Raw genomic sequence first — 144,179 nt, forward strand, 5'->3', positions numbered from 1 at the left:
GAGGAAAAAAAAATTCTATTCATACGACTGGAAAAGTTCAGATTCAGTTGCACAAATATAAGTGACTGCAGCACAAAGGAACTGAAAATCAGGTCCTAGACAATGTGCTTTTCAGCAGAAAATTCACCTTTTTCTGATACTGAACAAAGTTTTAAAGAACGAACTTGAAATTAGGAGGGAGAGGTTGGGGAAAGGCAAGACCTTTGGTATCCGTAGGAGACCTGACTCAGGGTTGCATCACTTCAGGTTTTTGCTGCTCTAACACCATAATGTTGCCAGACAAGTTGTTTCACATTCATAATTAGGGTCCTTTACACCACTTTTGCCACAACATGACATAAATGAAGCTCTTAGAGCCCCTTGAGGTTTGTTTCATCCAGGTTACATTTGTTCATACCCTCATGTGCCCTCACTGGAGTTATTCCTGATTTACAGTCGCATGAGTGAGAGCAGGATCAGGCCTTCTCCAGAATCAGAATATAACCATGTTGTGTCCACAAGGATGTGTTTATGACTGAGATTAGCTTCATTAAAGCACAAACTCACGAAACTAAAAATATGAGGCACCTGATTTTAGAATAAATTACCTTCCTGAAATTATGGTCTTTTCTTTGCACTGCAATATTCACAGGAAATTAATGAGGTTGTCAGATGAATTCTATGAAGATTTATGTGCTGATTAGGTGACATGTCTTAAAACAAAATAAAATAATAAAGAACCTCTTCCATTAAAAAAAGCAGCATACTTAATTTGAATTCAATCTTTTATCAGATTACTTCTGTTTAGTGGCAAACAGTTCCTTTGTTTAAAAACCCTTCACAAAGGCAAAGCCTCAGGAAAACATTTTGTAAAAGTATTCTGAAAGTCAAAGTCATTTTGACAGAAATCAAACCAGAAATAATTTCTCCCTGAAGGAATCCTGCTTTATTTTAATGATGTCTGGATTGTTTCCATTTAAATAGCGTAATGGGAATTTTTTTAAAAATTTTGATTCAAACTGTCCGTTTTAACAATGATCTTTCTTGTAAGCTTAGTTAGTCATTTATCATATACATTTTATTCAAGTGGAGAAAACAAATATTAAAGGAAAACAATTTGACTAAAAACATCTTCCCTTCATTAAGGAGCTTTATGTTCTAATGTCTGAAAGTGAAAGTCTGCTTTAATGGCTGCTGGGAGCTGGGGATCTCTCTGTCAGACACTTACTGAGGCATTCTTTCTGGGTAATAGAGGCTATTTATGGGGCTTTTCATGACCTTTCTTCTTGGTACTACCAACAGAGGAATACTGTAGGCATCTCTTTTGCATCCACATATCTGCTTGTTCACGCATTATTGTCTCTATTGTTTTCTTCATTTTGAAGAAAAATGTTGCATGTAATTAAAACAAGATAACAGCACACTACTGTGTGTTCTATCACACATCTAACCAGTCCCTGCAGTCATTACACATACTAACGTACATTACACTGTGGAGACAGATATATTGAAATAAACCTCCTTGTTTTATCATCCGATGCATTACAAAGCCTGTCCCACATTCTGAAAGATACTTCTTCAGTAAGAAAAGTACTTTCTGGTTTTTAATAGTACAAGACAGACCTTCTTTCAAAATAAAAAAAACCCCTGTAATTGTTTACCCAAATCCCACAGTCTTTCCAAATGAAATTGAAAGCCTATTTACTTAGACTAATCCATTTAATTTTGCATTGCTAGAACCAGACATACTCGCTTTGATTCAGAACTCAGTTCCAGACAACCCCTCCACATAAAGCTCCTGATTCTGAAAACACCTCCCCATCTTTACTTTCAACAGAGCCACTTTGGGTGCAACAGAATAGCAAAAAAAAATTTGCTCATTTCAGGAATTTCTAACTATCAGCAGCAGTAAACTCTGAAGAGCCACATCCTTTAGTTATACAGACATATGCTTTAGCACTAGCTAGCAGACTCCGGAAGACTCTCAAATTCCTGCATGTAAAACCAGTGCCAGTCAGCTCACCTTTTTAACAGCATTGCCATCATGATTTCCTTTTAAAGAAGAAGGACTTGTACAGTGATTTACGAAGTAATTGCTTTTGGTTTTCAAATTTAAGAATTTGAAGTCTGTTCCACTCCAAATACATCGGTCTCACACTTTAAGTAGAAAAATCTATACATTACTATTATGTCAAAATTATTGCTAATTAAAAGCCTTTCATCTAACGACAATAAATTTGGACCAAAGTAATGAATGTCTCAACTGGACCCAGATGCCTAAGGCCTCTTATGAGTCAGGAGTTCACTATGTGTCAGCAACAAGCACTTCGTTTTGGAGGTGGCGGCTTGCACTATAGTGTGACCAAAGCTTCAAAAAACAAGCTTCTGAAGCAACACTAGTCAGTACAATCTCCATTAAAGCAAAAACTAGTTGGCTAAGCTATCATATAGTTGAGCAGCACTAGGGATAATTGCTACCATGTCCTACTGCCCAAGTTCCCCCTATGGTTCCAATTTGATACAAATTTTGAGAGCTATATGAGATTCTGAAAAATAAATAATTCAGAAGGTTATTAAGGTTGTACAGTCCAGCACGCAAAAGTTGAGATACTCGGTAGCTGATTCCTTTTCCAACCTGAGTGAGGCTGTTTGTGTATATATCCATAATGAGAAAACAGTCTTAAAGTTCATGAAACAACTTATCATGAAATTCTATCAAGCGAGAAAGACTCCTCAAGCTGGAGTCTCAGAGACCTGGGTACACAGCACAGACTTGTACCACTGGCTGTGATGAGACGTCTGGCAACAATAAGCAGGCTGTTATCATCACAAGGGATCAAGTGCTTAAAGCGGGGAGGGTTTCACTGTCTCCCTGTTCTCTGGTTCAGTGCTTAACACCATAATTGTCTCTGCATTTGCTTCTTCCAGCTGCCAGGGTAAGTCCTGCACAGTCCCTGCAGTCTGGTGATGCAGCATGCTCAACACAGACAATTTCTGGACTGAATCCAGAGAGCTTTTATTTTATTTTCAAGTGAACATTAAAATAACCAGATAAGCATAGTTAGGCTTAACACCATTGCAAGTACTTGCCCACAACCCTGCTCTGTCCTCACCAGACCCCTCTGCAAGTTATTGCCAACAGACTTCATCCTAACTAAAGCTGCCGTTGCCAATTGCTTGCAGAGTGTTGGTCAGGTGGGTCAAAAGTGCAACAGCCAAATATAAACAGGTTGGACATCTCTGAAGCAACTTTATTTTTTTTTTTTTTAATGTATATAAAATATCAGCTGCTGATTTATAAGGTATGACTCACACCTCTCAGTTTAAGACACATAATGAACCCCAGCAATCCCACACAGCTAGGGGCCACCTGGATGCCATTACATCTCACCCCCCTGAGATATGCTGAATAAACCACAGTGTCTGCTCTCATGAGTTTATCTGTAGGCTGGAATAAAGAAAGAACAATTTTGGCCCTATGGGTATCTACCAGACAGACAGAAGCACACATGGATTACTATGATTTCCTTTGGCTGTTCTCGCAAATTAAACAGGCTTGTTAGATGGCCATGACCTTGCACAGACCAATAGTAGAAGTCACCTGGAGAACTCAGTGACTCTATTCCAACACACAACCACAGAGCATGGTCAGGTTGAGGCTTTTCAGAAACTCATCTTGGATTTTCAATGAGCTGGAGAAGACAGATCTCTGATGTTAGAGCAAATCTCTCTGCCAATTTTTAAACAAAGAGCGAACAAACCTTTCTAATTAAATCATTTAAATATTTTGTTTATCATGAGGAAAAGCTGATCTCCTCCTTTCCTCAGATTTCTGTACTCTTGGATGCAGCTGAACTATTTTTCCTGAAAGTTCTCTAAAACATTTAGCCTGAAGCAAATATTTGCATAAAAAGTTTTAGTTTGAATAATTAAAACCTGGCAAGTGACAATGCCAAATGCTGGACTACCTTAAGAGTAAGCAGTGTTACCAACTCCATCTGTAACAGACACTTGCATAACATTTTATGAAACCCTTTAGGACAGAAAAAGCTTGCATTTTCTCTGCTGACAAACTAATAATTTTGTATATGAGTGTGCTACAAATCTTCTAAGTCAGAGACGTCACTGATAAAAAGCAAAACAAGGACCAGAAAAGATCATAGCTCTACCTCCCAAACACCACAATATAGCTGCTGCACAAAATCTGCGTGTAAAATGCCTCTGAGAAAAGTGATAGCGTAGTCTATTTTGCAGACAGCAATCTACAAAATAGAGGCACTTTTTTTTTTTGCTTTTATAAAAAATTTCATGAAAAACAAGTCTGAATGGAAAGACTTTAGGTTAAAGATTTTTTTATTTGAGTACTTATTCTATTAAATATGGATATGACTTGATTTCTAAGTGAACATTCAGATATTATAAGATGCATCAGAACGGTACATATACCGATAGCTCTTAATACATCAGTGGAAGTTACTATAGATTTGCTTCAGCTTATTAATTAATGGACTCTAAGCCACTGATTAACCTTGTATTAAGACATATAGGAGTAACTTATTTATAAGCAATTTATAAATATCTTCTTTCCAGTATCTGTAACCAAACATTTGATGGATGAAATGAGTCAAAAAAACCCAAAAAAGAAGCTGTAGAGAAAGAAAGACAGAACAAGGGACAGAGTTTATAACTCAGTCCTCTCCCCAGAATTATAGGTTCTCTTTAAAGATAGGTTAGATAAATATCTTTCATGAAAAGCTTAAATGTCTTGCTGATCCTGCCTTAGGATAGGGGGAGGATTAGTCAACCCCCTTGAGGTTGCATTTCATCAGAACTGTCTATAATGCTATGTTTGTAAAATGTTAGGGATTATCTTGGCAATAAGACTGTCTCCTGTTAGAACAAGACCTTAAAGAGACAAATTAATGACTCTAATTGGATAACACAGCAAAGAATGGGTCATGTTCTGTATTGAGGTCAAGCTCTGGTCCTGTTTGGGCTAAGCAAGTTGGCATAACACTGCATTACAGCGAGCTCTTGGCGATACATATTGAAAAGTTGCAGCCAGCATGGTGTTTGGTAACTTGATCCTTCAAAGGTCATCTTCTAACATGATAAATGCTAGCAGCAAGGACAGGCCCTAACTGCTGTTCAGTGTGCAGAACCCTGTTCTGAGATAAGCACAATGAGTTCCTGCACTTGTGGGTTGGAAATATCAGCTAGCTGTTTGATGTGCTGTGACAGTATGGGAGGTGACCTTTCCCCTTGCTTGCTCTTCTCATCATCTGCCGGTTGATACAGCAGCATCCCACTGCAGACTGAAAAGGAAGCAGCATTTATACCATGTAACAGCAGCTGCTACAGCCTGTGCTCAGAGCAAGCCACGCAAGCAGGACCCACTCTGGATGCCTTGCTGCTCAGTCACTAACACAGCAGAGGGATGCCTTTGATCAGCTGCAGCAAGAGCTCATTTTTGTTGTCATGCCCCAGAACAGGTGTGTGTCTATAGCAGGGATCTTCAGGCCTGACCCAGTCTCAGTGAGAGTAAAAGCCTGACTGTACAGCAGGAGGTTTGCCCAGCTGCTGCAGGGGGGGGGCCGGGGGGGTGGTGGTGGGGGGCATGTCCCTCTCAGGCTGCATTTCACCAAGGGAGCAATCAACAGTGACTTCAGGGGAACGTCTCTCATGCTATACTCAATCTTTAAAAGTTTTAGTGGGAGACTCCCTTTTCTCCCTTCCAGTCCCAACCCATCCAGCCTAAGCAGAGCTTGGCCTTAAGCATCCTTGAACAGTTCAAATATGACTCTGCTGTCAGTATATTTTCCAGTTAGTCACAGACAACACCATGGCACTTAACTCATCACCTCAAGGTCCTTTTCCAGAGTGAGGCAGTCTTTTCACAAAGATACTCATTAACATTTGAAAGACTTAGCCTTATAGCAAATGTTCTGGATGGACCTCAGGAGGTTATCAAAGTGTTCCTCTATCCCAGTGCAGGCCCTGCTGGCCTTATAAACACTTAGATAAGGACCCAACATAATCTTTGCTGCTGTGCCATTATTTCTTCTGTTTTCAAAAAACCAGAGCCTCAGTGGGGCTTTTTATTTCTTACAGTCATTTGATTGCATTTAGCCTTTTACTGCTTTAGTGAACTAATTTTCAATCAACTTAAAAATGAATTCCAAATGCAGGGTCCATAATTAAAAAGAAACAGTTAATCCTTTGTGACAATCTGAGTCCAAAATTATGCTTCTAAATTATTCGGACAATCATTTAGGGAAAAAAAAAAATCTCTCTCCCAAGCCTGATTACATCAATGCTCTAAAGAAACATTTCTTCCTTAGGTCTCTGATTTCCCTGGTGGCTGTGATATAAACCCTGAACTTCTTAAATGTCACTTAATTTATATGATTTTTCTGTTTACCCTTTTAAAATGACAAGTTGTTCTGTAGTATTTATGTCTGTTTGAAAATTAGATATCATGGGCAATCCAGTGCTGCAGTTGCATTTCTGTTAGCTTAAGCTTAGTAAGCACTTACCATAAAAAGAGAAAATAAAAATATGCCTACTCTTACTTTTTCAGTCTTTCCTTTTTGTTACAATGTCCACCATTTTTTTAAAAAAAACTACTCGTTTAACTTTTTACGGGTTGATTCTTAACAGTATAAGAAATTTAAACTGATTGTTAGTTTGCCTTTGGTGAGCAATTGAAGAAGTTATGGGCCTGCTTTTAAGTCTCCATTGCTGACATGGGTTAATTAATTTCACTCCAGCATGTGGTCCCCAGTGAACTCTCCTCATGTGGCATCACCTTGCAGCAGGCAGTGGCTTACAAACATTATAATCTTCTCAGAAGACCTTCTGACAGTAATGAAATTAAATTGACCTGTGTTGCATCTGGTCTCTGAATTAAGATGGCAAGATTTGTAGGCATCCATTTTGACTGGAGGAGCATAGCCCAACTCCCCAGATCATGCTGAATTTTAAACAATCTCTTTTTCACATAATAATTTTACAGTCTTTCCAAAAGGCCATCCCCATTAACACAGGACAGGCAAAACAAGTTTATCATACTAAACAGGCACATATGAGTTACGTCTGTGTTTATAACCTGTGTTTATAGTTATTTTATATCAGTGAAAAAACGTGAGTCAATCTTGAAATTAGTCTATTTGGCAAAATATTTTTAAAGAATTGTAGAGAATTCCCACATTCTATTTGAGTCTGGGAAGATTCATACTTCAATCAGGAAGAGGATTTATTACAATAAAATGTAAAAAGATCTTGTTATTCTTGCCTAAGGAGACAAGCCTTGTGTTATTGCACTGTCTGTATGCCTCTAATAACTTTTGAGACTAACAATGTCTTTTAACTAAATTTATAGGATGATGGAAGTCTCTGAGGTGGGTATTCCTAAAGATTTGGTAAAGAAGGGACTAAACTGTCCCACAGAAAAGCTCTCTTTGCAGAGAAAAGTTGCTTCTGAGCTCAGAAATAGCACAGTACAAGATGCTGAAGGAGGCATGCAGAAGAGCACCACAAAAGCTGTATAATTCATAAGTGAGGCTTTTCATGAAACTATTTTTTAGCACATCCATATTAATGAATTAATCCCGTTTTCTTAACTGGATTATCAAGGTCAGTCTTCACACCTCAGACTCCACATATCTCTTATCAGTGCCCCAAACTTGTGTATGTTACTGATTTAGATTTCTTGGTGTATTTTCACATCTAGGCTATGCTTGATTTCTACAGTTTCTTTCTGAAAACAAAACTGGAGGTTGTTTGATCTGAGAACCTAAATCACCCTATGATTTTGAGCACCTTCTGTCTATTCACACGCCTAAAGTGTGTGATTTCCTAATTACTTTTGGTTACATTATTACAAAAATTCTTTTTGTTACATTATATTTCAGTTGTAAGACTGGAAAAGGGACTGCCTCTTCTTTTTTTTTTTTCATCGAGTTCTCATTCAGAACTGGACTACAAGGTACATCAGCAATACAAGTTAACAGCAGACAGTCCAAACGCTGCCATTGTACCTAATTTAAACACAGAGATGAGGGTTAAAACCACTAGTGGATTCTGTAGTGTTCTAGGGATCAATAATATGTAAGAACAAGTAAATCTGTAAAACCATGAGCTAGAAGAAAACAGTTTTGATAAGCTGCATCTTCTAAAAATGAATCAAAATCAAACTGTCACAAATACTGGATGAAAACACTAGGTGTAAATTTAGGATCAGAAAGATGATGCATATGCCTCTTTCTTAGGTCAGTGATTGCTGCTATCAAATCTGAGGCGAAAAGAAAACGGGTCCTTCCCTGCCTCTCCCCTCAATTCAAGACTCAAACTAACAGAAATTCCCTCCAGTGCCAACCTCTTAATTCTACTTGATTACCTGCTATATTAATATGATGATTTGCTCATTTGAAACCATTGATCTGTTGATTCAGTTTTAATTGCAACCTTGATTTGATCACTGTGTTGCTCCATTCTTAATTACCTCAGAGATACTACCCAAGACTGGCTCAGTTATATGCTGGTTTAATTTCATAGCTGTTGCTTATCCTAAGTTTTTAATCCTTAAGTAGGACACCAGCCTGCAACATAGCTCACGAATGCAAAGAAAAAGTATTTGCAAGACACTGGTGATACTTTCAAATGATTACTCAAGTAAGTCTCATATTAATTCTGGAAGCCAGTGGAAGCCCCTTTTATTTAATTTTTAAATAGGGGACCTAAAAGATCTGTCTGAACCTCAGCATTATTTGGGAATGCATTTGCAAATTAGACTTCTACTTTGGGATTCAGAGGTAATCCCAATTTTAGCAAAGATTTCTGAATTCCCTGAGCAGGAATCCCAAGATTATTATTCCCTAAAAAATAATAAATAAATTGAATTTCATTTTATATAATTTTTATTCATACTGAATTCTTACATGACCCTCACTTAACAGAAAATTAAAATTTCGGCTGAAAGAAAAAGAAGAAAAGGGAGATGAAGTTTGATAGGGGACATCTGTTGAAAAAGGACCTCCAAGGTCACTTTTTTTGTGTAGATACGTATGAAGAGCCAAACCCCCCAAAGGGCCTAACAGGAGTCATAATTAACTTTCATTGTCTCAAACCCCAGGGCAGAAAGAAATTGAACCAAGGGTAAGAAAAGAAAGGTCAGAGATAAAGCTTTGCATAAAATGTCACATGCTATGCAGGAATGGCATGCCTACCTATTTGCCAGTTTTGTGAAAAGGCATAAATGCTCATTTTTCACCTGTTGAACATTAAAGGAGAATGAGAATAGTGAAGAATAAAGCAATGGGAATAAAGGGCCTCTGAGAGATCAAGATGACATCCAGTATGCCTTTTCACCTAAGATATCTAAAAACCAGTAGTTAGTACTAAGGTGAAACCTTAGAAGTTTGAGACCTACCAGCCTTCCAGGAACACTCAGCTATTTCGGGAAGCACCAAGGAAGAAACTCTTACAAATTTTAAGGCAAGAGGTACAGCACAGTTACTTATTCTTGCAGCAGCAGGAGGTCTGGGTGGCACACACCTCACTATGCACTTGTCTTCTGTGAATAATTCAATGTCCTAGTTTGCTAGAAAACCAGAGAAACTATCTGAAACAGTATACTAACACATATGTCTTCATGTGGTGAAAAATGAAGTAAAACAATATTTATTTGTTTGCTTCATTAAAATTAACTCTGTGGCTTTGCCTCGGTCATATAACTTGGCCTTCAGGGCCTAGGGCCATTATTCAATTACAAGAGATGAGGGTGAGATCTAAGCAGCTTATGACATGGGCTTAACATAAGATTTCCAAGCCTTCCTCTATCAGACCTGCTTTTGTCTGTTCCAAGATATGCAGTGTTGCAGTAGAGAGCACTCAGCTCCATTTAGCATGGCAGCACCTATATTGCTGCACATTGTAATCCTTCCATAGCACAATAGGTCTCATTAATAGAGTTCATGCTGCCATTAATTCGATGGAGGGGCACCCACTTGCAGCAGGACTGACACTGGCTGTCTCAGCTTTGGAGATGTTTGGGCTTAATAAGCACAAAAGACTGTCCTCACATTTTCTGTGTCAGGTCTGTCTCTTACTTTGTTTGTACCCTGGCTGGCATAATGGGGTCTCCAGGCACTGCATTACTAATAATAACTTCAAAATACTTTTTAAAAGTTTAACAGTTGAGCTTGAAAACAACTCCTAAACATGACACCTTTTAAAGACAGCAGTCAGTGGACTACAGAATATTGACAATTGCAGGACTCAGATAAGTAAACAAGTCTCTGTGGATTTGATAGCCCAATAAATATCCATTATTGCTTGTTGCCAGGTTGTGTGCCTGAAAATGAAAATGAGGCTGATAGCAAAAATAATCGAGTCTTATCTAAATGAAACTTTATTGGCCTGGATGAATTATTTTTGGCCTCCTGTAATCAAAGCTGAAAATTCACCTGTCAGGCACAGTATGGTAAAACTCATTAGAACCTCACCATGTGCTGTTATGAAATTGCTCCATATGGCAGCGCATGATTGTTTATTTACTAGATTCAAATATAGGCAGGTTTCAGAAATATAAAAAAAAAAAAATTATTTTCAAATTCCTTTAAGGCAAAAGTGTATAGGCTGAAGTTCCACACTTCTGTAATGGAAATATTTCACTTGTAGAAAGAATTTTGCCTTGTGCAGCAGTGAAGCTATTGATCAGGCAATTGGCAATCCTCAAGTGTGAGCACTCATTAAGGCAAAGGTATATGAATCATTTTTTAATGACATCTCTTTGCTTTCAGCAGCTTAGCATGTGTCCTGGTTTCAATGGATGCACTGTAATTTAGGCAAGCTGTCTACAGACTTCAGCCATTACTCTTACCATATGTTTTCTTCAAAAATTACCATGCACTGGGGCCTGCTAGCTGCATTCATGTAGTGAGGTGCACTCTCTCTGCTGTATCAGCACGTTAACATTACTTGAAAAAGCAAGAGTAATGTGCTTATTATAAAGAGAAATTCCCAATTAGCAAGTTTAGTGCATGTGTGTTAACTTGGATTAAATACATTCCAATTATGGGCAGCTCATTATTAAAACTACAGCCAGCTGTTTGCCAGAAATGTGAGATCTGGTAAACAAGCCTTTCTCTATTGCCTTGCAAAAGATCCCAGGTTATTTCTTCTCATTGGTTCCCAAATAATAAGTACGCATACTGCAGTAAACTGCTCTGCCATTCCGTCTACATGTTTCAAAGCAGAACAAATGCCAGAAAGGGTGATGAGTTGGTTAAAACAAGGAAAATCAGAATTCAGTGGCCAGAAGAGCTTGGGGGCTCATGCACAATTTGGGAAACAGGCTGCTGCCAACTTCCCTTGCTAAGAACACTGGACTGGAAAAAAATTTGTATTGAAACAAGAAATATTTCATCCTATTAGTTCCATATATATTGATAGCCTCAGGTCAAGTGCCTCTGATGTGCATGTCTTGGCTTGATTATGCTAAACTGTTATAGCATTCAGGTGTTCCAGTTACTGGGGGCCTTCCAGAGTTCCAGATTAGAGAAACCTATGTGCTTTTTTCTTAAACCTTAAATATTAAATGTTTTAATAAGTGGATACAAGACCAAAGAGAGAAAGGTAAGAGATACAAGTTATGCTTCCTGTTAAACCCTTAACTTCATTGTATTACCTAAAAAAATATCTACTAAAAAATTAAGTCACATTTTCAAGTTATTCCAGTAACCAGTTATTTCAAAGTTAACTACTGAGCTAGGATTTAAATACCTCTGTATTGCAAAACATCTTCTGAAGTTTCATAATATATCAGTTGTAGAATTAGAGGATATATTTTTCAAAGCCTTATTTTCAAGCATACATTTCTGGGAGAATAATGCTATCCCAGGAGATCACCAGTAACACTAACTATTGTACTATTATATTTGCTGTACTATTATATCTGCAGAAAAACAGGGATGCAACACTCAGAGAGCACCAGCGGTCTAGGGGGTGGGAATCTGAAGTTCAACTTTTCTTCTAGCATCAACCAGAAAAATGAAAAAATCCATAATTTGTCCCCAACTGCCGATACAACGAAAGCAGAAAAGCAGCGAGCCTCTCTTTCTATCACTCTGCGTAAAACCAAGGAGGACGGTGACTGCAAGGCTACATACACACGTGTGCAGCCAGTAGGCCAAGGCACCGAGGGCTTAAAAAAACGCCCGTATCATAAACAGCAACAAACAACGCCTACGTTGATGTCTATGCTCACTTGAAGCTCAGATGAATCCAAACTTTAGTTTCTAGAAAGAGAATTTATTTCTCAGACCGAGGCCTGTAAAAACAGCCCAGCTGGGGCTGCGCCAAGCTACGCAGTCCCAAGAAGCTGCTGCTCTTTGTTCACAGGCCTTTTTGATCTGTAATATTTTAAATACATTCATACATCGGCAAAATCTAACAAAAGAAAAGGAGTAGATGCAATTAAACAGAAACAAATATTTTTTGCCCATATAGCATCTTTCATTCAGATACCAGACTCGCTGCCAGAGGACACACATGACCAGCCAAGGTGCAGGTGTCAGCAACGTGCTCAGGTGACCTGCAACCACTGCACCAGTCCATAAGTCCCAACCAAAAGCAAGGAGATGCGTCTTCACTATTCAACCACAGAAGAAAATTAAGAATGTATTCCTGGGTCCCTTTCTTAGCATCCAGTTGTTATCATTCTTTGAGGCTTTCTTGTCCCTATACTTGAACTGAGAGTAGGATTTAGCATGTCAAATAAACAAGTGGAGCCTAATGGACCTCTGTATTGAAATCTTACGATGGAGATAAGCATGGGATATTTTAGAGCTTAATGAGGAGGGAGCAACTTCAGCCGTCCCCAGGTGTAATCTTGGTCTGAAAAAGAAATATTCTATTTCAAACAGTGGGCAGGTTAAATAGCGTTGGGGTATGACATGGATGCAGAGTCTGCCTTGAGTTATGGCAATACCAATTCCTTGTTTTATTCAAACAAAATCCCCACAGGCAACCAACATTTTTTCCCAACCCAACAAAAAACCCAATCCAAGTTAGTGATAACTGCAACAGAAGATACATCTGAAAGACACATCTATGTCTTGTATGAATCTCTCTATGTTATTAAGCAAAAACACTTTGCAAAGCCAGAAGAAAGAGAATAATTAAGGACCATGAGGAAATACCACTCATAAAACAGTAATTGTAGGCTTATAGGAAAGAAGAAAAATAGTTGTATCAAATATGGGCCAAGGATAGAGCACTGGAAGGTTAGAGAAGCCATTGTAGGTAGTCACATACTTTCACACTGTCATTAGAAAATTCTGTTTAGTAGACAAAGAGTTTACTGGCTCAAGGGATACTGCTATAAAGGTTTTCAGCATTGTTTGTGCATAATCTATGTATAACATTCAATTTGGGAATGAGATATGATGTAGAAAATTGCTTTTGCAGTCCTTGAAGCCAATAATTTAGCTCTGCAACCTTAATTTATAAGGGAAAAGGGATGGTAGTTGGAACATGAATTTGGATCACCGTCAGATTTAGGAATGAAAGTAATTAATGCTTCTGTGAAACTCCCTTGATAGTTATTTTTGGATTCAAAAATCTTTAAAGAAAAGTTTTAATTTAGGGGCAGAAGCTCATTATATTCTCAAAAGAATCCTGCTGTACTAAATCATTCTGCCTCCAACTCATACCCCACATTCCCTCTATACCTACAGCTCCTTCACTGATAAAGCTGCAAATTATTTCCCACCTTAACTACTGAAACTTTGATTTGCTCTCTGAGTTGTTCCAAATTGAGGTTGCTTGCCCTTATATTCAAGGCTCTTACCATTAACCTGGAATGATGGTGACCGAAGTCTTTCTTTTCACATTAGCTCAATATTTTCTGCTGGCTGTCACACCCCCATCTTCAAATTTCCTTACAACTTCTTCCAAGCAAGTAACTCAGAAAGAACCTGCTCTATAACACTCCTTGACTTGCCAAAACATTATTAAGTGTTGTTTCCCACTGTAATACCTCCAAGACATTTTAATATTGAAGTATTAAAAAAATGATTGAGGTGACAACATTATCTGACTACCACCTGTGACTTTCACCTCTGCTTTCTCCAGAGGTGTATAATTATCTGATATTTTTTAATTGTGCCTTGTATGTTGCTCTAGACTGTAAAACACTCAACCCATATTTGGTGCTATTATGATATACTACTAATAAAGGACAATAGAATTTTACTGCTGGGAGAGGGATAGGGAAGGACTTTAGTGATTTTCAGGCTCTGGGTTTATTTTTTTTTTATTTTAACCTGTTCTTTAATGCTCTCTGTGACCAAATCCCAGATGATACCAACCAGGCAGAAATTAATATTTAATCCTAACTCCAGATTCCTGAATCCTTCAGCTCTGGTAGTTCTGTAGGATTCTTCATTTGCACTTACAGCTACAGTCCAGGGATCAGCACAGCCTCTGCTAAAGCCAATGGAAAGGTTCCTGGTGGCTACAACGGGCACTGAATCGGGTACTTGGACAACTGAGTAGTGAATTTAGTAAAGGTTTCATCTATTTACTTATTTTCCCTTATGCAAAAATCACCTTTCATCTTTAGTTATTTACATTCTCCAAAGCAAGTACTTATGACAGACAGCTGCAAACAAAACCCAAAGGTTTTGGAGCTGAAAAGCAAGCAGCTGTGCTCTGCCACTTCTATTGGCATGGGGACGTATTTCAGATTCTCAGTCAAACCTACGAGCGCTGTTCAAGGTTCACACAGGGATAACTGCATTTTGAAAGCTTCCAAAAGGCCAGCACAAACACTAGGGCCTTATCCATGTTTTTAAGACAAAGGGACTATTTATGTGAGCAAAATTAAGCACTGAGTAAGCCTTCACACACTTGTGCACCAATACTATAATCACGCACATGAGCAGAATCATTAATTGTCCTAATTTTTTGGCTATTTTAGTAAGAATAATGAAAGGAAAATCATATACATACTTCAGTATTAGCTTTGTCTCTCTTCAGCTGCCACTGATGTCTCTTCAGAATTAGAAACGGTAGCCAGAGTTTGCTAAAAAGGATGGCCACACCATTCCCATTGTTAGCCCCTGAAGAATGTATTACTTCAAAAAAATCTTATCTCTAAGATTTGGATTTTGATAAATGGCTCTCTTGGAGAAATGCCAGTAAGCATTTCATTCTTCCTTTTTTTTTTTTTTTTTTTAAAAGAAAGATTCCCCTCCCCTGTTTTAATAGGCTGTTACAGCCTTTAACATACCATGAAATTAAATGCCTCCATTGGGGATCCATAACTTATCATAACAATAGTATTTCTAGCACTTGTTGGAACTATGAAGAAAGTTAGAAGGTGGTATAATAATGAGTGTAACATTTTAAAGGACTACAGAATTGTCACTATACATTACTGAGCTCCCATAGTTAACCTATGAATTAAAAGCATATAAAAGTGATAATAGTTGAATTTCTAAAGAAATGATTGACACTTGGTGAAATTATCACTTTGCTGGATTTAATCGGCGATCTTCTGGGAAGCGTAAACCAACCCAAAACTTGGAAGCATATTAATCTCATAACTGGCCCCACTATAAAGCAGGAGGTTGGGCTAGATGACATCCTGAGGTTTCTTCCAACCCAAATTATCATGATTCTAATCACTTCTACTAATTTTTGCTAGGTACCTGTGGTGATATATTAAGCATGTAGCGAGAACAGATCACTTTCTTCTTGTTTGCATAACATTGCAAAGTCTCCAGTGCAAAATGAATTAAAAATTGAAGGCCAAATTCTTCCAGATGTAAATGGCCTTCTAGTAATGGGAACTGACACGTGCACCCCTCTCTAGGTTTGAGGAGATGCACGTGGTCTGATTTATAGAGGCATTAAACATTTACAGTTCCCAACTTTCTTTTCTTTCAAGAAAGGAGGCGAATCCTTCAATAAAGCAATCTGCATCTCCAGAGAATAAGGCCATGATTCAGGAAAACTTTTCTAAGAGTACTTGCAACTCTGTGTGCTCGAGTAGCTCACCCAGATCCAAAGCTTTGCTCAGTGTTCAATCCTTCAAGACTCAAATAAAGAAATGTTCAACATAGAATCATAGAATTGTTTAGATTGGAAAAGACCTTTAAGATCACTGAGTCCAACTGTTAACCTAGCACTGCCAAGTCCACCACTAAACCATGTTCCTAAGCACCCTGTCTACATGGCTTTTAAATACCTCCAGGGATGGCGGCACAACCACTTCCCTGGACAGCCTGTTCTAATTCTTGACAACCCTTTCCTGAGCCACTTCCAATATTTTGTCACACTGGTTTATTCTGAATCACATTGACTTCTTGAGTTTTGTGCACTTCTGTATTGTTCTTTAGTTTGCAAGTTCTTAAAGAAGGGTCTGTCATTTACTATCTTTGTACGGCTTTCTAGTTTCCAGCACTGTGGCCATTTCAGACTGCTTGTTTTTACCACAAGAGAAGTTTTACAATTCCTTGTGAGAGAGTTAGGAAGATGCCTAGCTCCTCAATGAAAAAGAGAGACACATTACAAAAAAACTTTTTCACAGTGACCAGAATTCGACAGACATGAAAACTACCAAGTTGTAAATTTTAATCAGTCACTTGCAGGAGTGAGGTTACTTAAAAAAGCAAAATCATAGGGCTTATTTATTTAGTTAGATTCTGACAGGGAATAGAACCATCACACAGAGCACTTCCACTAGCCCTTAGGTATCCTGGAGGAACAGGATTTATTTTGACACAAATCTCAGAATAAAAAAGAATAATTGAGGGTAGCCACAAGAGAGACCAAAAAATGTTTCTAGAAAGTCTAGAGGAAATCTATTGTTACCACAGAGAAAATTGAATGCTCATTAATTAGCATTGCCAAAGATCTATCAACACTACTGGAAAAAAAGAATTCATTTTCTTGACCTAAAATATAAAGCTAGGTTCAAAGAAGTTTTTCTGTAATGATGGAAATTGGGATTAGAATTAGTGACTTAATCTGCTCATCTGGATGTCAGGTATTACTGGCATCCTTAGTCTACAGCAAGGTCTTTTATAACTACTCTTGCTGCAAGTCCAGGAAAGCTCACACGGTTTCCACAGGCAGTGCTTGTGCCATGTGATCCAAATAAGCATGGGTATCTCAGCTAGCTCTGCTACCTTACTGAGCTAGCAGAATTTTGACTGGCAGGAGTTTGTGCTTTCAAATCTAAATTTAAATACAAACCCCAACAACAGATAACCTTGATGATTTGGAGAGAATTGGAACCCTGAATGTACAGACAACTTGAGACTGTACCTCAAAAAGATGTTAGTTTAGGGTATCAGTACTCCTTCCAGTGATGGCTGAAAAAGTGAGAATGAGAAATCACATCTAAAACATTTGCATAGTCAACTGTGACTGAAATCTTGTTTGGCATCACATTAGGGTAGCGTTAGGAGGGTAAGAAAAATCACTACTTCTACTACACACAGGCCCCCCTCCAATTTAATACCTGAAGTTCTCAGGTGTTCTGAGGAACTGCCCATCACCAAGTACGAGTGATGGCACCATAGTATGACAGCTGGTACTTGCCAGTATGAAGAATAAGTAATGAGTAATAGCAAAATATTAATGGGCATACTGTTTAATTAAATGACAATATTGTTTTCTTGTAATCTTTCTCTAACTCTCCTGGAAGAGTACAGTGTTGACATGATAATTCTATAAACTTCCTTGACAGTTCATGTTAAACCATCTTCCATTACCTTAGATTGATAATTGGCATTTACAGAGAAAATGAAATGTCTGAGAAATTCATTAAACGTGCCAGATATCTGAGAAAACTCAGTGCAATGGTTATCTAAAGCACTGTGTAAGCAGCTAAAGGGCTGTTTCCTTTTTAAATTAAAAAAAGTCTCATAACTTCATATTATATTTTTAATGCAATGGAAGTGAAGAGGTTACTATGAGACGGATCCGAGTCTTCCTTCCGTTAGCTGATATTGGCAACTATTTCAATTAAGTCAATAAAGTTACAGTATTTGGCTTTAGATCTGCTCTCCCATCTTTTCACCTTCCTTCAGGAAATAGAAAATGGAGAGCAAATATTATTTCTGCAGATATTCCTTTAATAATCTAGTACCACAGAATCCTTCAGAAAGCCTTATTTGGAAATATCCAAGTGATCAGTTTTCACTGTACTGGTCATTTCTCCCTCACAGTCTAAGCACACAGATCATGCAGATCCATCCAATGAACTGTAGACGCACTTCTCTTTAATGCACTTTGGCATTTCAATTCCCAGTGGCTGTTCTATCCATGCAGTTTAAGCTGCTTGAAAAAGCAAGAACATTGCTTAATTACAGTAAGTTCCTAAATATCTGAGCAAAGGAAGTTCTCTACGGATACACCAAGTATCCTGGCTTATCCCTCAAGCCAGGAGAGGCTCAAGAAAAAGTAAGAAGAAACTAATAAGGAGTAACATCTCCTTTGTCAAAATTCTCTTGCTTGGCCTTTCACTGCTGAAAGGAGACTGAAGAATATTTATAAAAATTATTCTTTTTGTTAAATACACAGAATCATAAAGAATCATTTTCCAAAGCCAGCTAACATGGACAGAAAGTAAAGAGACATCTCAGCATGAAGAACTGTCAATTTCATTTAAACGTGGCCTGATCACAGAAATCATCTGTGACCAGATCAGCCCCTGATATTATCTGACCACAATAATGCAGTGAAATTCTGGACACGAAAGTGGTCAAGGGACAAGACAAATTTTACAACTGTCTGATATTCTTGATCACATTAAAATCATCTATTGTAATAAGAAATAGTTCAATCACAGATATTCAAACCAGCAAAGACACCATCTACCTTTACGTACAAATGAAATGACAGAACCTGATTTTCTGTTCAACTCTCGCACGTCTGAATTTTTCAGTATCTCTTACTGTCAGATGATAAAAAGAATTAGATAAATTAATTATCTCACCTACAAAGGAACATTTTATGAGCTTCACTTGTTTCTTTTGATTGAAGTTGTATACTTGGTGTATCGAACAATTCAATGATAGATCAGAGATGATCTTCTGCTGTCACTTCCACACTCCACATCTCAGAAGCTTCATATTGTGGACTATGTTGTTAGACCTTCAGCAAAATTGACTTTAAAATGGCATTCTGCCCTCAGAAAGAAAAAAGTTCTTACATTCCTTAATGTTGTTATAACTATTTCCAAAACTGCTTAACTGATCTAATGAAGCAGGGAAGGACATTAAACCTATTACTAAGAGACATTATAAGGTGAAAGTTTGATTTAGTTTTTTTTGAGATTATATGAATAGACCTTTGAAAACATAGGTGAACAGAAAAATAGTATGCTTGATATGGATGACAAAACAATTTTAATCATGTTTTACAATTGTCTTTCCCTCAAATTAACCATCAAATCTCATTGATAATAGGGATGTGAGATACAAAAAATACCCCTCAGAACATTGGCCCAACTTCCACAGATTTTTGAAAATTCTTATTAAAAACTTTACTAGCCCAGGCCTCAAGGTTTATGAGAAAATAACCACAAGTCTTCGCTAACATCTGTAGAGCACAGATGTCTTCTAGGGGTCTCTGAAAATCCTGAGGCATAACCCCCACAAGTGATACCAAGCACCCCCCTGTGTAGCTCTTTACAGCATCCATTTCTTCAAAAGACTAGAACAGTCTTCTAGGAAAAAGGCAGTGAAAGTGGCAGCTCCACAAAGGCAGGTTAGAGATAGTGTGAATTTATATTTTAAGGTGTTCTAGGACCTTGTAAAACCACAGAATATATTATTTCCATATTTCAGCTTTGACCTTACTGTATGGCTTTTGCTTTATGAATAATCCCATTTCATTATTGCAAGGCTGCATTTCTGAAGGTTGGTTATAAATTACGTCTATAAATAATTTCTCAAGTTACTGTTTGCAAGTTACTTGTTACTTTTATCTTTAGGAAGGCCTGTCTTTAGACCACCTCAATTCTGGTCCCTCACCTTTGCTATTAAACCACAAATCCAAAACTTTTACTAATGGCTACTTGAGTTTGTATCCATTTTATAATTATCCATTTAAATTTCTTATTCACTTAATGACAACAGAACTTGCACAGATCAACGGAACCATTAAGCTATTGTTCTGGACATCATATTTTTACTCCAACTTTTCTTTTCTCAGAGACCATTCTCTGATCATCAAAGCCTCAAAGGAAAAGAAAAGATGGGAATAGGTCAGATATCTGAAATCTAATTTTTTGTCACCAATTTAATGGACTCCTTTGTGACTTGTCCAAATCCCATGGAAATCAATGTAAAGACTCCCATTGATTTGATAGAGTATGTTTGCCCGGCCTTTAACATCTCTAAAGTAAAATGTAATAGGATGCCTAATTAGAGACTTAATTAATGCCTGTACGATGCTTTCTAAAAAAGAAATGAAATTAGTGCTCATGGTTTCCACAATTCTCAACACTAGCCTATTGATTCTATGCTGATTAAAATCTCCTGAATGTAATATAGAAACGCATTATAGAAATCAGTAAGTTTTCAAATAACAGAGCGTATTCCTTCAAGAGGGAAAAGAAAAGGAATCACTTCCTTTCTCCACCTTGTAGGTGCTAAGAGGTTACTGTAACCACTAAAAAACACAGGAACTGATATTCTTATTTACAAAAGGCTGCATACTATAAAGGATGCAGAGAGTTATCTTTTTCTTTTTTTTTTTTTTTTTTTTTTTTTTCCTTTTGACCCTGGTAATAAAGCTGAATCTTTTTTTCCTTGCTGTAGCCTGAAACAAAATAGCTGATTCTCAGGTGGAAAAATAATTAGTGACATGGGAAGTCCAATGAATTTTGAGATATAGAGGAAAATGTAGTTTGAACTGTCAGGTTTACTCGCTTACCCACAGGAACTACAAAGCAGCAAAGAAATAAAACCCTCTTAGAACTTATAGCTTTCATCAACCTATTCCCTCTGGCTGAGTTTTTTTCCCCAAATCTCTCTTTTCCCAGTGGCTCCTATTAGAAACACAAATAGCTTGCCTCTTTGCTTAGCAACAAATGTCATGCTTTCTTTTTTTTTTTTTTTTTAAATACTAATAAATTATTGCTCTTTTTTTTTAATATGAGGATAGAAAGACTTGCAACCTGTTCAGTCAAATACACTTCACAGGAGCACTTGCAATTGCATGGATTTTCAAAGGAAATTGAAGGTGTTAGTGGTTCAGCTCCTGTCTATTAGACCAAAGAGAGTTGCCCTCTTTTTGACACCCCACCTATACAGTTATAAGGCCTGCCAACAACACCAGGAATAGATCTTTGTATATGCATTTAGAACAGCTATGGATTAGCACAGAGGACCCTTACAGTCTCTCCCATGTTCTACTGTGAACAGATCATGAAAAATTTATGGACAGAAATTGATTTTTTACATTGCAATTACAAAAGATAAGGCAAATGAGCATCCAGTGTCTCACCAGGCCATTGAGTCTTTCATGGTTCATGATTTTTTTGTACCCTTTGTTCATGATTTTTTTGTACCCTCTCCAAAGGCAAGAACCCTAAGTCCAGCCACCTCAAGTGCACGTATACCAACTCACAAACAGGAGGAACTGGTCGTCTAAGAGTTTGTCGTCACAAGAATTACAGAAACTTGGTGGGAAAACTTGCATGACTGGAAGACCACAATAGATGGCTACAAACTCTTTTGGAAAGATAGGAAGGGAAGAAGAGGAGGTGGAGTTGCAATTTATGTAAAAGAGAAATTTGAGTGTATGGAGATGAGCTGAGACCACAAAAGGTCTATCAAATGTGTTTGGATCTAGATTAGAGGTGTCATCACCAAGGGGGGAATCTTATATTTGGTATCTGTTACCAACCTTCTAATCAGGATGATGAGGCTGCCAAAACCTTACTTTGGCTGCTCAAGAAACACTGGGCCAACAGAACCTGGTCCTCAAGGGTGACTTCAATTACGTGGACATTTGTGGTGAGAACAACACAGTGGTCATTCACAACAATACAGTAACGGAGGAACAGCTCCAGCTGTGGGCTTTGATATACCCTCTTCCTATTTCAAGCTCTGGTGGTGCTGATGAGTGGGATCATGCCTCTCTAACTGAAGTGTCTGCTCCTTTGGTCTGATGCCTGCATTCACCAGTCACTGCACTCTCACCAAAATGTCTTTCTGATTGCCAATCTGAACCTTCTCTCTCCAGCGTAGTGCCTCTCTCTCCTAACAGCCCCTGCCCCCCTTGTCTGCTTCTCTGGCCACCGGGGCATTTGCACCCATTAGAGCTCAACACCCCAAGCAAAAGAACAGGTTATGTTGCTCTCCTTTAAAGGCTGCCTCCTCTCTCTAAATTTTCTTCTCTTCAGCTGACTTGCACTGTTAGCTACATTTCTAAGGCACTGCTTACATTAAGAGCATGTGCAGGGAAGCACATAGAGACCCCGTAAAAGAAGCTGCAGGACGTATTTTGTGAAGGCAACAAACCAGATTAGGTTGCTCAGTAAGAACCACTAACCTGTAACATTGGCTTTGTTCTTAAAGTGAAGGAAATTGCTGCAAGTCAGGGTACACTGGAAAGCACAGAACAAACAGGACAGGTCCTGTTTTTCTCCAGACCAAACTATTTGCTAATTGTTTTGTAACAACTCCCCTCCCACTTGCCCTCTTAGAAGGATTTAAGTGCCCAAATCCCCTGTTAAGCAATGAGCGTTAGAAGCCCCAATTTCTTTGTGGATTTGCACGAGTGACTTGTAGCTGAGCTGTAATCCTATTCTCCTTCACTACAGCCTGTTTTTCCCCAGGGGATGGAAGTGTCTCTGACTGCAAATTCCACTGGACTGTGAGTGAACAAGCCTCAGTGCTGTACCCAGCCTCTGCCAGAGCGGGCATGGAGGCTCTGAGTAATGCCAGCCTAAAAATGCACAGCATTGTTATACAAGTCAGAACTGTATTTTATTATCTGTTAAAACAGATATAAAGCATTACGAGTTAATATTTTGAGAATAAACTGCTGTTGGTGTGAATGATATTTAGGAAATCTAATTCATAGATGTGCTTTCCATTAAACACTAAGGTCAGGTTTCTTCGAGAAAAAAAAAGTGAATCCAAATGCCGTGCATTAGAAAGAAAAGAGTAGGGTGATTTCACTTGCTAAAATCTCATCTACTTCAGCCAAAGAAATAAAAAGTACATGAAAAATTGTGCTAGCCATAGCCTTCCATTGAAAGATGCTGTTCTGAAGTTTGCATAGAAAGCCAGTAAAAGGGAAATGGCTAAATGGATGTGAAAAGTCTTCATCTTCACTTCATAGTTTCTGAAAAGTAAAGAAATCTAAAGCAACAGGCTCCAGCAAGTGGAAGTCTACAGAAAGGATGAGAAGGAAACTTGTCATAGAGTGATTACTGATAGTCTTCCTACCAGAACAATGTTGGGAAAGTAATTACAGAGAGATTCAGGTCTTGGCAGATAGCAGAACAGTTTTAACAGGAAAGTCATGAGGGGACTTCTAGGCATCATGATAAGCATCAATTCTTTTCATGGCACCAGAAGTGGAAAGTGTAAATGACATTCCCTAATTACTTATTGCTATATTGCTATACTTAAAAAGATGATTAGAGGGAGCAGAGGGCATGGAAAGCAACAAGGCAAACCAGTTAAGTTATTCAGAGTGCAAACTCCATACTGTGCATGGAGGAGAAAGAGGGGAAAAACGTTTAAGAACAAACTTATTCAAAAGCTATTAAAACAGCCAATCACTGTTAAATTGTGTAGAGGAAGAAATATGCCCTAGAGGGAGTGCAAACCAGAAAAGATTGACTTCTTCAAATTCACAGCTGTGGTGGAGCAATCAAATACTCCAATGCCAGCTTTCCCCTCAGAGACAAGACAACCTGGGGCCATACGACCTCAACCTCTGATATGCACAAGGAAAATTTAATGAGAGATTTGCTATAGGAACTGATGTCTTGAAGTGACAAATTGCAAGCTTCGCTGACCTCTCATGAAGGGGAAGTTTCAAACTTTCATCAGCAAAATTGAGCAACTGAGACAGGCACATGCAAAGAAAGGAAAACTGACTCTAAGCAGAAACAGTCACAGTAACTGATAAAAGCAGCTTAATTCCACATTCTTGCTAGCCAAAAGTGACATGGCGATGGAGGAACACAAAATATAACATAAAAGCATCAAAACACAATTGAGGTGAAATCCTTGGCTGGATAATTGATTTACTTCCTCCAAAATCAACACTGCTTGAGAAGAGATGCTCTGTTGATTTAGTCATTGCTAGACTCGGTCAGAACCAGGAGGTACCCAAGTGTTCACAGTCACAAGAAATTAAATTAGATTAAACTCTTCCAAGCTTTCACAGCTTCCAAAAAGGCTTATTTTGGATTTTGACTACAGGGTAAAGCACAGGCATAGCACAAAACAGAAAGCTTATCTTTAAGAGCCTGTATCTTTGTAATTGCCAGAACGTTAACTGTAGGAGATTGCAGCACTGCAAACAAGTTAGTTAACATTTCCAAGTGCCAAAGATTTTACCCCAGATTTCTGACAATATATCTCATGCAGTTAATAGGTTTCATGCTGATTATTAAACTGAACAATACAGAATATCATGCTGTTGGCAAAAAAACCATTATCATTAATAAGATTATATATTTGCCTCTAAAAAGGAAGAAATAGCTCTGGGCAATTGATCTATGCCTTCAAAACGCTAATGTGAAAAGTGAAGTGATTTCTCCCATCAGTCTCTACCCTAGCTCCTATTCTAGGAGCAAAAGAAAATTTCTGCCTATCAAAAGTCCGTACAGATGGAGAAAATGTTAACTTTTGGAAGTTCTTTTGCTAGATCAGAGCATGATATCTGAAACACCATCCCTTACAGCCATCTTCTTTGGCATCTTCCGGACAGAAGGTAACAGATAGTCAAAACCAATGATTTGGGGTGTTCTGCTTGAAGCAGAGTTTTTCTAAACAAGCTGAATATATGTGTGCCACGAATCAAGATTCTCTGGAATGTCAGGTTGGGTACCTGAAGGCAGAGACACCTAAAGTCACTAGTAACACTTAAAAAGCGTAGGCATAATTCCCAACACTCACACAATCTCTCTCTCTCTCTCAAAAAAGCCCACAGTGGCAAATTGAGAATAAATCACTCCTCACAGAAAGTCTTAAATGACAGGATTTGGCTCCAGTGCCTACAATTCTTCACTGAAATGTTACATCATGTCACTTTTTATTGCCCTGTGTGCATGCCAATGTGTACAAGATTAGTGCTGCTGCTGCAGATGAGGAGATGAACTACTGCTGTTCCTAGGCTTGCATCCTTTTAAAAAACTCCCATTGATATTATGAAATCTAATTAAGAGCAATATTTTTTTTTTTTTTTGTAGGAAAAGGAGAAGCAGAACTCGGAAAATCATGTGCTAAAGGAGAAAACACCTACAAAAGAAGTCCTTTTCAGTGTCATCATAACAATAAATAAAGGAAAACATATCAGTAGCAGAATGATTTAAAAGATCTCATGCTAAAATTCAGAAACAAAAACCTAGAGGAAAAGCAGAAGAATTAAGGGTTCCGAGTCTACTCCCAAACCGAGACAAACAGGGTTAACAATCAATACTCTTTAGGCATGTTAAAGCTTCACCTTCTAGCTAAAAGAAATCCAATGGTGGCTCCTATATTTGTAAGTGGAATTTTGACAGCAGAGCAGATATATCTTCATCAGCACTTTGTGTCTGCCTGCCCCCTCACTTCAGTTCTTATTGTCATTTTGCAATATATTAATGATCCAAATCATCGAGTGATTCCAGTTAGGCTGCAAGAGGTTCTCTGAAGTAGGCAGCACTCCTTATAATGATAGATTGCAGGAATAATGGCCTCTCTACTGAAAGCAAAACATCAGAAAACTGGCTTAAAAATGGCAGAAGAGGAGGGACTGAAGATAGCAAGTGCTTTATTAGCAAGTATGGAATCAACTATTCAAGAGGGCAGCATCATTTTATCTTCACTTTTGAAAGGCTACCTGTGTGTTAAAGACAGACAATGCTCATGTAGGCATAAAGCATCAGATACCTAGGAAAGTAAAGCGTAAGAAAAAGATTATCAAGCAAGAGATGGACATACATGATCTTAACAGTCAACTCCTGGAGTTTTTCCTCACACCAGAAAAATATATCGTATTTTTGTTTCATTGCAATTCCAAAACATAAACACATAATATCTCCCTTCTAGGCATTCTGGAGACCAGAGAAAATTGTACAGGTACTGAAGGGACTTCTTGAGCACGACCTGGACTTGAGCAACCACTTGTCTCTCTACTCTGTAGAACTGAGGCTGTCAATGAAAACAAATTCTTCCACCTGGAGGGGTAGTGCCCACCAAGCTCACCGCAACTGGCAGTGAGAAGCCCCATCAATGACACCATCACGCAAACTGAAATACTCCAGTGGCACTTTCATACTCTGGCTTTTCAGATACCACTGCTATTTTACAATTCTAGGTATCCAAGCTGCCAAATGGTTGGGTTGTGGAGTCTTGGAGTCAACACATGGCTGGAGTTGGAAAACGTAGACTTCTAATGCACCTGACTCACAGGGTTACATACGTATCACTGACAGAAGAACATGAGAAATTGCAAAAAATATTAAGGTTGTGGTGGTGTCTACCTCTGTTCTGACCCAAATGCATGAGTAAGCTAATGGAAAGTTTTATATTCACCTCTCTGATGAGATCCCTCAAGCTCAAACGGGTTAGTAACTTGACTGGGCTTGGCACATCTTGGCCAGTCTGAAACTTGCAGTGTTAACTATAAATAGCTTCATTCACAGGTCAATTAAAACAGTGCTTTTCTCCCCTCCTCTCCCATTCTCCCTCCATTTTGTTTTGTTGGACTGACTGCAGAACTGACTGAATCTTATCCCTTTCAACTGTTCCAAAAAGCTCTCTAATTAGCTTTCTGCTACTCCAAGTAGTAAATGCAACACAGTGGCCATTATTATATTTCCAGGTGCTCTACAGATTTTCTGACAATAAAATAGACTGATGAAAACCATGAATACACAAACAATCTGTAAAGTTTAATGCTTTCATTTGTTAGGCTATCTGAATAAGAAAAAATGCCATTAATATGGATAAGTCTTTCAATTTACCTCATTAATAGCTGGTCTTAATTCACAGGTGCCTTTTTAATCTCTCCTGAATTCCTCTAGAACCTAATGAATACATGTAATAATAGTAGCAATTCAGAATTTAATCCTGATTCTAGTCTGTCTTAAATTAGACTTTAGTCATTAAGAGATTACAGGATAGTGAATGATAGTTAATCAATGTGTTTAATTTGGCCCCATTATTTATTTGATACAGTTTCTCACATAGTGGCTATAAATCTTTTTTCCCCCAAGCTTGGCCATCAGAAGCAATGCTGAAATATTGAGGGAAAAAATATTAGATTTGATGATCCTTTTAAGTGCAGGTTAAACTACAATTAATCTCTCTGTGTGTGCTCATACCTTTCAGACCAATACGTATATGCACATATGTAATTCAGACATAGCCAAACACTTCAGGTAAGATTTATTGTGCTTTATTTTTTGTCTCTGTTAACTCTTAGCGCTATCAGTCATGATTTCCCAGCACTTACCACAGCATTAGCCCTAAGCATCGGGAAATCACATTTCTTGGTGCCAAGGGTTTAAAAAGATTCTAATTCAGCTATTAAACTGGAGGCAGCAAGTGCCAGCCCCACAGCACATTCACCCATTAATTCTGTCCCCTGGAAAAAATGACTACCTCTTGCACCAGTCTGATAAAATGAGGAAACACACTGATTATGTCTGTGGCAGCTATTCTTGACCCAACCAACAGTGACAGTCATCAAACCGCAGTACCTAGAGCGCTGCAAGCTGTGTGAGCTAACCCAAGACATCATTAATTCTAAACACCAGAGCTTTCGTCCAGATACTGGAGTTCAGAGAAGCTTAAAAACAAATCCCTTTGGTGGGTTGAAATTCTGTATGCTGTTCATATTAACTTCACCGACAATATTTGGAACTTATTTCTCTAACTGGACAGGTCAAATGCAAGAATCAAAGTGCCAGTGTCTTTCACTGGATTGCTCAAAATTGGATCTCAGGTTCAGTTAAGAATGGTAGATGGACAAGCAAAATTTTTTAAAAAACAACAGCTAGTCTCTCAATCAATTTGAGATTGAGAGACTAGCTGTTGTTTTTTAAAAAATTTTAATCACTTCTAACACAACTGGATGGAGGGAACATGCTGAGAATGCTGTAGACCGGGTGATTTGTCCAGCGAGGATATGAAAGCATACACGTGTTCAGTACAGGAAAAATGTAGGGGAAAAAACAATGTGGTATTAAAAGTGCCCTTGCTACCTAATCCTGTCAAGTCTTTGGGGAGACTTTAACTATTCAGAGGGGTCCTGGGATCTGGGTTTCTGGTAAATTACTGTATGAGATAAAATCAAGGAGGTGTCCCATGGGATTACCGTAGATTAAGTTTATATTGCAGGTTAATGAACGACTTGTTCCCTGAAAGAACTGATGCACCTTATGCAGTGCACAGTCTGGGATTACTCTTAGCTGGGAAATGACAGCTTAAAACATTGTAATCAAGCTTCAGATGACACCCAAATAAGACTTCCCATCCTGCTCTCTAAGCCTGGGAGGTACAACCCTAACACTGTCTGTACCAGGAGCAGAGAAAGACAGGTGGAGAACCAGCCCAAAGACAGTAGCTTTCTCTTCTTCTTTGTTTCAAAGAGGCAGCGATTTGGCTGCATCATTATGACACAGTTGGTACCAGAGCCTTCCCTCGAGAAAAAAATGGGACCTCCACCTGGTTCTGCACATTTTCACGTTCTCTTTGTGTAGAAGGCAAAGATTCATTATGACTATTTCCATTGTCAGCTCTGATCACAGATCCAAAGCATTCAGAAAATGGGGGATCTCTGTACAACCCTCCCAGAAGTGAAGAGTATTTTGGAAACAGTGTGTTGTTTTGTAATGTGCTACCCTAAAAATTCTCCTTTGTGCTTCTTTGCTCAGCTGCAAAAAGAAACCCAGACACACACACATACACATTTTTTCATGGAGGTGAGTAGCCAAATGGTATCTCAGAAAGTATTTAGATTATGGACAAAATACCATGAAAGTGCACTATACCCTTTTCTCTGAGTTTGTGTTTCTAAAGGTAGCTACCAAGCATATTAAAAGTCAGTGGCTGAGTCCTGTGTAGAGGAAGACCACAAAATGTTCACGAGTAATTTCACATCCCCATTTTCCTTTCAAGAATAGAGAAACTAACCAGATCTACAGCATAACTCAGTAAGTTTAGTTCAACGGACTGTCCCGAAACACTGCCAATACATATGAGCTAAACAACATTAAACTTGGAGGGTGACATTTCAGACCATCCAGGGCCTACTGGGTACCCCACTACTTTCATCTTTGACTTTTTATTTCAATAAATACATCCCATACTCTTTCAAAAATCTGGCTGGTTGGACTGGGAATAGAACCAAGGATTTAGTACATAAACATCTTAGCCAAAGTCAGACGAATCCTTTGAAAAATTGTAACCAATAATCATTGGTATTGCTTTCCAGTAGCAAGTATTTTAGTTTTAGATAGTCTTCACATTTATGTTGATTTTTCAAAACGGAAGAACTTGTGTTGCCTTAGCAATATAATTTCATGCTGTGTTATTATAACTATTTCTGCATTCTTATTTATTTGTCCACAGCAGCAGAGCTATGAAATTTTTGTCTGCTTGCTCTCTCCTTTTAAGAAATCTTACTAGTTAATAAATAAAGCTTAGCCTTGTTCCAGACGTCCGTCCCTCAATAGTTACCATTCTCTTTCTGACTCAAAGACCAGCTGCAATGAAAACAATGCCCTCTCATTCCTCCTAGCACTTAAAAAGGTTTATAGATCTCCAGCCTCCTACAACTCAGCAGAAAACTGCTCGCACTTGACAGTCTTCAGAAATCAGCATTGTTTCCATCCTCACTAAAACTGTCAGCCACACAAGGTCAGGAAATGAGGAGAGCTGATGTCACCTGAATCATTACTACCTTTGCTTAGACCTCTCACCACACTCTTGTCTTCCAGAGAAAACTGGTATACCCAAGAGTAAAAGTCTTTGAAGTCTTTTAAAACTGTCATAAAGCAGTTTCTGGAAACTGTTTGGAGAACTACAAAGAACTCGAACCCTTCAAAATCGTAAACTCATGAATACTTTCTTACCATAGTTGTCAAACTGCGATAGTGTTTTGCAGGGGGCTCATGAATATGAGCACCTCTGCAGTAACCTCTGGTAGGTATTTTTATTTTTTCGATACGATTCCACAAGGATAGCAATAATGAATCCTTTCAAACTATCTAGACTCCATCTACTAGTCATGCCAATTAAAAATCACCATGTTAAGTCTGCAAGACAGCTCAGAAGAAACAGTTTGGTCTCTGAATACCGTTGTATGTGCTCTCTTAGAAACAATGTCCATAGGATAAGAGGAAAATGAATTCCATCATATGCCTTTGAGACAGAAACATTGTTTCTGTTCTATTTTAAAAATCATAAAAGCTGCACACGACAGAATACAAGCAAAAGGCTTTTAGTGAGCTGAGGCATTTTTTCTAAAGCCTGTAGGTACATGACATGATCTCATGGACAGTAATAATCGTTCAAACACAATGAGGCAGTTGTAATTAATCAGGTGCATACCACTGTCTGCTAGAAACTACACAAAACATCAGTTGTAGGTCATATCCATAACATTAGACACATATAGATATGGTGTGTGTATATATTACACTTGTCCCCATCCTGCCAGTGGCATCATTATTCACCTTAAATCCTAAATTTATCCTCACTATCACTAAATCTTCATGTCCACAGGTTACATTTCTAACATGGAGATATTGCTTTCCATGTTGCAGTTAGATGTGGCATTGCTGTTGGGTGTGTTCATCTGCTACGTGTACACCTCACAGTTAGTGTGGTAACAGTGAATATAAAACAAAGCAATGGGCTAGTCCAGCTGGTGTAAATCAGCGTGGCTCCACTAACCTTGGCACAGCCTAAACTGGTCTTTTACAGACAGAGGCAAGCTCCTTGTGCCTGAGCTGCAAGTCAGCTGGCTGTAAGCCAGCTCTAAACAGGGAGCTATTTGGCTGTATGAATGTGGTGCCAAGCCTGAGCTTATACAGATGAGCTTTTTCTCAGCAAGGCCTATTGGGTTGGATTTAGTGTCATGCTAAGCATGCTAACACGCAGAACTTGTACCAAACATCTGGTCTGATCTGGCATCCCTGAAATCTACAGAACTTTCCTATTAACTTTACTTTTGCCAAATCAAATCCATACTGAGTCAAATCCGCTCTTCATTCAAGTCAATGGGAGTTTCTGAACTGATTTCAGCTGTGATAGGTTTAAAAAAATATATTTTCTTTGGTCAGCTACACTGTTTCCCTCCCTGCTCTAAGCAGACTGCTTTACAATACAGCATTCACCCTTTTGTTAATGATAACGTTAAAAAAAATCAATGGCTCAATTAACAATCAGGAATGGAGCTTCCAGGCAACAAGCACCATGATCAATAACTTATGTTCAGTGAAATTAAAGGTACTTGTTAAGTCAAGTGTTAAAAGCTGCACACACTTAATATGGGAATATCAGTCACGAACAGTTTGGCAGTTTAACTTGAGAAAATCAGTAAGTACAAAGTTCCCATACTATGTTCCACACCAATGAGTAACTAATGAAGCATAAATATTCACACAAATTCATTTATGTAATAAATTCTCAAATCCCCCAATACACAGCAGTAGTGCTGAGTTGACATAAGCTTTCACTTTCGTTATGAGTTACACTTCTAAAATATGAATCCAAAATGAAGTTGGTAAAACCAAAGTCAAAGTTTGCACAAAGGTAGATCCCAGTGGTTTGAATAACATGAGTGCATAATGGCCTTGCTGCTATGAATGACAAAATTTTCCGCCAGCATAAAGGGACGTCCTAACATTTCTTCCAACAAATTTCTCTGAGGTCACCAAAACATCCTCAGGTGAAACACAATGCATTCATCTTATGGGACAGACGAAAGCAAGGGTTCACATAGCATAGGATAAGTGACGTGAAAACATTGGAGTCCTCTGGAAGAGTTATGAACATGTATTGCAACATCGTAATCAAGAAACCTGTACAGATATAACCTGACTTATCCTGCTACTATATTCCTACCCCATTTTGTAAGATGGTGGTTAAAGGGAAGATTTTTCAAAGGCATAAAGGACACTGAGATGCTCGACTCTCAGTGGAAGCCTGGGTAAATCAGATGTCTCATTCTCATTTATGCAATCTAAAATCTCCTGCTTAACTTTTATACATCTGCTCTCAAAAGAGCTTTTCTTTGAGAAGAGAACATTTAGAGCAATGTCAAAACTGACTCCTACATCAAGCTTGTGACAAAATTCATCTCATGGTCAATAGCCTTGTTTTTAGAGCTCCACTGATAACAGAGATGATTTAGCAGCATACTCCTACTCTGGGAATAGCCAAATTGAAGGCTGCTCTTCCGATTATACCGAACTGCTTCTACTCAAAGTAGGGAATATTCACAGGATAATTTATGCTTTTTCAAAACTTTTAAAAAATAAAATAAATGAAATCTTTGCATGCCTCATTTTGCATATCAAGGACTCTCTCTTATTGCAGTCTGGCATATACACTGTACCCTTTTCCAAATAGCACAGAACTCTTGTGTGGCCTGAATTCCTTAAGCAGTAATAGAGAATATGGGGGGCTGGTGGTGGTGATGGGATGGCAGGATGATTCTCTTCATTTAATGAGCTGCCCCTTTCTTCAGTGTATTATGATCATATTCTGAGCATTGCTGACTGCACTTTGATGGTACCTAATCAACGAAAATCAATCATCTGAAATTGCACAGACAGTATTTCATCTCCATCAAAAATCATCTTCCTACAGAGCTCCATTAATCTCTTCATCATTGTTTAACTCAAAAAGAAACTTCTGGTGTAAAAGATATCAGACTTTGGTTTTAAATTATAATTAAAGCTGTTCAGTGTTCGCTTTAAGGAAGCAGCTAGAGCTACAGTACTTGGTTTTCCAGGGCAATTTTCCCGTGCAGAATTAACCAATGCACCTTGGCTACACATGGGAGGATGAGCAACAGATAAATTTGAGTGTGAATAACCCTATTTGCTAATAGAAGAAGACCCTACCCTTTCATCTTGCTCACAAGGGCATTCATTCTCTCATTCTCAGCCCTCATGACCAACCTGTTTGTCTTGAGTGAATCAGAAGCCCCACCCCAACCATTCCCAGGTGAGGATGGGAGGCATACCCATGGCAGGGCCAGGCACAGGCAGAGGAGTGGAAAGCTTCCTCTCCACGAGCTGCAAAAAATTTTTAGGGTAGGGAGTAAAGACTCATGCTTCTGAAAGCACAGGTTTTTCCTACCTCTCTCCATAGCAGGTCCCTACAGCCTAGCCTCCCCCCCCCTCCAAGCTTCTGCCCCCAGCTCTATTGCAGGAACACTTTGAGCCCCTATTGGACCCTATGCCCTGGCCGTTTTCCTCTAAACCCCATTGTCTGTAATTCTCTCCCCTTCCTTCACCTTCCTCACCAGAATCAGGCATACTGCAGAGGACATTTCCCAGTGTGGGTGTAAGGTGTTAAACTATAAACAGGGTGAAAAAGGCACATCTTGGCACTAAGAAATACATTTATACTGACTGGTGTGGTGTTGGTGCCTGCCCTGGAAGGACGGGTGAGACTGCTCTCCTTGAGGACACCCTGGCATGCTTAAATACCGAAAGTGTTTGGAAAGCATGTAGTAAAAGACCCAGAAAACAGCATAGCTAGGGCACTAGTAAAGACAGGGAAAGCAGCAGGAAACCGGCCAACAGCAGGGAACAAAACCTCAGCTCATGGTTATTATAATCCAGCATAAATCCATGCTGCTACCCAGTGGCAGGGCAGGCTGCACTGTGGCCTCTCATCACAGCTACCCTCCCTTTTAATTGTATCTAAATTGTCATGTATGTCACAGGAAATTATCCAGACAAAGCAACCCCTCCTCCAAGAATCAGGATCCCTTAACTGACCTAGTTGAGAGAGGTATTTTCTGTTCTTCTACCCCAAATTAACATCCACAGAAATGCTGCCTGCTATGAAGATTTACTAGGGTGTGGGCTATCACCCACAGGACCAGTTCTGACTGCAGCAACTCTGGAAAGACAGTATATCACACAGAAGGAAAGAACAGCCGTGTGATATAAAGCTAGCACTGGGTTCAGCTGTTGTTTGCACTGGGAACAGCATCAATGCTTTCTCTCATGCCTCTTCTGGTAACAAAGAGATGGGACTGCAGCTGCAGTTATTGCCTGCCCTCCCTATTTTCAGAAGCATGTGACAATATGCGAGCTGCATGACTCTCCACACTAAATATTTAAAGCAAAGCTAAACCACTGAACAAACAAACAAAAATACCACAAAAGAAGTGAAGCTTAATTCACAGTAACAGGATCTAACAATATCCTCCTTCCGTAACTCCTTTACAGCATTTTCCTTTTGAACCTGGAACGAATAAGGGGCTGTTGGACATTAATACAGCTGATAGCGACTTGCAGAGGCAAAAAAAAGAGTTTCAAAGGCCATTGCTGTTTTGGAAAATGGAGAACTGTCCTGAGTGAATCCTGGTTTAGTCTTGTTGATTTGGCCCAACCACAAGTACTCAACTGGAGACAGAAATTTATTCAACCACATTCTATATCCAGGGCTGTATAGGTCAGATCAGGATCACTATGACAGTCCTTTCTAAGCCTAAAACTTCTTAGCAACCCAAGACAGGGTTTATAAACACTTGGGAGCAAATAACAAACTCGCTGTGCTAATCCTCTACCATCATGTTCAACAAACCTGGGCTAGGCACAGCTTTTGTGTATCAAGATAATGACAAGATCTGCGTTTCAGAGCCATAGCACACATGGTAACTTTGACTGACTTTGACAGTACGTTTCAGTACTCAGCATTTGTTCATGTAGATGATAACACCTGCACCAAAATAGTCCATGCTTTTCCAGGTCTGACAAACTTCCAGGGAGCAAATCTCTCAAATGAGCACTTCTATGGAGGCGAGTGAGAGGTCATTTCATAGTCAGGTCATTTTAAGCTCCTCCTAATTGCACTTTGGAAAGATTTCTCACAATTATTACTGCTTAACTTACAAGTTCTTGAGAAACTGTGTTTCCCTTGGCTTCCTATCCGTATGGCCCTAGGGAGCAGAAATGTTATTCAGATGTTTTATGTATTCATATCCACGTTTCTCTCAGGAAATCTGAGGAAAAGCTAGCAGATGAAACTTGGGCAGTATCAAATCTTTCTATGGTATTGTATTGCCTGCCTTTCAAACAGCAAACAGTAGATATAATTTCAGTTTTCAAAATCACAGCTGCTTTTTGGGCTTGTCAACACAAGATGGCATATACTTTACACACATCTGACAAGCATGATGGATACTAGAAAGCAAGTATGATTTTTTGTATTACTATTAGTTTCATGCTGCCTCTTACAAAACAGTCTTACTGGTATTGTATTATTGGTGCTCTGTTAGAAACTGGAAAATCAGATTAACAAAATGCATTTAAAGTCCAGGGAAGTCCCAAACTCAAACAGGTCCCTTTCTGGCAGGGCCATTTCCCACCCTTTTCAGGACAGTCCCAGACTGTTAGCATAACAACCTTCTCCATGTACCTTGAGAGTGAACAAACACCGTTCCTGGCAAACCCCTAATGTCACAGAAACAAATCAGGATGTCAGTGCAGGAAATTGGGACCCAAGTGCAGGAGCCATAAATCTGTCCCATCCTGATTGAATGAGTTGTGCTCTGAAGGATTGCAGAGTGCTGAACAGCTTTTCCTTGTCAACCAGCTGATGCAGTCTGAGGGGGGGGGGGCAGAGTTATGGAGAGAGGGTAGAGGTGAGCCCTGTTAAGGGTCCGGTGGCGAAAGGAGATGAAAATTCTGAGTCTGGACCAGACTAGCTGAGGAGACAAATCAAGTAATTGGACAGGCTGGTCTATTATTCAATTTGATATACTTCAAGTTGTTTTTTTAAACACTTAAGGATGCAAATGTGCTACAGAAAGGCATAAAGAAGGAAAGGAGAATAATTTCCTTTCACTGGCAGAGTTAAGTAGAACTGGCTAAACAGTGAAGTCTCCAGAAAGATGATGTGGCAATGCAGCTGTGAGTTAAAACAACAGCTACGCTTTTTTAACTATAGAAGAGGTGGTGTTTATTTTAAGCTACTGTTTGGTAACTGATGGTTCACAGAATGACAAAACTGCTTAATAACAAAGAGCTTCTAGGATATCTCCTGAAATATTTAGTGAGGAATGCATGTAGAGTGCGGATATCTGTTCTGGCGTGGGTAGTCAGAGCTGATCATTTATTTATTTAGAGAGAGGAGTGGGAAAAGCAATTTGGATCTGTAGGAGAAAACGAGACTCCAGCTTGAAAACCCTTGAATCACTTTCAAAAATAAGGCTTAAGTATCTATGTCACATAAAGCAAAGACAGACATACTTGTGCAGCCCTGGCATCTCTAAAGCTGTTGCCAGCCACCTGCATGAACACTCCCAGTGTCTTTCAGGGCAAAGTCAAGCATCTTGTTTTAAACTTTTTTCTTAAGTGGCTCAACCTAATCCAGTCTGACAATCTGTTATGGTGGCATAGCTAATAGGGATTGCAGCAAACAGCAGGGGGTTGTAACGTCTTAAACAAATGCATCTGTTCCCAAACAGAGGGATAGTATTTGCATGCGATATTAGGTTGAAACATTGATCCTCCATTCTTACTTCATGTGGACTATGAATTTTGGGGTTGACATTTCTGTGCTTTATGCAGCCTGTTTGAGTCATGCTGGGCTATTTGGATTCTTCTTCTTCCACAAAAATATGGAAGATAATCCAGGAGATGTTCTTTTTACAAGTCTAAGGAAGTTACAGCTTTCTCTGAAATCTTGTATAAGATTACCAATGTCCACTGTATCATATACGCCATCTTCACATGTTCTCACAGCAAGGTAAAAATACATGCACAGAATACAGTTGAGACAGAAAGATCCTTGAACAACTTCTCTCTGGGTAGAGTAGAGGATGTTTTTTCTTGTCTCAGGGAACATCAAAGGCTCTGTCTGCTCAAGGTGAGCATGGCTGGCCCCTGGCCTGGCACTGGAGAGTGCCACACGCATTGTCCTGTTGTGGTGGTTCCCACCCTGGCTCTGCAGGCAGGCATGCTCACACCAGAGGGGCCAGCTGCCTTCCTTGCCCCCAGCACACGCCGGGGCATCCCACCACACGGTGCTGGTGCAGGAGCAGTACCGGACCGCTGGCAGCTTGTGCTCTGCTGCTGGCCCAGCTGCACAAAGCAGGTACAGCACTGGGCACCTTCCCGTGTGTCTGGGAAGTGCAGGATGCAATGTTTGGCATGATGAAAGAAGAGAAAGATAACGGGGGGGTGTCAGGAGCAATTTGGAGCATTAAGTGGAACATGGCAAGTTAGTGTTGTTGAAAATATTCCTAAAGGGAAATACCCCTGGAAGCACCAAAAGCGCAAGTTTATTTTCATTACAGGTAGCAGGAATTTTGCCATTGACTTAACTGAGAAAAGGAAGTAGATTTTAGTAAAGTAAAAGAAATATTATTTGGCCAGGTATTCAAACTGCTGTGTAATCATTTGTACATATTTAATAGAGAGTGGAACTGGCTGGGACAATACCTCTGAAATATTAACAAAGTTAAATTTGATTTATTGATTTTCCAAAAATGAGACAATTCATGGGAGTAGCTGAATTTTCGCCAGTCCCACTGAAGTTCACAAAATTTTTTTCCTACCAGCTCACTCTCTTACTTCATGGCTCCTCTCCTAGGCACATCTTCTCTGGAGAGTGAATCAGAACTTTGGGCTCCTAGGAGCTGAATTTCTTCATTTCCAGAGAGCCAGGTGCTCTTGAAGTTAGCTGTCTTGGAGATAAAGTTGATCCAATAGTCAATCAGTTAGCCAAGCAATATAAAGGGCACCTCAGAGCCCTCAAACCCAAACACAGCAATGTCTTAAAGGTCTGAAGCTGGTGCTCCTCAGTATTTCTAGTATCCCAGACTGTTTACTAGAGAAGGAAGTTTCTTGGGCTTTCTGGCTAATGTTGTAGAATAGAAAAGCACAGGAACCTGGGACCTTGTTCTCTAAGAGGTGTTGAGGCTGACCAAAACGTTATTTGTATGACACATTAATGTCAAGTTCAAGGTGCTTATACTTGGAGATGAACTGAATAAACAACAATCTTTAACAGTCATATGACACTTTGCAAACATTCTTTAGCTACAATATTCTTGTCAGTCTCTGCTTATCAACACCAATTCTTTCTTGTGTACTGAACCCATAAATTGCCGAGTTCCGGCTGAAGCCACCAACCACAGATCTGCTACTACTGCCTATTTTAGTAGTTGCATGAACAGGATGCATGATAATGCTCTGCTATCAGCATCTCGCAAAGACCTATTTGGGTCTACAAATTCTTTTCCTAGCTTAAAAAAAAATGTATTGTCTTGGATCATTCAGCATTAGCAGGATCAATTTACCCATCACAAGCCAATTACTGAGTATAATAGCAACATTTCTGCAATCAACCTAGTGCTTCATTTTCTGCTCTTATCTCAGTGAATCTCTTCTCATCCACATACATGACTACTGTGATGAAATGAAAATTGTTTTGAAAGGGCCACATGCAAAAGCATCTTTGTACACAGTTTCTGCCTTGCTCATGGAAACCGAAGTCTTGTGAAGTACCTGCCAAAGCTTGGACACTGTGAAGGTAGGGCTGGGATGAAAGTACAATGGAGCTGAGCACTAAAGCGTTTGAAATGAAAAGATGGTGTTCCCTACTGTGGCTGCTTTTCTGTTTTTACCCTCTTGTCCACTTCCCTCCTCCAACCAAAGATGTGGAAAGTTATTTCAGATGTGCATTTCCAGTTATTTTATTATCAAAAAGACACTGAATGCTGTGAATTGTTGTTTACTTTCATACATTTTTAACATGACATATATGCAATTTTCTTGTTTTGAACAGTAGACCAGAAGAGAAGATCTGAAAAGATGAGTGCGCATGCAAGGGAAAAGGAGAGCAGATGGACAGAAAGCTCCCTCAAGGCCAAAGGACCCTTCCACTGAGCAAGGAGATATTATCTTCAAAAAGCAGGTCTTACACCAAGATATTTTTATGTCACTTTGGCAGCATGAACGGTTCTCAACAAAAAGAATTGGACTCCTGAGAATAAATCGTACAAAAGGGTGCTGGTAATTGATGTAACAACGTCTCAAAATCTCCTCCAGCTTTGCAGCCAGAACAGGAGCTGGATTAAAATGAGATCTGAATGTATTGAGCTACAGCTTTTCTTCTTACCCTGGTAGTGACATTACAGTGAAGGGGCAAAACCACATGACAAGCACTGAGATATCAAAGTAGAAAAAAAGCCTGTATGTTTTTCTGTGTCCAAGTTTAAATCACAGCACAATGTTTTGATTTGTCATTTGTTGCTCTTCGGCACTAGCACTGCAATATTGATCAGGAACCTCGTGTGATATCTAGGGTGTAGAGAAAGGCCATCCCTATTCCAGCCCCACTCCAGCTGCAGCTCTAGCCCTTCCCTTTCCAAAGAGACTAAAAGTCTGCAATGCCCTGTGTACAGAGGTTTCTGTACTTTCAACAGTATAACACAAAGTAATCCCATTAACATCCTGAGACTGTCCTCTACGTATGGACTCTGCAGAACAGCGGACTAAGAGCATGAGACAGACAAAAGGAGGACTTGCAATACTAGTAAAATGATTAATATTTAGTAGGATATTTTTAGAATTATTTTCTTTAAATATAACTATAAAAATGTCCAGGAAAAATCACTGAGGTATTTAATAATGTTTAGAAAACTGCATTTCCTCAGTTTTGGTCTTGTTTATTCTTTTTAAAAAACAACATGTATCCTACAAGGTCTTTTTCCTCTCCTCTAATTCACTAGTAGATCAGAATAAATCTCTTCCCTTCAATTAGTTCCAGGACTGAACACACCGATACAGCAGTTTGTTTTGCGTGCATTAAAAAAAAAAGTTAAAAAAAGTTGGATTAAAGGATTCTGCCATGACTTTTAGAAACCTCATTCACAGCAACTACCCAGCAGATCTAAAGTGCTTTTCTGCCTCAACTAACCTCAATTAGTTACTGCTCAATTCTGATATAAATATATGATGAAGAGAGGAACTGGAAGGTTAAAGTACATTCACCCCAACCTGCATAGAGCCATGAATCTGAATGAAATAAAAACCTACTTCAGTACAGAAGTTACAACTAAAACCAACAAACTGAGAATGTTACTTTGATGTTTTTCTGTCATGGTCTAATTATTAAAACACAGGCTCTGATTCCTGTCTTAGTTACATTGATTCATACTAGGAGTACCACCAGTTGTTTTAAATGAAGACCTGAAGTACATCCCATAGTTCTGTTCTGAATCGTGGCATGTTTTGTTTGTAAGATGTGCTGGTTATCTTCCTGTGACATAAAATTGGAGGAAAGCACCAACTTTCTTTATACTGCAGCTTTAAATGAGACACAAAGCCCTTCAAAACAGCACTGCTAAAAGTGAAGAATGTATATCCATCACTGCACGGAGCTATGCCTGAGCTAAGCAGTCCTGCAAGGAAGCAGGACAAATGACCAAGGGTTGGTGTTCATGAAAACACAGTTCTCACTTGTGATTTGGCTATTTTTCTTCTTCTCTGTCATAGACCTCCTGTGAGATGAAAGGGAGGTTTTGGAATCAACTGTTCTTCGTTGTCATCAATAATATATTCCTTTTTTGGAGGAACCTAAGTCAGTGGGGGCTGTGCTCTGAATATAGTAAGCCTGATGCAACATATTCTCTGAAAAATCAGGCCCTGAAGACCTCCAAGTTGGTTATTAGTTTGGTTTTGGTCTGAGTGCAAAGTACCCTCGTTCCCTGTGCATCATGCCTATGCCACCTACTCTAGTCAGACTAAAACTAACGGTTGATAATTTGTCTCACGTTCTATCCAAGCCCCATCTCAGCAGCGGACTCAGCAAGCACTGGGGACATTCATGTCAGATGAAAGTTGTTAAGGCTTTAGACATGGTGGCCATCTCTGCTCCATTTGCAGAGCTCTCGATCCTAACCATATATCTTAGAATAGCAATTATTTCACATGCTTTCTTTCCCAGGCATAGCCTTTGCTATATAGAGATTTTCTTTCTCCTAGAAAAGTGTGAGAGTGTGTGTGTGTTTGTGGGGCAGGAGGGGGCAGTAACAATGTGTGTGGCTGGTTCCCAGGGATTTTTTTTTTTTAAGATTCTAAAGCAGAGCTTTTGGATTTTAAAATAACCTTTTCTGTTAACTTTTTTGAGATGTGAAAGGAACATTTCAATCACTTCACCTTCCTCTTCTTAAAATGTCTCCAGGTTATTTTTTCTACATAAGAGTTACATCAAAACTTTCCCTGAACCTCTCCAGAGTACTTTACTCAGAAAAGCAACTATCAGATCAAGAAGTACTTCTGTTTATTAGTTCAATTTCCTTCATTAGATTCCCTCTATCGTGTGTTTTCCCACACAAACAGTGATAAAAAAATCTGCTAAAATCCACTGACAGCTGCAGCTGTGATAGACTTTTCCCTTAATCCGATTAGCTGCCGCCTCCCTGTTCGCACCAGTTTCTGTAAGCAGTTACCATATTACACTACAATCTGCTGATTTCATCTGCACTGGCATCAGGCAGCATTCAAAGAAAGTCTGGCCTCATAATAACAGGCTTTGAGAGCCAGGAATCTCCTCTGCACACATACGCACAAGCTGCTGTCTCTCAAATTGTAAAAACCTGTACGATTTAGGAATTCAGCTCTGAATGAATAGGGCATTCCCACAAACAGCCACCTTAAACTAGTGTTACCCAAACTATTCCCTGCTTAAGCTTGTCTTTTTTCAGCTCTTGTATTGTGATGCTTAAATTTTGCTGAGATGCTAAAATAAAACTCATCTTTGCTCAGTCTGACTCATGCAAAAAGTGAAAACGTTTCTTCATATTGGAGAAAAATAAAGCAGTTTATGTTTGAACACAGAAACCTTATTCTCATCTGCTCAGCCCTCAATTCCGAGAGCTTGCACTTGCACTTGCACTTGTTGCTGCCCAGCAGTCAAAAGGGAAGCACTGAGTGCTCCTTCTCTGCATGAGTGAGTCAGCAAGAAAATGCAGGTTTTCAATTCCTTCATCACTCACAAGAAGTCACAGCTAGATTTTGGGAGAAGAGGTCTTGAAGAGGCCTTGACTCTAAGTAGACTAGCTGACATGTCAAGAGGTCTAAGTTTAGATAGACATTATAGATTTAAGGTGGCTCTCTTAGAAGAAATTCTGGTCTTCTAACCATAATGATTTTTTCTTTCTGGCCTTTGGCTAAAAGTCACAAAGGTAGCCTCCAGAAAACAAGGCTACTTAATTTCCTTTCACTTCCTACCGAAATTGCAAGCAATGTCTTTTTTTTTTTTTTTTTTTTTTTAATTGCTCAAAAAAGTGAAAGAAAATGACAGAGCACCAAGTCACAGAAGAATTTTTGGAAGAGATATGGAAATTAGGGCTCATAATACAGTATATAAAACCTGTAAGATGCCAGTTTAATGGTTAAAAATTAGGCAGCAGGCTCATTCTAGGGAGAAGACAGTGTAACCATTGCTCCTGAATGGCGTAACAGATTTTTCATCCTGTGCATGCTTCTGATCTATGAGCAAGTAGTATCCTTCTGAATACACAGAGCATGGCACTGTCAGTGGGCATATGCAAAAGATGCAGAAGTAATTTTGCCAATGATTCTGAGATTACAGTATTTGCCTTTAATCTGTTTGGGATTTTTAAGCAACAAAACCTCCAAAACCCAAACCTCTTCAATCTTCAGAACTATAGGCTCATAAAAACCTTTGGCTTTGATAGTTTGGGATTTTAAATTTTTCCAAAATTGTCAACAATGAAAAGTTCAACTGATCTTCCACATTCTTTAATTACAGTGCAAGTAACAACGTTATGTAGCTAATTGTTGTTATGATGAATTGACTGTGGGCAATACCTTAACATTTTGCGGCTGGACACCCAATCAACCCAGGAATTTAGATATGGCAGTATGATGAAGAAACTTGTTATTTAAAATTTCAGTTGCAGAAGAAGAATAAGCGTTAGAGCAAGAAGGCACAACTGTACTCAGAGGAACATTTAGCTTTAAGTTTCCTCTTCGCCTTTTTTCTACTTCTTCCAAAGTAGCTCTAAAGAGATTACAACCTCAAAATTCAGGTCCAAGTATTATATACTATCAAACAGGATGGTTTAACACTGTCAGCATTTCCCTTGTCCTAGTTTTTTGCAGATGCAGAATTTCAGCACAATTGATAACTTAACAACCATTTTAGTTCTGATAGAAAGGCAAACTCCAGCAGAAAATGGCCTTACCAAAGTTTTTCCATCTTGGCCCTAGCTGGCAGTTTAAGAGCCTTACAATAAATATACAGTGAGGCCAAAATCTTTTGCATTATACACAGCACTAGGTAGGAAAATGCATACAATGTGCAAATACAACTCCCTAAAAATCTTTTGACTAATGTAGAATAATAACCAGATTTAGACTTGAGACTGAGAATTCAGAAAAGAAAAATGAATTGAAATTTTCTGTTACACGTTTTTGGAAAATGACAAGAATCTTCCTTATGAGCTAGATTTTAGCTCAGGATTTGAAAAATCATTGAAACAAACACCACATCTGTACTGGAGTTACTGTGATAGCAAAAAAGCAGAAAACTGGGTACTTATTCCCATAGGGGCATGGAAAACAAATGAGAGAAACTCAGAAAGAAAAAGATATGATTATGAAAAATAAACACCAAAATGAAATGCTGCTCTGACAATGGAAGGTTTCAAAATCCTTTGTTACTTTTTTAATCCCATAAAACAAATTTCTATTTGAGAAATGAGATTCTCTGAATAATCCAAACAACTCTTTCACTGTAGCAATGATTATTATCCTATTTAAATAAAAGACCTGTGTTTCTGTAGTAATTATCATACCATATCCCTAATTAATTATTACTCAAAATATCTGTTAAAATTCTTGCCAGCCATTTAGAAACAGGCACAAATTATTCCCTTTGATCAGAGTTGCATTGCTAAAGGCACATTAAAAATACAGAGAGAGTCTGGAAAAGCCTTACAAAATTGTCTGTAAAGCCAGAATTATGTTAACTACTGCAGCAGCCCTTACTCTGCATATTTGAAATTTGATTGCATATGAAGACAATTGCTCTCTTTGGACAAGAGGTCAATCCACACCCCCAACATTAAATTGTGTACAGTTTAAAAGAAAACAGTTGCCCTCTAATTTGAATATATCGTGAAAAGAAATAAGGAAAAAGAAAAACCAACCACAAGGCATTTGTGAGCTTCAAATCACGTTACAGTTAAATAGATGATACCAACCCCACAGATTCTGAAAGGCTGAATACGACCTCTGGATGTTTAGCACACTGCCAAGTAGTTAATGAAGAGAAAAACCTGGCCAGAGAACATGATGCTAAACTCCTGGTCCTATGAAAACTCTGTGGATCTTTAATTCCCGTGAACAGAATCTCATTTTTTTAATGATTCCTGTGAAAGACCCATGACAGTGAAGATAGACACTTTTCACAATTCACATCTGTGATGCTCCTGGACTCGGTCTTCAAATCTCTGATGTTTCTTTCTCTAAAGCTTCCCTGGAGTTACAATTTCTATGTCAGAGTCCTTATTTCTAAGAAGAAATATGAGGATACTCTCTGTACATGTTTTCATTAGAGCTTTGAAACCAGTTTTAGAAGGTACTGGAAGATGAGATATAATAGATACTGTGTCATCAACCTATGACCAACATGATACCCTTTTTATGCAATTATTTTGCCTATATCCAGGATAAGCACAGGTAAGTTATTAAATAATTTCCAGTACTCTCTTAATTGAGCGTGAGTAGACTAAATTTAAACACGATGTATGCTAGGGATGCATTTATATTGGAGAGCAATTGCATCTAACTTCATCAAACTCATTTTAGTGCAGAACTTTGAGAAAAAGCCGAGGCACTGGAGGTGCTTTCCTGCCTCTGAATGATGCAGCTCATGGAAATCCAGGAAAATATGCTTTAAACCATACGTCATCCTATTCACAAGAAAAAAACCATTTTATTTCTTCAGATACCAGTTCCTCACAGTCTCTCACAGAACCATAGATTAGATAATACTTAAAAAAACCCCAAAGAGTACTGAGCCATGATGATACCCCTCATTCACTTGTCTTCAGATTAAAAAAAACAACTAATGAAAATGTGGTTTATGGAAAATTCCACTAAGATTCAATATAAGCAAGGAATTACTTTCCTATAGTTTATTAGGCCAACTATTGAACTCAGCAGAAAGAACTCTGTCTTGTATCTGGTTCAACAAAACAAAGCCAGGACACCTCCAAGGCTGTCTGGAGGTCCTGTTTAATTATGCAGATATTTCAGGCTCTATGACTAGCTCTGTACTTGCACTGCACAGCATGGCTGCAATGGACAGATTCCTATTTTAAACCCAGAAAAGACATGTTAACGCAAAAAAATATTTTAATAATCAGCTGATGAAGAAAGTGGTTGAGAGCCTGAAATGTTCACATGACTAAGTACAAATTTTAGGACTACTTTCTTTGAGTAACAGTTACATTGCAACAATATGTACATGAGAGTTCTTTCAATATAGTCATGCACATGAATCAATCTAGAAGCATGTAGGACTGCTGTAAAAAAACACCCCACAAAAAACCCCACCCCAAACCTACCACAAATTAAGGGGCTTCTCCCTCCGCCCCCCGATATGTTATATGTGATGTTAATGGGAGTTTTGTGCACTTCAAGAAAAGCATAAAAAGTAATTCCCATATGCTGCATTTGCCACAGGGAATTTGTTACATTCACTGATGTTAAATTAGGCCATTGTGTATACACTTTAGAAACAGAGTCAGGCCATAAAAACTCCTACATGTTATTACTTGAGCATTCATTCCTCAGATTGTCTCTTTGCTGATATTAAAGTCTGAATGTTGTTCATCAGAGAGTGACTGATAATAAAGAAGTGATTGACAAACTTATTACTTGGCTTTAAAAATAAGTTCTCCCAATTCAAAAGATTCTTCTCAAGTCCACGGAGATGTGGCTTGTTCTTTGTAACAGAAGGCTGTAATTGGAAGAAACACACACAGAGGAAAAACTAGGCTTGGCTTGTATTTAAACTGCGTAAATAACTAGATGCATGGTTCTTAGTTGAAAGTATCTAGCTTGGCTTAGAGAGGGCAGCATGAGCTAGGTGTGGGACTGGGAGGACTCTACAGCAACTTGTTCCTTACTTCACCACCAGTCTGGCAAGTTTGAGCAAGTGGGGTCACTGGAGCTGCTGTTATAGTAAACTCAAATATGTGTAATAGCACCATGGAATATCCCTTACTTGTCATCCAGACAATCCCCTGGGGCCAAAATCCCCATGTGCCTTAGTAAGCCTTACAGCCAATGGCAGGGAGATGACTACACCTCCATTTAAACCAACCATGAATCCAAGCTGTTGACAAAGGCAGTGATCCCCCTCTTCCCTCCCAATCCTCTCTGCTTGTTCCCAGCCCTGTCTTTCCTGCCAGCAGATGGGGAGCTGGATGAGCTCCCTTGTTCCATTCAGGCTGATGCTGAGTGAATACTAGTGATGGCAAGAAGGGCTAAGCATGAAGACATGATCGGACCAGCCTTTGACAGCAGCAGCACAGGTTCATGCAAGATTAATGTGACTAACTGTGCCTCTGGGGGCACTTCACACTATAACCATGATGAACTTGCAGCCAGCTGTCACTGAAAGGGTTACATTTGCAACCTCAAGATGTCTCCTGGTCACGCTTTTCCTTCTCTGGGTGAGGACTGGACCTTGTCGTCAGAAAACTATTCCCTACTTCTACTACGTTTATTCTTCTGCCTATTTAGCTCCCTGAATCAATTCATTGCAAGGTCAGACAAGCAACAGTGCTGTCACCAAGGAAGCAGCAGGAGCAGAGAAGCAATGGCATGAGCTGTAATGTCAGCCATGCCTTGGTTTGTAGGAGCAGTCCTGAAGCGGTGACTGCAGAAGTGTAAATAAACCTTCAGTGCCAAGGGCCTAATTGAAGACTGCTTTTTGATTCATTGGGCTCTAAATTAAGGTCAGACTTGCTCATTTTTTACTTTCAATGAACTTTTTGCCTTAGGTACCAAACAACAAACACACCAGAATTCAAGCATATAGACTAAACTTCAGCAGCTCCTTCTCTTAAGCACCAGCTTCTGTTGCACCAAGGTCAGTGAGATTCAGAGGATGAAGAGTCCTGTTTGGCACTATTTGCAGCCTGAAAGTGAAGCATGTGCATAGGTGTTTTCAAAAGCACAGGCTGACAAAGTCTTCAAGTCTCCTGACCTTGGGATATTTTGCTGAAATTTGCCTCTTAATAATTGTAGACACTTGAAAGTAAAAACAGATGAAAACAAAAAAAAATATTTTTAGGAGTTGTGCTATGGGATAATGCCAGCTGGTTTCATGAGCTTGGCTCTATGCTTTCATTCAAAATAACTGAACAAATAATCTTTCTCAAGTCTCTTCCCCACCTCCCATATTCTTTTAATCCTGAGCCAAGCCAAAATCCCCCATGAGCCTTGTTCTGCTAACCTTCAGTTTCTGTCAGTATGGTTTACCATTCGTCTGAAATCCTCAATCATGAACTTACACACCATTACCTGAAGCAGCTCCTTTTTTTCTAGTTGACCTTTTAAACTCTCAAAGCTCATTTTTTAGTCAGGACCATCTTTCCTCTGCTTCTTCTTCCCTTATCCCTTTTTCTCCCTCACACGATGACTCACATGTGAGCTTAAAAACATGTTAAATATATTTACTTGGCTTTCGCTCTTGGACTCACCTGTCTTTAAATAACAGTAAATGTTTTGGGGGTTTTTTTTGTTTGTTTTTGTTATTTGTTATTGTCTACATATTCAACTGCATTTTATGTTCATCTTGGATTCTAATTCACATCCTGGTGCCTGGTTGCTTAGCAAGACCTGAATCCATCTTTCTTCCTGTTTGCTCAGGACTGTGAAGGAGTGTTGTCAATGGTTTCTGAACAGTGTCTAGCCACGTACATACACAAAATTACAAAGGACCTTACATTTCCTCAGAGTGCATGAGTATAAAAAGCCATTTCTAGGGAAGTCAGAGGCTATAACAATGTAATGCTGTTTAGGACTCCAACATCGTAACTACTTCTCAGCAGCATACTTCAGATTTTATTCATCTGAAGAAGAGTCAGACTAGTGCAATGGTACAAAGTAGCTTTTTGTCACTACAGGTTGTGGTGTGAACTGGATTTCTGACAATTTGATTACCAGAGAATTTACCCCAGAAGATTTTATTTTTGGCTTGAAAATCAGTACAGATGATTACTTTCCTTAAACATTGGTTAAATAAAAAAATTACAGATTTTGACAGAAGTAAAGCCTGTCTCCTCTCTTATTCAGAAAGGGAAAACAGTAGTCAGAGTTTTTCTTTAATCCTTGCCCAACCTCTGATTTGTCTTCAGAGGGTTACTCACAGTAATAAAAAAATTCCACTATCTTGAAATTCAGGTACACAATCGAGATATTTCCAGACAGTCCAATGACATTCAAAATAAGTGAAAAAATATGCATATTGATTTCCTGTTTTGGAAGCATTAAGATTTATTTACTCTTGATGTTGCAGTGACCTCTAGTTTGTCTTGGTCAATACATACCTCTATGGTTGATAAACTTTAATATTCACCTCCATGAGAGTCAATATCCACTTTATAATATAAAAGCTGTCCCATGGGACAAACATTAATATTGTCAAATAGATTCAGTCACTCACCTCTTTCTTCTCTTAATGTGAAAAAGGACCGAGCTTGAGTAGTTGGCAAAATTGAGGGGAAGGAAAAAAAAAAGGCAATGAATTCTGACAAACTAAAGAATGTGCAAAATGCATCATCGACCTTTATCTAAAAGGACTCCAGATTAAATAATCATCTAGATTTGTGTATTAGAGAAGAGTCAGGCTGGTTTTTACAGGATAACCTCAAATTCGTCCTTGTGAAAGATCAGCTGAAACTAAAAATTCGAGGTACAACTTGTCTATCTTTAACTGACTTCAGCATCTTGTGATGCTCCCCACAAGAGACATCAACAGTTGGCATGGGATGTTGATTTCCTGTTACTAGTATTAACTTCTAGCTGATCACGTAGCTCTCAAAAACTGATTCCAGCTATCATGAATTATAATTACCAGTGCATGCTAGGGAGCCTCCTACAAAGACCACCACAGTCCAGAATAAAATCCAGGAAGTTTGTCATTACATTTCTCTTTTAACGTTTCAGTTTGGCTGCTTTATCACTGAGGGTACATTAGGACCTCAAGGCTGTGCTCATTCCTGTAATGGAACTTAATCGAGAAACAGAATAAGTTTCCTCATAATACAGAAGAAGAGCATAGCACCAGTTTTGAATGACTACTATTGCCATTAAAATGTCAGGGTTTTCTCAATGTTTGCTATAGAAACATTAGGGCATGTTGCAGTCCCTTTTTACATTTCATCTACTGAGGTAACAACTACTGTGGGATGATTTTTTAATTTTTTTTTGCAGCAACTGCTGTCTGTGTTGGTGCGCAATGAACTGGTAGTAGGCCACGTTCATGATCGTGTGTGTATCTTGTAAGTTGAAGAGAGCTGTAAGGACAGCGAAACTTCCTGATGAGCAACTCCTGTCTTTTGAATTTTCTGGTGGGCAAAAGTCCCCTGCAACTGCATCAGCTGCTCCAGCCCAGAAAGGACCTACTGCAGGAATGTGGACAAGGGGAAAATGTGTTCTGCTGCCTGAAGAGCTCTGAAGGTACTAAGAATCAATTTATATTAGGGTGGATCTAACATATATACAAGGAACTGGACAAGTGCCCAAGACTGGGTTAAGTGTCATGAAAAGCTGTGTATATCCTCTTGCACATCTCTCTGTATAAACGTAAGCTGCTGCCTTCGTGTCTGAAGCTGCAAGATTTTTAATAAAACACACATTGTAGAACCATTTCCAGTTCTGCTCCACCACTGAAAATCTTAGGTGAGATCGTAGGTACAATGCACTATATAGTTTTATCAAATATTCTTGCAAATTATTTGGGGTGTTTCCAGATCTATTTTTACTGTGCATGTTAAATCAGATAATTTATTTCCCAGATACATTACAGTACTAATGAAGTTTTCAGAAGGATCTATTTTAGCTGCAATCTTACTTTTCATTTACATTAATAATATAGTGCAAGAAACTCTTCAGTTCAATCTTTATGCTGATTATGGCATTTTGTATTCGATGGGTACCTCTTGGTCAGCCATAATAAAGACATAACAATAGAAGTGAACTAAAATTCAGCAAGTATTTTCAGGTATGCATTCTTTACTTGCTATTAAAGCTACATTAATCTCATTTAGAAAGGGTATTACCTGCAATATTGCTAACACCTCACCAAAGTTATAATAGCTGTAAATCAGATAGTGAAGTAAAATCTCATTTTGAAACTACTTGATTTTATGTAAAGCTATTCACTAAACTTTAACACTTATATTGATTCTTCAGAGCAACAAGAAAAATAATCAGATCTGAACTGCAGTTTAATAATAAGTCCCACTGCACATGGTGGAAGCAAAGTCTTGCTCTTTAAAATTGTTTAGTCAACGCATAAGATTGCTCTATTGCAAAAAGCTGGAGTTTTGCCCCACTGCCACGATCCCTGACTGAAAGCTCTTCCAAAATTATCCTTGTGATTAGGAACCCTCTATTAATCTCTAATCTAAAATTACTGATAGCCTGTTCAGATTTATTTATTTTTGTACCACCATTATTTGGTGCAAGTTCTTCTTTTCTGAAACAGATTCTGAACTGTGTTTTGTAGCGTTATTGTTTCCCTCATTGCCTTTATTTCATTACCCTACATCACATTCATTTTTCTAGTCTCCCTTAGAAAGTGGAGCTTAGTTTGTTGTAGCAACACCTTGTGCATCTGCTCTACTTTCTGTCTTTTATTCGAGGGCATGGATGACCAGAGTCACAGGGAGCATTCCTGCTGAGATAGCAACTGTACCTTGGGCACTAGTGCTAAACCTATTCCCTAGATGTACTAAAAATACATAGCCTGATGCATCCAGGGTCTCACTGCTGTCTTGTACCAGCAGGTCCGTGCTAGAGTCTGCTCCTTGTCATCAGTTTTTATCACCAGGCTTCAAAATGTACAGGTTAATTTTTGTCCCCGTGTCACTGATCAGACTCAGAGACAGGGGCACACTCAGGGGTATCCAAACTCCTAATATAAACTTGCCATCTACCCTATTTCCCTCCTAACAAAGCATGCTGTTGGTATTGTCTGCATATGCCCGCTGTATAGTATTGCTAATGTTGCTGTTACTTTTCAGTTGAAAAATAGGAGCTTTTAGCTGTTTCAATTGTATGCCATTAGGCTAGGCTTTTTACAGAAATAAATTTTACAGAAATGAATGAATCTTCTCATAAAGTAAAAAAAAATATAATTACACAATATAACAAAGTCTGAGAAACATTATTATTCCTGCTTTTCCATGGAGAAACTAACATATGTTTGCCTCTGAATATAGATTTTAATTTTGTGTTACTTTGGAAACCACCAGGTTATAATACAACACAACTAAGAATTTTCTGTGAAGATGGGCTTGTCTCTGAAATACCCAGTACCTCAAGAAGAGGTGATGTCTGGTGATTTGGGTTCTTTTTCAGGACATAGGAAACTGAAGTTCAAGATTTTGTACTAAAACACAGTGGAAACATTTGTAAATCACGACAATTTTCATGCGATAAGATACTGTTTCTTGCCCAGATCCAGATCCACTTACATACTCTCTTTTTTGGCACAAGAATACAGCAGTCTGAAGAAACTCTTGTACTGTTATTTTTTGTGATGTGTATTTCTGAGCACAAGCTGTGACATTAATCTAATGTATGTCTCTCTGCATTAACCGATCAGCAAATTCTTCTTGAAACATTGCTTTCCCAAATCTGAGTACTGGGGTTTAGACTGTACCTAAAACGTCTGCTTATAATCTGCTTCTGCTCTTACACTTGGGTGGGTAGAAGTCTAAATATTTACACTATTTGCTACATAAGTGATATTGGAATAATTCCTAAATTCTGCAGACTAGATTCGTTCTAGAAAGTTATGATACTCAAAAAAGTCATACAGTAATCAAAACCCCAACAAACAATAGTATAGATTTCAGCTGCTGAATGCTGGTAGTAGTGGCCAAAACCTAAGAAAAAGAATAATTAGAGATATTGTTTTCCCAGAGCATTTTAACAATGATCTTGGAGGAGCTCAGAAATCCAGTAGCCCAGAAATCTGCTGCCTGTGTAACTGGGTCCCTTACAGACCTGCTGCACCCTGCTTTTTTTCTTCTCTCAAAGCAATCTTTAAGGATCCAATAAATTCAAACACTACGGAGAACTGCCTCAAACCTCATATTGAACTCAGAAGTGTTCCAAGGAGGAGCAGGTAAACAGGGGAAGACAAAGGCTGCGTAAAACCTTTACACCCCCATACAGTACCTCTGTCAGAATGTAAAAATCAGGAATCTGGACCGAAATCCCACCAAAAAACCAAACCAAACAAACAAAAAGCACGTTTTCACTCTCAGTTATCTTTTACACTAGATAATTAACAAGATTAATATTATTCAAGAGCCTTTAGAGAATGCACCCACATTTTTCCATAGTGTTTCACTTAGAAAGAAAAACTTGTAAGAAGATGCTTTCCCCCATGGTTTCTCGGTGCCCATCGCTTTGGAGCAGAGGCACTACAAAAGGGCTGTCCTTCTCCAGCGTCCCAGGCATGCTGGTATGGAGCACGACTCTTCCAGTAGTTGTTACCATAGTAGGTAAATCCATGGGGGAATGAAGTTGATGATAATTATCCTCTCACCCAACTTCATAGACTCATGTAGAGACTTTTTCTAAATCCCTGAGTGTGTACACCCATTGAAATATTTGATGGAAAATCAATAATAGACATACTTTGAAAATATGATCATGCTGTGGGAAGAGGTTGAGAAGTGCCACTGCAGTAAAAGAATCTCACCAGGAGTAACTATCAATCCCTTCTCATTGAAGGAACCTCAGAAGGAGGAAGAGTGTTAAGTGACATGAGCAGGGTGGATGGGCCAATGTAAGGAAATATTTTTATTTAACTATAGATGCTTAGAAAACTGGAACCCAATTTTGTTTTATTTCATTAATGTTAAAAGAAACTCACACAGGAATCTGAGAAGAGAATTCTTTGTTCCCAAGTTGCAGAAAGTGGCTCCATCTAATAAATATGTTGGCACAAAACCATAGCAAGAAGAAGAAAAAAAATCCAATTAAAAATTAATCAGGAGTTATTTGTTATTTAATGTGTTCATAAAACTGGCCTGTTGAGCCATATCTGAAGGAATCCACCCTTCGCAAGGTTTAATATGGTCCTAGCCTGCGCTCTGAAGGGCTGAGAGAACAGGGCAAGCAAAGGGTACGGATTCTACAACATGTACCGCAGACAAAGGAGAAAGGTTACAGCTTTTTCTTCAGTAAAACAGTTCTAGAGGTTATAACATCCCGCCCCAGCAACAGTACCTGCAAATGCCTAAGAGCTGCTCTGTGCAGTGACTGCATGGCTAAAGACTCCAGTCAGGTGTTACGGGACGTACTCCTTCCCTGCTGAAAGGGCACGGCACAGCAGAGGTGGGGGAGATCTCATTTTTACAGCAAATTCCAGCATCCCAGTAATTCAGGGAAAGAAATACAGTAGTCTGTAAGGCACGGCACTATACTGAGCTCTGTCTGCAGCACAACCATAGGCATGGCAAGAATAACTTTTTTTTAAGGAAACAGCTAGAATTCTGCTTTTATGCTACGGATCCAAATCTTTGATACCAGAAGGTACAAAGGTGACTTCAAGGCACTAAATCATCTTTGATTTATCTTTTAGAGGCATAATACAGACCGGATTTAAATGCTTACATTTTCTTTTGAGGATTTTCTAGTGATAAGATACAAAATAATAAAAGAAAGTAGTTGTCATTAAAAAAAAAAAAAAAAAAACACAAGCAAAGAAAACAGTTCCCAGACATCTTTAGGAACAAATCTGAAAGAAAAATATTGAGGTTTTATTTAGAGTCATGCCCAGTGCAGCATGCTCACTTCATGCTGGCACCATCTCTGCTGCTGAATTATAAACCTCTCAGAAACCAAGGCTATAATTACAGCTGGGTGACACTTGAACTTTCCATGGCCAAACATTTCACAGGACATAATTTCTGCATGAGATTTCATGGCACATTGTAAAGCTTTGAACTTCTTCCATCAGCTTGGAATTCTGTGATCCTCTTTTGCCAAGACTTAAATGAATAACTATCGGTAAGTAATGATAAAAATGAATTACTTTCATTTTTAACAGTACAATCTGTAAGATAGCTCATTTTATATTCTTGGTACTGAAGCAAAGGATAGAGAAAAGTGGCCAGCAGTGTTATCTGCAATGTTTTGTTACAGTGAGTGATAACTACTGGTTTAGAGGAGAGGGCATTTCATATCTTCTTTTGCTTTCAATCACATCTTTTTATTAGTGATGACTGAACCTCAAAACCACCTGGAGATGGTGCAGATGAGCACTTATAAGCTTGGATGGTTATCTGGAGCTTATCTGAACAACTTTTATCAACAAAATTGCGATGAGAATTTCACAAGAAGAGTTTTTCTGGTTCTTCCTTTTCCTGATCAGTTTACTGCAAGAGCTTGTCTGCTGCTGCATTCAAGACCTAGCCTGCTGTCTTGGTCCAGACAGAATGTGAACCAAATCAGATTATTTCATCTGGTTTCCCAAGTGTTTTAGTGGATGCAAAATTAGCACTGTGACAAGATGACAATAATTAAAGCTATTCTTAATTTCTAGACAAAAATCAGAATGATAGAAAAGCCTCCAAACTATATTAAATTGTTTCTATCCCCCGCCCCCCTTCTCCCCCATTTTGCACCACAAAATTAGGAAAAGGCAAATTCGGATCAGATACAAGAAACAGCTGCTAAGATTTTGCACAACTGGCTTGAAAATAATGAAAGCTTGGTTATTTGGGTCAGTTGAAATTGGACAAAGCAAATAACTGGAAAACGGAATATAGACGACAATTTTGAACTGTCTGGAGGGCAAATAAAATGACCTAATGCAAGCATCCATTTCCAGCGTGTTGAATTGCCCTGCACAGTAAACAGCTTTTATTAGCATGGATGTAGATAACTGAAAAATCAGATGCCCACTTAACACTGGTTTCCTTTCCTGTGGCTCTGCCCACCAAAAGCATCTCTATCCAATCACAGGTGCTGCCAGCTGGCACAGGGTTCTTTGAGAGAGGTCCGGGCTGAAGGACTGCAGCTCTCTCCCAGGGAGCAGGCTCTTCCCACTGACACCCCCATCTCAGACATCAGCAGAACCCAAATGGCTGCTATGACCCATTTCAACCCACTTGTAAACTCAACACAAAACTGGATCGTGCCTCTGACAAAGAGTGACAATAAAATTATTTTCTTAAATACTTTTAACAGGTTTGGGTCACCTTATATATTTAGAAATTAAATACCTTGCAGTGCTTTCCATCCATTATTTTTTAGTTTTGTTGTGGGTTGTTCTTTTTTTGAGGAAACACATCAATTAACAGATATTGCCACAGGCAGAATTTTTGCTCAACAGCTGTTCTTTCACTATAAAGAAAGCAGCAGAATACATTACAGACAGAAAAAGCGTCCCTCACTATACTCTGGAGTTAGATAACAGACACCAAAAAGAAGTTCCAAGAGTGATCTGCCCCTGATACTCATTTTGTAAAAGTTCTTTTCCCTTTACATTGATTTTTCTACTCTGAAATGTGAAATGTAGTTCAAAATATCCCATGTGGCACGTCAACTTCATTTACCCACCGCATTTCTAATATGTTTTCTCCATACTCTTCCATCCCATCACAGCAATTGCTGTATGCCACAGCATGCTATCATGTTTTATGCAGAATTTCACAGTGAATTCAATGGTGACTAATGCCTAAAAAGAGCTGCCACAACATGGTCCTACCTTTTATTATAAAAGCATATACCCAGGGTTTTAGATCTAGTCCTTAAAGAGGAACACTTCTCTAATTTCTACCATTCGTTTGCAAGTGTGGGAGGGCATGCACAACAAAATCTCAGTTCCAAGTACCCATCAAGCATTCACATCCAGATCTGAATTTAGATCTAGGATTTATAACAACTTCTTACTTTTGAACTGTTCAGAACCAATATGCTGCTTTCAGTCATATATCCACACGTGCAGAATTTGTACATACAGTGAAGCAACAGTTTGGCTAGCAGTCCTCAGAAGCTCACTTAGTAAAGTTCACAATATGAAACAATGTCAGTCTCTCTAGTATCTTGGATGACAAATTTTACTCTAGTGTGAAAAGTTATATTACTCCCCTATGTAAAAGTAGAAGCTAACAATCTGTTGCTCATCAGTTAGCTGCTATATATATATATCTACTATATATTATGTGCCACTAAAAGGGGAGCAATCATCATTAAACTCCATTGACACTACCCATCCAATACAAGACATTGCAAACAATATAATCCGAGTTTATAAAAATATTAAAGCTATTAAGAGAACAAACATTTTCACAATTTGTTAATCACTTCCACCAAGATTTACAGCAGAGTTTTGCAAAGCAATAAATATGCAGGAGTTGGGAACTGGCCATATTACCAGCTTTGCAAACACTCTGTACTGTAGAAAAGTCTTTCAGAATGGGATGGAGGTGGCAGTGTCTTTTCTTCCTTGACTGCAGAGGGAGTACAATTAGCTCAGTTGGGGATGAGTCATCCTTAATGCTTCCAAACAGGAATTTGCCAAATTATATACAACACCGATTCTGTTTCTTAGTGCAAGAAGATATAGTTTTAATTATACAATTATTTTTCATTCTTATTGCACAAAATTGTTGCTTCAGACAAAGAATGTCAACTACTATTGTGATAGTCCCTAATTTTTGCCTCTTATCTTGTATTAGCAAAGACCCCTTAACAAAAGGGAAAGTGACTATTTTGACTTTCATTTTACATGCAGTAGTATTTAAATAACAAGTACAAGATTAGTGCTAGATGAATCTAAACAGTCTCAACAGGTTCACAGCAGTCAATCTCTCCTCAGAGTTATGTGATCAATGAGTATATACCTTTCTGTATACCTATCCAGTCCAAGGGTCAGGTGTGTTTTCTGCGTTGTCCTTCTCTCTCCCTTTGCTTTGACAAAACAGAAACAAAGTTAATACTACATTATTTTCTCCATTTCTGTTTTGGATGTGTGGGGGGAGGGAAAAGCAAAGCTTAGGGGCTACTCATACATTTTTATCGCTTGCAGATTTGGGAAGCAGCTGCTCTGCGTAGTAAATAACAGCTCTCAAAATAGTTCACTTTGTTGACAGGTAAATTGCGTTATTTGAATGACATCTTTGGGTGATGAACTTGCAAGGTCAGGAAAGGGCTGGTCTTCTGGACATCAGAGAGGGAAAGTGGTGACCATTATGAGTAACTGTTTGTAGCAAAAAAGAAAGGAGGCACTGTCTTTATGCCAAAAAAGTGGAAGTAGATTGCAGGGTAGAGAGCACTGCCACTGGCATCTGAAGATGTAGCAAAAGGAAGACATCAAGAAGGGACAACTGTGAAAGAATGAGTTAGAGTATTATTCTAGGAAGGAAAAAATAATGTGGAAGAGGTGGAAGACTGAAAAACACAGAGCTGAGCAAGAATGTAGGCAGCATGAAGATGGGATCCACTTCTAATTTGGGCTGTACTCTGCATCCTGCTTGTATTCAACAAAAAGTGAAATTACTGAAATTTTCACATGCAGTTGGATCAGAAACAAGGAATTACTCTGTCAAACACATTCACCCATTCTTAAACTGCTTTTTAGACTGGTTCAAAATGACCTTCTAATGTCAAAAGCCACAAGGTATGTATTACTGGCATTCACATATGTAGATGAAAACATACGTGGTGACATACATCACGCCTTGTTAATTTAACTGCATTTGTACCTGCTGTCTCCCCATGTGATATCAATGCCTGAACTCCCACAGTTTGATAGGAACAAGATCAGGTCTGCTGTTATATCAGTAATTGCTACATGCATTAAAAAGTAACAACCTAATTTGAAGGAGTGGCTTGTGATCTTGAAGCTTTACTGGGTTAAAAGCAACATTGCAGCTAGAAACGTGGTTTATCTGTTGCTAAATCTCCTTCTTCCCATCAGTGCTAAAATGAGATCTCCCTCTCCCACCTGCAGTGTATCATCTACAAAGTCCCTGATCCAATGATATACTCTTAGAATTGAAAGTTTACACTGATGTTTTGCTTGAGATAATACAAAGCTTTCTATTCCCATCAGTAGAAATTCATGCCCTGTCAACACAAAATTGACTGTTAATGTACTCAAATAATTTAGTTGGGAGAAAAGACAACCAATGCAATTATCCCTGAATGGTTTAGATATTAATGTCTCCAGAGCATACTAAGTGCCCAAAAAGCCAATTCTAGCTTCTTAGAAATAAACCTTTAAGCCTCTGCACCCCTCCATAAGAAAGAAAATCCACCTGGGAGTTTACAAAGAGTGAGGAAGCCAAATTTTTATCCAAATTACTAGAGAAGACCTCAGTTTACACCGACCATTTTCCCCTTGTTTCTGAAATTCAGCAACACATTCAGAGGTGACAAAAGGTGATGTAAGACATTTTACAGTATTATGATCATGCCACTCACAAACGTAGATTACTAGTCTCTAGTTAATATTCCAAAACCAAAATCAATATAAATAATGACCTAGAAGTTTTTTAATATCTTTGTCTTGAATATTTTTACATTGCTATATTAAAAACAGAATCTTGGCATCAGATTAGAAGGTGGAGTGAAAAAGGAGACAAATTAAGTTCCTTATTTACATTGCCAAAACATCCCCTTAATCATGTATTTTACATACATGCATACACATATAGCTGCTTGTACACGCACTTACACAGTATTAGTAGCCGTGCACAGATACTTCACATACAAACTTCCAGAGTAACCACTCTACTTCTTAATTTGCAGTAGGCAAAATAAGGTGGAACCAGGCTATGCGCAGGTGGTTTGATTGAATCAGCTGCTAAAACTCACAGCCAGTTCCCAAACTGTCTACTTAACACTGCCTCCAACAAGCCCTGCTGTCCCACAGTGCCACGCCATCTGTGCTTGCTTAGTGTGCAGCTTTTCCTCCTCCTCTTTCACATGTTTCAATTGTACCCCAAAGCCTATATTTCCTGGCCCTCCTCCCAGGGTAGCTTCTTATTACTATGGCAGCACACAAGGACAGGATAAAGGTATGTCACCCTTGTACCCAGAATATGATTTCTGTAATGAATGCATTTCTTCAGGCAAATTCCCACTCTTAGCTGCTCTGCTAGATTTTTAGGATTACTGTTTTAAGTTGCAGTATATTAAACCGTCACTTTAAAAAAAAACGTACAAAAAATGAAACAGCTGAAATTGATGAGCAGTAATAATAGAGCTGATCACTATGAAGATTAAAAAAAGTCAGTGGTAACTCTGGGATGTACGGATCACACCCTCGCAATTTCGCACGTTCAATTCCCAGTGCCATAGATGAGGGGAGAGGACTCCCAGGATATGATCAGCTCTTGAAATAAAGGAGCTGAAGAGGTAAGGATTTCATCTCCTTCACACAGGCTGTACCATAAGCTACTCTGAGTGTTGACTATGGAGTTTTTATCACCCCAGCAACACAGGCTCAACCTGACATGCCATGAAGAATGTTATTGCTTTTTTTCCCAAAGGAGACACACATACATTCATACAGTCTTTATGCTTTTGTCTTTAAGAATTTTGGACATATTGCCTGATTTCAAACAAATTTGATAGAACTTAATGTTTCATGGATGCAGAAATCCGAGTGGAGAATGGAGGCCCAGCAGGGAGAACAGCTGCAGAGTACGTCCACACTTCATTAGACTCCAGAAAAATCTGCATACACAGCTTCAGGCAGAGTTCACCCCAAACCACAATTCAGCCCCAAAGCAGAATTTCAGTGCACAATGTGGCTAGAGGTTGTGGAACACTGGAAAATAAGTGACCCCAAAGCTCAAGTCTGGCCTCTGAGTTTCCCAGGGTACCTGATTTAGGAAAAAGGATAGATCCACAGGATTCAAAAGGAGGGAAGTTCAAATTCAATCGTATTTTTCCAGTGTCACTCTTCTTTGTATGCAATGACTCTGTGCCCTCTTGAAAAAAGCTTTTAGTTGACCACAGAGAGTAAGAAAATAACACCTCTGAATTAATCTTGGGTTCTTCTCTCCCTTATATTTTCTCACTTTTCCAGAAGAAACAATATTATCTTAATAACTAAATGCCAGGTAATAACTCATAACTCTACAGCAGCAGAAACTTCATAATTATACAGAACATACACTGAGGAAATACAGACTTCTCAACAAGGCTAAATAAAATACCGAAACAGATGAAGGGTATTCTGTACCTGCAGAAAGCCAGTGCAGTAACTATCTAGCGATTCACATTCCTGTGTAATTTCAGGTATTAAATTCAGACAAGCAGAATTCTGAAATAGTCGAGTAAATACTTGTGAACAGGTTTTGTCACACAAGAATGAAATATAAGGAGAAAGCCAAATGCTTAGAAGACATCTGAATAACCTAAAAAATTTGTGCGTATATTTGTCCATGAATTAAACTTCACTGGGTTTCAGGAGTGGCAACTTACAAGAGATCACTTATTGACCAAACTCTGCTTCTGTAAAATCAATAGTGGACACTCATTACAGTTAGTGAAAACAGACTGGGATTAATCCCGAATATTTCTGGGTTTCTTTGTATGTGGCTTATTACTTGGCTGATTAAAAGTAAAAATGCTACTGTATCATCATTTGCTCTAGAAAAATAATGAGAATGGTGGTGGCAGTATAAACAAAATACATTTGTTTTCAAGACAGCTGACTTGGTCTTGAAAAATAAGGGTTCAGTCCTTCAGTTCATGTGAAGGAGCAGAGAAAGCATCTGTTACATCCCTACCTGCAAGATAGGGATAATGATGTTAGTATTGTCCCATTTTCTGCGCTCTTGTCTATTTAGACTGTAAACTTCCAAGAAAAGACTTGTTTCTTTCTAATGGTAGAATGAACCAAATAAATATTATACTGTTAGAATAAATATCCTTTAAATGCTTTAAGTTCAAGATGCATTTCAAAAGTGTAGCTTAACTAAATTGAATTTCTTTGGCGTATAAAATAGTGCTGGACACCTTGTGAGAACAGCTTTATCTAGGAGATAAGTAATTTCTACTTTTGGTCTTGAGTAAAATCTAGATGTGCCAGGTTATAACCTCTACAGGATCCCATGTGTTATTTATAACCTCTGGAGAAGATCAAGTAGCATTAAAAAGTTAGAACAATTTTCACAAACTCAATTTCCACACTGTCAAATCTCATAACCTACCCAAACCCTCTTCAAATCCTTTCTGTCTACATTTTTCTTGTTAGAGGGGCTAAAATCTATTGACAGTCCAATGACTTTGATTTGGGCAAACTTAAATAAAGGTGGTGGGAGGTTAAAAGGCAATATTATGTCCCAAAGCCACCCCCAAAAAGACAGTAACTGGTTTTAATCATGCAGTCTTAAAAAGTAAAACAGGCACTCCAGTTGAGTTCATCTCAGACAGTGATGCCAACTGGACAAAAAGTGAAATGCAGCAGAGGAAGTCACAGATCTGAAATTTACCTTTAGTATAAATGTAAAGGAAAGCAGAGAAAAATAAGCCATGTGCAGCCAAAAATTCCCTGTACCTCACAGCAGGATATCCTGACTTGGCAGGATATCAAAAACACAAGCAATATTCATTCTGTGCACTGTCTTAACATAATCTGTGCCGTGCTTTACTTTATCTTGCTTAGATAGCTACTAAGACAATGCATTACAGTCTGATGGCACTTCCATGTAACTTCATGCACGTTTGACTTGAACAATATGGTAAGTTAAGTTGTTCTTCTGTAACGCCATGTGTTGTATTTTGGGCCAAAAGATCATTCTTCTGAACTGCTCAGCTGAACCCACAAAGACAGTGGTTCTGTCTGAGACTTTTGCTACATTAGTGGATATCCCTACTTGAGGAGGTCGGTGTTTGCTTTGTTTCTGAGTTCCACTACAAGTCATATCTATGAAGAATGAGGTATTGAAAACAGATTTTAAATCTAATTGAGCATAAAAGGTTTGCCAATTTTCAAGACTGAGCTGAATCATATGAAATTCAACACCCACTAAACATGATTTCTCTCAACAGGCTGCAGGAGAGTTTTAATGATTTTACTTCTTAGACTGAGCCAGCAGATACCCAGAAAAGATCAGTATAATTGCTATTCCTAATTTAACATATTTTAAATTATTTCAAGCATTAAAAGTGTCTTTCACATTGCCAAAGGGAGGATACAAGGCACAGGGAAGTTAAAAAACAAGATCCCTTTTGTGAACATGAGTCCTGATTACCTGCTACTTTGCTCCTGGTTCTGGGATACTGGAGGGGGGAGAGAGTGCTTTAAAATAATTTTCCCAGTGTGCTAGGCTTCTATATGGAAAGCAAAACAAAGTGGAGAAAAGGAAATATTTGTGCAGCTCAGAGCATTACCTCTTATCGATTTATGGAAACAACCAACAGAAGCCCCTTGAAAATCAGAGGATTTCAATTCCACACGAATACAAGTCAGAGACTGTGGAGCTTCTGACTTTCAAGGTGCCTGCCAATATCTTGCCATTCACCGGGCACGCTGCTGCTGTTGCAGATCTCAGTTCCATGAGATGCACAGCTCTTGTCAGTTCTTGTCTCACTGAGCCCAGTACTAAATATTAGTCACCTAAGGGCAAGAATCTGGAGATTTTCAGATTCATCACCGCTATCTAATGGTTGGCAGAAGGGGAGTTGGTAAGAATCGTGCAAGTTTCTGTCCATGGGTATTAAGGCGTTAAAAATGCCTAGTTTCATGGCAGCCAGTTTTGTGGCTTGCTGAGGATGGCCCTAGGCAGCACAGGATGCAGTAAGTCCTTGTCAATAATCTGAGTCTTTTCTGGGAGCCTAGAGCCAAAGAGAGAGGCTGAATTCCCTTGGAACATGACTTGAAGTCCACCAGGAGATTGTGCTAGTCATACCATTTGTATGAGGGTAGGTTTCAATTAACAGGGAAGTCTAAGATTCAAGATGTTCTGAGTTTTGAGTTACTTCTGCCTGTAACTTAATGCATCAGCTTGATAATATTAATATTTAATAAGCAATACGCTTATCATTCTGGGCAGAGTGAAAACAGGCAGTTTTCTGAATTTCTTATGCCTATTGTACATAGGAAATATATTAGAACTCATCTTTTCGCTTATGGCTTAAGAAGTGTATACTCTTCTCAGCACTCGCTATTTCACTTAGCAAAGGACAGCACTTTATAACTATTAAATGCACTGCCTTAGGGATGTGGTAACCCATTGACTTGACAAGTCTTTTAAAAAATGCTATAGTCAAACAGCAAGGCAGGATACATAGGATTTATCTGATAAGCTGAAAAGTCCCTAATGACCCCAAACACTTCAGGCAACACTAAGTATAAAAGTCATTTTGACGAACCTGCAAATCACATATAAATCAGGGGAGAATTTTTGTGTCCAAATATTTTTAAAGGCGTATATTTCCATTGTGTCTTCTTTTTTGCCCTCTACAATTCCCTTGACATGAAAATATAAAAAATCATTGTGTTAACTTATCTGAATTAAACATTTTTTTTCACTGGCTCCCTAGCTCCTTTTTTATGGCTTCAATGGGTAAATGGCAGCCTTCACTCATTTTCCTTTTCTATGCCTTAGAACATGACACCTTTTTGTGGGATAACTTAAATTTACAAAGGGGTAGAGAAAAATGATGCTTTCCCATATGACCATGTCAATGCTATGCTTGTACTGAGGATAATTTTAGCTATACGCTACGTGCAGAAGTGACAGGAATAAGCGACATACTCTGTTCAGGGTGCTGGTGCCTGCCATTCTGCTATTCCAACAATATTCTGTAATTAATGTTGAGTGAGCAATAAAGAAAGACCCAAGAGAAAGGCAAATCTGCTTGTTTTCTTTTCATTATGGATGACTATGCAAGAGGAAACCAGGAATATTCTGACAGTGCAGCTAAGATCTGGAAACTGTACATCTGTTTTGATCATTTGGATCCCAGCATTCATAAAGATGAGCAGTTTATTATGCTCAGTGCCATTTGTCAATACATCGTTCCCTATTTGTCCCTGCTGAGATTATGGCTGCTACAAAGTTAACAGCTGGCACTAGCATTGACAGCCCAGGGCCAATTTATGGAACTCAGCTGGTAAAATACTGACCACTTCTGACACAAAAGAATGTCACTCTCCAAGCCATCCAACTCATTGCCCTTCTGTTGCCTCCTTTCCTCCTTTTGGCAAGAGCTACCGCAGCGTATGCTGTTTGCCAGAGCTCTGAACTCCAGCAAACCAGCAACGCTCCCACCCCTCCCACGAGCTTAGAGGCTTTTTGCCACTCACCCCCCTAGTTTTCCTTCTGGCAGATGGTCTGCTGCATCTCAGCTGAATTTTGTGCCCTGACTACACCATACTAGCACTGAAACTGCCCACTTAAAATGCATGCATAGGTACAGAAGTCAGTTTGATTGTTTTGGGGTGCTGGGAATAAATGTTCTTTTTATTTAATTTTTTTCCCCTCTTCAGAATTGCATATTAATTTCTAGAATTTTCTTGCTCAAGGAACCTGTTTTACAACTGCAAAAGGAAAATTATACTTAAGAATACATTTTTTTCTTAGCCTAGCAACCTTAAAATTATTGGCAGGCTTCCTCTTTTCTTCCCCCACCATCCCCATGAGTGGAATCTCACAGAGTACAACAGAGACTTTGTATTACAGGTGAAAAGGTCCTCCTCCCTGTATTTGTGGCCAAACTGACAGACCTAGGGACATCCCATGCTCCAGGTTGACTGACTGTGGGGCACTGCTGCATAGACTTACTGCCATACATGTTACAATCAGCACCACTGAGTGGGGCATGCAACTGAGTTGTCACCAAGAGAACAGCTTGCTATATAGAGCTTTACAGGTCTGTGTACTGTTGGGATTTTACAGTGGCATATATCTAATAAACCCACAGTTGTGTCTATACTGGTCCTTCCACTCTTCCTGGGTAAAAATTGCAACAGGCAGTCACCTCCTATGCTCCGCCTCCCGTGTTCTTGTTTTGCGCATCAGCATCTTGGTTTCTTAGCATCTGTGCTAACAGATCATTTGTTGGCACACAAAAGCAAACAAGATACACCAAATGCCCCTGGCTGGCATGGTTTATACAACTTTCCATCCCCTGCATCCCAACTGGAGCTGTGTATATAAACTAATCTGATCTCAAGATTAGTCAAAGTCTGTGATTGCCCAGAGTATCTCAGAGCTCTTTTGTTAGGTGAAATCTTGGTCCAAGTAAAGCAAACTAGAACAGTTCCAATTAAGAATATTAAAAAATACTTGTGGACCCCATGCCTAGCATGGTGTTATTTCATCTCTCTGAGATGGAGTCTTACTTGTTCTTAAAATATCACTGCCAAGGTAAAGAAAGGGCAAAATTAAGTACAAAAATGGTTTCAGTTTAAAATGACCTGTGTTGACTACTACAATCAACAGTATCTCCCTAAAAGAAGGAACAGACCTAACCAGCTAATACTTGAGAATAAGGAATCTCCAGCTGTCACTAACACATCTGAAATCAAACAGAAAAGTGTTAAAACACCTATATAGCTATAACCAGCATGTGCTGCTTTCACTGCTTGTTGAGCATGTCCATCATGTACCATACACACATGAATTCACAAGTCAAGCTCTTAGGCCATTTTCTCCAGTGCCTTCTCCTTGGTGCACTATATAGCTTCAGCTAGAGAGGGCACAAACAGACATAACTCCTCCCTTCACAAAAATGTTTTATACTTGCACTTCACCACAGTAGATAAGAAAATTTTCTGTAAGGAATGGAAAAATCACATTGTTTTTGTGTAGCATGTTTCTGTTAGTCATCTTACTCATGGGGAAGGAAAGTGCTCTTACAAGGCTGGTGGGACCTGAATGCCCTGGTTGTTCCTGGAGGATCACATTTCTGTAAAGAATTTTCAATAGAATCATGCTTGTGACAGCTTTGCATTGCAGCTTTTGGGAAGGTTTCACAAGCTTGACTATTCAATAAATAATCCTTTGGAGCCACAGCAGTGCTCAGAAAAGCTTTACGAGTTGGCAACTGGTATGCAGTGCTGCAGCCATTCTGAACAGATTTTAGAAGCTGCAGATCTTGCTTGGACAGATAAGAAAGTGTCATTTTACTGAGAAATGGTGTAAATTATAGAGGTAAGATATAAATTTCCCTAAAACACTACTTTTTAATGTGGTTAAATCTATCAAATGCTTCAAAGTGGTGCGATGTGCAAGAGACCACAGACTGTATTTACAAGTACAATCTACAAATGGTATTTTGCAGAACTGCATTGCAGGCAGCCTGTAAGCACATCCTTTGCACAGACTGTTTCACTTCTGTTGTTACCTGAACACCATATCACCAAGAAGGAAGGATTTACTTTGCTCCAATGAGGTACACAACAAACAAGGAGATGTCAGTCCCCTCCCAGAGAGGAAAATTGAGAGCTGAAGTTCAGCTAATTTGTCCCACTAATTGTCTGTATTTTCACCTGAAGTCTCTGCAGAAGCTGAAGGGATTCTGGAGACAGCACAGAAGGAGGAGGAGTTGGGGATGTGCTGTGACACACAGAATCCATAATAACACAGTTTTACTCCTACAGCGGATAATGCACCTACAAGACAGGGGCCAAGTGAGACATGCAGGCACTGCGGTTGGTTACACTGTTCAAGGTGTACAATACAACCTGTGCTAGCAGCGGTTGCACTGGACAGCACTGAGAGACATCTCAAAGAAAAAAATAGCAATACCAGACTAATAATCATCAACACAGACTCAAGGTTTCAAACCATGTCCAATAAGCATCTGTAACTCACAGTTTAGGTCTCCAACTGAATAGATCTAACGACTGTTTTACACAGGTGCTGTTGTTACAGCTGAAATTTATGAAACTTCTGAGAAGTTGAGCCTGTTTAAGCCTTAAAATAGACTTCCAAAACTGAGCAATCCAATCACAAAGAAAATGTGTATATAAGTTTCAGATGAAACATGACAGCTTTGCTTTCTAGGCTTCACAGAAAGATCAGTCCATCAGTGATAATTAGCTTAGGTTAATTCCACTAGCTCTTGGATTGTAAGAAAAAGCAAATTGCTAATTGAAAGATGAAATTGGATATAGGCATCAGCAATCCGGTCTTTCTGAATGCCTTCTGAAGATGAGAAGAAAGCAATGTGTTCATCTCCATGAAAACAAAAGACACCTTCATTAGTGTTTGTTTCAGTAGTCACTTCGTGACACTACTGTTGCATATGAATGATTGAGCAAAGCTGCTAATACAGCAGGACTAGATTCTGCCCCTGTAAACATATTCTAATCTCAAGCCCAACAGTCTGGGAGTTGGTTATTTTACGCCTTTCTCTATTTATTACTGTAGAGGTGATAAAGAGTAACCGTGTCTAACATATTTTTTATTCCAATATTTTAAAAACTACTAAAGAAAAATTTCAAAACTCTTGTCTCTTCACTGTTGCGGCTCATCTGTCCCCTTCATTTGGCTTATGAACGGCCAGCATAAGGTTTGGCAGTGCAAATTTTTAGTGGCATGCAGCTGCACCACAGGTAGCTACAGAAACAAACAGGTAGAGTGTTTTTCACAGCAGCATTTCTGAAATTATCGCAATAAAAATATAGCAACATAAGAATTTAGGTTGAGAACCCAAATAGCCTGTTCCCTCATTATGTTTATTATTCACATGAGCAGTCCTACAAACAGCGAGGAAATTTCCCCAGCAGTCAGCACTGTGGGTGTTTTCAGGTGCCCTTGGAAGGCAGAGATGCCACTGCCCTACGTGGAATTAGTGGGCATGGTGCAAAGGGCCACCAAGCACAGCCCTCACCATTTTCTAGTACAAGTGCTAAACAGTCCGCTTCACTTCTGCCTTCTCTAGAAAATACTTGGCAGATATGTACATGTGAAGCATGACACTGTGCATACAATTCTGCTGTTGGGAAGGGAGAACAAACCATTTGTGACAGATGGTAGTCGTGCTGCTTAATGCAATACTGGAAGACACTTAGTTACACACACTTAAGATACAGTGACGGAAACAGCATATGGACCTAAATAGAATAGAAAAGGCATTAAGCTTAAAAGTTTAAAGCTTTTCCTTTGAAATGGTCTTGTTTTACCAGAGACATTTACTAATGGCAGAAACATTGTTTGCACTGAGCCCTAGAAAAGGATCTGGTAATTTAGAAAAAAAAAAGGAACTCTGACACATACTTTCAAGACGAAAGTGTACATCAGCCTTCAGATTTTTCATGCTGCTCTACACTCCTGATACATCTCCTGAGCTATTTTTTAAATGTATGTACATCTTAAGGTCTAAGATCTAACATGAATAATAACTGAAATGATACATAATTAAACATTTTGCACATCAATGTGTGATATTGATGGTTTAAATATTTCATGATTAATATGTTCAGTTAGGTTTAAGCCAAGCTACTGAGTTATTTCTCCCTCACCTCCACTGCCCTACATCTGAGAGTATTGATATAGCTTTCACCACAAGTTGAAAAGAAGATTTCAAATCTACTTCCTGGAAGGGTAGTTAAATAATTACTGTCATGCTAAAAAAAGGAACATTTGGACAATAAAGAATAAGGAAAAGGCGTCTCTTTCTGCTAGCATGTAATCCACAGCATCCTCTCTCTCGTGCTCAGTTTTCAACAATACGAATGCTTGTGATGGAGCTCTTCATTTTCAGGACTAGCAGCCCAAGGTACCAGCCCCCAGAGCCCCTGGACCTGTATCCCCTATGTCATAAAACATGATGCCTTCTGTAATGCCAGCATTTACTTGAACCCGTTTACTGCACTCGGGTTAGTCATGTCAAGTTCAAGGCCTCCAGGTTGAATAAATCAGTGTTTCAGAATGTTCCTTCTGTACTGCTCTGTGGGCTGATACTAAGTTACTAGATAGAGAATTGCTCCTCAGGCTCAAGTGAGTGAGATCTTTATTTTTAGTGTTGAGGACAAGAGGGTCTGTCCTTGCTGATGACTCATGTCTGGAGGTTGTTACATGTGCAACCTGTCAGAGGATGTACTACACATGAAGGGTAGGGAAAAAAATCCAGTGACAGCAAAACTCCTCTTTAGGTCGCTTGACTTTTTTAGTTCTACTCAATGAAACTTTTGCAAGCATTTCCTTCTGGCTTTTTTTCCTCTCACACTGCATTTTCCATTACCTTTAAACTTGCACTGTATTTTGAGGTATCACTCTGAAATGCTTTTCGAACTATGTTTATTATACAATGTATCCAAAGGACCTCTCTTTAGTTCACAGATGGAAATATTTCCTTTTTTCTTTTCCCAGTTTTCTCCTAAAAAAGTGCCAGCCCCCAAAACATACACAAGAGCTTCTCTTATTATCCTTTAAAGTACAGTAAGATGTATGATATAGATGCATCTATTACCTCTCTACAGTATAGAAGATGCTGAAGACCAAACCACAGCATCGCTTGCACCTCTACAACCCTCTTCAGAAGCATTAGCATAAGGCAGACTGTTGTGAAGATAAAGTTAGACCCTGAGAGAGCTAATAAAGCAATGAAAACCATGAAGAATACTAACATCATAGTTCTGCAAATGTTTATATTCAGGACTGGTATTCATACTCAAACTACTAATCCCAGGATTTTCAAAGACGTTTGAAGGAGAGAGGTACCTAATTTCTTTTGACAATAGGATTGAGGAACCTAGTCCCTTGGTCGATAGTTTTACTTAACGTGTCACCTGAAACACCCACAGGTACAGTCCAATAAACAAGGAAAACCACATCGCACAGCCATTCTTAGCACTAGTTAGGGAAATATGTATATTCCAAAGGGATTAACTGGTCTGAGATCTGTTGCCAAAGCTGGTATCATACACAGTGCATACTGTGCTGAGTATGCTGTCAATTGGTGACCATAAATATCTATTGTAATAAGGGAGATACAGTCAGTTATACAGCTGGGATAGCAATAGCAGGGCACATTCCCTGAAAAAAATCAATTTTAATTAGGAAGACAATTATATTTTCTCCCAAAGGTTGCCAAGGTCTCAAGATTTATCTCTAAGGTGATGGAGAAGTAATCTTTTGCCATTCTATATCTACTGGGTAGCACTGAACTGTGGAAATATTTCAGGTCCAAGGGAAGAGCATAAGGTCCCTCAAGGTCTTATAACCCAAGGCAATAAAAATCACTGGCACATCATTAGCCTGTCCCCTGCAACAGCAGCTTATGATTATATCCTTTGATTTCTCCAAGCAAAGGTTTGTCCAGCTTATTCTCAAGCGATGTAGCAGTGACTGGGCCTACAGTCATGCCTTCATTCCTATTTATAGCTGAGCTTTGTGCAAGTAGATAACCCTGGGTTAGCTACCATCTTCCCTTAAAATAGGGACAAACTATGAAAACTCTCAAATGGGAATCAGCTGCCTAGCCACTGTGAGTTACTTTGCTTGGGAATTTTAAGAAGGAAATTTGTTCTAGTAGCTGAGAAAAGAAGGTATCCAGATAATTCTGGAGCGGTAACCACTTGCTTCCAAGCCTCTCCATTTCAATTGGGAAAAGTCGTCAGTAGAAACGGACAGTAGGTACTTGCTGAATGTTTCTAGATGTTGATGTTTGCCTTTCCTCTACTGCCGCATCCTGCTTTCCCTGCCATAAGTTTCATCGCTCTGCTCCTCCATGATCTCTCTCTTTGCTTCTCTGCCAAAATGTCAATAGCTTTATGCTTCTTCAGATCATTCCCTCAACACTTACCTTTGTTAGGGTAATGCGCTAGATTTGCTTTTTCAGCTTAATAAGGTAGCCTGCAAACAGCAGCCAGTCTCATTTTTTCTTCTTCTTGACTACTTGAAAGTACCCCGTATGTAACTAACAAAGCTGTACCAATAAGATCAGGATCATCCAGTACATTCTCACCTTTAACCTGTTGCCTGCTACAGTCTTTACACTGTAAGCTTGCCAGGACAGACCTGTCTTTTTTCTGTGTGTGTGTCTCTACATTACACTGCATCCCTGGTGCAAGATACTTTCATATTGTAGTGCCCACTCTGTCTCATAAGGGAATGAATACAAATTCCAGTCAAACTACTGAAAAATCATAACTGGCCAGAGACTCACCAGTCTGCTTTGAGGAACAACACCATATGTAATAAAAAAGATGAACACTGGATCTTCTGAAGCACCACTGGAAAAAGATCTGTTAAACTGTTGCCAACATTCACATCTTCCTCTTCTCTCTACAATAGATTTCTATTACAGACTTCAAACATATTCTGCTCTGAAAACACCCCATTGATGTCAAGATGTCTCCAGCATATAAAACAAGTGCAGAGTACATAAGAGAGAGGCACAGCATGGCTCTGGAGTTTTGCATATTCTTGCAGCGGTGTTCTACTTTTTGAGATGATGGAATTGTCAAGGAGTGGCCCAAACCCGCAGGACCTTCCAGGGTGATCAATCTGCAGTTTTTACATGTCTTATTTTCTCTCTGAAATATATCCTATTATATATTACCATGGTGATACTGTTGTGGTTTTGTTTCAAATTGTAGTCAAACCAAAGAATAATGTTTCTGAAACAATAAAATATTCTGGTGGCTTTTTAACACCACAGCAATTTTAAGCTGTGCAAAGCATACTATTCTATATACATATCTCCCAAAACTGTGAACACCTTCTTATCCAGCTGTCACAAATGTGATCCTGAAATGTGCAAACTATTAGCATTTCAGGAGTGCTGAAAAGTCCTTACTTCCACTGACACAACTATAGTGGCTCAGCACCCCAAAATCCGTGATCTGTGTTTATCCGACTTAAAGGTCCAACCCTGAACAGCATTACTTGCTCTTTGTGAGCCCTTTGACTAGTTTCAAACCTAACAGTCTTACAATAAGTGTAATGCATCTATTAGCATAAATGCAGAATGTACTAATATTGATCATATATATAGAAGGAATTAATATCAGTCTGAATTTTAACCAGCTACAGAATAAAGCTCAGGACTAAGACTGAAAATACCTGAGTTTTATTTCTGTCCATCTTGGTGGTCTTGGAGTGGCCAAAGTGGTGTGAAAGCCATGGAAGTAAACCCAAGGAGAGAACTCAGACTTCAGAGGGACTTTTAGAAATTGATTTTAGTTGTAAATAAGAAACATGCTTATTCTTTTCTGTAAAACATGCGAACAAGCATTTTTTAAATAGTGTTTTATCATTATAAACGCTGGAAAGCTTTCTGATTAAACGTGATTGCATTCACGGATGTTTTTATTATGCGATTTCAACAAACAAACTTGAGAGTAAAATTCAATTTAATTTCAGGAAGCAATGAGAGAGGGTAAATTTAATAGGAACATATTGTTCCAGGCATGCTCTATGCCAGCCTGCAGACCTTGAGCAAAGCCAGCCATCTGAGAGCAGCAGGGGAGAGAATGAGAGAGACAGAGGGAGGTAAAGAATGAGAAAGAGGGGGAGGAGAACACAGAGAAAGAGACACATAAGAGAGGAAAGTTCCTATCAGACTTTTCTGTGATGAGAGAGGAGTTGAGCACTGTGGGAGAAAGAGATATGAGGGGGACTCTGAGCTGCCTGTGTATAAAATAAAACAACAACAAAAAAAAATACAGCACAAATCCAAGACACTATCCAACTTTCACAAAGTCAATGGAAAGACTCCTCTAATTTCTCTGGTGGTGTTGCCTCAAGACGTCAGTAAATAAAAACCAGTCTCTGTCCCTCTCTTCTCCCGGGCTTGACAATAGGAAGGGGCTGTTGAACACACAATGACTCAGCCTGATCCTTGCTAATCAAAGTCATCAGATAACAGGGAGAGGGGTTCTCCTGGAATTAAACACAGGTTGCTTTTTACCACATGGGTGCTCCCCATGCCATGCTCGCACACTCCAGTTGAGTAGTGGAAGGGGAGGCAGCAGGATAATACTGAGCTTACCTAACCAATAACTCTTTCTACAGCAGGTTGTAAGATTTCAAGGCCTTTGAACACAACAATCTCTTTCAAGAGCTTTTCAGCAAGTTCTAGTGAAAAGATGAAAATAAAAATTCCCCTAAGCCCTCTTAGGGGAGACACCAGCTTGTAAAAAGAGCTTCAGCAGAACAGCTAACAATCTTGTTGCTGATTTTTTGTCCTTCCTCCCTCCAGCTCCCGTCTTCTGCTCTTTTTGTTTACTGGACCAGATTGTAAGATCTCTGGAACAAAAACTGTGGCACTGCATTTGAAAATACACCATATGCGTGTTTAGTTTTAACAACTCAGCTAATGAGAGTATTGAGTAGAAAGGCTTCACCCTAATGATTCCTGAAACTTAGCTGAAATTGCTGGTACACAGGATGTTCTGTCTGATACGCAGACAAAGGATGGGAATGAATTTTGCCAGTTATATACCAGCTGAGCACTCATCCTGCAAATATCAGTGGTATAGCAATATATAAATTGAATTCCTATGCATGAGAAAAGACTCTGTGCTTAATGGAGCCAGTTTGTGTCTATACAACCAGCGTGGAGCTAGCTCGCAAGACAATTTGGAGGCAGGATCTCTTTGTATCAAATCTTAACTCTCACATCTCTATATGTGAACTTGAGCAGGTAATGTAAGTCTAAGATATGCCGCTCCTACTCATGCCATTGTTTATTATTCCAATTGTCTAAATCAAACACTTATCAAGGTTAGAGCCCTCTCTCAGAAATCGTTTTGCTAAAAGGCTTGTATTAAAATCTAACTTCTCCACAGGATAGTGGAGATCAACAAACTTTTGTAATAAAAGCAGCAGATGTATAAATAACATAACCCTTTAAACTTATGCTTATTTACCTGGGAGGGAATTTCAGGCAGCTTTAGATTCTTTTGAAAATCCCTCCTTTAAGCAAAGGAACTTTCAATGTGGAACTGGTTTTCTATTAACACGTTCTCAGTCACTGTGTGGTTATCCTATGATGTACAATGGTTTGTGAACACAGATAAGATTAACTCTGACCTTGTGAAAACCAGGAACTTCCCTGTTCCTTTTCTCCTCACCTGAATAACTTACTGGACCCCTTAAAACAAATTAAAGAAATAAGCAAGAGTGACTGGAAACACTGCTGGACTATTTAAGTAAGCCACAGAGAACTATACTGGATAATTTATTCTTGTGAGAAACATAATGATCACCCAACAAGTTTGGTTAGGAAGGTGTTTTATCAGGCCACCTTGATATACTAGGGCAAAAAAAAATACACAGAACACCTACTGATGATGGATTGCGAGATATATTAACACAGAAAAGGATTGAGATTTACTTTCAATAGTAGATTAAGGTGCTCCAATGCAGCCAAGACTAGTTCTTTTAAAACAACAGGGACTGAGTTTCTTCTAGATAAGGACTTAATTTTTATTGAAAACCTACCACCTTCAAACTGCTCGAAAGTTGAAGCACTATAAAACTGTCAAATAACACCATTATTAAAAGCTTTATTTGACAAATCTTCCACTGCTGGGATAACTTGTGTGTTTGCCTTCTCTCTCACATGAAATAAAATCATTCACTTATGCAAACTGCTGACAGGAATGGAAACAAATGGGGTTCTCAGCACAGGGTGAAACACACTATCCCCTTTCTGCAGCTTAATGGAAACCATAGTTATTCATAAATCATAAGGCACTCAGACTGGAGAGCTGCTCTACTGTTTGTTGCACAATACTTTGGGAAATGTTTGGGACGGGCTTACAGGAAGCTTTATATGGTGTTCTGGAGTAGCTGGTAATTTTTCAGAAGCAGCCTACAGGTAGAAAACATCTGCATGAAACTGTTCAAGGGGAAGAAAAGTGACTGAACAATATCTGACAAACAAATCTGGTATTCATTTAAACCTCCTTATAATAAAAAAGTGTTGATAGCACTTAGATGGTTTGATAGCTAGCCTTTTATCTATGACCAGTGACCTTTTGCCAACACTTGCTATCAATTCATCGATTTTTAAGGCCAATAAGGACTTTTGCAATTTTCTAGGCTGACCTCCAAATTAATATTAGCTTGTGTGAGCTTTCTCTTCTGAGCGTCACCTTAGAGCACTCTGGTATGAGCAGCTGATGGATAAATACCTAACAGTACGCCTCTCATTTAGGAAGGACTGACTTGCAAGTGGGTCACAAGCATTTGAGATTTATCAGCTTCAAACACCTTTGAAATACTCACAAACTTTAGGAATCTTTGCACCTGGAAATGCCTGGGGAGGTTTCTTGTTGCTTCCCTTTTTATATAAAGCCTTTAAATAAATTAAGAACAACAAGATTCCTAGCCAGCCCTCCAGGAAAACTGCAGGATGTGCCTTATTAGGTAAGTAGGCAAATTCCTTTCTTGGGAGACCTCCCAAAACACCACATCTTCCAGTACACACTTTGCCATTGTGAAGAGATTTGCCTCCTCTAGTGATTGATTTCATCATGCTTCTGAGTGTCATCTTGGGACAGCCCTCACAGGGTGTGAAAAATCCAGGTGATTCCTAAGTAGATATGGCTAAATTTCCCATGGTGCTTACATCCATAAGCTGGGGCAGTTAGAAACAAGGGACCCCACTGAGCTCTGGGGAGCCTCCAACTTCAACAGGAAAAGGCTGAGTGAGAGCAGAGGAAATAAAGACTTTCTCAGATCAGGTTATATTTTGAATGGGATTTAATAGACAATATGGAACTAGCAAGGTTTTGTTTAAGAAACTAACCAAAATTAGTTTTCTGTGTTGCCACATAAAGACCAGGGTGGAGGGGGATCTGAGCTGAATCATGCTTGGGGAAGTGAGGCTTAAAGTCTAGCTGAGCAGTTGCAAGGGCATGAAAACTCTAACACACCTTCTGTAATGAATTCTGTCAATCAGAGCAGAAAGTCCCGCTTGAAGTTAATGTTCCCTGAATATTTTCCCCATCTATTTTAAACTGTGAAGTCTGGACCACTCCTTGGAGAATGGGGAAACATTCTGCCTATGAAAAACATTATTGGGCACAAGTAATAAAACAGTGGCAATAATAAAATTGCATTTTCAGCACCCTGAGATAAACCAATGGCATCTCACAAACTTTTGCCATGTTCAACTGCGCATCACTCACACAGTCATTTTCACTGTTTAACACCTCGAGCTTTAAGATTTATAATTCTTTCATTTGTTACCAAATAGCATGTCTTTGCTTTTTCCTTCTATCATTGTGACATGCTGTTCTGGTTCTGGTTGTACAGGGTTAGCTTCAATGCCCATCATTAATTGGTAATCTAAGTTTTATTTTTGCTCTGCACTGCATCTCTAAATAAAACCTGCATTGCTCTCCATTTGCTCTAGATTTAGTGGATCCTGCAGTTTTGATAATACAAATTACATCTCAGCCCAGAAGACATTTTGGGTTTAGATTTAGCAGGGAAATATACAGATGCTTGTAAATACCATCCCATCCATGAAAGCAAGAGAGTCTACAGTATTTCCAGCATGATCAGAAGGTTAATGCATGATTATGGGCAGCTTAAAACACACTTCTCTAGAGTGTTTCATGAAACAACCTACATCCATGCTTTTCTCCTTTCTGTCAAACCAAACAGACTCTGCTTCCCCTAAGCCTCAATTCTGTTCCTCAGACTTTACTAACACAACTTCTCCTCCAGGAAAAGATTCAATGTAATATAAGCGATTACTTCCCTTTTAATATTGTTTATTAAGGAGGTCGGCAACTTAGGGGACGGGCTGTCTGATTTGTAAGTTTGACCAAAAAAAGGGAACATCACTAAAATAAAAATTTAGAAGGTCTGTTACTCATCCTAATAAAATATATATACAAATCTGATTTTTTTTAATTACGAGAACATTTTGAAACACCGGCTGAAATCAAGGCCTTTAGGGTAGGTATACTGCAGATATACTACTGTCTCTCAAATGGTGCACAGGTTATAGCAGGAAAGACAGAGGGTAAACTGGGGGTGGGACGGAAGGAAAACTGAGGTGGCAAATGGTTCAGACAACTAGTCAAAGGCAAGGACAACAAAACCAAGAGATTACAGGTGTGCTGAGCTCCACCACTATCTGTGAGTCACCCTGTTTCACAAATCATTGAAGAAGTTGATGAAATTAATAGACTTTTAAAAAGACACTGAATTTATTGGCATAATATTCTCCAAACATCGCTTAGGAGATAATATTTTGCCTCAAATTGCTATTAATTTTATGTCTCTTCTGGAATGCTTATAGCCTGTATGCTTTTGAAGCAGAGCTACCTTTTCTTGCCTCCTTTATTCCCTTGCCACATTTCACCCTCAAGAATACTAGGAGCCCCTAAAATCTTATTTGTTTATTGCTACTTCCCTGTAGTTTCACCTTTCATTGCAAGCCTGAAAGGACTTATTAGTTTTCCTATAAGTCAGCCAGCCTTCTCTGAAAAACACTAAGAGCCGTGTCATCTACCCAGTCAGTAATTCATGCTCAGGAGCCCTCCTCATCTGTTGAGTGATCTTGTTTTGTGCTTTTGGCCCATGCCTTTGAAAAACATGTGTGTGTGTGTGAGAGAGGGAGAGAGGAGGGAAAAGGAAAGAAGGGATGAAAAATATATTCAAGCATTAAACTACATTATTTTAATGGACATTTTCAACCTAAAGCATCAGATGAAAATAAACAATGATGACTGAGAAAATGAATGTGAAAGGGAGAAACACTATGTGCAATAAAATGTTCTTCACAGAAGGTCATACTGCAGCAACTGAATATTTCATTCTTTCACTTATTCCAGACCCATGAGCCCCAAACTACTGTAGCACTTTAGGTGCTTGCTTTTCTAAGCTTTGACTTAATTGAGCTCATCCAGAAGGCTAATGCTCTCCTTTGTCTTGCATATGTGCCTGCACAGGGGTAAGAGCTAACAGAAGCCCTCCTCCCTCCACCCCCTGAAACACTCAGGTGGACCTCAGCAGGGACTGCAGCTTCTGCCCCAGGGTACATGGCCAGGAGCTTTCTCAACAGGCTGGCTGGCTAGCGTCTGTAAGGAGGCTATAGGGCAGTATACAAGTCTCTTCTGGAGGAGCATAGGAAGCATGGCTAGGAGCCCTACCATGAGCTACTTGAATGATTTTGCCTGTGGTACTCCATTTCTTATTACTAGTACAGTCAAACTTGCGTAGAAGATAGAATTTCTTAGCCTGATAACAGAGATGGAGCAGTAATAGGTGTTGGGGGAAGGAGACGAGAAATTGTTAGAGTAGTGGCACTTACAAGAAGTGCAAACTTGGCACAATTTACTATGGTGCTTCATGATGACTGACTGAAAATTCTTAGTCAGATATAATATCATGTAAAAAGAAAAACTTCTAATAGCTACAACATTTCTGCAATCCCCGTGCCAGATTTTGTCAAGTGTTAAATAACTTCAATTGGAAAAACAGGTAAGAAGATTTATAGGTAATCAGCATTGCCAAAAACCTACAACAGCTGAAATACTGTAGCACAAAGCTCAAATTCCAGAGGAATGTTTGTTTCACAAATAACATTACAACCGGTACCTCTAAAGAAACAGAGCGAATATTATTAAGTATGTGCAGAGCTGTATGCGTGAAACAATAAAAATTCATTGTACGAAGCAAAAGGAATAGATCCGTTTCTGCTGGACTTGCGTTCAGTACAGCATCTGAATACCTTTGAAGATACACTCAACTTCCATTTCAACCCTACAATCCAATGCGGTCCTTGGGCTATAACAGAACCCGACACAGGATGTTGGTATACTCAGAAATTAATATACAATAAATATTTTAGCAGTAATAGCATAAAAGACAGCTTGAGTAACAATTCTGAAGTAAGCTTCTCACCTCGCTGAGTCTGACAAAATGCGTATCCCTGGTCACGCTAAAAGGTGTATTTTCCTTTCTGCTACATAACTGGGGAGGCATCTGTCCCCAGTTGAAAGCTGGACACACTTCCCAGCAATCAAAGATTGATACCTGCATACCAAAGCAACAGATCTGAGCCTTGGTGGGAGAGGATTAAGCTTGAAATGAGGAGAGTGTGCAAAGCCATCCTTCTCATGTTACCATTCTTTCATGGAGAGTGGCAAAGTGGGGTCTGATGTTACAGAAAATACCCTTTAGCATGCTACTGCCTTTTCGGTCCTGACTACAGCACAACTGTATTGAACCATGCTCTCTCAGCCGGGCTTTGGTCTAGGAGAGAACACATAATCCCGATGCAAAGGAATAGGAAGCACAGCTAAGGGAAAGAAGAAAAAAAGAGATTGGTCTTACATTCTTATTTTCTGGGGTAGAGGAGGAGGAACTTGTCAGTTGTATTTCAATATCTATTTCTGATTTAAAAAAAGAAAATGTCTAAAATTACTATCAATGCAAATGTCCTATAAATATTTCTTTCTGTCAGCAGATACACAATATTGGTATTTCCTTTTTCTTTTTAGCCACTAAGTATGTGAATTCTATTTGTCAGTAATTTGCCCCTCAGCACAAAAAGAAAACACCACCTACATCCCAAAGAGCTAATAGCACAGATTTACGTTTCTGTGGCATAAGGTCACCATTGTGAGCACACTTCTGGGTGTAAGTGGTTAAACTTTTACACATACAGCAAGGAGAAATCAGTGCATTTAAACTCAGTACAATGAAGCAAAAGAGACTGATGATTTTAGTGGGTGTCTATCAAGGCTGTCCTCCTCTGCTCAGGAAGGCCACCCTACAGTAAATTACATAAGGATTAACATGGTACTGTTTCAGAATGAATTTCACCTGTAAAATAACTTTACAGATGTTATGATTGTATTTATACAGACTAAGCATCACAGACATCTTGTGGAATTCTAACAGGTTCTGTTATTTTATACTTTTTTTCTTTTTCCCCCACTAGAAAAACACCAAAATATAATCTCTTTTTCCTAAATCCCACCCTACTTCACCAGTCAGGATTTTATTCTATTGTTTCCCTGTCTGCGTTGTAGAGACTGTAACCTGGATAATGAAATGATTCAAACCATTCCTACATGAGCCAATGCCCGTTTGGTTCTCATGTTAGTAGTAACACTGGGAGCTCCACTGGAGAAAAGCACTTATGGTTGCCCACATTTTAAGCACCGTGTCACCTACACTTACTCACAGCAGGCTGAATTGATGCAGTACTGCCAGCGCTAATGGCCCATCTATGTGAGAGCTCCCGTCACTGCTAATACTACTGGAACTGCCATGATGTTAACAAGGATAAGAGTTTTGAGGGCATGCACAGCATTTTACCAGCTAGATAAGGCTTTGTTGAAGATTTTCAGACCCTGTGTCCTCCCATGTTGATTTTGAGAGAGAATGTTCAGTGCTGTGCATGATGATTTGAACCTAAGAACACTCCTGCCTTTGTGCTTGGACTGCTAAGCCATCAGCTTTTACCAAAGAACAAAGAAAATGAATATGATGGAGATACTCAGCAGGTCAGCAATATCTTTGAGGAGAGAGATTTAACTTAGACATTAATCAGTATATAATTGCTTACGTAGCATGCCTTTCTTCACTATTAATGATTTAACATGATGATTTACCAAGGCACTGAGAGAATGCCTGGATGGAGGGAGAAAAAGTACAGAAATATAGCCTGTGGTATTCCCTGCCAGACAATGAATGCAGGAGTGTCAATTTGATAATGAAAGATGAAATGTATGGGGAGCCCAAGAGGGTACTTTACATATTGCTATGAATAATGCTGCTGCTCTCTCTTCCCATTAGACTGGATCAGCTCCTTGCAGACCCGGACAAAAAAATATGGCGACTCCACTTCATTCACAGAAATTGTTATTCACTCAGGATACCATTTCCAATGAGCAATTTCTTATCTAGACTTGTGCCAGTGAAAAAAGTGAAATCAAATCAAATGCCAGGTGAAAATAAGATTTCAATATTCCAAGAAGGTTTCCTCTTTTAATATTAATATCAGACATTACTGCCCTTCCTAGCAATTACTCTGTTGCTAGTTTGGCTGAAAAATTGAGTTTAGCATAAATTTACCAGATCTGATGAAAGAGATTTCCTTTTTATACAAGATAATTTTATCTGTTGAGACTATTTTAACCCGTAACAGTGGTTTTCAAGTGGTTCACTCACAGGCATCTGAGGATAATTTGTAGGGGATCCATCAAAGGAAACCAAGAAACTCCGGACTACTGTCAGTAGGTTTAAACTTTGTATTGGGTTTGTGTGGCAAGGTTTTGGTAGCAGTGGGGCTACAGGGGTGGTTTCTGTGAGAAGCTAGAAGCTTCCCCCATGCATGATAGAGCCAATGCCAGCCGCTCCAAGATGGATCCTCTGCTGCTGGCCAAGGCTGAGTCCATCAGTGACAGTGGTAGTGCCTCTGGGATAACACATTTAAGAAAGGGGGAAAAAAAACTGTGGGAGAGGAATTGCAGTTGAAGAGAGGAGTGAGAATATGTGAGAGAAACAACTCTGTAGACACCAAGGTCAGTGAAGGAGGAGGGGGAGGAGGTGGTCCAGATGCCAGAGCAGAGATTTCCCTGCAGCCCCTGGTGCAGACCATGGTGAGGCAGGCTGTGCCCCGGCAGCCCGTGGAGGTCCATGGAGGAGCAGATATTCACCTGCAGCCTGTGGAGGACCCCATGTTGAAGCAGGTGGAGCCCCAAAGGAGGCTGTGACCTGTGGGAAGCCTGTGTTGGAGCAGGTTTGCTGGCAGGACTTGTGACCCCGTGGGGGACCCATGTGAAGGGCTCACATCGAAGAAGTTTGTGAAGGACTGTCTCCTGTGGGAGGGACCCCACACTGGAGCACAGGAAGAGTGTAAGGAGTCCTCCTCCTGAGGAGGAAGGAGCAGCAGAAACAATGGGTGATGAACTGACCACAACCTCCATCCCCTGTCCCCCTGTGCTGCTGAGGGGGAGGTGGTTGAAAAAATCGGGAGGTCAAGTTGAGCCAGGAAGAAGGAAGGGGGTCGGGGGAAGGTGTTTTAAGATTTGATTTTACTTCTCATTACCCTACTCTGATTGGCAATAAATTAAGTTACTTTTCCCAAGTCGAGTCTATTTTGCCCATGATGGTAATTGGTGAGTGATCTCTCCCTGTCCTTATCTCCACCCACGAGCCTTTCGTTATATTCCCTCTCCCCTGTCCAGTTGAGGAGGGGAGCGACAGAGTGGCTTTGGTGGGCACCTGGCATTCAGTCAGGGTCAACCCACCACAAACTTCCTTACAGGGCTATGGAACTCCAGACTACAAAGTTTTTATAAACCATATATCAAAAATGTTTGAAAAAACTTTGATCTAGGAAAATACCATTTATAAAGTAAGCTGTTAAATCTGCTGGTTACTTAACAGTGGGGTAGAGTTTGTTGTCTTCTGGGAGAAAGGCAACTGAACTATCAATTAGCATCATGAAATGCTGTGGAAAGACTTAAAAAATATATCATTTAACAAAAGCCGTGAGAAGAAAAACATTTTCAAGATGTATCATTTGAATTAAGGCAAAATTCTAAATCTGTGAAAATGTGTCCCTCATTTGACATTAGAATCATATTGAAAATGACAATGCCTAATGACAGTTTGAATTTTTCTGTCACAAGCACCATGATACTCCTTCCTTCCCCTTTCTAAAAAGCAGGTGAAGCAATAACAATGTTGAATAACATTTTTCTTGAGTGAAACAGAATTCACTCATTTTTTTTTATTTGTATAGCATCAAATGTAATTATACTGGCCACAAACTCTGTGCTCCCATAATCCACATCAAACTCCTATTTCATTTTGGAATTGAACACAATTTTTCTGATTCATCTCCTCAAAAAAACTCCAAAGCAATACAAACCAAAAAAACCTAAACAACACCCCAAACCATCTACCATTCAAAACCTTCTTCACATTTAGGCTCAGTTATAACCATATAGGCATCTACATGAAAATGTGATTCCCCTTTTTATAAAATTTTAATCTTTAACATCATACTGAAACAGTGGATTGCAGAAAAGACACACTATTTCCAAGCTCCTTTGTTTGCAGATTTGCATTCTACACATTTATGGATTAACAACCACAGAATTCTAAAGTAAATGGGGCAGAATTGTTTATAATGAACTAAACTGTTGTAACATCCTCCTGTAGGTAGGCACAAAGCACTGTAGGAATTAATGGATCCAAAAATTGTGAGCATGAGGCAGTAGGTGTTTCATACCATCTCAATTATCCATGGTCCAGTTTCTGATCAGTGGAGTGGTACAAATTGTGTGGGTTATTTTCTTCAAAGCCAATTAGCTTTTCATTCCTAACAGTAGAATTATTCTAAGTACCCGCTACTGTGTTTATTGAGTCCAGTATAAAATCACTAATCAACATATTCAAGTTGGGATTGATGGACTTGATGCAGAAGAGCCTATAAAGCTGCACTATCTCATCAAGAGTGAGGATATGCTGCCATGGAGTAGAAGGTAGCTACAGCCCATTTGCAATACCCACAGACACTGCAGTATCAGAAACCTCAGACTGAAGAGATTAACAGATACCCGGAACTGTAACAGCTCAGATCAGGACAGCTTGCTGAACAAAGCTGGGCTGAAGGATCCTTAATGAATCTAGCAAGAAAGTCTCCAAGAACTCTCTTCCTCTTAAACCTGTCATCTCAGCAATTTAGTCTTGGTGTAAACAAGGGGGGCTTTTTTCTGCCGTCTGAGTTTCTTTCCAGAGAAGTTGGTACGAAACAAATGGGACCTCCTCTTCCACACACGTATGCAACTGAACACAGCACACTAAATGCAAACACGTAATGTGGGACTCCAAAAGTTGCCTGAACATTGATGCTAAATACCATCTTATGCTCTGCCTGTAGCCAACGCAAGCTGCACATGATCAGCTCTTCAAACTCCACACAAATGTGGACACTGCCACAGCGTGTGTTTGGACACACCAACTCTGTCCCAGAGATATAAAGAAACCAACTACTTAAAGCAACAGATCACAGGCTTTCCTAAGAATCTGTGTGATACCGGTTTCAGTTTTCCCTGTTCCCTTAGACTGGGATTTACACTACATAAAAGAAAGTAGAATTATTTCCTGTGCAAATGTTGGTATGGATCCTCGCTACCGTTTCACTGATAAATGTGAAGCCCAGTTCAGCCAAAGTCAATCAAACTGGGCTAATAAAATAAGCACATGTGACCTGGGAGAGGTGCTGGACTTATGGGCTTTTCTGGCAAGATGGAGTTGGTGAATTTAGCTTTAGGTAAGAGGTTACAACACTGGAAGTCACCCCCCACCATCCAAGAATGCTTGAACTACAAGTGCATTTGACAGTTAACTCTGGAAAAGACATGACATAGTGAATAAAAGCATCTGGCCAAGACATGGCCCCTGGTGGCCTCTTTCTCTGTAAGACTTTCGTCTCAGAGATATGGAGCAAATGGAGAGGGAGAGAAAAATGGATATAAAACTGCTGACACTTCAGAGATGATATTTCTAACTTATGAAATACTAAAGCTCCTTTCTCCTAATACACTCTTCAGTGGTTGGCATTAGATCCACCTGGGACAATGGACAAAAAAGAATTAACATAGCTGCTTTTTATTCCATTCACACAATCTGTTTCCATTTTAAAAGCAATTTTGTAAATTTCTCACACTCCTTTTATTTAATCAATTGTGATGTAGAATATTAATTTCTAAATTGCATGAATCTTAAGTATTTGAATACCCCTGTGGTCCTAAACCCTCTACATCAGTCTTGTGCATTTATCTTTGTTAGCAAGTGACACGGTGCTTAAAGAGTACAGTTAAAGAGTAGAAAGATCACAGCTGCTGTCGTATTAATATTTAGAGAGCAGATTTAATAAATACCATATCTCACTCTATGTTATTATCTGCATTAGTGCTATCAGGTTTTAAGGGAATTCAGGAGATGGTTTCTTATCCATCAGGTTGTCAGAAGCAGACAAGAGGAAAATCAAATGTTCATTTACTCACATCTGGTGTTCCACAGGGATCCGTGTTTAGACCCCTACTGTGTTTATCTGTATAAATGGTTTCTATCTATCATCTAAATCAGAAGAGTTTATGTGTAGAGCGAACAACATCAGATAAATATCCTTATCCACTAACTCAGTATAAAAGTACAAACCAAATGTACACAGCACATTGTAATTTCTGCTATTTACTGAGGTTATAAAACTCTCTTCCCTCTTTCTTCCACTTTTATTTTTGCTTGAGGTTCATAACTTGATTTGCAACCAATTATTACTTTCCCCTTTTCCTCATGCCTTTTATCATTACACTGATACATAGCTTCTGTTTCTCTTGTACCATATCGAGAAGCTGGAAAATTGGTTTTAAAAAGTATTACAAATAGGTAACGCTGAATATAACATGAAAGAAAAACAGATGTACCCCTGGAAATGAAATATTCAAACTAAGAGATATATTGCATCTTGCTTCAGGGAACCTGCTAGGGAGGACAGAGGTACCACGGCAGAAGCAATGGTATTACGCAGATCTTCTTGCTAATGCTGCCATTATTATTCTCCTCTCTTTATCTGATCTTTTTACGATGGCAGCTTCCTTCCCCAAGGAGGAGTTGGTAGAATTTTATACGGGAAGAAAGGAGCAGAGAGAGATCATAAGTGGATGGATCTTTGATATCAACAGCCATTTTGGCTTATAGGGTTTCTTGCATGAGTTAGTTAAATTGTTTTACTTTTATGCAAATCTGAGTAATTAATACATAAATATTGAGACCATGAACACCTGCAATTTTATTTCCCATCTTAAATGGTTATCTGGTACTGTTGCTATTCTATCCCTCCCAGGTAGCTATATGAAGTTCATGTAAGAGAAATATCCTCCTGCAATGACACCTGTGTGAAGGACATTTGGGTATTGTCCTGTTTCAAAATACCTCACTATAGCACAAGTCTTGCCCAGCATTAATGCAAAACCCAGCTCTGTTAGGAAAGCGGCTTCTATTTATCCTCTGTCCTCCACTAGTGCTCTTTAACCAAACCAAATAATATACACAAAGCAGAAGTACCCTGTTTCTTAAAAAAAAAAAAAAAAAAATTAAAAAAATCTCACCTTGCTCTCTTTCTTTCTGCCCTCTGATTTCTATGCATTAGACTCATTCCATGAGCTGCATTAATAAAAGTGCCCTGGATTTGGCTTTAACCAGCACAGCAGACCCTAACCACCTCTCTAAATAAGAGTACCCTGCTGATGTTATCTTATCAGTTAAAATAATATCTGCATGATTCCTTGTTTCCTGCAATCCTGGCAACAGTCATACATTTGTTTTAGCTTTCAGTTATTACGAGTAGTGTTATTTTGAATGTCTTATCTGCCTTAGTTAAACAGAAATTATTTATTAATCTTCTCCAATAAAATACATATACACTAATAAGCAGTCTGTGACTTCCCTTGAATCTTGTTTTAAGGATGTAATTTCAAATTGTTAAAAAGCAATAAATTTTGAGGTATCTATTGATGAGAGCTCCACATCTGCACATATTTTGCTATGAATAATTCTGTGCAAATCAGAGTTGCTCCTCAAAACACTGGAGTTATTCTTGCTCTTTCCAAAATGATGCACAAAATCATTTGACCATCTATAGGCAAAGACTTTTCAATTCACATGCTGTCAGTAACATTTTGCTACACATACTTTTGATTACTATCCCATTGGAAAGCATCACAAAATGAACAAACAAAATATAGAACACATGTTCATTAACATGCATAGGATGCATAAAGAGAAAATGATGTTAATATGTCTTTTTCTCTGCAGTAAGAGAAGATGGAGAAGAAAAAATGTTTATTTCAGCAGGAAGATGCGTGGATGGATTAAAAAAAAAATGGCACATTCAGATTGGCAGCTACTACCTCTACCAAACTGAAAGGTGAAGACCCCGTGATGGATGATGCAGGGGAAACACAGCCCATATATCACAAATCTGTGCTAAGGACCTACACAACATTTTAGAAGAAGATAGAATCTTACCTGCTTGTGGTCCAAGATGGCCTTAAGACATGAAAATGTATTTTACAAACATGCTTTACAGGGTTTCTTGGCCAGACTAATATGCGAAACAAAGAAGTGATATGCATTGGCACGAGCTTTCATTCCCACAATTTTACATGCACAGCTAAGCCAAATTAATACAGTTATCTCAGGGGAAAGACATCAATTGTTCAATAATTATGATAACCCTGTTTCTATTTCATCACTGTGCCAGTTATACAGTTTAAAAATTGAATTTTGAGCTTCATTTACCTTCAAAACCCACATCTGTGAAGTAAAGCAATGCTACTAGCTCCTTTAATGTGGGAGAAACAGAGTCTCAGAGATATAAATGACTTGACCAACAGTCATACAGGAAGATTAAGTGCAGAAACTGATCTCCAGAACATCAAAGTAATAACTGGACTTGACTGTCCTGTTCTACCCCACTTCTTTTTGTTCTCCAGTGCAAGAAAGCTCCTGTGAGTTTTCCACTGAAGTTGCACACCCTGTTACTTATCATAACTGGACTCAGGGACTGTCAAAGAGCAGGAACACTCCAAAAAGCATGAAAGCTGATGCAAGCTTTTCTACTGTATATAGATATGAGCACACACGAGCTAGCTCATTCTAAATATGCAAAATGCTCAAAAGCAATATCATCCCAACAGATTATTTTGCCAACTGAAATTTTGTCTAGTTCAAAGATATACTACACATTTCACATATTCTTTCTCTCTGACAGTTGGATAAACATGCGTGCTGAAAAGTCGGTTCTTGTTTTAAAGCAACATACAGATGATGGCTGCTCTAACACTGAAGTCTCATGAATTACCAAATTTGATAAAAAAAACAGTCTCTGTATATTCCAGATGAGAATAAAAAACATATAACAAGTACTCTTTGTGCACAATAATTTTTTACTACATATTAAAAAATCTAATGCCACCATGTTATTTTTGTGTGTTGCACTGATGCCCCTTCTCCAGGAATTTCTCACTGGTATTTAGAGGGCCACACTTTCCATACATAAGGGACTCTCTCCAACTTCATACCTTCTTCAGGAATTGAGTCTAATAGGTGCTTAAACTCCAAATCCCCAATTGTGATGCTCAATATGCACAGTGAACAACAGTTCCTTTTTGTTTAGGTGCACCAAATAACCGTCAGGCAAAATCTGATGCACCGATGCTTTTAAAGTTCATCGAATTCTGCTGTGCATTGAGATGGGGTTGCAGAGGGGCAAGCAGCCCTCAGAAAGTAAGGAGCAGCTTAAGCAGAACCCAGTGCCTTATTCTGCCACGCTCACGTGACATAGTCTTCCCCTCCTGCCATATATTCTATTCAGCTGGTCGTAACCTACATAATCAACAGGAAAAGAAAAGAAACCAAGCCAAGCTCAGGAGAAGACAACAGCTGACGAATGGTACAACCAACTGGTGCAGGTTCACAAAGCTGGGAATCTCACTGCTAAAAGATCTAAGGATTTAAGCAGAAACACTTCTGTTAACACTCATACAGAAGACTACAATGAAAATAGGCTTGAGTTTTCTCACTGACAACATGCCTTCCCCAAAACTTTCTATGAAGTGCTAAGTTTTCTTTCCCAATCCATGGCATCAACAATTTCATACCGCAACAATAGTTGAATTAAATATGCATAAAAAATTAACTAATAGGAAGGACCTGATATTAAAAATTAAGATGAAATTACAGTCAACATTAAAATGCTATTTAAAAGCAGAGCACAGTAATGACTACATTCACAAATGGTTATAAATGGTTAGGTTTGATGCTAAGTATTTGATTAAACCCATGTTTAGTGAGGTGTGGATCATTGCTTTTATATAAGTGGTAAATTTTACTTATATTTGGAGTTGCATCCCATTTTTAAGATTTCAGATGTATTTTACTACTGCGTTTTTTCATGTTATGGAAAACTATGCTAAACTTTATACAGCTTACACAATAGGTATGGGATTAGTCCTATATTCAGGTATATCTAGCACAACGTCACTTTACACAAAACTTTTCAAGCAAACATTTCTAGTGTAAATAATTCAAATCTGAATTTCATTTCACTTCATGCACTTAAACAAGCACACTAAGGTCTATCTGTTGGCATATATGCAAAACATATACTTTCAAGTCCCTAGCAATTTGCAGAAATACAAGACAGCTAGTATTCACCCTGGTGGTTTTTTTCTAAGTTAGGTGTTCGGGTCAGGCTGCAAGCAATGGCCAGACAGAAGCAAAGTGTGAGCAACTTTGCTGATGGTGCAAACCAATTCCTCTAATATTTTCCTTCCCAGACTAGACAGAAGCAGATTCAGATATTTGCCACTTAATCAATAGATGGTGCAAAGACTTTCTGCAGCGAGAGTTGGGTTACACCAATTTCAAGTGGCTCTGATGCTTCCCCTGCAGTGCCCTGAGCATCTCAGAGCACCAGTGGTGATAGCTCATCCAGAATACTCAGCAACAACATAGCCAAACGCTGTTTCATTTCCTATACCCTGATTCACGTGGGATCTGTCACTGAAAGCAATTCTGCCAACACTGGGAAGGAGCTGCGGGAGTCAGAAACAACGACTTTAATACTGCTTCATTACAGACCCTACTTAAATTCACACAAGGGGAAACCAATATGAGATGTTGATCCTAGGGGAAAAAGTGTATTCAGGGGATCTTTTTCCAGAGACATTTAATCCACCCCTCTTTGAGAGCTTTTAAATAAAGTTTTCTTCAGAGGCACACCAAATCATACATCAAGGAGGCAAACTGGCTTTGCAGCCTTGCAGTAATCTAAGGAAAGACTTGATGGTGAGCACCATCTCTCATGCACTGATAAATTGGTTTCTTTCCTGCTTTCATTATGTAGTACTGGAATTATGTTCATTGAAGTTAATGGGAGTATTTTCATGGACTTTGGTGTGTAGTGGGTCATATAATAAGTTCCTCCATATGTTGTAGTCTGAGGGCCAGAGCAGCAGTTACTCATTTTAAGCACTATTTTAAGATTTGATGGATGACTTAGATCTGTTTTCCCAGTTTTCCAAGGACTCAAGGTAAAAACAAAGCTAAATACAAAACACTTCATGACATCCTCCTTTTTTTTCTTGGTTGGTCGTGTTGTTGTTGGGGAAAAAATGAGCATTCAGTACAGCCAATAAATCACTTTGTCACCTTAATCTTTTATTGATCTCAATAAAAATTGTATTTTGTTTCTTAACAAAAATTCACCAAGAAGGACATCACATCCAGGGATGTGTATAATGTAGGAAGCGCTCATCATTTAACATTCTTATTTATGGGACGAGATATGGATTTTTGTGGAAAAATCCTCAACTGGTTTTGTAAGGTGATGCATCATATTTTTAAAGATGTGCTTGACTAAAAGGCAGGCTGTTTACCAACTACACTAAGAAGCCATATCTTATAGTGAGGTTTTATATAAAGAGATTATAAAAACACTTTTTCTGAAGCAGTAAAGGTAAGGGAGTACAGTACTTTTCCCCACTAAGTCTGTTCTGTCCCTTCAGTTTAGTATATCACAGTAATTTAATTTTGTTTCAGATGATCATGTTGGGAAAAAAGAAAGGAGAAGTGATTGCTAAGGGAGCACTACACTTCCCCATGAGGCTCAGTCTGAAGCCACACTCCCATGGAACACACAAGAAATGTAAAACCTTGACTGTTTCCCATGTTGATACTTGCTTTCTGATCAACTCTGAGAATACAAAAGCCATACTCAAGGAACCATTTGAACTAATGTCAGAAGCACACTGGTAAAGCAGGATGCCCTGTCTCTAGCTTAGCACAGGATTCCATCTGTTCCAGAGTGTAAGGGAAACCAGTAACTCTTTTGCACAATCAAATGTTAAGTTATTGAATACAGATACTATGAGCTGCTCCAGTAGGCATCCGAACATTTTCCTGCATCTCACACAGATGAATTGCAACTGAGTCTATTCGTCACCAAAATTTTTTGACAAATGTTCAGGGCCTTCTCCGTTCTGTGTAGTCTAGCATAACCTTTACTGAAGACCTATTAAAGGCTTTACTGCACCATAACTGTTTGCAACCCATGAGTTGTACAAAATTAATAAGTACTTGTAATAATTGCTTAATAAAGGTTTCCTATTTTCACCATATGATAACATTACATGAGGGCCAGAATCCCTTCCATTTCATTTTACATAATCTACAGGACTGCACCCAAAACTGGCTCCAACAACTCATTTGCATAGTTTGCAATTTATGCAGGCTATCTTCCTGCCAAGAAAGGGAAAGCACAGAGGAAAAGCCTCTTCAATCCCTCTTTGCAATGGAATTAAAAAAAACAGTCTGCAAAGTTGCTAGGACTTTTGGGTCTAAACTTTTAATCCATCAAATACAAGTCAGTCTACTCAAGTATCCCTTCATTCTCTTACTGAAGGAAGTCATAGAGAAGCCAATGAGGAGAGGTGCTATGCTGGACCTTGTTCTCACCAACGAGGAAGGGCTGGTGGGGAGTGTGAAGCTCAAGGGCAGCCTTGGCTGAACTGGTGGAGTTCAAGATTCTTAGGGCAGTGGGGAGAGAGCAGAGCAAGCTCACTATCCTGGACTTCAGAAGAGAAAACTTTGGTCTCTTCAGGGATCTGCTTAGCAGAGGAGCTTGGGATAAAGCCCTGGAGGGAAGACGGGCCCCAGAAAGCAGGTTGATACACAAGGATCACCTCCTCCAAGCTCAGGAGCCATGTATCCTGACATAAATACAGGCTGGGCGAGGAATGGATTGAGAGCAGCCCTGCAGAGAAGGACTCGGGGGTGTTAGTGGATGGAAAAGTGACTCTGAGCCATCAGTGTGCACTCGCAGCCCAGAAAGCCACCCGTGTGCTGGGCTGCATCAAGAGAAGTGTGGCCAGCAGGGTGAGGGAGGGGATTCTCCCCCTCTACTCCACTCTCGTGAGACCCCCCCTGCAGTGCTGTGTCCAGCTCTGGGGACACCAACATCAGAAGGACACGGACCTGCTCAAGCGGGTCCAGAGGAGGCCACAAAGATGATCAGGGGCTGGAGCAGCTCCCCTGTGAGGACAGGCTGAGAGAGTTGCGGAGGTTCAGCCTGGAGAAGAGAAGGCTCCAGGGAGACCTTATAGCGGCCTCCCAGTACTTAAAGGGGGCTACAGGAAAGGTGGGGAGGGACTCTTGATCAGGAGGTGTAGGGATAGGATGAGGGATAACAGTTTTAAACTGAAAGACGGTAGATTTAGATTACATGTAAGGAAGAAATTCTTCCCTGTGAGCACTGGCACAGGTTGCCCAGAGAAGCTGTGGCTGCCCCCTCCCTGGAAGGGTTCAAGGCCAGGTTGGACGGGGCTTTGAGCAACCTGGTCAGTGGAAGGTGTCCCTGCCCATGGCAGGGGGTTGGGACTAGATGATCTTTAAGGTCCCTTCCAACCCAAACCATTCTATGATTCTACGAAATTGCATGGCCAGATAAACATGTCCTTAACATCAAAGATTCATTGCTCACAAAATTATTACTGGAATCACCTCTCATATGAGATAATCCATTCTATGCAGCAATAGTTACACTTCTGACTTCTCCAATTTTGGTATGTGCTGGTTTGGTAGGGTTTCAAATCCAATATTCCAAATAGACCACAGCAACATATTTTCTCAGTATATACTGTCTGTGAGAGTCTATCCGGCATATGGGATATTGTTTTCCAGCTTAGTGTTAGTCACAAAACTGTTTTTATAACACACTCTCATTGTTACAAGAAAAACCTTAAGTTGAAGCAAGGACTATTTACTTTTCATAAGACTTCTGAAATTCTCCAAATATTCATCTAGCTTTAGAGACGAATATAGAGATTCCTCACATTTTTCATGTTCTACTATTCAGCCTTTGCTTCTTCATAGTCTGGGCACATACTTTTTTAGACTTGAGAGAAAAAGAAAGTTCCACCAGTGCCCACAATAAACCAGAAGGCACTTATTCCCCGCTCATTCCTGTAAGAAGTGAAGCTGAAGAAACACTTTCTCTGTTCTTTATTTGTTTTTCAGGGTCAGAAATTCAAGGAACATTGCACAGGCATCTTATACCATGGCTAGAGGTCAAATCTCGTAATACATGACTTGTCAGTATCTTTTAGCACAATTGATAGTAGTGTGCTGCTGACTCTTGCATTCCAGACCTAGAAGAAAATGTCCAGAGCAACTGAGGTTATGTGATAGATTTTGTAAAATATCACCAAGTCTCAGGAAGAAAGATGGTGTTGGAGGCTAAGAAAAAGGGCTGCACATCAACCTTAGAAAATGACAGAGTTCTGATTGATGTTCAAAACTGGTCATTAACAGTAGTGACTCCTGCCATCCACAAAAAACTCTACCTATTTTAGTAGGAACTCATGTATGCAGCAGGAGCATTTACAGGCAGATGTCCCCATCTCAGATTCAAACAAAAAAGACAGAAAAGCATTGTTCCTTTATTATGTTTTATAAATCTGTATAAAACGTGAAGGTGAAATTCTGGCCTCGTTGGAGTAAATGGAGAAATTCTATCGACTTCTACAGACTCATAACTGTACAAAATACTATTTATGAGGGGGGAGGAGGAGAAGAGTGTGCGCGTTAAAAGCCCAGAATTAGTCTATTTTTTAATAAATAAAAGGAACTGATATGATCTCTGTTTTCATAGAAAATCAGCTTCCAGTAACTTGCAATTGATCTACTCTCCCTTAACACTATATACAGGAGTGTTTCCAGCAGATCTTATGAAAAAGAAGGTAAATGTAATCAGCAGATGAGACTACAATTAAAAACAATGATTGGGGAGGGAATCCAAGCTTTCGTGCTAGGAAAAATGATAGCCATTATTTTTTGTTTTGAACTCAGTTTCAATTAGCTAATGATAATAAAATCCTTTTAGGATTCTGAAGGCTTACTAAGGACATATGAATACCCAATAGCAGGTGTTCTTCCATTAAATGCTCCATCTATTTCCCTAGCAATCAGTGATGTAAATAAATCACACACACACCCCCTTCAATAGGATACTCCTCTCCCCTGCTTTTTTTCCAGTTCTGTTCATGTTAGAGCAGTAGGGAAGATGGTAAATAATCAGGAAAATGGAAAGCTACGTGCACACAAAACCAACCTATTTTCTACAGAAAATAAGTCTTCTAGAAAATTATGAACAAAATATTAAGTAAACTGCACATGAATATGGAAGATCAGATTCTTCTTCCCTTTACCCCATTGAAATCGTGGATTACCTTCACTTGCATCGAGGCAGTACAATATTGATTAACAGGAAAGGAGATGAGATCAGTCAGCCCACACTGAAAAGTCAGCAGGGAATGTTCTTCAATGCACCCTGCTTTGATTCAAAACAAATAATCTTTTGGGTATAAAACAAAACCTACTATGACATTCAATTACAGATTAGTATTAGCATTTCCTTTGTCCACATCCCTGCAAATTCAAGAAGAGTAGGCTAATTTTCAATACAGCAACTTCCCTTTTATAATAATTTCCATTTAACACAACTTTTCAATAAATTATTTTTTTAGCCTTCCATTATTCTTCGAGGACTCTAACTTTTCTCACAAATTAAGTTATCAAATATTATCACACGTGTATCATGCCCTGCCAGCTTTAGCAGCTGAAAGTAAGGAGATTTTACTTGACATACTGATATTTTTGTATTTAATAATTTTTTTCAAAAATTCACAGACACAGAATGGAGACCTGTTTTCCATTACATATAGAGTAGATAAAGATTATAAAGAAAAATATGTTAAAAAGTTCCTACATTTAAATTTGAAAAGGAAAGATAGACAGAATCCTTCCTAATTTCACAAAAAGATACGTTACAACTTTTGTCATCTGATTTTAGTGCAGTTTGCAACAACCTAAATTTGAAATGGGAGAGGCAGAAAATTTTGCATGGGCATTTCAGTGTGCCTTTTGACTTCTTAGAGAGGATAATGACTGCTGAAAAACTAAGTACCCAAGGTCAGATGATGGCAAGGCTGGGAATGGCAAGACATAACACAAGAAGTGCCATGGACTCTAGCGGCAGATATTTGCAGTTTGCATGGCAAGAGAGGTGTAAGATGCAGCATTTTATTGTAAAACCTAACTGTGTGAAATAGGCCTACAAATGTAACATTTTCATTACACGGAAACTTTCTGAAAAGCAGTTTAGGAAAGATCTAAAGCTGACACTACTTCTATCTCCCAAGCTAGACTGAAAAGTTAAAGTGATTTTTGATAACATTAAAAAGTACTATCAGGGTGAAATCCTATAGCCAACTCAGATCCTTGTCAGTCAGTCAATAAGCTCACACTATATGACAGAAACTGTTATAACATCAGAGCTATGAAAATATCAAGGCCTGAAAAGCATCTGTGGTCCCACCTGATTATGGTGAATATCTGCTAGCACCACTTTTACCAAAATTACAGGTACAACCCTTGCAAAGATTGAGCCTTAGGTAGTTCTTTGTGCTATGACAAAAATTTTATTCCAAATTAATTGCTTTATTATGGCCTTATAACACAAGAAACTTACATATTTCAGAGCTAAGTTCTTGTGCTTAGGCAATTAACAGGAAATACATATAATGCCTTTTTATAAGAACACAATTAAAGAGTAATCACACTTTTGTCGTGGCTGACAATTAGCAGTCTTCCTCCCCCAGAGATATAATACAGCTATGTCATTATCATTATCAAAATCTTAAGCCCGCTGAGGGAGTATTAGATCTCTGCAGAAAAACAGGTTGGGAGAAATCCTGGCTCCACTGAAAACAACGGCAAAACTCCCATTTTCCCAGCTCTAATTAGCTATGGTTAAATTACAGTGAACATATAGTGTACTCAGCTAGAGCTGGTGAAAGAAGAAAGGAAAATCTTAATATTCAATGATTCCTCCTGAGTAGTGACTCTGAAGCAAGAACTTTTTTGAGGTAGCAATCCTCAGTCTTCCATTGTCTTCTCCAGGAAGGCCATTGGTTTCAATCCCCAGTTAAAAATAATCACGGTAATGAGAAGAAAGCAGTTACACAATCAGGCAGCACATTGCACGTGTTTGCGTAATATTTTTTGGTGTGTATAATTTTTAATCTCTAATATTGTTGTGTATTTATTTCCAGCTATGATTGTTAACACAACAGGAGTTTTCACTGTTCTTTTGCTGCATTACGTATCACTCTATTCTCAACTAAAACATACGAGTTTTCCTTTTTTAATTTATTCAGAAACAGCTAACGGAAGCTGAAGTATGTTCTCATTCAGCATATACTGAACAATACCTATGTTAACCTTGCCAGTATTTCCTACAGAAAGGTTACCAGGAAAGAGTTGCTTCCCAGCCACCACATAGCAATCAGTGGCTATATGGGAACAGCGTATCTAAGAGTACAGAGCTCAGCATTGTCTGATGTTCAGCTTGCCTAATGGTGTTGCAAGAAACGTTATGCAAATTAACCTCATCGCTTCCTGGCATACACTTTTGATGTGCCACATGCAGTATTTCAGACTTCAGTTCATTAGACTTCGCCTCTAGATTGCTCATGACAGAGTGATTGGTATAGGGTCAGTTTTAATTCAATGCAGGCTATTGTTTGTTAAAAACAAATGCTTGATTTTTTTCATCTGGAGAAGTAATACCTATCTATAGCATGAACAGTGTAGCTCTGCTGTTAAAAGTCTGGTGTACGGGGTGTCCCTGTCCAGGCAATGGCAGTGGGGGCTGCAGGGGCCTCTGTGAGGAAATGGCTGGGGCTGCCCGTGCAGGATGCAACCGCTTCCAGCCAGCTCCCCCGCAGGACACAAGTGAGCCCTTCAGTGATGCTGGTGTCAGCACTGCTGGTGTTTTGTTGTCCTCTCTCTATGGAAAAGCCTTCCACTGCAGAACCTTGTGTTAGCCCCATCCTCCGCAACCCAGAGACCCCAAGTGCAGAGCAGCTCTCTTTTGCTCTATCCTTTTGCCAGGTAAAAAAAGTGGCATCAGGCTGAGTTGACGGGGGTAGTCCACCCTGCTGTGGTCCTCCTTATTACTGGAGATATGATGCTCTGTGAAAAGCATTAGTCCACCTCCAGGACACAGAAACAGAGTGGGACCACATATCAATATCATAAATACCTTGATAATGCTGGTATTTAACACTTCCGATACGCACACTTGTAGTAAAATCCCAAGAAGTAGAGTCAGAATAACATAGTATTGTTACATTGCCCATCTCCAGAAGAGAAAAGGCAGAGTTATTGAGATATGCAGAGGACAAAACCAATATGTACATTAAAGAAGCACTGACATGAAGGCACTAGTGGATAGGGAGGAAGCGGAATGAAACCCAGTAATGGCTATCATGATACCAAAGAAGAGCATAGCAAGAGTGGTGAAACTTCTGATATTTTTCCTTTGTGCTATATCTCCCTGTTCTTCAGTGTGAAAAGTTTTTAGCAGGTTTACATTGTCATAGTTAACAGTTAACTTTCCACATCCTCAAAACACCAGACTCAAGAGAGTTCTCATCTGTAACAGAGACTTCTGCTACTCCTTGTAGCCTGCAGGAAAAAGATGCTATCCCCATCCGTCATTTTTCTGATAGGGATACATGCTGAGAAGATTTGATTGTTCATCTCTCTGTTTTTAAATACATCAGCTAGTTAGCACAGCCCACTGTTTTATCCAGCTGCAAGTCTCATATGTTCTGGCACAGAAAGAGAAATAGCTTGGGCTCAGCAGGACCTTCTCAAGAGTCTGCTGTCTTGATTGTCCATCTGGGAGACGAATGATCTGGTCATGAGGATCAGACTGCACATACAGCATCATATAAAACTGGAGGAACGCCACTTTGTGGCAGTTCGTGTGCCCAGTTCTCAAATATTCTGTTCTGTGTTGTCCAAGCAGATTTGGAAGGTTGCCAGAAGACAAGAGGCGCAAATTTTGGAGAGAAGCCAAAAGACAAGAGGCAATTGACCTAGCACTTTTCTGTTCTTTCCTGGGAATTGCAGAGCTACAACATGCCACAATTGCTTACAAATGTTAGAATTGTTTTCTCTACCTGTGCATTGTGTAAAGAGACTAATGTGCTTTGACCTGCAATTTGCAAGGGGGTTACAACTACCATGGGAGAAGCAAAACCTAGTGCATAGGTTCAGAAGTGCTCAGGTGGAAGAAATGGAAACAGCTGAATTTTATTGCTCCCTGCAAGAGAAGTGATGCTCTTAAATCTTTACTTGTACACAGACCCAACCAAGGCTAACAGTATCAGAAAAATCTTGGACTGATTTATGCACAATGCTGTACAAAAACCCCAGAGCTAGGCAGCCTGGCCTCTGCTTCCAAAAGCGACTGTGCGTGACACCTGAAGGCCTGCAGGTTTTCTCTGAGCCCTGCCGCAAATGGACAAAGAAAACAGGGGTGCCCAAACCCCCTGCTTTGACAACAGAAATTTGGGTGGGATACATCACCCAGCAGTGGACATACAGGCAGCTCGAGCTGCCAGCAAGAAGTGCAGAGCAGTGCAGCGTTCACCTGAGTTAACAGTGACCCAGCATAAGCAGCCCTGTAGCTGCACAGACACAATGCTGCTCCCCAGCTATTTACCTTCAAGGTCTTAAATTAATTTCAACTGCATAAATATATAGGTGCACCTTCATTGCCATTTCTCCCATTACTGTGCTCCAGAACCACTCAGTCAGGAAGCAGCACGTGGCGATGCCACCTTTGGCTGAGGAAGAGCTCTAACATACATAGCGTTCGGTGGCAAAGATGATATCTTTGCACACAGAGTTAACAGCGATCACAAGGCTTTCTCAAACCATTTGATTTTGTTGCCCTTTTATAAAATGCAAATTAAAAAAATTATGAAACAGTAGGCAATAAAACCTGAATTTTTAATAGCAAGCAATCACTGAACCTTTGCACGTGAGTATGAAGGACTAAATAATCCCATCCTTTCTCACAGCACAGACCCAGGAGAATTTCTTTCTCTATATTGCTTTTATAACAGCTATCTATCTTAGTCTGGTCTTGTTGATATATTTTAAGGCTTTTAATTTGGAGGCTGTTATTTGCTCAGACGTTATCTTCAGCATATTAAGTACAGTAAGCTTTCATCAAGTCAAACGCTGGGCATTTGAGCTGGGGCAGAATTTCTTAAACACCCATGTACAATGGCAGAATAAATAAATAAAGAACACCTTCAAGGCCTCCAAGCACCTAGTAACAAAATCACTCTCTAACCTTACAATAATGCTCTGCTTACAGTCCTCCCAAAATGCAAGTCATTTGCCGGATCCCAAATGATATTTGGTTGATGGATTGCTGGTGATTTCTACATCAGAGCACCTTGGAGCCCTAGTGCTAAACCCCTGACAGCGTTAGCATAAAAGATTTACATTTATGTTATGAGGGCCACACAAGAATAATAATTTTAAAATACATTGCCTTGGCTGCTGGTGCACCATGGGAAATCTAACAGCAGCAGGCAGCATGCCTGCGCTGTAATTACAAAATGGCAGCACGGGAGAGGCTTTGGAGACAAGGAACTAGAGACTACAGCCATCTGCATGCCTTGGCGAATTGAAATTACAGTAATATATGAAGACATTACCTGAAAAGACCAGCACCATTTAAATGATTTACTATTACGCCCCAGCAAGCTTTAATTTAAGGATAAAGTCATTCAGCAAGCTAATCTGATATAGGAGGCATTATTTCACACAGTTAAGTTAATTTACACTAGCTGATTGTTGTTGTTGCAGTTGGCATTATTATCTGCACAAACAGCCGATCGGCCCTGACAGAAGCAATATACTGTTTAATACAGCGTCTTAATTCAGCAGGCTAGCTATCTGTGATAAAGGTTTGTTTATAAGCAATAATGGGGAGGAAAGTCATTTTGAGGCTAAGCCGATAACACTGATGAGAACTATTTTTTTTTTTTTTTGGTAAGAAAAAAGCAGGAACTATCCACTCATTTGTCCGCCTGTCTAATAACAGTAATGTCCCGACAGATTTCTCTAACGTTGGTTTTTCTTTCCCACCCTAACTACAAGGTAGATCTTTGGCACCACTTTCTGCATATATTTCCTTTGACAAACAGCCATCACCATCACAGCACTGTGAGAGCTCCTCTTTCCCCGTGAAATACAGGCTTCAGGAAGACCTCCACAGCTAAACTCTCTGATGTGAGCAGCTTTAAAAAGCTTCTAATATATCATAGAAAAGGCAAACTACACATGATACATTGTGCAGTTTTGGTTGGCTTTCCTCCAACAGCTAATGGTGAGATGCACTGTGGTACTCCTAGCAGAATAAGATAATTCTATGTTACAAGAATAATCTGAAGGCAAGGAATGCCAGATGAGGCAGAGACAGCCAGTGCCTGGGCCAGGGCTGGCTTTGTGCCACCTTTAGCACAGGGCTTGGATCAGCTTGGCCTCATCCCCACAGGTATATGAGGGATCTTTTTGTCCACAGGTAAAACTGAGAGAGAGGCAGAGAACAGTGGTAGCTGTAAGCATGTTTATTCATTAATAACTGTAAAACTCCTTACCAAGAAACATCAGCATTCTTTTTCCAGTAAAAAAACGAGCCACAAATAAGTTATAAGAGAATTACTTCCTGTAGCTTTCTCTTCCTCATCCCCCCACCCAGTGAAATCACCTACTGACTCACAGATACCAACTTGCTCAATGGAATTCCTTAACTCTGCTCTCTTCCTCCACATCATACTTAAAGTTCCAGGAACATGCTTCTTGAAATTGTCCCTCTTCCCCAAAATCAAATACCCAATAAAAACATTTCTCTGATCGTAAAGTCAGAATGAATATAATTCATCTGCAATCACAAAAAGAAAAAACAGTCAACTGGCCCTGAACTTTCTTCATCTTTTGACAGAAACATGATATTCTGTAATACTGGTTCAGGACCAGTAACAAGAAGAGGCTGTTTGGAGCACGAAAAGTATCCTTAAACCAATCATCAAAAGTAGTTAGAGGGCTCAGTACCATTTAGATGTCAAACCCCATCGACTTCCACAGGAGTCAGAATCCTAAATACCTCCGAACGCCTATGCCTTCAGATGTTTCTGGAAAGCATTTTTTTTTTTCAAAGCAAAACTTAAGCATGAGTTTAAACAAGCTATAATACCACTAAAAAGCAAGTCTATGGCCAGCTTTTCTGCTGGTCTAACAGCACACTTCCAAATGACTGACTCCAGTCTAGTATGGGTAGCTTGCACCTGCCATGACTAAACCTTAGAGTAGAACACAATGTACTGCTGCCCCCAACCAAACTTTTGAAAAGTTGTTCTGGCAGCTAAGAGGATGGTTGAGTTTCTTTGGGGCACATTCGATCCCAACAACTTGCAACTACTGAAGTATTGTACTCTGACAAGTGCTTTCATCTTTTTTTTCAGCGCACTGAATCTGGTGTTGTGTCGCATCTGTCAGATGTCATCAGGCAAGCCCTACCCAAGTGTCACCGGGAGCACGCTCCACTTTGATCTGTGCCCTGCATGAACATTATCCTTTCTAGAGAGCATCTGTCTCACCAGCCACTGGATCAAGTTACAAAAGCACTTTGCCACATTGGTTCCCCGGGATCACATGGGAGCCAACGTACCGGCACAGCTTCAAGAGGAAATGGCTGCATGTCTCACATGGCCTCATTTGCCAGGGTTTTGTTATGACTGACAGAAGAACCAATGTTGTAGAAATTCTTTTTGGTGGTCAAGTCTTACACGCTCCATGTTTTACAAGCTCTTTGAACAGCCTGTTGGTGCATGATTTTCTTAAGAATGATGTTATTTAACATCTCATGCAAAAGCTCACAATACCTGCATTCATTTCAGCTACTCAGTAATCAGTGAGTTTTCATCAGAAATCAACAAAAAGCAGCATGAGAGCACACATAAGTAATATAGAGCAACAAACAGTTTAAGGGATTTTTTTTTCCCTGTGTTACGATAATAACAGGATTTTAATTACATGCTTTATGCCCTTTCCATTTTTTCTATTCATTTGTTTCTTCATTTGTGGTTTTTTTCCCCACATTTGTTCACAAAACTATATCAATGATGTGAAATAATACCGAAATGCTTAAAAGCAGTCAGTTAGAGGTAAGTTGTTACTATTCTATAGTCCTTTTTAATTATATTTTAAGAAGTGCACGCTAGCATACAATGGTGTAAAAGGAGAATTGTACCTCAAGCGATGTCTTTATTTCCAATTCAAACATAATAAATTAGGCAGTGGAGTTTGTGTCAGTCATTACAGCACCTTAACCGAGGTGTTACATTTGATTCTTGTGTATGCTTATATTCGAGTATCTGGGTTCTAATACAGAACAATCTTCAAGAAGGTGATTATAAGGCACATAAGAGGGAGAACACAAGATGACCAGTTTCTGTGCTTTCACTTTGAATGGCACAAATACAGTCAGACATGCAGAAAATAAAGAGGAATAATGCAAATTAATTTGAAATTATTTGGATGAATTAGGCTTATGGTCTGGTAAGTGAATTATGCAGTGTACAGGAATGTAAGGTAATGAGACTAAGAGCTGAAATGTAATTGGATATCAAGAATAAAAGGAAGGAAATGCACTTTCACAGATCAGGAGATAGATTTGGAGTAAATTCAGGATAAGATGATAGAACAGCTGAAATGTAAATTAAAAAAAGATATCAAGCAATCCAGTAGAATACAGATTGAATGAATTATTCATAATTAATTCACATACGTGTTTTCCTATTTACAACACTCCTTACAGGGAAAATTTTCTTCCTATTGTAACTACTAATTTAAAACAGGGACTGATTTATAAATGACTGGAAGTGTCTAACAAAAAGATGGCTCCAGTCTTGCAAAGTTTTAGAGAGCTCATTTCTAAACTAGTCTTAAATACTTTATCCTATGAGTTGACTCACTATTCGGCATCAAGCAATTTTACTCCGCTGTGACTGGTTAAGTAAGTTGCTCAATATCGTTATTCCCTCTGCTAACTTGTATGGCACTGGTAGTCCATCAGGGATGAATTTCATCCACATGAAGGATGAATCTGGTAAAACATTTTGAAGTTCTTGCATGTCTCATGCAATTTATATTTAAATACTAAAACACAAATACTGAGAGAGTATATGCAAGAACTATACCTATACACACAGACAACTGGGAGTATTTCTAATTTCATAACTTATTCTATGGTCAGTGAGGTATGTCATGAAACTATTTTATTCCACCTAATAAATTTATTAACATTTATTAACTGGGGGAAAATACTAATTGATTTTGCCTCCTGGACATACATACCTCCTAGCCATGTTTAACTGCCTAGGTAATTGATGAAAAATGTAACGTACAGTTAGGTAGTTCATGGAATATGGAATTAATGGTTGACTTCCTCGTGCTTGATCCTGTATTTAGTAGGAACCATCAACCCACTCCCTTCTCCTTTCCCTTCCAAACTGGAAACCCCTGTTATGAGTCAGTGGTAATAGACATTACAAGTAACATGACAAAGCTCACTCATAGTCATTTCAAAGGCACATATTTCTCCTGCAGGAACAAGAGAAAAGAATGGGACAAGAAAAAATTTGTTTAGTACAATTCATCAACTTGGGACTTCATTTTGACCTCATCCTTAACAGAGAGAGGACCAAAAGACAAAGGTAATGTCCTATGTTTTATATTACTATAACAGCTAATAGCAGCACACATTACTTAAAGAAGGCAGGATGGCTTTTGGATTGGACTACTAGATTAGGACACAAAAAGACACAGGTCTGAAAGTTCAGTTTCCTTGAACAATCTCTATGGCATGAATAGATTGCATAACGCTCAGAGGTGGAGGGCTGACCTTGGCTGGCTGCCAGGCGCCCACCCAGCCACGCTCTCACTCCCCTCCTCAACTGGACCAGGGTAGAAAATAAGATGGGAAAAGCTGGTGGGTCGAGATAGAGACGGGGAGGTTGGTTACCAGTTATCACCATGAGCATGTTTCCCAGCGGCATCAAGAGGGGTCACCATGAGGGGCTCGGCTGTGCTCTGAGGTGGGGCTGTAGGGAAGTGGCTGGAACTGGCTGTGTCCGTCACGGGGAGCCCCGGCCCCTCCTCACAGCTGCCCTGTGCCATGGCACATCGCCTGCAGGAAACAGGCTGTACGGTGGCTCTTTGTTATATTTTTCTTCTTTTCATTTTTTGTCAGTCTTCTTATTTTTAATGTTATTGTTTTAAAAAATATTTGCACATCTTATACTATCTAACCTTCTTTTATTTTATGATATTTACAGAATTGTTCTAAGAGTATTTTTAAGAAAAAAAATCACTAAGAAGGAAACACAAAATTAAGCACTATATTATTGGATTAAGACATTCTTAGTCATATACAAGCTCTTATTAAAATGCTGCAAATTACATGCATAATTTTCTATTAATCATGTAGGATATTTAGCTGTGTTACTTTTATGAAAAAGAACACAGGAAAAAACCTTAGACAAACTGCCTAATAGTCAGAGCGGAATGAACAAAAGGATATGAAAGACCTATATTCATTTCAGAAAGTAGATGTATGTTAGACTAAAATTAACTATGCTAGATACCTCTCACAATTATTATTTTTTTTTTTAACCAAAACTAAGAAAGCATTCCTATTAAAAGTATACAAAGAAATGCTGTCTCCTAAGCAAGCCTAGGCAAGATAAAAATATTTCTACCATGGAAGATGATGAGGTGGTACTTAGGCCAAGAGCCATAAAAAACATTAATGTAATTTAGGAAAATCTACAAGACCTTATTAGCAGACATTTATCTGTTATTAAGCTACATTTGTTGATTTTTTAAAAAATTATTGATTTATTTTTTGAGGAGGTGCAAAGAGCTGTAGAGGCTTGGACCACAGTCATAGCTAAAGCTGAAGCAGTCTATATTAAGTTAAACAAGAACACAAAATATCATGAAGCTTTGCCATGGAATTGACGTGTATTTGGGAGCAGCACTCCTCAGCCCTGCACCCCACCTTCCACCTCCCTGTTTCCACTGGGTGCAAACAGCCTCGGGTTATGGCAACTCACTAGTGCAGTCCTAAGGGTACCAGGCCATCCTCCATCAGTGTATCAGGACAGAGATTTATCAGCTCTTCAGATTTCAATATGAACCTCTTAGAGGTGAATGTATTAGTTTTACATGGACATAATACACTAAGTCACGCACTCCCCCACATTAGGGTCATGGGTTAAATCAATACTAAAGAATTTTACAAGCAGAAGAACGAATTACTTAAATTTAAGCACTAAATAAGAGGACAAATTGGACTTTGTGGGATTGTTTCTGCAAACACCACCTAAAGATTCCAATCCAGCAAAGAAAAGTCGGTTAAGTATCCAAGCACACAGACAGTCCATAGTAGTACGGATATACGAGCTAAGCACGACCAATTAAAAAAGGAGTTCAGTACATGTGCTCCTGAACAGGCATCTCAGCCATTTCTTAGGGGTTTTAATAGAGAAGAACTGTGAAGCAGCAGCATTTCTGAAGATTCCATAGAGAATCATCAGTGAGCAAGACTATCTGCTACTGTCATTCCTGCCATCGCTCTGGAAAAATTTTTAAGGCAAAATTTTGTGAAATAATTGAAAATTATAAGTTTTTAGGTTAAATGCTTGAGAATTTAATTAATTTTTGTTAGCATTTTTTCATTTTGCTAATACATTACATGCACGCGCGCACACACAAAAGCCCTTCCCCTCTGGGTATGGGTAAGAATGAGGCAGGGTTTGTAGGTAATATGACTTATTAGATCAACTGAAATAGCAAGGAAAGAACAGACAAGCTGTCAGGTGCACAGGCAAGTCACATCAGTTAGTCCAATAAAAGATACTGACTCTCCCTACAAACTCCATCTCGCTTACATTCTTAAACCACTCTGTTTACAAGAACAATACTGTTACACATAAAAGAGGACTGTTGCTTGGATGAATCAGGTAAGAACCTAACCAACAAAATGACTTAATCATTAAACAACATAACACATTTAAAACTCTATTCTGGTCTTACATGTTCTTTAAGGCCTCTCCTACTGTATCACCAAGTAATGAATTCTTACGGAAAATATGCATTGACACCCCTAATTTGTAGCACACTAGAGGTGTGATTCTGTTTTCATATATTTTTTGTATAACAGTGAAATATCTTCAAACTAAAGAGATATTTCTGGTTTATAAAGAACAGAATTAAGTATTTTTTTTGTCCAGTAGTCAACATACATTGGAGATATCCAATATAGGATATAAATTGTCTTGCCTCAGTCCTGCATGTTCCATAAATTTCTATTATTTAACACATTACTTAACACACAGGTATAAATAGTTGGATTAAATCATACACACGCTGTGCAGGTCTTCTTCATACTCAACTTTGTTGTCTTCCTGTATTCTAAATCACATGCATCAAACCTTCACTCCTTCTCTTACATTTAATATGCAACTTTGAAACTGCAGTTATACATCATTTTCATTTGTTGAGGAGTGATATATAATCTGGACTGAAATTAAATAATGTCATCCTATGTTTAGTATTTATTGATACAAATTTAACCTGCTCATATTTCAACCTCCAATATTCCTCTGAATAATCTGTATTTAATTATGCATTCCACCTCTCTATTGACCTTTGAAAATATCCCTCATGACTACCAATCAAAAATGATATAAATTAAAAATTCTTTTAAATCCTTTTGCAGTATTTATCATTCCACTCCCTAAATGATGCAGCACTTCAAGTTCATTCTCAAAACCTGCCTCCCTAATACTAAAAACTCAAATCACCCAAAGCCTTCAAGTTCCACAAAATTTCAACTAATCATTAACATTTTACTATCCATTTAACAAAGATAAGATAATGGAATACATGAAGCAGTCCAGAGTTAAGTAATGGCTAAAAACGACGACATTTTGGGCATACCATTCTATCTAGTGTTAAATAAATTTGTTTTTAGAAGAAACTATAGCTGTACTTTCCCATGTTAGATTACAACTTACTAGAAACATTTACTATTTGATGAAAGAATAAACTAAAAAAAGACACAAAGAAGAAATAAAGAGGACAAAATTCTAGCCACATACAGCCCCTCTCCCCAATTTATTTACTCACAAGATATGTAAACAACTAAGCTGCCATTAGAGCTGCAAAGGAACTTCTCTTACGGGTACCTGACTTTTAATTTATTACACAGTACATGAGAGTTCAAATCTAGAATCAACTCACAAAACACTAAATTAAAATGTTTTTCAGCATGGCGAAAAGAGCAACTATTTTGCTAACTATTTCTATGGTCTTACCATGAAATTCACTTTACACTCCTGAAGCAGAAGTATTCTGACTCTGCTCAGAGACATAAAAGTAAGTGGCTTAAGGGAGTGAAATCCATCTCTTTTAAACTGTGGCCAGGATGTGATATAACATGTGGATATCTTATGAACAAGCGCATGGGTTCTGGCAGCAGTAACAGACTGATACTGTTGTTACTTCTCTGAGGTTAAAAGAGATACATCAAAGTGAATTTCAGCAACTGGTACTCTGTGCGCTTGTGAGAAATGGTGGTTATTCTCTTCAGCCCCAGGATTGGAAAGACAGACTCATGTAATGGACAAGTGACTAAGTCACAGACTTTCATTGTAGGATACACAAGACTCCTACTCCAACTGTTTTACGTGACAGCCGGCATAAAATATCTTCCAACGTCTTGCAATAAATGTAAGACCGATATTGCAAACAGTCAAGATCTTCAGAACTACAGTGTACCACAGAGAAAAGACAGAAGCACAACTCTGGGCATATTTCACCAAAAAAGCTCCATGCATGTAAAGCAACCTAACGATGTAATCAACTACTTGCCACACGTGGTAAAACACAACCAGTGGTCCCAGCAAAGCAGACTGGAGTTACAATCTTTTCCTCCACTGAATGTGGTAGTTGGGTTAATTCTACCACACGAGCAGGAAACAGTAGGTATATACCTCAGAAAATTCCCTCTCAATAGTGCTTAAAAGCTCACCGTCTGGCAGTGCAGAGCAGACAATTTCTGATGCTCCAAAGACTACTCTCTCTACAGCTTTAATAAGCCAAAGATAACGGAAATTTTCAGCCTTTAAGAGTGACTGGCTGTAACTCTGCCATTTGGAATAATAACAGTGTACGAATGTAGTGCAAGTACCTTGCAAACATACAGCAGCCCATTTTACATGGACTTTATTAAATACTGCCCAGAAAAAAAATTAAGCTTCTTTCTACATTGCTTTGTGTTCTAGCAGCTCTAGAGCTTCGTTTCTGTGATCATTAGAAACCTTGGTCATTTTAAATATGATCTTGTACTGGTATTACCATTTAATTTAAACGGTTCTCTTCCCAATTTGGTACTAACTTTTATGTTTGTCACACTCGTAAAAGAATAATCATATTCACACACAGCTCTTTTGGCTAAGGGAAACCAAGTTCTTTAAGTCTCATGACCTAAAATAGCTTCTCCATTCCTCTGGTCATCCTCTAGGCCCTAAAGGCATTCTTTCATTTTACATTCACCTTTTCTAAATACAGGATACAAGTAGCTATGTAATATTTTGCATATCTTCATACAAACATCTTTCTAATGTCTTAAGTCCTCCTCCTTTAGTTGACCTGCAAAATTCTAAAACTGCATTAACATTTTTGCATTTGCATTGTGCTAATAGACCACTGTCATCTTGGAGCTGAATGACACATCTTGATCTTTCTTTCCACCTCTGCTTTCAGTTTTTTAGTCTTCTAGTCAGCACTCTTACTCATTCATAAGCACAAAGCATACCACTTTGCGGTCTTAAATTTCATGCTGCTCTAATTCTTCCTCAGACAAACTTTGGCATTCTCAGTAATGGCAATACCTACTGACTATGTCACTCCCAAATTTCCTAAGTATACATCTGTCTAGTTCCTGATGGCTAGTCATTAGAATATTAAACAGCGTTTCCAAAACACACAGAATCACAGAAAGGTTGAGGTGGAAAGGGACCTCTGGAGGTCATATGTTCCAAACCTCCTACTCAAGCAGGGTCACCTAGAGGAGGCTGCCCAGAACCAAGTCCAGACGGCTTTCAAATATCTCCAAGGACGGAGACTCCACAACCTCTCTGGGTAACCTGTTCTATTGCTCAGTCATGCTGAACACTGAGTAAAAAAAGGGTTTCCTGATGTTCAGACAGAATCTCCTGTGTGACCATTTGTGTCCATTGACTCTTGTCCTGTCACTGGACACCACTGAAAAGAGTCTGGCTACATCTCCTTTGCACCCTTCCTTCATATATTTATACACGTTGATAAAATCCCCCTCTGAGCCTTCTCTTCTCTAGGGTCAACAGTCACAGCTCGCTCAGCCTTCCCTCACGGGAGAGATGCTCCAGTACTTTAATCACGTTAATAGCTCTTTGCTAGACTTTCTGTAGTAGCTCTATATATCTCTTGTACTGGGGAACCCAGAACTGGAGCCAGTATTCCAGGTGTGGTTCACCGTGCTGAGTAGGTGGGAAGGATACCTTCCTCAACCTGCTGGCAATACTCTGTCTAATGCATCCCAGGACACCATTCACCTTCTTTGCAGCAAGGGCAATACTTACTCCTTACAAATTCAGTTTATACATTAGCTTCCATTTTAGACAGCTTTAAAAATATCCCATGTATTACTCTATCATGTGTTTTAGAGAGGCTAGCCCAGCCGTATCCATATATTTGATAAAACTGTGTTGCCAGTGAGGTTATGCTGACTGTCCATATCCTCTGTGAATTTTAAAGAAGAGGAAGTGACCTGTGTATTTTCATTAGCTCACCTATTTTTCTTCAGCTCAGTCCAAGGCTCACTGATGGTACCAGAAGTCTTTATTTTTGTGCACATACACACACCTAAATGTAAGACAGCCCTAATCCGGAATAAAGAATTCATACTGTAGATTCACTTCGCAGGGCTCCGACTTGGTTTGGACAAGTATGATTACTGGAACAAATCATGTTATGAAACAGCACATTTTATCTGACAATGTAACCAAACTTTCCACCCTTCCTCCAGGACTTTCAGGATGATGTCTTTCGCTGCAGTTAAAACCTGCCCATGACACCACTGAAGTCCTCAGAAGCATAGGCTGTCAATATCAGGTGAATGTACTTAATGCATTTATTGCAGCAAAGCAGTTAATTAATATTGCTGATATACTGAATATGCTATGCCCTTGGCTAATAATAAATATTGGGGGGAAAAAGAAAGCATAGTAGAGGTTGTGTAGGTAAAAATTTTGATTAGGTTTATCTTTTGAGACAGTTTGATTAGATAGATTAAGTTTCTGTGCATCTCTCCAAAGACCACAGTAATAACCAGTGTCATGACTTTCAAATCCTTTGAACTGCAGAAGGGAATCAAACATGGTTGTCTTTTTATCCCAGCTTTTACTCTTTAGAATTCTAAAAGCTTGCTTTGCTCATCTGCCAAAGGGATGGCATTAAGGGGATCACTGTTGACAAGTGATAGTACAAATTATGCAACACAAATGACATTTCACTAGCTCTCCTCTGATCTGCAATTCCCACTCTCAATCATTCCCTATTCTATGAAAATATTAAACCACAGATCCAACTGCAGAAAAAGTGGGAGTGTAGGCGTCTCTTGATATCTTGCTACTGAACAAAAATATGTTCTGAAGCCCACACCTATAATTATGTTTGTGAAAGTGGGTTCCATTTAAAGTCCCCCAGTTCCTGGAGGGAAATATAAGCATACAGATGTCATCACAGGATTGGGGCTGTATGGTCTTTTCTAAGTAAATGTTAAGAGTTGTGAAAGGTCTTGCATTAAATTCAATGGAAACCAACAGCCAAAATCATTAGGCTGTACTTCATCAAAGAGGTTTCTCCTTATGCAAGGAGAAACTGAAAAAATTATGTGCTCTTCCAGTCTGCCCCTTGACAAAGCCTTCTCTCAGACCCGTCAGTTCCTGATGAGTTCTCTCATATTCTTCCAGGGTTTAGATGGAGAGAAGTTCAGTGACTTCACTATGTGCAGAGACCTGAAGAGGATTCTGAGAAATCAGGTTGCAGCATTCAAGCCACCCAGGTCACAGCAATAGCAATCAAAGCGCCAGGAGCATGTCTGCAGTGGCGGTGGTGAGAGGAGAAGCAATTACAACAGCTAGGACACAGCCACAATCAGCATGACATGAGACAATCTGTACACATTGACTGCATTGCGCTAGCTAGAAAAAAAAATAGGTTTTCAAGTTTTAGAGCTGCACTCTTATCACTACAGTGACACAATTTATTCCTTAGACATTACAAATCAGACTAAAAGAAGGCTGAAAGTAAACTAGTTTTTGGACTGCCTCAGAGGAAGTAGACCAGAGGTGTTTTTACAGTAGATGAGACTATTTCCTTCCCATCAATATATGTTGAGTTCTTGTAAACTGAAGTAATACAGACAGAAAAATAATTTTGAGAGTCACCTGAAGATACTGCATGGGCACCGTTAATGACGCTGTTACCAAAGCACTCTCTGTACATACAGTTTGCAACCGTGAGTTTTGTTTATACTCAGAGTCAGCAGTATAGAGGAGGTCCATTTTCAATATAGCTTGTTTTAGAACAAAAAAGTTGACTGAAAACAATGTGTGAACATTTTCAGAAGTGTACAATTGACTCATTTTGGCACCTGACCTCAAGATACTGTCAAAGCACAGAAATATTGAAATGAACAAGAGGGTTATAACATACAGGAGAGAAAGAGAAATGGGAATTAGAAACAGAAGTTTTGCCACAAGGCTGTATTTAGACCGCAAAAGCAAAACAAAAGAACAAATAAAATTGTATTAATCTATTTTTGCCCAAAGCTTGAAAAAGCTCTTGTGTCAAAAATCGTCCCTCTAAGTTACACTTGGTATTCCCATTATATATTACATTAACTGCTTTTTATTAGCAATCTTATTACTGTTGATGTGCACAAGAATAGAAGCAGTTTACAAATGAACAGAATTGGACAGCAAAGAGTACAAACCATACGAATTGTTACAAGTTATTTACTGGCTTAGTATAAATCTGCATATAGATTGAGGAAGTCAGTCGTAAAGCACCTTCAGGTATGCCTCAAAAGATATGATTATGAAGGTACTTGGAAGCCTTGTATGCACAAATGGAAGAAAACAGTTCAATTTGTCAAACATGCTTAGGCATCTCTTTTTATTTGGGAATTATTGTATGGTATGTCTTGGAAGAAAAGGAAATATAGACCTTGGTTTATTGCTAAAAAGTAAGCCACTGGAGTTCTTTGTAAAGTAGGATTATACTGAGTTTAAGGATAAAAATCCCATATTCTAATGCAATTTAGGACACACAACTCCCTATGCAAGTTTTCCCAACCTTGATCACTTTTCAAAGCTGATTTTAGTTCCACTGAGTAAATTATCCAAGAATCAGTCAGATTATGAGGATAAAATGAAACTAGAGTGAAAGACAGATGCGTTAAGAGCATTAGAACACAAAATCTGCAGTGTAACTCATAGTTTAGATGAATGTTATGCATCTGAAAAATTGAGGATATACCCTCTAAGTTTGCCTTCTCACCTGCTTATGGAAACCGCAGCTACTGTAAGAGAAACAAGAAGTGCTTCTATTTGTTGCATACAGCACAGTCAGTTCTTAAACATGTTTCATTTTATATTTGTTTGTAAGAGTTTTCAACAAAAAGAGAATAGTGGAAGGTAAATTAAAATTTATTTGAAACCATGACTCTAAATTATGCTTTAATCCAAGTAAAGCCTGGGCACTAACATAACAAAAACAGGACCAGGACTTTGGAAAATTACATTGTTATATAAAAAGACTAATTCTTTACAATCAAGCAAAAAGGTAAGAGTCTTCTACGGTTATATGAAAGAGGACAGTCAACCCCAATACATCTAATTTTTGCTATCTATTGTATGATCTATACAAGGCCACTTAACTTCTCTTAAATGTTTGCATCTCTAATTGAGAAGACAGTATTTCTCAGGGAGATATATTAAAATAAGTCCGAAGCTTCAACTGATCACTGAGTCTTATTATTATTCATGGAAGCTCTACTGTTAGTGTCACACATAATATAATATCTAGCTATATTAATTAATGTAATTTTGGAGTGGTCTCCCCTTACTGCTCTGCTCCTCTCTCCTCATGCTGTCCCTTGTGCCATTTTGTCACCATGTTCAGCATGGATAAAATTGTCCTGCGGAATATAGTGCTTGACAAAATCAACCTTATATCTCTTGCACTGCCTCTTAGCTGGGGCAGCTAGCCCATAAGGGAATTATTCGTTACTATCGCTGTCATTAAAGATTCCGAATCCTCTACAGGTCCATAGCATATGAACTTACAAAAGTCAATAAACCTCTGAAGGGACCTTAAGTGTGATATGAGTATTTAATCCTTTGTTTCTTTTGGAATCTTTACACAAAGTACTCAGCAGCTGAATTCTAATAAAATGAAAAGGTAAACTCTAATTAGAACAATGCTGTTCAGGCTTTTATGTCAGATGTTGTCTCAGCACTTTCAATATAAAAATCAGTCTATGAGGGCTTATAACTCAGACGTGAAAAGGTTTCTATGGACTTAACTTGGCTATCAAGGTCTCCAGCACACTGTAAAACCCTTTTTTAGCCGGGTTTCATATAGAAATGTCTTGTTAAAGCAAAGGGTACACATTCATACTGTGTTTGCATGAGGCTATGCCTAACCTAGCAATTTGTGAATCTATTGGCTAATGTCAGCTAAGTTAGACAAAAAGCGCAAGGACAATTATTTTCCTGTGTGTTCTATGGTATAGGTTGTTGGGTAAAGAAGGTACACACCAAAACACAGAGAGAAGCTGCAGTACAAAAGTCAGTAGTAGATCAGACAGGATCCACTGAAGCTCACATCCCACTGACAGTATTGTCAATCACAAAATGCACAAATTTAGAAAAGCTTTACTCATAGAAACGTTTACTTGTTTCAGATCAACTTGCTTGTGTATAAAAGTCCCCACAAAATTCATAGAGTTTTTGACTTTCTGGTGATATCTACATAAACTTGCTATGCCAGGTAGATAACCTGGTTACAATTAGTAGAGGACTGAAATATGTTCCCCCCTGTCCCCTCTCAATTCCAATCTCTCTTAGACACTTATATTCTGCTCTTACTGATGAATTAAGATTTTGACAGAGTTAATTGCCCTAGAAAACAAAGGCCATTTTTCATCAGACAATTTTGACTTTTTCTTTTTTTTAGTCAATTGTCACTATTTGACATATGAAAGAAAACAAAACTAAGATGAAATGCATTACGACTTTAACACTTTGCTTAGGGATAAGGGTCACACTTTAGTTCAAGGTATCTGGGAGTTACAAAAGGTGTGAAAATGAGATACCTTTCTCTTTGGAATGCTAACTTTCTATAGACTAAAGTGTGAAACTACTCAGTAATACAGACAACACATCCATAACAAAGGTAAATTACTTCCTGGCAGTACTTTTCATCTCAAGCCTAATTGCCTAGTCCCAAAAATCTTCTGCTGAAAGTCACTAAAATTAATTCCTTCCTTTTCTTTTAATGCTTATCTTTAAATAATACTGTGCTGTGTCACAGGTTTTTTTATAATTCAGTTTCTTGGGTAATTTGCTTTTCTTGTTTTGAACATGCAGTAAAAATTTTAAGAAATATTGATAATCACTGCTAAGACTTGAGATCTCGGTGATTTGAGGACAAGTATAAAACAAAAGAGGCTCGGTGTAAAACTTTCACTGAAAGTATTCTTACGAGAAAAAAAGATAATTGAACAACAACATGGGTTTGGGCAAAAGAAGGCGGCAAGCAGATTAACTTTAGTACTGTTTACACATCACAGGCAATAAAAGTGAAGCATCACCCTGGAACAGTTAGCCTAAAAATGTTAGGCCATTAAATTCTTCCTTGTTTCATCCTGACTCTCCTGTTGTCCTCTGGCTGTTCAACTATGTTAAATAAAATGCTTCAAAGAAAAGGGTCTCAAGTGTTCAACAGCTGATTTTGCTCCCAGAGGTGCTGAACTGGCAGAAGTGGAAACACGTGGAGGAAATATAATTAGCCAGAAAGGGAGGATGAACAACTAGAGCATTTTAGAGCCAGAAAATAAAATAGTAATGAATAGGACTGGAAGATGAAGGTGAGCATGAGCTAGGCTTAATTAGAAAGGCAAAGGAATGGGAGGGATAACAAATCTACAGCTTCCTAATACATGTCTAATTTATGCAGATAAAATTATATACCCATGCATAAAAGGAAATAACGCTTTTCTTCTGCCACTAACTGTGAATAAGGTGCCACATCCTTCAGAACCGGGTCTCCATGGTAATAAGGGTCGGGTAAGTAGTTCTACTGAGTTCTGCACAGCCCATTCATAGGCTTCTCATGGGTTTAAGAATCTAGGTACCTGAATATTTGGGATAAATCAGTACTACAGTCATCCACCATATCATAATTCAAGGGGAATTGCCTCATAAAAACCACAGATAACTGTTTATTCCATACCTTCCTAAGCTGAAGGTTTGCAACTGGTTTGCCATCAGATGAAAATAAAGCTACCCATGGAAACCTAACCATGTTGCAACATTTCCTCCAAAATTTCAAGAGTATTCAGCTAGTGAAGGGGAGATGCCTTTTGTCTTATGCTTTAGAAAAAGCAGAGTGTGACATCATCCTGTCTGGACAAGATATTGCAAAGAATGTCTCATTTGGGCACCTGAACCAAGCCATCATACAAACTAAATCAACAATCACAAGTAATAATAAAATCTAACACATTAGTTTTATGCAGTACTTCTAACTTCAGTTTTCCAAAGGTGTAATTTGATTCAACTTCAACTCAACAGAGGTCATGCTCATACAAACTAGAGCCCAGGCTTGGAATGAGTTATAACTGTTCCTTACATTATAATGTATGATGCAATGAATTAGTTTCCTAGGATTTTTGGTAATCAAATTTTTCACATTGTCTTATGTGGTGGTCTGACCTTGGCTGCCAGATGCCTGTCAATTAAAATGGCATTGGATAGTGAGAAACAGACAAAAACTAACACATCTTCCCTGCACCACTGCTTTCTTCCCACTCTCAACTTCACTCCTTCCTTCCTGACTCTTCTACCTTCTCCCCCACCCCACGCAACACACAGAGATGGGCACTGGGGGCTGTGCTCAGCCCATAGAGCTCCTCTCTGCTGCTCCTTCCTCCTCACACTCTTCCCCTGCTCCACCATGGTCACCCCAGGGGCTGCTGGGGAATCGCTGCCCCGGCACCTGCAGCACGTCCTGCCCCTCCTCTGCTCTCACCTGGGTGCTCACAGGGCTGGTTCTCACACATTTTTCCCCACTCCTCACTGCCTGGGCAAGGGTTTGCTCCTTTCTTAAATGTGTTTTCACAGAGGCACCCGCAGCCTCGCTGAGGGGCTCAGCTGTGCCCTGCGCTGGGGTGGCTGGAACCGGCTGGAACCGGCTGTGTCTGGCACGGGGCAGCCTCGGCCCCTCCTCACAGCGGCCCTGCAGCCCCCGCTGCCAGCCCCTGGGCATGGGCACCCTGTACATCTTATTAGATCTAAATCTTTTCAGGAACTATACAATTTAAGGTCCCCTCAATCCTTGCACTCGCTTTCCCAACTAATACTTAGCATTTTGTCTATTCTTTTAATTTAAACTCCAAGCAGTTTTATCAGCTGTGGTCCCTTGTATTTGCCAGGTAACCCACACCTCCACACGCACAACAAAACTGGTTGAATGACAGCATCTTCCATCGCTAACTGTGTCACTCTCCAAGAGCTTCAGTCTTTCGCAGCTCTGATATAAGCTTGGGTTGTTGTTCAAGCAGTATCTCCTCCTGGTTCCATACCCACATTCACTTTCACAAATAGAAACTACTACACATTATTGGCAATATTAAGTCATGCCTTTTATGCTCCCCTAATAAAAAGTCATCCTTGCCCCTCAACCCACAAAAAAGAATCCCAACCAAAAGCTAGACCAGATTCAGTCATTTATGAAAATTCTGCTAGAGCAAACATCAGCATATCCCTTTTGGCCAAGAGCGTTGCCCTACAGAAAACACCAGAAGCTTCAGGCAGAATTTGTGACATATGTTCCCACCGTTAGCGCTTGTCTTTCTGGATATCAAAAACTCAACTGGGGGAAGCAATTTATTACTTCACACACACCACATTTCACTGGATACAGAGAGGACCATTACACATTTCTCTTGCAAAACACTGTTGATATAGCATCATAGTGTATAAGATTTCCTGTACCTTATTTATTATACATGTCCACATATTGTGATAATTGGGTTGTATAATATCCCATGCAGGCTAATGTGAAAATCATTTCTGCTGAATAGAAATTACTTATTTTGATTCTGCAGGGGTTTGTTTTGTCAAAACTCATGTAGTATTTCAGAAACTAGTTATTGTTCAGTTGTGAAGCACAAGAAGTGTAAAATTATCATAACAGAAGTGGAAAGAAAAGAACAATGGATCTGACCTCATTTGTTTGATTATTAATAGTGTTTCATCTAATTTACAAGGTCTAACTTTGTGTGATGCGAATGTAGAGTGCAAATGTACCTTTTTATCTCACAGCTACTGATTAGTTATGCTGTATATCATACTGTTTTTGCTCTAGTTAAGCAATGGAACACATAGAAATTGGCAGCAAAAAGCCTCTAAGAATAATTTTTATCAAATACCGTAACCTTAGAGAAAGTGTGAAAATTATTTACAATTTTATGATTTGGTATAGCTCTTTCTCCTCAGCTAAGGGGGAAAAAAAAAAAAAAAAGTCATTAAAAATTAGAAGTGAAACCTTTACAGAAATGCTTCAATTTACTTAGAAGGTTTTTGATTCTTTTCCTAAGACTTCATGGAGGTACCAACCACCAGCAGAAAATGGCCCTGTACTACACTAGGTCAGGTGTAGGAGCCATTCAGACTGCACAGTATCAGCAGCATTGCATTTTGCATTTCAGAGAAAACACACCACCTTTTCTGAAGAGTTAAGTAAAAGAGATTTTGGACATGATAACAGTAAGCCAATGCCTCACTTGGTACTTCTGATAACCCACATCAGAGGTAAACCAGAGCAGAATCTGAACCTACTTCCTCTATAATTTCCATATAAAAACACACAGGTGGATTGTGTGTATGTAGATGTGAATAGGAGCAAAACCACTTCACTGAGCTATGAGTTACATGCACAGCAAGGAGTCAAAGAGAAGGGTGTTAGGTCCTCCCTCTGCCCAGATTTTGTTGCATCAGATTTCAGATGTCTTTCACAGCTTTTGTTTCTCCGTAAGTTTTGAAAGTAAAAATCCACACTTGCTCAGCTGGTGGATTTTGTTCCCCTGCTAGCTGAATTACCATAACAACAGAGCAGAGCGCACGCACGCTGGAATCAGGCCAACAAGCTCAATTTGGGTGGCTTCTATAACATGTCGGCATATCAGCAGAAGAGAAAACACATCTCCACAAAACAATTAGGTAAAAATCAGAAGGTGATAAAATGGAAAATTAGTGTACTTAGATAGAATTTAGGACCGAAGCTTTTTTCCTTCCCATTAATCCAGTGATGGATTATACCACTCTGTCCTCAATGCATTTGTTTTAATTAAAGAAAACTGAAGGATGGACCATGCTCATTCAATATTTTAGGTCAGTACCACTATAGAATTTTGTGCAAGTATATATCCTACCTATCTCTTCCCTTACACTCTAATGAGGTGATATATCAGTGAAAAGGGTGAAAAGCTCTAAACCTTTAGTTTTCAAACTGGGTTTTTTTCGTAGTTTTCCTTCTGAAAGTGAAAGGACTCCCCACCCTTACCCCCCATTAACAGCAACAAAATAATCTCCTCTCTTTTCAGCTCCTGTCTTACACTGCCTACAGAATCTCAACAATGGCAACATAAGACTAAACCAAGATTGCCTTGTGGCTTCCTTCTGCTCCTTATCTGTTTGATTTTATATTTCTGTTTGATGTATCTGAAGTTCCTAGCACAACATGTCATTGGCCCATGACAGTAACTCTGCAACACAACTGTAATACAAATAAATAAGAAATGTTTAAGAATGCTTTCTATTCAAGGAAAACTGAATAACCTGAAAAGTCCCAAAATAACATTATTTTAAAAGTTTTAAACACATATATTCTCTTTAAAAAATTTTTTTTCTTGTCCCCTGACAACTGGCTGTTTTGTCAGTCGTCAGGTCTGTCTGGGCTACCAGTAATTTACTGCCAAGATAGCTGTTAGCTGTTCTTCACAGTTTCTATACCAAGGGAGGTATCAAGGCTAACCAAAACCACTATAATGCCACCAATGAGAAAAAACTCCTAATTGTTGATTACATACAGGCAAACACAAGAACTTGCTTCTAACATACACTGTAACACATAATTGGTTTTGACAAAGTCATTTTCAGGTAACTACCATTACCAGTATTGCTTTCACTAAGTTTGTGTTAAATTTATCTCCCAAGTACCATGTCATTATTAGTTATTTACATTATGTTACAGATTTTCATGGCAACACACAAAGTGAAGGTGCTAGATGGGATTTCTGAGCACATCAAACTAAGAAGAGCTCTTGAGAACAGAGGGTAAGAGAGAACGCAGAATAATCCAGAGGTGATCTACAGTCTGAAATACTACACAAAAAGTACCAAACACCAGTTAAAGTACTGCAAGCACGCAAGAAAGACTTGCTGTCAAGTGAAGTAGACAAGTTTCTTCAGAAATAGTAATGCTTAAAATAAGTTGTGTTATAATGCCAAAAGATAGAGAAGGTTGTCAGGAATAAGGTATCTGTGGAAAAAAAAACCCACAAAAACCCAACAGCCTCCCCCCAAACCACAAAATTAAACAAAACCAACCAACTAACCAAAATCAAAAAACCTCCTTTGCATCACGTTTTTTTTCCCTGGCACTGTGGGTATCCGCACCAGCGCTGTTCCCTGGAAAAGGGCTTCCACAGCTGTTTAGAATTTTCCTCACTGTATCAAACAAGGACAGCCTTCATCCTGGAGGGGACCATCTGAGATATTTAAAAAACACCCTCTTGCAATAATCAGCAGATCAATATTTTGATATTCAGCAAAACTATATCTTATTTTCTACCCTTTATCTTCCAGCTTTGTTGCCCAGCACACTCAGGATTCTCTCTTCCTGACCAGAAATCCACAGAATTCTCCAATTCTGAAGTCTGATTTTTGTTCAGATTCCCAAGAGTCTCACCTACATTCAGATTACAAATGCTAAGTATAAGATTATCTTTATTTTTGGTCTCTGAGCAGAAAGTCATTAAATCACTGTGCCAGTTATTTGGTTCTTATTCTTCCAGGCATGCGTTCTCCTCTCGTTCATTCTCAGCCTAGTTCACTCTACTCTTAATGAACAAGTCATCAGTCCACTTGTCATCTGCTCATTCATGAATGTGCTCCTTTTCTGTCAAAGAAAACAATTCCCTCTTCCTTTTTAAGGGCCCACCAAATGCTAACCATACAAACTCAACCAACTAGCATTCAGTCAAGAGGGAGTGAGCATAAGGAACAGGTAGCTAAGTAACACGGCTCAGCAGGAGCTTGGTATCCCTTCTGCTTCTGAAATAAACACCTTGTATCTGTCCCTCACAAAAAAAAAAAAAAAAAAAGTATGTGTGTAGATATGTTTTCTTCTACCCATCTGTTCACATATTTCATGATCCATGATATAGACAGTATTTCTTAAAACCATGCAATATATCTCCATATGACTGGTGCCACACAATAATTCTAACTAGAGTCTTCTAGATACTAGTATTCTTGGGTGCTTTAGCTACTGAGTTTCGATTTGCCTGCCCTTCATAGAAAACTTACAACAGGAGTAGAGGAAGGTCGACAGAGTAAAAGGAAAATGATCAGTGACTCAGGAAAGTGTCTGCTTATGACAGAGAGCTTACAGAGGCATTTACAATAAGAAGCGGCATTGGGAAGGTCACTAGAATATACCTACTTATCTTGTAGTATTGTAGAAGAGATAAACCAAAAAAAACCCCACAGGAGCAAATTATTGATATTTAATGAGCAATCTTTCGTTCACAGTTGTTTAAATTGATTCTAATGTTTTGATCAAAGTAATTTAAATAAATTAAACCCCAGGCAAAAAAAATAAACAACCTTAAGGAAAGGAAACTTTCATTTAATTTTGACAGGCTGTTTAATCACAATGGTGCTCGTATTCAGAAAGACCCCATTTATAATAGTGCAACTTTACAAACAATAGCCCTTCAAACCTTGGTGTTTTATAGCAATCTGCTGCGGTATTCTGGCTTGCTGTTAGCACTTCACTTGCATTTTAAAGTTCAGATCAAGGTTCTGGTTTTTTTTTATTTCAAGGTCTTTGCTAAAATGTCTGTACAACATACTGCTTCTCAGTCACATTTATTTGTGCTTATTATCTTACACTATTATTTTTGCTGGAAAGACTGACAATTATGCATTTGCAGATGTAGTAGATCAAAATCCCCTGAACGCTCTGGTGTTTGCTCTGGGCTTATTACTCCCTCATACTTTTGCTATCAGTAGAATTTGCTTGTTTACCATTGCTATCTCTATTTAGATCATATATATAGATGAGAAACAGTGTGAAGTCACACTGCTGACTCCTGGGAGGTCTCATTTGTTATCTTCTCCCAAATGAACAGCAGCTACTCTTACTACTGTTTGCTATTTTAAGCCAGATCTCCACTCACACCTGTGTTCTCACTTGGACTTCTCATAGATTTGAGTTTAAAAGAGATTAAGGTATGCTGGCTCCAAATTCAGCAAAGGGGAAAAAGGTTTCCAGAGAAAAGATAAATGTTAAATTCTGGGCCAATGACAGGGAAAAGCATTTGGCTTTTACAACCCAGAAGCAGAGTGATTATATATGCTAGCAAAGATTAAAAAAAAAGGGGGGGGGGGGGGGAGAAGAAGGTCAACTTTGGAGTTTTGCTGTGGCAATTCCTCTTGCACACCTGTATCATCCTCAGCAGACAGAAAAATGATCAGGTAAAGCAAGAAAGTAATTTTGTTGGGAGTCCAGGTACAGTTCTGGGGAAGTGGGGGTGAGTTACCTCTAATGTTTCAAGGTGTTTTTAGAGGTTGTCTGTCTTTCTATTTAAATGAAGTAGTTCAGTGCGCAGGAGAGTTAAAAAAGCTGGTTTCCTATAGATTTCTATTTTGTGATAGGATTTTATTGAAATTTAATACAGTATAAACTCTGAAACTTTGATGGAAATCTTGCTATAGGGAAGGGAAGGAGAAGGGAACTAATTCTTAATTCTAGAAAATGTGTTTAAACTATTAATTCTCCCTCACACTTGGCTGAAATAGGCTGATGCACTCAGAATGGATCTTATTCACCATAATAGATAAAAGCCATGATTAGATAAGACACTTCCTTAAGAAACAAGACTCTTTGAAATGAAAAGAATTAAGCAGCAATGACACAAAATACTATGAAATTAAAACTACTGTCTTAGTCACGAGTCAACCCACCCTCTCAAAAAAGCTTAATTTTTTTTCAGGCTGACCAGATTCACGCATCTCAGCTGGGAATATCCTACCCAGAGCTAATTTTAAAACTTACAGTTGAAACTCAAAAGCTGCAGTCTGGAGGCCAGACTCTCAGCACTTTCTCCTGATTTGCTCAGTTCTACCCAACACTCAGCTGACTTTAAACTGGAACTTACCATCTTGTGTAGATCAGACTTGTAAGAATTCCTTGTCTTTAATCTAGGTAATTACATGATTTTTGACTATTATTTTTGAATTATAAACTACCCATGATATGTGGATTTCATAGTGAGTCAGGAAAGAGCAAGTAATAAGTATCATTTATTCTTTTATTTTTTGTAGTTTGCAATCCTAGATCAACCTATTTACCTTATGCTTAGTATGGTCAAGTATAGAGGCTTCTTTTTAATAGCAAAAATTTGTAACATTTTGTTTCCCTCTTCGAAATTTAGTTCTACCTAATTTCAGACTGGAAATAAGAACTCTGTGAATAGGACTGGACTTTCTGGTACCCTTTATTGAAAAAGCTTCAGTGAAATTAGTGAGGTAATTAAGAACTGCACTTCTTTGACTGCTACAAGGTATTCAGGTGTTGGGCTAGCTGGCAAGCACATCAGTCTTCAAAACAGCCGAATTGAAGAAAGAAGATTCCCCACAATTTGTGTTCAATATTTTCCAGTCACATCCCCAAGGGTCTCTGCCAAAGAGGCAGATCCTGGTTTACATGGCCCTCTGTTGTGACTGTGGTAAAACATTACCTCCATAAACCATAACAAATGAAATAATGAAAAAGCCTGGCACATATAAAAATCTTGGCTTAAAAGAAAGCCTTGATGTCCAACCTGGCCTCCATCTTCAGTGCAAATAAGCAATTTGATTTTCCACTCTTAAATATATTACCTTGACCCAACCTCTGTCACGAGAACTCCTTCTGCCATTGTGGAAAGTGCATTACAGTATTACAAGATCCTTCTTATTTGTGGTGACTGTGCTAATGTATAAGTCACACCAATAGCACTAATACTACACTGAATTTTCGGTATCAAAAAATGCTTTCCTTTCCATTATGCAGCTGCTCTTTTCTCAGCCTTTATATTTTTCATATCAAGGATTATCACAGCCCTTTGTATTTTTATGGAGCAACAACACATTGAAAAAAACCAGATATAGCTAACCTACAACATTCTCTTTCTCTTCTGCTCCTTTGCTTAATTATTACTGAAGACCTGCACAGAGTTCTCTTCTGTCATAGTGCTGGACTTTTTGAAAAGCATTTCAGCAACCTAAACAACAGCGATATTGTTTGTAAAAGCCTGATAAGTACATGATAACAGTTCTCAAGACATTTTTAAAGCATACTGAACAGAGTCTTAGGAGTCTGAATATCTCCTGCACACCAGAAGCACTGTAAATATTATAAAACACTAAATGATGTTTGGGATACACGGAGTGTAAAATTTAAGCCCTCAGGCCACAAGGTCCCTGGTGCTTCTTACAGATGCTTTCCAACTTTGTTACTGTTTAAGAGAGCTTCAGCTCAACTGTAAAGCTTTAACATTAACATACACCCAGATGTTCTCTGATTTTTTTTTAAAGACTCTAATCTTCATAGTGTAGTCAGACTGTATGACAAGGATTACCCTAGCATTTCAGCAGTTGAAACCAAAAGTGGAAACTCACTCATTTCTAAAAATCTTCAAAATATTGTAGGAAAATACAATGGGGTCTCCCTAAAGGCAGCAATTATCTTTAGACAAATCTCTGTGTTACTGGTGAAAAGTAAATTGATAAGTTCTATCCAAAGAGGCCATATACTGTGGTCAAGACTTTTTTTTTTTTTTTTTAAACTCTTCTCTGTGGATGAAGCAGATGAAGAGATGTGTGGCATACATTGGCAGGCTACAAAGCTTTCAGGCAGCATGTGTCAACAGAACAAGGAGAAAAGAGTCTGCTTCAAAACTTCTTACAGCAAGGATGAACACTCTAAGCTGACTGCAGTACTTTCTGCAGCATATCACGACTGACTTGAAATCATTACTGAAAGCCATGCCACTACTATTGACTTTGCAATAACTCCATGTCTCAGCACTGGTACAATGGCAGCCTGGATCGACAAATAGTAGCTAAAACTGGCTCTGGGCTTTTGTATCTATTGGTCTTTGTTAATTGCATTTCTACTTTCTTTATCACATTTGCTTCTAAACACTCAGCAGTGCAGGCAATGCTGACAGGGCAAGTAAGTTTTGTCCTGAGTTCCTACACAAGCCTCTGCAAATAAGACTCTAGGCTAGATGCCGCGTTATATAGCTACTCTCACTACGGGAACAGAAAAACAAAGCAGTGCAACTCTTGGCAATGATCCTAAGTACAGAAGAAGGAGAGACAACAAATGCCTTCAGGGACGCACTGATATACAGAGTTAACTAGCACTTGAAAAGCCCAACACCTGTGTTCCTCCACTGCTCGAAGCAGAACTGTGTTGACTCATAGTGTATTACTCAGTCACAAGGGGATTCATCTCGCCTAACCTTAGGTGCTCACAAAGTAGATGTTGATATCTCAGTTAGGTATCCTTGTATAATCAGTGGAAGGCAACTGACACTTCTACTAGAGCATGGATCATCTTGTCGAAAGAGGGACATCTAAAATACGTCAGAGGAATCACAGCCTAGAAGCAATTATTTTTCTCCATTTTCTATGAAGCACTCTGGATGAGAAGATGCCTTGAGAGGCGTACAGGCTTTTCAACCAATGAAGTAGAAAATGGGAACTCAAGGTGTCAAGCCTATTTATATCAATAAAACTATTTTCCATACACCACACTGACAAACTGAGGTAACATTAGGATTTTGCTATTCTGCAACTTGTGACACACAAACACACCAGCCCAGAACACGCCTGTCACGGAGCAGAGCACAGTCTCCTGGCTTCAACTGTTACCTCTGAGAGAAAAAGAAAAAAACTCCGTTCCATGTCTTGCTCCTTTTTCATACTCCTGTTCATGCATAGCTACAGTAACTACCAATGTGTAAAAGCGTACGAGAAAACTGCTCTTACAGATCACAAAGCCTGATTGCCAAGAATAAGGTAAGTCTGTTACTACTTTGAGGTGGATGCACGCTTCTATTTCTCAGCATTCATATAAAATCTAAAAATGTTTCACAAAAATACAGCTTTTCTCTTTTAGCAGAAATTCACAATCTGAATTTCCACTGCCGTACCCTTTGTGCAGTTGTTCCTACCTGTGCTAATCACAATGTCAGCTTCTCAGCTGTATAGCTGTACGTGAATACCTGAGCTGGCAAAGAAGGCGGCCTTTAGGATCCAAGGGGGCTTTGAAATTGTATTTCAATATATATTGTCTCTTCTAAATTGGATCAAATTTGTTTCTACTGAAAAGTGCATCACTTCCTAACTACTCTGACACCTGAACAGACTATTCAATAAAGTCTGCTAAGGTGAAAATTCTAAGCTATGTCTTATACCATCAAGAGCATTCCTGTGTAGGTAGAAGATGTGTTGTTGATTGATCTTATCAGTTAAATAAGAAAATAAGGGGAAGAATGGTATTTCTAATAGCACAGCAAGCCTCAGAACCACAGTGGAATACTATACCCAAGATTTAGTCAGATGCTGCCTATGAAATCCTCGAAAAATTCTCCTGTTCCCTGTCTCAAAAATCAGAGTGCATGGTTTTATGGTGGTGGGGAAGGATTGTTACTATTTTGGGGAAATTTTCTGTCTTTTGGAAAGGGTTACGTATAATAGTAGTGTTTTTTCAGATATGCAATTTTGCAGGTAGATGTGGGAAAAGCAGGCTACAAGAGAATCAGTGCTTTTGTTTAAACAAAGAATCATGGGTAGTCTGGGCACCTTCAAGATGAAACATTGCCATTATACACTGGGACTCAAGGAGACTGTGGTGATAATGTAAGACCTCTGTGTCTCTTAGACCTGACAACCACCCATCAGAAGTATAATGTACATATGCATGTGAGACAAGAAGGACAGCAGTACTTGTACTGGGTTATGTAGTGATATGTAGATTCTTATGACGCTATGTTTTAGAGAGGCAAAACTGACTATCCACTCCAGTGGTCTGTCACGTTCCATTCAGATGTCTTATTCCTAAAAACTTTAGTCCTCAGAAGACTGAGTAGCACAACACAGGCAGAAAGATGAAAGGATCAGGATGTATTATTTAGCTATGATTCACTGCTTCAACTGCACTGTTTTCATACTCCTAGCCTACAGCAGAAAACACCTCTAAAGGCATCAGCCTAAATGAATGAGTTGAACCTAAGGTTTTCTTCCTCATATTTGTGAAGCAAGAAAAGTACCACAGCTCAGCTGTTGTGAAATAACCAACAAGGATTTGGGTATCTGAGCACATAGGGAGTAGGTAAATGATAAGGACAGATACTCCTTACTGCCCGAGGTGATGTGGTAGTTGCAGCCTGCCTTGGTTCCCAAAACAGGATCATAGTTCAGTCAAGTTAGAACTTTAATATTAGTCAATGTGTTCTGCTCAGCTTCTCATTCGTTAAGCTTCAAGTTAAACCTAAAGGAGATAAACTTCTTAGCAGAAAATGAAGCACATTGACAGGGCTCATTTACCCCAGTCTTTCTTTACTACACCACCCAGGCCTTTTTTATACCAGCACACTTGTCTTTGATTATATTCCTGGTGTCAAGGCTTTTGGAAGGCCTTCCACCCAGCACAGATCCGCCTGAGCACTGCACTAGCCTGCACTGCACAACCTGTGCAGCCCTAATCAAGTCAGGGAACAGCCTTTTTGATGGACTAGTTGCTCCCTAGCTCATCAGTTTCATAAGAATCACATAAAAGTTAATGTTTAATCTCTTAATAAAGCTGTCAGAGGTAAACATCACTTTACTACTTTCTTCTTAAGGACAGAAGACACACTCTGAGAGATAGAGATCTAAATGAAGTCAGCTCTTAAACTACTCTCCATCTTTCATAAGAATAAATATCCTTCAAAGGGCTCTGACAATATGACTGGTGTTGGGGGTTGGGGCAGGAGGGAGGGCAAGAATGGGAGAACAAACCAAAATCACCCGCCAAAACCAAACAAGCCTTCATTCCTGACCTCGGACACTGAGGATCCCAGATCTGCTGCACTGCTTCAAAGCACTTTGCTGTCCTATCTGGTGTTCTGTTCCCAACCATGGCTGATCATTACTGCTTCAGAGGAGGGGAGAAAAACAGGATACATATCGCCAAGTCACACTGGAGGAAAAAAATCCTTCTAATGGCTATAGGAGACTAAGGTGCAAGGAACTGAGTACAGAATCTCAGCCTGAGTTTCAATAGCTCTGTATATTGTATAATATTATACCAGTGAAAAATTAGTTAAAACGTTCCCACTATTTTGATCAGATACAACTGTTTACAATCGCAAGGTGCTAGTGTTTATTTTTGCACAAGATGTTAGGTAGTTTGAAATATGGTCTAATTCAGCACATGTTCCCTTTCCAAGCCTGGATCAGTTCTTCCTGTGATGATTTCTAAAGCTTCAGCTTTTTGAGATTTGCCTCTATAAGTAGCGAGCGCTCTCTCTCTGCTACTGATCTACTAAACCATGAAGTTCCTTTGTGTGAATGTACAAATTACATTCCAACAATGCACCAAAGAGTACTCCAAGACTGACAAACAGATGCATATACAACACAGATAAGACAACAGTTTCAGGGCTATCAGGAAAAGCGCACAGCAGTTTCTGTCTGCACACATTAACATCCAAGTCATCTAGGCACTTCTTCTGTGCCTCTGAGTCATCTCGATTGCTATGGATTACCATCTCTCTGGAGATTCAGGATGGCATTCCCATTATCCACTTAGCTACATGCTTTTACTATATCATCTACTTAACTTAAGCTGATACTACCAGCTGCCATTACTTCTGTGTTATGAATAGTGGAGTTGCTAGACATCAACCTGCCATTCCTCCCTCTTTCAGAGGATGTGAAGTCAGGAAGTGATGCAGCATTTTGCTTAGAGCTTAGAAAACAACCTGAAATGGCAAAACCTAAGCTTTGAAATTAGTTAGCTGTAATTTTGATTTCTTGGTTATCAGTAGGTAAACATTACTTGTTTCAGTAGTGATGTGTTGAAATTTTCACTTGCAAAAGAAACACTTGCTGTAGATCTAAACCAGATTAGGAGAACCAGACATATTCTTCTCACTCTAGTTTTTGTTTAGTTGGTCCACTGAATGACAGGACTCTCAGTTTCCACAGCTTTCCCCATCCATGTACCAAATACATCACTGAAACGGTGTGACAATGTTACAAAATGAGTCGCAACAGCAGAAGTTTGCATTCAAACAAAAGACAAGTACGATATCTACATTATTAACAAAATCTATTTTGTTAAGAGCTAGTCAGATCAAACAATTAACACAGTACATAGAGTTAAAGAACATGAGTCATGGTGCAAGACATTCTGCATTCAGTTTTATAAAATTATTCCTGTTTCAAGACAAGTAAGTCTAGTTTTAAAATGACCTACTAAGTGACAGTACCGCATTAGGTTTTCCATAAAAATTGCTTTATTGCCTTCAAATGCTGTTCTCTATGTCATAACTCCTAGACTAGATCTCTTCCATGAAAACACAAAGTTATTCACTATTTCAAAATTTTCTTTATATCTGTTAATATTCCTTCCATGGAAAATTTGACAAATTTGATAAAGCCTTCATCATATGTATTAGCATGACCTAAGGAGCTACTAAATAACAGCCAAACTGTTCCAGGCACTGTTTAAAAAGGCAGAAAGACCATAACCTCAAAAATTTTAATTTAAAGAGAGAAAAAAAACACCACACATAGGAGAAAGACATGTAACACACAAGCAGAATGAACAAAATACTGATCATTCAACAGCTTTAGGAAACAAAAAGGTAGCTAGGAGGGTACGAGGTACTGGGAAGGTGTGAGAGATGAGGGCATGAAAGGAAAGGTGCAGATGTAAACCGGGGTGAAGGTACTGTAAAGATCAGTGAAGATGTAAGAACGCTTACGGTGAGGCTGAGTCAGGACTGTACAAAATCCTCGTTATAAATTAGGTATTTACTGAGACTCCTTCTTCCCTGTGGTTTTTATTGCTGAGCACAGTGTCATATATTATGGAATGTCCCTTTGGTCAGTTGGGGTAAGCTGTTCTCCCACCTTCCGATCCACCTCCAGCCTACCTACTGGTGGAACAGTGTGAGAAACAGAAAAGGCCTTGATGCTGTATAAGTGCTGTTCAGCAATAACTAACACATGGGTGCGTTATCAACACTGTTTTAATCACAAATCCAAAACACAGCACCATACAAGCTACTACGAAGAAAATTAACTCTACCCCAACCAAAACCAGCACAAACGTCTCTGCAAGATGACAGTGTACGTGTTGATCCCACAAATACCTAAATAAGGACTATAGTCTTTCCTTACCCCAACACTGCATACTTGTCCTATTACCTGTTTTATGTATTCAGTAGGGGAAGGATACAATCCCTAATGTCCCCGGTGGTTTGCTTTGACATCACAGACACTGACAGCAGCAGGAGCAGAAGTTACTGTGTGCTTTACAGGTGGTTCCCAGGGGGTGTGTGTGTATTTATCTGTCTGTAGTATTAGTATTCATTAAAAAGTCTGTCCCGCTTTCAAGTGAAAAAATATTTAGTTTCTCTGGCTTATGACAGTCTTTGTAAAGAGCAGTGCTATATTGATTCTTTCTTCAGTATGTATACAAACTCATTTACAATGTTATGACCTGAACTGTAGAGCACAAATTTAAAATGACCTGTACATATTACTTGGTAACATTTGGATTGCAAGTTAAATACTCCCTGATTAAACATGAATGCTTTTCCCTGGGAGTACGAGATACCTTATCAGAAAAGCCTTCTTATCAAATTCACCATCCTGGAGGCAGACACATTCCCTTGCAGTGCTGTGAGTTTATAATGATAAAATTAACAATGTTGTATTTCCCAATGAAGTCAGCAGTAGTGCACTGCATCCTACCATTAATCGTTAGAGCCAGTTCTCATAACAGAGCCACTTGCTGGCCCTCAGGCACCTGCATCACTCCCCAAGCAATTCCAGTCCCCAGCAATAACTTATCGCAGAAGCCAGGGATCAAGATTAAAAACCCGGTGAATAATGGGAGACTGTGTGCACCTCTATTCCTCTGGTAGATACAAGCAAGCTAATAACCTCCTTAAAGGGGAAGCAAATCATTCCATATTTTTCACTTTATAGACAAGCCAGAAAAGACCTGTATCTGTGTCTCAGTAAAATTTATTGTATTGTTTAAGTTACTTGTTTCTGCCTTGTGCAAGGCATCAGCATGCATAAAACATTTGGGGGGGTGGGGGGGATGGGAAGGGCTTTCCTGTATAGCACTATTCCAAGTACACCATATTCTGCATTCTGCTTACAATAAAAACTGCAGGGGAAGGAAATTTTAATTTAAAGAAAATCAGAAATATTACCCATTTTGCAAAAGCATTTGGACAAGTAGTATAATCAGAGGCCAGATTTCCAGCTGGTAAAAAATGGCTTGAATTGGCATTTTTGCCATAGAAGTGATAAAAGAGCCCTTGTAAATGCGTTTCAGCCATGGCTTCTCCCCCTCTCTCCTTCCTAGTCACAGGGTATGGTACTAAACTGCTGAGTGTTCTGCTGCTGCTGAAACTCAGCGCAGTTCTCTGGGAAAGAGCCTGCTGCAATCGATGCAGCTCACAACTTGCTAGGCATACAAGAGAGACAGGCAGGTCTGGATATAAAGGAGGAGTATGTTACAGAAACCTTCATGGGAACATAAATTAAATGTACCTGCTGGGAGAAAAAAAATACATATATATGTGTGTGTGTGTGTATGTAGGTACAGTTATAGAGAGAAATGTTTTTGTCTCATTCAATTCAATATCCAATATTATTCCACTTCCCAGTCCATGCGCAGAGTTACCCCAGCTATTCCTATTTTCACCTACAGAGCATATGCAATTTTTAAATTATTCAAAATTCAATGCGGAAAAATATTTGCAGTCCCACAGTATTCTGAAAGAAAGTAAAGGATGTAGAGTCTGATCTAAGACACTGAGACACAGTATACTGTGCTGTTCTTCAGTGTTCTCAAGAATTTCGTATTTCAAATTTTCATTTTTTTGGAGGTTACTATAAAGGGGGTGCTTGAATTCCTGAGTGAAAAACAATAATTACTATGCTTAGTGTAATTAATACTTGCTACAGATTTTGTACGAGGTGAGCAGAGAAAGAATTTCAAGCATGGCATTGAAGAGAAAGAGAATACAGGGAATTTTAAAAAAGAGAAATTTAAAACTGCTGTGTTAAAAGTATCCAGTTTATATAGGCAGTTCTTTGCTACATCTGTATATGATGCCTTAGTCAACAACAATTTCAGACAACATGCTGACTTGAACCAGTACGACATAAACCACTGCATCTTTGAGAAAAATGCATGAAGAAACTGAGTCGTAGTTGGACTGATTTCATAATGAATACTACATGGACTTAGAGGAGAAATCTCCATCACTGTGGATCTGATTTGCCATTTAGAGGATATGAAATGTTAAGAATTATTAAGAATGCAAATTAAACTTTAAAGGGTGAAACATACCACCAAAAACTCTAAGAGAGAGAAAGGAATGGATACCAAACAGGACCACAAAGATTTGTCAAGTGAGACTAGTCACTGAGCCTAGCTATAAACTGTAAATGTTTGACTGTTTTCCCAAGAGCTTTCATAAAAGTTATTTTTGATTGACAGGTCTCAAAAATTCTGCCTCTAAATTTACAACATGCTAAAAATATAAATTCACCACGGACATAAAATCCCCAATGCACCCCAAAAGCTTTCCAAGCATACACTCAAATGAGATAAAAGTCATTACTACTTATTGATGGACCTGTACACCTACATAAAAACCACATCATGCTTAATGATGTAGAAATAAATAATAATGTATTAATGTAATGGATGTATTTCTGAATGGATGCATTTCTGAATACCATGTGATATTCTGGGATAACGTTCCAAGCTTAATGCTATTACCATTACTTCATGAGGTAAGGTAATTAGGAACAGGGACAACGTTGGACTCAGAAGTGTGTTGTGATCAGTCCAAAACATGTAGTAAACAAAAGAATGGGATTTGATATTCTGGTCATAATTGATTTATAGACAGTTATTTCCACCCAGATTCGGGTAAGATGCCATTATTCACTTTTTCATGTTCAGTTTGTGCCCAGGGTTGGGGAAACTTGAAACTGAATTGAATAATTCTGCTGAATGATTTTTCCTGATTAACTCTGACAGTAATTCATTTTCCACAAAAATTTAGTCCTACCTAATTGGATCTTTAATTTTGAGAAAAGAATTAAGAAGCATAGTATTATGCATGAAGTTTCAGCAAAATATCTCTACTGAGCATATCTTAGGATCTTGTGATTCTTATTAATATTACAAAAGTCTATTGTAGAGGGGAGAATAGAGAATACTGCAAGTCACACAATTACTGGGATTTTAAAATATTATACCCATGACTGCATGTCATTCGCTTTACAAACATCAGAACTGGTGTCAACTGAAGCCTTTAGAGATACGATGCTATTAGCAGCTTCTCCACATGTTCTTGAAGGAGGGAAGATCAATGAGAGAATGCTTCAAAAGCTGGATACAACTGATGTACTACTGATGGAACAGCAGAGCAGCAGAGGTATTTTGGTCATGTCTCAAGGAAGGCAGGCGACAATCTGATAAAAATGTTTCTGCAGGATTATGCTTCAGAGAACACAGTCCACAGGTGAATGAAGAAAGCAGCATAACAAACAGTTTTTACAAGGTTTTGGTTATTCTAGTAGCAAAGGCTTTTATTTAAGAAAAAGAATTGGCTTTCTAACCATTGACCCAGGGTCATGGAAATTTGTAAATCACATCTTTACATCTTGCCAAATAATTCAGTAAGGACATAACCACATAATAAAAATCTATTTTCCACTCTTGAGTTGATCCTTACCATGCAGAATACAGGTAACTTGGGTGCCAGAAAAGTCCTGCACCATTCATTTCAATGTCTATTTCTCACTACTGTAGTTGACCTCTGCCTATTCATCAGCTTGAAAAACTGTCCTTTCGCTGACTTTAATACTAAATAATCAATAGACCTTTTCTATTCTCACTATCAATTCCTTATTCACAAGCAGTGAAGACTAAGCCGGGTGGAGGTCAGTGGTATCTAATGAAAGAGCAAGAGATGGCAAGCACAAACCAAAATACAAGAATATGCTGTTTAAACATCAGAAAAAGCCTTTTTTTCTCAGATGTGATTGAACACTGGAACATGCTGCCTAGAGAGTCTGTGAATTTTCCGTTCTTGGAGATATTCAACACCCATTTGGACACTGCCCTAAACAACCTGCCCTATTTGACCCTGCTTTAAGCAGGAGGATTAGACTACATGATCTCCAGATGCGCCTACCAACCTCAACCATTCTGTCATTTTGCGATTGAATAAAAAGATTATATTAGTTGACACCTTGTGACTCACCTTGGTCCAATACCTTCGACTGCAAATCTGAGATACACCTGTGATTACAAACAAACTGTACAGATATATGTTCCCTCAAACATTCCTTCTCAGCAAGCAGCAGTCAGGTTTCAACACACACTCCTCCCTTGGATATCAAAATGGGCCTTCCCATCTGCAAGCATAGTTTCAAAGAGCTGCATCTGTGATCCTTGTACAAAGTGCTGAAAGCTAACACAGGTCTAACAGCTGTTCTCCACTGGAACTGAATGTGTGGACTGGTGGGGAAAAGGGCGGTCTGAGGCAGCACAGTAGTGACCTGTTTACAATGTGTGGTTTGTTAAAAGGTTAATCAGATTTTCAGTGAGGAAGAGATTCAGGACAGATCATTGTGGATGCTGTTGTGGAGGAAAAGTTCAGTCTCCCTCGGTCATAGAATGGACAAATTAGGGACTTCCAGAAACAGCGATGCTAAAAAAATGAAGCTAATATAAAGATATGGTGCAAGTATCTGCTAGACTGAAGAACGTAAGTTTGGATTTAGGAAAACAACTGAGAATACACCAAGGTCAGTCCTCTTTCTAAAAACATACAAAAAGGTGTTTAGATAAATGCTCAGGCCTTGTTTAAGATATTGTCTTCTAAGACAGAGGTGCTAAATCATCATTGCAGGTGGAGTCAAAAAAGCAGTGGAGACAAGAATTTGTTCTATTAGCACAAACAGTCAAGACTTCCAACACTTCTGAAATTGAAAGGGGAAGAGGAAAAGCCAGGCTGACTGTGTGTTATGTTATGGAGGGAGTATTAGATTTGAAATAGCTATACAACAGACCAGAGAAAATCCAACAGTGACTACTCTTGCAAAGGATGTAACATTGGAGATATTTTCTTTTTATTTTTTCTCCTTTTTTAAGAAAACATTTTTAATCTCATAGTTCTCAGCCCAATACAATTCACTATTACTCCCTCTGTTCTATGAGAACAGTAATTTTCCTAAGATCAGGTAGTGGAAGACTGTATTTATGAGCTAAAACTTAGAATTCTTAGACTATTTCCCTAATTGGGTTATTTTTTCTGCAAATTGGTCTCAACATATCAAAGAGTCTTCAGTATTCTTGTAGCATTGCTTATATAGCTTTAAATAAAACAAAAATAAATATGCTAAAGTAAAATAAACTGAAACAAAGTAATACTTAACATTTGATTTTTGTCACTAGGAAGCAAAAAGTTGGAATTATCCGACTAGGTTTGACTGATATATATATAAGAAAACAAACCCCCCCAAAACCAAACCAAAACTCCAAAAATACCACTACAAGAATGCAAACAAAGGTTCAATCCTGAAAATGCTTATGCACATGAATAATTAATAGACTCCAGAGTAAAATTATTCATCCTTTGGACTTTATGCACAAGTGTCAGGATGCAAAAACTCAAGTTATCTCATACTGAAGTTTACAGTTTTATATTGTCTATTTAAGCTTCCTAAAATTCCTGCTGGTCGCAATGAGTTCACAGATGCTGATCAGTACATGATCATGCCATTCAAATCCTGCCTGTTTTGGGTACAGAATACATTACACATTTGTGAGATTATCTGCATTTTATAAAGCCCTACCTTGTACTTATTTACAATCAAAACCAATATATTGATCATTTAGTTGCTAAAAGATTGTATTTTTTCTTAACTGTTAATTTAGAATTACCTCATCTGCTAACGCATTCCTCGGAATTGCGCTTAGATTAAAAACATCTCTAAATAGATTAAGACATTTCAATAGATCCATATTTTTTCTGTAATAGTTCCTACACCACACATACAAATGATCAAGCTGTTGAACACAAGCAAACATTGCGAAGGCCCTCAAATGTGTGAGTGATTCTTATGAAAGAAAAAACATAGACATCAAAGGAACACAACTGCTCCTTAGCCTTGAATAAAAATATTTCTATTCTACCAAATGTGCTCAGGTACAAAACATCATTCAACTCTTTTCCTTTTTCAGGTGGCTTAGTTTTACACAAACTTTTTCTTCAACGTAGAATGTAATATGACTTTGGAAAGAAGAATTTGGGATTTTTTTTTACTGTGTTATTAAGTGATGAAGACTCAAACATTTTGCTGAGTTAAGGTGATTCACTACATTGCCCTGCTTAAGCTCAGTATCTGTGTTGCCTATTTTAATCTTAGTTGCAAGTCAAACTGTCATTGCTGAAGCTTTTTTCTAAGGGTTTCCAACACAGAAGCTAAATTGCAGTACTTTGTAAATGAGGTTTTTTCTGATCAGCAGATGAACAGTGATTGATTAAGCTTCAGTGACTTGTCTGAGGATATGAATTCTTAAAGACATTGATCTGCAAAATCAGAAACCCAGCAATAGATTACATTGGCAGAATATCCTGTGCAGTACTCTTGAAATCAGTGGAAGTTGCGTGTATGAGACTGAAGGGCTGATCTAGTTCTCAGTGTTTATGTAGGCCAAAAGTTTTATGCTCTTTAATATTCCACCGTTTGAAAGAGTGGAAATGTACCCCTCTGCTAATCTCACTTCCCCAACTTTTAAAGGTCTGCAATCTCCAGAAAGGCAGATCTTTTCAGCAAAACATTTTTAACTTTAACATATTATAAAAATGACAAAGTATACTTCTGACACACAACCTAAGGAAACAAGGAAACAGAAATGAATTTACTGAACACCCAAAACCTGGTGGCTGATCAAAGCCAATGGCAGAGAAAGGTATGCTGTAAATTGCTTTTCATGGCTCAGTATGTGTGTTTCCGTTCCACATTTTAGAGAGCAAAGAATATTTCAGAGTTGAGCCAATTTGGAATGTAAATCCAGACTCCATGCTTTCAAAATTATTATCCTTATGAATACACCCTGGAGTACATTGTTTTTGTTTTCTCTTCTGAGCAGCAAACTTTGACACAGAGATTGTGGATCAATAAGCAATGTGTTTTGTGGTCTCTATGTGCATCGATTCACAAACCATTTGTCTCCTTGTAAACACCATAATAAAACAATTATCACTTAATAATGCACCTTTATATCATCAGTAGTCAAACAGAATGCTGAAGAATCATAATTTTTGTGTCCCTGTATATCATCTGTATATTTTAGTTAATTCAATTTCAGAATAAGTCAACATAGATTTCTTTCCATAGCCTGGGTGTTTTGGGAGTGCTCATGTAATTTCTCCCTAAACAAACAAAACACCACCTGAGGAAACCAGGTAACTCTAGATTTTCATATCCTGAAAAGAAGTGAAAGAAAGCAGATTTTAAATTAAAGGTTTGTATTGAGGAGTTTAGTATACAATCTCTATCACAATTGTTATTCTAACTTTTAGATAGAAGCATGCTCTGAATTAATTCAAGGAGCCAGTTTTGGTGCCTTATGTGTAATATATACATGGGTGTAGAAAAGCCAAGAAGTTTTAAAAAGCCAGGAATTTTGGTTAAGATTAAAATTAAATTGTTAACTTTTGTAGACATGCAACTTCTCATTCTGCCATCCTGTGGTATGAGAAACTCCAAGCTCTTCACAAGACATCAGGAAAACTCAGGTTGGAAGAGACTTTGAGAAGTATTTAGCTCAAGCAATCACACAACAATCAAGCAATCACACACAATCAAGCATCAACACAAATGATATCTCTGCTCTCCCCTCGTCCATAAACCCAGTTGTTTTTCCACAGAAAGCAATCGAGTTGACCAGGCATGCTTTATCCCTGGCAAATTCATGTGACTGCTCCCACCCATAATGTTCTCTTTCATGCGTACCAGGAAGACCAAAATGAAGCTGACCTGTAGCTTCCCACATTGTAACGTAGGCTGATTTGAACATGGGTAGTGCTAAGCAATTCTGAAAAAAATTATAACCTGTGACATTCTGATTATAAACTATCTTGTCTATTAATCCCCTATTGCAAATAATCTTCTTGCAAGCATACATGCATAGACACCATCTATGGTTTGTATCTGAAATGCCTTTGAGCTTTCTGTTCCAATAACAATTGGCTTTTCTGTTCAAATGACTTTTTTCCAATGAGAAATTGTTTCACAAAAGAGACAGAATGAAGTCCTGAAATTTCTGGTTTGGGTTGTTTTGGGGTTTTTTTGTTTGTTTTTGTTTTTTTATTTTTTTATTTTTAATGAGTTGTCAAGTTGGTAATTTGCATTCCCATTTTTTGCTATCAATATAAGGTTAAAAAACAATAATGAAGGTTAAGAGACAATAATGACAAAAATTAAATGTGACATTTAAAACTATTTATGGGAAAAGAAGCTATGTTTAAACTTCTCCAATGAACCCAACATTTGGTAGGACTGTTGCCTAAAAATGCCTAGTGCTATCTATCAGTAGTATTTTTTTTCTCAAGAGTTATTGATAAATCCTCCTGGTCTAGAATATACTTAGTCCTTCTGCATATTTCAGAAACCTACAAGTGTACTATGTTGATAGTAAAGACACTCATTTGGTCATTTTTAGAGCAGATTGTCAGATATCACTGAAACATCTCCAGAAAGGACCTTCTGAGATCATTAAATCAAACCTCCCACTGACACGGTGTATAAATCTTACTGATCAAGGTTCTGATAATTTTCTTTAAACAGAGTAGACCCTGTATTGACAAATTAAAAAACCCAAAGTACACACTTGCAAGTCTCTCCTCCTTTATCTAAAGATGGTGAAAATCCACCTCTATTGTATCACCTCTATTCTGTTTATCCATGGCTTTTGAGAGGCATTTAATACTACCTCCCTTAGTCCTTCAGAAAAGGAGTGCAGTGGGCAGGCAAAAAAATGGAAGAAGGTTATAAAGGGAACTCCCTGACACAGAAAGGTCAATAAAGGTCAAAAAGCAGATGTTAGCTTGACACAGCTGCAAGAGCTGTGTCTTTATATACATACATGTAATGAATCAAGCCCTGTAATTTTAGATTGTGCTGGAACCACAAATTACAACAATTTTTGATTGATACTTTAACTACTACAGAAGCATTTGGACAAAAAATTGTATCCTGGGAAGGCAGGTTAAGTCACCTTGTAAGTGACTTACCTAAGAGTACCTAAGGTATTGGAATAAATGTTCTTCCTGTGTACTTATTTGGTTATAATTTTAACAGTACTTTACATCTTGTCTTTCAGAACAAATTCTTCATGTTATTATTGTGATGGTCCATTACCACTCCTTTTGGTACCTATAAGGAATTAACATAATTCCAGTGACCAAAAATACACCTATTTTTGTCAATATTACCTGCAGTTTCCCCCTTCTATACTGATACAGACTTTGAAAGCGGCAGGGTACGCTGCACAGCCACTCTTTCTGAACATAATGCCTTCCCAAGACAAATGAAGCCCTCTCACAGCCTTGGTATGACAAAAACCTACTATTGCTCCTTCTGTTCAGTGAATTGCACTGCCTGCTTTCACTGCCAGGGAAGATGAAATTTCTGTTTCCACCTCAACACCACAGTAGCCCGCTGTGTCAGAAATCAAAGTTTAACCCATCACAGAATAAGATATGTGGTCAGAAGAACAAAGAAGCCATTGACTGTAGATTCACACCCCAAACTCTCATAAAAAAATTGCACACACTTCTCAGTCTTCAAGGTAACTCACCTGCAAGGTACACCCCACCCCTAAGGTGACAGAGAAGCTTAGTTGATGCTAACAGTGTAATGAATTTGAATATTCCTAAAGAATAATGGTCCCTGGAGGCTACATAAATGCTACAGCCAAACCACCTCAGACTTTGACATCCTTCATGACCACACAGCATTCTGTTGTAATTATGACCTTTCTATTATGCCTAATGACATTTAAAGCCTACCTCTTTCATTAGACAGTTATTTCTGTAGTACTGGGAGGTGACCAGAGACCCACACGTCCAAGAATATGCAGGACATTAGAGAACAGATGAATTGTCCTGGGTTTAGTGCTATCATGTGCTATATTCACCTAACAACATTATTACAGATGTCTGCTCCATTTCTCCAAATAATGTAACGTCCACCTGCTATTTCTGCTAGTTCCACCTTGTGAAGAGGAAGACCACAGCACTGGCTGCTTTTTTTTTTTTTTTTTTAAACTTCTCAGGCAGATTACTTTGGAAAATGAATTTGCTTTAAGTTAGTGAGGTCCAGTTCTCTGACAGCCAGGACACAGGACCTCGTCACACTGAGCCTGAGGCAGACCTAGAGCCTTCCATGTTTTCTCCAACGTTCACTTGGATTGTAATCACTGTAATTTTTACAAGTTAATAAATACTATTCTTCTAAACTGTAATATCCGCTGATAGTTGTATGCCCATTTAATTGCATAAGGTTTTAAAATCCTGTATCACATTAAGGAAAGGCTGTGCTTATTAAGCCATAATTAATAGCGCATGATAAAACAAGATGAAATTTGGCCATTACAAACCTGACTCTCAGGTCACTCTCAGGTTTCACCACATTCCCAAGACCTTTTAGGGATTGCATAGGGTACCAGTGACCTGAGGCAGGGGAATTTGCACAGCTCTATATAGTTTAGATCCTCTGCTCACTTAGGAAAAGAAATCAAGCCCCATGTTTAAATCCTGGGTTGAAATAAAGTAATGAAATTGTTTGCTAACCATATACATCTAAGCACACACTTAGACACATTAGATGTTGATCATCAATACTTAGGTTCAAAAGATGACATTGAATTCAGACTTTAAAATACCACACAAAAACGTGTTTGCATAGCAACTGACCAGCAAATGGTATGAGTTATAGAACCGCAACAGCAGCAACATGCTTTTATGCCTCTAATATTGTATTTTTATCTTTTTGGACAACTGAATGATTATTATTTTGCTTGGCAGTATGGTAGACTTGTGTGAGTCTTTAACAAAATAACCTCCCTAAGTACATAGCAATGAGTGTTAAATTCAGCTGGCCTGGAAAGGATGGCATCTGCTTCAGCTTTGATTTTTGGCTTGCAGGGTTTCTCCCACTCTCCGCGTCAAACACTGCATTCTATCTTTACATTTCATTTTTACCAATGGCAGTATCAAAACAATTAAGACATCTTTTAAGATATTACAGGGGGAGATGTCAAGAGGATCCCTTTTTCGTTTAAAGCAGTTCTGCAGACCCAGTGCAAAGCACTAGCCTTACTTAGATACCTAAATACTTGAAATTGCCTAATGTATCTTGCCATGTATGTAATCTTTATTTGTTCTTGATTCAACCATGGAATAAACCTCCCACGTTCTCCCGAAGAAATTTCCAAAAAATAAGTTTTACAGATAACTGTAAAGATCTCTGTAGGAACTATATAAAATCTCCATATGTCAATAAGAGAAGGCAATTCATCAAGACGAAGGTTTCTAAAGTAGAAGAAAAAATTCAATGTTGCTGCTTGAGTTGACCGAGTGTGTTGGCAAGACACGAAGAGCTAGCCTGAGCCTGGCCCTAGACGAAAATTAGATGTGACGTAGAACAGCAGGCCACATTAATGAAAGTGTTTATCAACATTATTTGTAGGGAGGTGATGAACTCAACTGAATTTCCATAGTGTCTCAGAGTTCGCTGATTTATGATTTTTTTTTTTTTTTTATCTCCCCCCCAGCCCCTTCTTGAGGAAAAAGCCTATTGGCAAATCTGCATACCTTTAAAAAGGAGGAGGGAGGGTGCTCTCTCTCTCACACACACACACACGATCAAACCTAATTTCCTTCTCAATTTGCTGAGCCACTATCTCTGGTAATTGCAATTGGAGTGTCAAAACTGTTGGCATCTTGAAATAATGGAATACTACCCAGTATCAATCTCATTTCATATTTCTGACAGAAAGCATGATTTCCCTTTGTCTGACCCATTTGCAGTAACAAACTGCATGATTTCCATTTTCACTAATAATTTCGACACACACAGTTGGCTGACCAACATTTCAGATCTGTTCCTTTATTCTTACATTGATATAAATGTTCTTTTGTATGTGAAAAAGTACTTAGAGCCGCCAAGAGTTTCATTTTACTTTTAAAGAAAAAGACCAGAAAGGAGTTTATTTCCTCAACCTGGATCAATACAGAAAATAGTTGCTGAAAGCTTGTGAAATCATCTTATGTTGGATAAAAAAAACAAATGGACAAGTTGAGAATAACAAATTATTTCATTTTACTCATAACTGGTATTAAATAATACTTGCCTCTTGCAGCTGACAAATCCTACCATGACTCCAAATATGTCAGGTTTCTATTCCGCATACTTAAAAAGAAAATATCTCTTCAATGTTTTCACATATGACCTCACAGATTCATTTTGGAGATCTTTCCCTATTGCCCACATGCCAAAAAATTTTGGCCTTTCCCTTTTAAACTTCACTGTTTCAAAAAGGAAAGCTTCACCATTAGAAATGAGTAGAAAATGTTAGGTTACATCAATCATTGTAACATTTGGAAAGAATATTCTTTAAAGTGGGTTATGACTGGTTTATGCCAACAAGAATACTTGAGAAAGGCTACAGCTAGAAATTTAAAGCCACCTTGAACTTTTCTCAGTGGAGCTTCTTTCCCTTGGCTGGCCTTCCTTCCAGCCCCCTGACAATCCTGGGGCCCATCTCTGGGCTTGATCAAGTTTATCAACATCTTGCACGGGGGTTCCTAAAACTGGACACAAATCTGAGTTTAAAAGTGCCAAGTAAAGGGAAATGTTTGCGTCTCATGGTCTACTTCCTTCTGTCTACATGATCTAGTCTACTTCTGTCTACCACAGAACACTATCTCCTTTCACTTAGCAGAAATCCTTACATTGTTTTAAAATTTTGTCTTCAGAGCAATCTATGTACTTCAAGTCATCCAACACTGCTACCCCTCCCAATTTCACCAAAACAAAAAAAAAAAAAAAAAAAAAAAGATTAGATTTAGAAAATCGCATGCTTTCTTTAGATACGCTTTCACCCTTGTGCACAAAATACACCTCAGTTTGGGGTGAGCCTGTCTGGACTGCAGGCACTAGCACTATGTTATGGTCCTATATGCATTGACTCTTGAAGGTGTTTTTTTCCATTTAGTTATGTGTTTGTCTTTGACTACAACAGATAGACTGTAACCTAAAGAAGTAGATGACCAACAAATGGAAATTTTAAAACATGGATGGAATTTCAGATTCCTTTCCATCCACACTTTGTACAAAATAATGGGAAAGTGACCATTAATTAAGAACACATTTTCCTATTCCCATTTGTACAAAAAGCAATCAGATATTCATATTTGATGGCAATTTCTATTTTGCTGAGCAAATTTTGGGTTTAATATATCTTAAAAGAGAAACCACATT

Source organism: Strix aluco, chromosome 15 (genome assembly GCF_031877795.1).
Source record: "Strix aluco isolate bStrAlu1 chromosome 15, bStrAlu1.hap1, whole genome shotgun sequence".
NCBI classification, from domain to species: domain Eukaryota; kingdom Metazoa; phylum Chordata; class Aves; order Strigiformes; family Strigidae; genus Strix; species Strix aluco.